This window comes from Aedes aegypti, chromosome 2 (genome assembly GCF_002204515.2).
Source record: "Aedes aegypti strain LVP_AGWG chromosome 2, AaegL5.0 Primary Assembly, whole genome shotgun sequence".
In the NCBI taxonomy this organism is placed as follows: Eukaryota; Metazoa; Arthropoda; class Insecta; order Diptera; family Culicidae; genus Aedes; species Aedes aegypti.
In genome coordinates, this window is record NC_035108.1 from 63,343,293 (window position 1) to 63,487,471 (window position 144,179).

Below are 144,179 nucleotides of genomic sequence, written 5' to 3' on the forward strand. Positions count from 1 at the left end.
TCAGCGTAACCTTCCGTGCGAGCCAATTGCCGGAAAAAGTCAGACTATTCTCCTGCGTGACGCGGGTGCTACCTTTCATCAAGAAAGTCACCTTATGCGAGAAGTGCCTACGGTACGGCCACCTGACTAACAACTGCAACGGTGCGCGCCGATGCCAGCAATGCGGCAATCGGCACGAAGACGAAGCAGAGTACAAAGCATGCCAAAAACCTATTCGATGCGCCAACTGCCGAACAGACGGACACAACTCTACTGACCCGAAATGTCCAGAACGGAAGCGCCAAGCGAACATCAATGCGGTTCGCGCAAAGACGAATCTCACGTACACCGAAGCCCGGGAGCAGTGCCCCATCGCATGCTCAAATGGGTACGACATGCTAAGCAACTTCCAGGACTACCCGTCACTGTCAGAAACCTACTCCACAACCATCAAATCCAAAGAATCCTTCAAGCAACAATGGGACAAAACGAACCTCCCACGAGAACCTATCACTCCAGCGGTTAAGTGGTGGAAACCAGATGCCAAGGCAAAGGATACGCAGAAAGGCAACAAGCGGAATCGCTCGTCCGATCCAGACAGCGGTTCTGACCAGGAAGCACAGGAAAAAGCGAAAAAGAAAGCGGAAGAGACATCAGCAAACGGCGTGGGTCTGAACAACCCGCATCGCGTGTTGGAGATAGAACGTGTACAGGGACTCATACAGCAAGCCACAGAAAAGGCAATAGAGAGTGCGAATAGAGCATTCCAAGAGCAGGTTATGAAATTTTTTTCGATGGTGATCGATAAGGATTTACCAAACGAGGTTCAGGAAACATTTAAGGAGATTTCGAAGGAGTGTTTTGATTTGAAGAAGACAATTGTATAAGTTACATTCAAAAATGGCTAGTTCTTTTAAAATATTTCAAAGTAATGTACAAAGTTTAAGTTCAAACAGATCAGAAATCCAAAGAATTTTAGAGGCAGATAAATATGACGTAGCATTATTGTCCGAGACATGGACTCAGAATAACCTAGAGAAAACAAATAAGTATAGAATAACAAATTATCATCAAATCCTTCATTCTAGACCAGATAACTACGGTGGAGCCGCAATTCTCCTTAGAAATTCATATAATTATTATCCAATACAAATACCTACACTGTCAGAATTTACACAATCTGTAGCAATCAGAGTAGCAAACTTAGATCTTATATTAGCATCAATTTATGTTAGTCCATCAATATCAATTAGCACTTTCGAAGATGATATGAACAAAGTAATCAACGCCTTGCGGCCGTTCACGAAAACGGTCATCGGAGGAGACTTCAATGCCCATCATTTTGTGTGGGACTCTGAGTTGGACAAAACGGATCGACGAGGTGAAATACTGATGCAGATAATCAACGACCACAACCTTCTGCTATTGAACGACGGAACAAAAACTTTTGTACCTGTTCAAGTCAACCGGAGGTCTTCAGCTGTCGACCTGACTATGTGTACAGCGGCAATCTTCCCGAATGCAATCTGGAAAGTTCTGGACGTCGGAGTAGGAGGCAGTCACCACTTAGCGCTAGAGACAATACTCAGCACTACACAAGCGAATAACGAAGCCAGGTTCATCTATAACCACAAGCGTATCAATGAAGACATATCCAGGCTGGAACTGCAGGGTGTAGAGGACCTAATTAGCAACGTGAGGAAAATCTCCAAAAATCACAAAAAGAAAGCCAAACATGACCCAAAATTTTGGTGGAGCGAGGATGTGGATAAGGCCTGGAAGGAAAAGGCTGAGGCGAGAAGAAACTTCAACAATACGTCCAGTGAAGAAAATCTTATCGAGTTCAAAAGAAGAGCTGCAATTTTTCAGCGAAAAAAACGGCAGGAGATGCATAAAAAACTGCAAGCATTCCCAGAAGAGCTAACACCGTTCACCAACTCCAAGGAACTGTGGAGAAAAGTGAAACGATTGACTGGAAAACATGTTCATCGAAAAGAAAATGATGTTACTTTTGACGTACAAGAAGTAGCAGAAGAATTCCTAGATGTACACTTCGGGAAGAACGATGTACGTGTTGTAGGACACTATGGAGTAGCAGCTCGTTACGATATACTCGACCTGGAAACCTGGCACAGAATCCTTAATCGAAAGAAAAACACAGCACCTGGAGAAGACCTCGTCACCTACGATATGCTAAGGAATCTGAGCACAACAGGAACAGCTAGCATCATAGATGATCTCAACAGGATGTGGAGAAATGGCGGGCTTTGCGACTCCTTGAAAACAATTAAGGTGGTCGCGATTCCAAAGCCTGGCCGTGATCAAAGCTCAGCTGCCGGAAAGCGACCAATTTCTTTGGTACCCACGCCTACCAAAATCATCAACTCCGCAGTCTTGGAGAAACTCCAAGATTTCGTTGAGTCGAGAAATATCCTGCCCAAAACATCCTTCGGCTTCCGCAGAAATATGTCGACCAATACTTGCCTATCCTTTGTGATCAACCATGTAAAGCAAAACAAAAGAAGCGGCTTCATCTCGGCGATGGTGTGCATCGACCTATCCAACGCGTTCAACGCCGTGCAGACCGATAAGCTGGAGGAAATTTTGTGCTCCTTTTTAATTCCAAATGAAATCACCGTTTGGATAACATCTTTCCTGTATAATCGGAAGATAAACATGAAATTGAGGAATTGTACTGTCAGTCGAATGATTTCCAACGGACTACCTCAAGGAGACGTCCTATCACCAACCCTATTTAATTTATACACCGTAGGACTACACAGTGCGGTGGAAGTGGACGAAGATGTAGTCCTAGTCCAGTATGCGGACGATTTCGGATTAATCGTACACGCAGAAATAAAAGCAATCTAAATAGCTTAATTATCATACTAAAACCATATTTGATCTATTCACCCCTTGTCATGCATTTTTTGCCAATATACGTTGCTAGTATAAACGGCTTTTATTCAAACTTACGCATATTCAGCAATTATATGCTCGGATCTTAAAAGCCTGATAATTCCGATTAAGCATAAATGAAGCATATTTTTTATTTACAAACAAAAAATCAATGGGATCGAAACAGAAACGAACAAGGAGAAACATGTTTATTTGTCCCAGCTGTATTTAATGTATAATATATGAAGAAAAGTGCACGCCATCGTTTCGTTTCCTCTGTACTTTACTCACTAGCATGTGCAAGGAGCTGCCGTCATTGAATGATTTCTTGGCGAACAGCATTCTGATCCTGATTTGGCTGGAAAAAACGGAACTTATCGTGGATGATCCGTTATGCCTAATAGTTTGGTTCATCTTTTGCAGTTGATGTTAATAATCCCGATCAAGCCTTAAATGCTTCAACAACCAGCTCGATGGATACGTTGAAGTTTGTTTCTGCTCTTGAATCTCCGAATCAGCTCCGTTTCCTGCTTCTGCAAAAGGATGTATAAGTTTGAAAAAAAAAACACAATATGATGATTGAGATCAACTCACCTTTAGCATTAGAAAGATCGCTGTATATCACAATTTTCTCTCCCTGAAGCTAGCAAAAACTTGTTTAATTTTCGAGGAGCAGCCGTTGAACATGGTGCTGTTACTGAAATAACATCACTAAGTTGCAAGAGTAACATTGGCATCACAAAATTCAAGCAAAAATATACATTTTGGAAATGCATTGAAAGGTATAAACTAAAAGATGGTGATGCTTATTCTTTATGATTTGCAATGATTATACAAAAAGAATAGCATGAATGTAATAAAAAGCACTCTAATTAGTATTTTCCGTTTTCTCCGTGTAAGGGCTCGAAACACAGAAACGCTCAACTCTAAATTACAAATCGCGGTGGATAACTTCACAACTCAGGCGGAAGAGCTGAACTTTGCTGTAAATCCAGACAAAACAAAGGTGATTCTTTTCACTAACAGTGACAGGACTATGAACGTCAAAATAAATGATGCCCCTCTGGAAACGGTAAGAAACACCCGTTACCTGGGCGTGACGATGGACCGTTACTTGAGTTTTGGGGCGCACCTACGGGAAACCCGAGTAAAAATCAACGATCGTCTAAACATGATTAAGGTGATATCCGGGATCAAATGCGGAAGCCACCCACAAGTGTTGCTGAACATTTACAAAGCGTTGATAAGGAGCGTAATGGAATATGGTTGTACCGTGACTTGGAACGCAAAGAAAACAAACAGAGAGATTTTGAAAACCGTAAACAACCAATGTTTGAGGAAAGCGACCGGCTGTACCAAAAGTACACCACTAAATGCTCTAGCGGCGATTTCGGCTCAAGAACCGCTGGAAATGAGAATGGAGTATGCAACAGGTAGGAACATCGCACGGTGCTTTGAAAAAAGCAATATTGTCTCGGAGCAGCTGATTAGAGTGACGGAACTTGAAGCGGAAGACGAGGATAAGTTTTCCTATATGGAAAAAGTATACTACCAAAACAGATCTCTCTTCAACAAGATCATGCCAATTGTAACAATACCTGCTGAGATCAACGTTGAAATTTGCTCATCACTTGAAGGAATTGCTGGATCAAAAAAAAATCTCCCTAAAGCCAAGTTGAAGCAAGCCTCACTTGGCGTAATGTATGGCAAATACAAGGATCGGGGACGTGTCTTCACCGACGCATCCAAAGAGTCGACGATATGTGGAATAGGAATCTTTATCGAAGCAACACGAATGAGGCGATCATTTCGCCTCGAACAAGAGATTAGCATCACCGCAGCAGAACTTCAGGCTCTGAAGACAGCACTTCTCCTCATTGAAGAAGGGCAACTTAGGAGTCAAGTCATCTATACTGATTCAATGACAGCTTGCCTAATGCTCGAAAATGCGCTGGATAGTAGAAAAGCAGAAACTGTTATCGCGGACATCTTGGAGTTAGCTCATCGCTGGGGAACCGCAATCCAGTGGATCCCGAGCCACGTCGAAACGCGTGGCAATGACTTGGCGGACGAACTTGCTCGTGCGGGGTTAAGACCAACATCAGCTGTATTAGAACACGAGCTGTTTACAAAGGATGTATTCAACCACCTGAAAAACCAAATGGCACGTAACACAAGGATATGGTACGAACATTATTCTGAAGAAAAAGGCAAACGATTCCACGAAATACAGGATGCATTCCAGGAAAAACCCTGGTTCCACGGGAAGAACCTAACCGGCAAAGAAGTTCGGCTGATAAACCGTTTAATGACCGGACACAACTATTCACGCTACTGGTTGGCGCGAATGAAAATTTTGGGCGACGAAACATGCGATTTATGTCAAGAGGCTGAAACAGCAGACCATGTCATTATGGACTGCCCGAAATACGGCCACATCAGGATGCACTACGAATTCGACCTATCCTACAGGACACTAGTAGAAGTACTACAATCCAAGAGTATATCTCTCTACAAAGAAATTTGCAACTTTGTAAAACACTGTAAATTGGACCTGTAACGAACGCCAGCAACAGTCACGGACGGATGCAGATGACACAGGGCATATAGTCAACTATGACTGACCCTCAAACGAGCTGTTCCAACGGCTCAACCAGAGCAAAGAAGAAGAAGAAGAAGAATTGTTTCCTTGAATGATAAATCGATTAATGTACTTTATCAAAATATTCCGAAACGTACGATACGAAAATCTAACAAATCTTCAACCTTGGAAAAAGTCTTAGCTATGAGCAGTTGCGAAGTCATCGCTATGAGACACCAGCAATCATGAACGAACACGATTCGTGAAAAAAAATTTAGCGTGTGTTTAAAGTTTGGTCAAAATAACTTGCTCTAATGCAGATTGTTATTGTCTCAAATTGTTGTATATTTTTGTGAAAGCGTGTGGTGTTCGTATATTTTGTTATAAATCTAGCGTAACATTTGAAAAGGGCCTAACTGCAAAATGTAAACAAACTTGCTTATTCATTATTCGTATCATTTTTTACGTAAATTATTCCTACATACTCTTACGGGCATTCAAAATGCATTATTAATGGTAATTTTATTCAAATTTAAAAGGGCCTATCTGAAAATGATAAAACTAAGAGGGCCTAACTGGTCATGAAAGGGCCTAACTGAAAATTTCCATCAAAATCAGATTGGCCCTTCCGTGCATTTTTAATTTTCCTCCATATTTTTCAATATTTAGCCCTTGTATAGTGATCAGCATAACGTCAAAATTGAGAAATGCTCGATTGAAGATTCTGTAACATATTGATTGTTACTATTTTAAACTCATTGCTATCTAATAGTTTTAAACTTTTGTTCGACACTCATAGTCTATTACTGGGCCACATAACGTTTTAAATCTAACATAATATAAAAACTAGTAAAATATGTTGAATTCAAACATCATCGGCAGATAGGCCCTTTTACGAGTCTTCAAACCAGTTAGGCCCTTTCAATTAGGCCCTTTAATTGACCATGATTTCAGTTAGGCCCCTCCAGTTAGGCCCTTTTATTTAACATAGTTCCAGTTAGGCCCTTTTGGAATTTGTTAATTTTATTGATTATTGAATAGATTTTCAAAGTTTTAGAACAAAATCAATCGATTATGCGAGAAAATCAACATTGAATATTGAAAATTCTTTATTGAAGATTCAGTACTATATTGATTATTCATATTTCAAACCCTTTCTCCTATTTACTAGTTTTATACTTGTGTTCGACACTCAAAATAGTCTACTAGGTATCCCATTACGTTTTAAATCTTAAATAACAAAACAACTCGTGAAAATGGTTGAATTCAAACATCATCGGCAGATAGGCCCTTTTACGAGTCTGCAAACCAGTTAGGCCCTTTCAGTTAGGCCCTTTGATTGAACATGGTTTCAGTTAGGCCCCTTCAGTTAGGCCTTTTTATTAAACTTAGTTCCAGTTAGGCCCTTTTGTAATTTGTTAATTTTATTGATTATTGAAGTGATTTTCAAAGTTTTAGATCAAAATCAATCGATTAGGTATGTGAGAAAATCAACATTGATTAATAAAAATTCTTTATTGAAGATTCAGTACTATATTGATTCCTATTTCAAGCCCATTCTCTTTTTTACTAGTTTTATCATGATCTTAATGCGAAGTTAGTTGAAAAACTGATTTTTTATCCTGAAAAAAAAAAATCAATTACATTAAAAATTTTGAATAATTTTTATTTGTTGCCTCTAGTTGTGGATCGAGTTCCAAAAGTCGTGATTTTCACAAAAACAAATTCGTTTGTTTTTGTAACAGCCCTGCAAGAATTCTTCTTATACTTCTTCTTGGCATTACGTCCTCACTAGGACAGAGCCTGCTTCTAAGCTTTGTGTTCAATGAGTACTTCCACAGTTATAAACTGAGAGCTTTCTTTGACAAGTTGCCATTTTCGCATTCATATATCGTGTGACAAGAACGAAGGTACTCTATATTCAGAAAAGTAAAGGAAATTTCCATTACGAAAAAAAACCTGGACCGACCGGGAATGGAACTCAGATACCTTCAGAATGGCTTTGCTTTGTAGCCGCGGACTTAAACTGCTCGGCTAAGGAAGGCCCTCAAGTATAAAACAAGTAAAAAAGTGAATGGGTTTGAAATAGATATATATACACAGCAAAAAAAGTTGTTGAATATTACATCGAAACTGCTGCAACCAAGTCATTCCCTCGGTTGTAGAATATTACACAGCCCGACGTACGCGCGGGCAATTGGTGTAATAAATCCGATCGATGTAATTGCTCCGATGTAATATATTCAACGTACACGATACGATGTAATCGATGCGATGTAATATGAAAGCTATGTAATCAAAACGATTTAAGCAACAAAACGATTGCAAATTCTGCTCAATGGTTGATCAAATTACCTTTTTATCCATTTAAATCTGTGATTTATGGTGTAAAACGCTTTTGACTCCGAAACAACAGTTACCTATTAGTATTTTTTACATATTCAAAAAATGGATAACAAGTAATTTGATCAGCCATTGAAAAGAATTTGATAATAAGAATAAAGCATGTTTGAACAAATAGTATTAAATTTTATTTATTTATTATATTTTATTGTTTTTAACAGTAATAGACCTTCGTATCGACACCCAGAGTGATGAATGCGAGAAGACGCTCGATCTTGTGTGATGACTTCCTGAGTAGACTGTGAACCATTGTGAACAGTTCGTACAAGTCTGTTGAGCCTGTACAAAAAAGTAAAATGAAATGTTAGTAAAATGTACTGTCTGGTAATTTTTTAAGTTTAAAATGTGATATTTAATAAATTGTATTTAATATAATTATTCATCACGCTAGAAACATAATGTTTTTCATTTCTGGAGAGCCTGGCGCGTATCCATAACTTAATTAAGATGAAACAGTTTGTAATTCTAGTTCAATCTCATATCAAAACTTCAAAGACACAAATCTGATGAACATTGATCGAAAAAAATATCTGTTGTCATATTCGGTTAGGGTTTATTCTCAAATTTCATAACGTCAAAAGTGGCCATTTTCAACAACCAACCCACCCCTCAAAACGCATTTTGTAATGATATTTTCCGAATTTTGTATGACATCTTGAAGACACCACCCCACCCCTTTCAGTGTTATGAAATATGTGAATGGGCCCTTTGTTTTTCAAAACTTGAATGGGATAAGAAACTATTATGAGAAAATGAATCAAATTGGTTTTGAGCATTTATTTTTCTGGTATACATACCGCTCTACCCGTATGATACTCTTGAAAACTCTAAAAAACATAATTTTGTAATAATCTGAAAGTTGGACTCAACGATATGCATGTTTTTTTCTATCTGAGAAGTCCCCTTAATAGTTCAAATTGTGTGATATACGATTGCTAATGAAAATATATTTCCGTTGATTTTTAAAGTATTTATAATGCTTGCTTCATCCGCAAGAGAGCATTACATGCAAGTTCGCTCTGTCATTAATATTGAACATACACCTGATTCTGTTTGTGTATGGATTTTTTTTTTTACAAGACCGTGCAAAAAAAGTTTACATACATTTTTCCGCCAAAAATTTGTTTTGCATGAAACGTCGAGAAATGGTATTACTTTTTTGGCATGATTTTTGAAATCATGAACTAAATTTGATCTTGTACGGTGCGTATTCCCCCGTGCAAAAAAACAGAATCGGGTGTATCTGTCTTTGTTGCTATCAATGGTGTCGGTTATTTCGTTTACTTTGTAAAACACATTGATGAAAAAAAAACTGAAAACTTTTATATCCCTCAAATTATTTAGGAATGCTTTAAGCAATTCAGAATTGGTCAAGTTTTCATCGTTAACAGAACTGGTAGCAAAAAGTGGTGCCAAAAATTGTGATAGATTTTAACACAAATTAAATAGTGACTTAGGGCAACTTCATCGGTGGTCCATTTTTTGGTCCAAACATATACCAAAAATGAACCCAAGTAACCACTAGCCCGCTAATTCGCCTTTTGGGGCTTATAGAGCTGTTATTCGGCTAATATAGGGCTTGTCAGCTCTGTTATAGCCCTATATTAGCACGGAGGGCGAATTAAAGTGCTATCTGGTTACTTGGGGACCTGTTAGAAATAAATAGACCAGTAAAAATAGAACAAACCGCACGCGCATGCACCGGTTGTTGTATTTTTTTATTCATTTCGAATGTGATCAACAAAACCAAACAAATAGTGAATTGAACAGCAGAATTTATCAAACCTGAAGATTCCTGAACTCTGAAGGAGTACACGGATTAATTGCAAAGGAAATCCCGGATGAATCTCGACAGAATTGGCGGCGGAGCTTGAAAAAAAAATCCGGTAGAACTCGGAAAGTATTCCCGGCAGAGCTCCGACGGTATTCTCTGTGAAGCTTTTCTCCAGAAATTTTAAAAAGAATTTCTATCAGCAATTTCTTCGGAGATTTCATCTAGAAATTCTTCCGGAGATTTACTCTAAATATTTCCGAATATTTCATCAATAAATACCTCCAAGGATTCAATTAACAAATTCATTTGTGGATTTTCTCCAGAAATTCTTTAGATTTTTCAGAGAATTTAAAACAGGAATTTCTCCAAGAAGCTTTTTGGAGATTGCACCAGGAATTTCTCCGGAGATTATAATCAATAAGGTACTGAACCGTCAACCGAGAATATCCAACATTTAGCTATTACATTGTTTTTCTCTCGCTTTATTTTATTTAAAAACTATGAAAATCACTTCAATAAGCAATAAAATCAACAAATTCCAAAAGGGCCTAACTCGAACTATGTTTAATAAAAGGGCCTAACTGGAGGGGCCTAACTGAAACCATGTCCAATCGAAGGGCCTAACTGAAAGGGCCTAACTGGTTTGAAGATTCATTGAAGGGCCTAACTGCTGATGATATTTGAATGCAACCATTTTCACGAGTCGTTATGCTATTTGAGATTACTAACGTTCTGGGCCACGTAATAAACCATAATGAGTGTCTAACACAAGTATAAAACTTGTAAAAATAAGTGAATGGGTTTGAAATATCAATAATCAATATGTTGCTGATTTTGTATAGAATAGTTTCCAATATTTAGCTTGTATGATATTGTGTTGTTTTCTCACATAATCATTAAATGTTGTCGAAGAATTATGCAAATCACTTCAATAATCAATGAAATTAGCAAATTCAAAAAGGGCCTAACTGGTTTGAAAATTCGTTAAAGGGCCTATCTGCGGATGATGTTTGAATTGAACTATTTTTACAAGTTGTTGTGCTATTTCAAATTCAAATCGTTGTGAGCCACGTAATAGACCATTATAAGTGTCGAACACAAGGGGTTATCCGAAAATGACGTCCATCAATTGGGGCCTCCTCCAATGGGGGGATGCACGAAAATGTGACAGTGCATGGATTGGGTATTAGAAAAAGCGTGACAGAGGTGGTAGAAGGGTTCTAGAAATCCCGAAAAACGATGGATGTCATTTTTAGGATCTTCCCTAAGTATGAAACTAGTAAAAATCGAATGGGTTTGAAATAGGAATAATCAATATGGTACTGAATCTTCAACCGAAAATTTCCAATATTTAGCTATTATATAGTGTTTTTTCACATAATCGCTAAATTTTGTTCAAGATTTATGCAAACCAATTCAAAAATCAATAAAATTAGCAAATTATAAAAGGGCCTAACTGAAACCATGTTCAATCAAAGGGCCTAACTGAAAGGGCCTAACTGGTTTGAAGATTCATAATAGGGCCTATCTGCCGATGATGTTTGAATTCAACAATTTTGACGAGTTGTTGTGTTATTTGAGATTAGAAACATAATGGGCCACGCAACAGACTTTAATGGGTGTCGAACACAGGTATGAAACTAGTAAAAATGCGAATGGGTTTAAAATAGGAATTATAAATATGGTACGGAATCTTCAATTGAGAATTTCTCAATGTTTACGTTTTGCAGATAGGCCCTTTTCAAATGTTACGCTAGAAATCACTTAAAAAACTATGAGCGATGCCGGTGGAAGTGACCTATCCGAGGCAGATCGTCGTCGAATCGAGGCTAACCGGCAGCGTGCCCTGAATCTCCGACAAGCGCGCCTAACGGCTCACCCCTATGGAAGCGCGGGAGATAAACAACGTCCCCAGGAAACGGCCGTCGCCGTGGGCAATGTAATCAAAGTGTCCGGGACCAAGTACATCGACAGTGGTGGAGGCTTTCTGATCGAGCAACGGACCTGTGTTGACCCCAAAGATCAGGAACCGGCTGCGGTCGACGAGAGGGAAGTGGAGAAGGATTCCGTTCCGGTTCCGATCGAGTACGACGAGTGTTTGGATTGCGGGGACCGGTTTGCCGATTCGTACCTGTTGGCCACATTCGATTACAAGGTTTGCGATGCATGTCGAGATTCGGACGGGAAGCACTCGCTCATAACGAGAACCGAGGCCAAGCAGGAATATCTGCTGAAGGATTGCGACCTGGATAAGCGGGAACCGATACTGAAGTATGTGAGCAGGAAGAATCCGCACAACGTGCGCTGGGGAGAGATGAAGCTGTATCTACACATTCAGGTGGAGGAGCGAGCGTTGGAGGTTTGGGGATCGGAGGAGAATCTCATCAAGGAGAAGGAACTGAGGGAGGAGAAGCGGGAGGTGACCAAGGTCAAGAAGTACAACAAACGGCTGAAGGAGCTGAGGATGGACGTTCGGAGCAGTTTGTACGATAAGACTTCACAGGCCCATCAGCATAGCTGGGGGGAGGGCGAAGTTTACAATGAGGAAGAGGATACCTACACGAGGACCTGCGAAACATGTGGCCACAAGGAAACGTACGAAAAGATGTGATTTGGTTGGCCTTCGGAACAGTCGGTTGCTGGTGTTCGGTTCTGTTATGATATTCCGTGTATTCTCTTTGTTTGGTTAATAGTAGTAAACAACAGTAGTTTTTAAGATTATCATTAAAACAGATAATTCATTTTAGGCGTTTCTAATTACAAACAATCATATTTGCCTCTTTGAAGCATTGCAAAATCAGTTCCCATCTTATTATTCCGAAACGTCCGTGGGCCGGTTGAGTCCTAAAACACGTGGAAGAATTTGTTGCACTCTTTTGCTTATATGTTCTGATTGAATAGTATAAGTATTTATCTAGAAAATCTTACACCTATATTTGAAGTAAATCACAAAGCTATTATTTGGAGTTCTCTTCTGCAGATATTTCTCAAAGGCTTTTGTGAGAAGCCTGATGAGGATACTGGAAGGTTTCTAATAACATCCCTGCAAGGATTCTTATGAGAATTCTGAAAGGGTTCTGATGAGAATCGTGGAAGGATGGATTCTGATAAAACCTTGGAAGAATGAGAACCATACAAGAATTAAGATAAGAATTTGGAAGGGTTCTCATAAGAATCCTAGAAGGATACTGATGAAGATCCTGGAAGGATACTGTTGAGAACCCTTGAATGTGTCTTAAAAGAATTCTGAAAATGTCTTACGCTTCGACGAAAATCCTGAGAAGAAATCGATTCATGATTCTTATCAGAATTCTCATCAGAATACTTACGGGCTATTCACTGTAATCCTCTCAGGATACTTGCAAGATTTTCACCAAAATTCTCTCAGGATTCTAATCAGAATCTTCTTAGGAATCGCATCAAAATCTTCTCAGGATTCCCATCCAATATCCTCTACATCTTTTCAGGAATTCTTTCAGGATTCTTATAGGAATTCTTTCAGCATTCTCACCAGAAACCTTACAAGACTAACACCGGAATCCTTCCAGAATGTTTATCAGAATACTTAGTATTGGGTCAAAAGATATGAACAAAAGAGTGCAACAAAGTCGTCCACGTTTCTTAAGGATTATAGCAGCCAAATTTTTTGGTTCCAATCAATGCAACCAATGCTTTTTTAGATTTAACGCATCTAAATTTGTTAACTAGAAAAGTATCATCCTTGCAATGCCTTAGTTGCTACTCCGCTCTTTCTTCTCTTCGTCTTCACTTTTCGGGGGAAGATTTTTGCGCTCCTTGATGGCTTCTCGCACGATGTCCGTCAGGTCCTGCGGTTCAGCGTAGCACACCTTGCCACCTGAAACAAGGGGAGGGAGGAGATACTACAATTAGACGGGGTGGGGACTTCTCAAACTGTGGGTCGAAATGAAACAACGATTGTTAAGTGTGTTCCTATAATGCAACCGGCATCGATGCAATTGGTTTTATTTGTCAAATTGTTTAATAGGTCCTATCGATAGTTACTAAACGTACAATCCAATCAGCCAGAAGAATTTGGAATTTTTCGACTGGGTCACATTGCATTCAAAAAACCACTTAACAATCGTCGTTAGATCAGATATCAATCTAACACAACAAGCACAATTCATTCATAACTGGCTAAGCAGTAAAGACATCCAACTCTTCTAAGCTTCGTCGAATGGACTTTTTTGCGTCTGCTGGGCTTGGGCTGTCCGTCGTTGCCTTTCCAGCGCTGCATCCCGTTCCAGTTCCAGCTGGTGCGGAATTTGCTGATAACTGTAGTACACGTACCACGCAAAGACCAGGGCCACTCCGAGGCCGAAATAGAACCGCGATCCTCCCAGCTGGTCTTTCTTGTAATCACGAGAACCGGTTTTGTCGTGCGATTGAAAATCTTTGAAGTCATCTTCTGCTGGACGCTGAGTGAACTTGTCCGCGAGGGGTTCCTCCTCAGATGCCGCCTTGGAACGGGATGACGAATTCGAGGACCACGAGGAAGAGGACGCAGACGAAGCCGAAGAGGACGACGTCGACGAGCTCGACGTACCAGACCCTGTAGAGGACTTACCGTCAGTTTTGTTTGTAACGCCCATGATCTGTCCGGGGGTGTCTTCTTCCAGCTCCGCGTAGGCCTGAAAGTAGTTGCAAAAGTTTAGTAGAATGATCAACGGAATTCGTTAGATTCCCAACCTGTATCAGCGCTTTCTGCTTGTTGTTCAGCTTGGTCGGAATCTGGATCTTCAGGTGCACATAGTGGTCACCGGTTCCGTAGCTGTTGACCCGTTTGAGACCCTTGCCGCGGAGGCAGACCCGGGTGTGGGACGATGTGCCCGGTACCACCTGGATGGTTTGATCTTCGTACACGCCCTGCACTCGTATCGTACCGCCGAGAACCGCCTGGGAGAGGGAAATGTTCGCTTCTGTGTGCACATCGGCCCCGTCACGCTTGAAGTAACGGCTCTTTTCCACACTGTAAAAGATAATGAGTATGTTTTCAAGTTAGTTCAATAATGTTTAAAGTTAGGTTTTTAGTAAATACAATTTGTGTTCAGAGTGCCAATAATGACATAGAATAAAATTAACTTTCGTAACTATTTGGATAAATAAAGCTTTAAACCCTGTGAACCGTTTCACCAAGTCGTTTAACTATTAGTTTAAATTTGACATTTCAATAGTTATTTACCTCTCAAATAATTAAATTGAAAATCGCGGTCGACCTATTAGAGCTTTGACAGTCGAGTAGTTATTTAAGAACAAATTTGACAGTTGGTTAGTTAAGGCCCAAACGCAATGATAGCGGAACGGCAACGGAAAGCGGAACCGGTTCGCCAGCATGAACTACAACAAGCTTGTCAAACCAGTTTTTGTTCAATTTCATTCGTTGTCAGCGCAGTTCAGATGGTGTGATTCATGCTGGCGAACCGGTTCCGCATTCCGTTGCCGTTCCGCTATCATTGCGTTTGGGCCTTTATTCTCAAATTCACGGGAGCAGAAAATAACTTTCGAACTCTCAAGTTTAACCATGCTCCAGAGCAGAGTTATTTTTAACCCAAGGGAAAATAACTATCGAGCTGTCAAATTTTAACTAAAAGTTAAACGAATCGGTGAAACGGTTTACACCCTGATTAATGATATCCATCTCCTTGTGCTTCAAAACTATCTCCTCGTACAATGTAGAAAGCATTAAAAAAGCATTTCAATTAACATAAAAATTGGGAATTCCTCAAGCTTCCAGAAACTTCCAATATTGCAACTGAGTCAAACCTACACATTTGTATGATTTGTTGTAATTTTAGCTATTTTAACTATGATGTATGTTCAACTTATAATACCTCTTCAACCGAGCTTTAATGTGCAAAAAAAAAAATCTTGATTGATGCCTTATGAATAATGGTGGAAAAGTTCGCATTACGAAGCAGCTCACGAGTGTATACCAACACATAACAAACATCACAGACTCGCGAACTGGCTATGTGTGAGTAAGTCCGCACCCGTCTGCTCGAGAGAACATGTCAAAAGAAATAGCAACAAGCTCGGGAACGTTTACTCGCGAGTAACCGAGCAAGGTGTGATTTATTATGGTTTTGACAGACAAATTAATTGTATAACCATCAAATCGACAGTAAACTACTAGTTTGTAGTCAAAAACACTAGGAAACCATAAATCTCGGAGAGGAAGCAGTTTTTTTTTTCCAAAAGCACAAAATGACTCTGAAAGCTCCGAACTCGTTCGCGTATCACTTTTAGCTTCGGTTATTTACTCGGGAGCACGACAGATGCGAGACAACCAGCGCTCTGATGCTCGCGAGCGTTTGGTTTTGTTTTTGTTCCAGTTCAGCAGAAATGTTCGCCACTTTCCATTACAGTCAACTTTCGTTCGTTGCACTAAACCCGTGGCCCGATTAGTGAAAGACTTTCACTAATCGGGCTAAGTTTTGAGCTGTCAAAACACCGATTACAATAGAAATTCAGGGCTATCAACATTGAAAAATTTCGGTTTATGTCAGAAAGTGACGCTTGCCTTCGTTTTAGGTGGGCTATAGCCCACTTAACGGGAGCCCAATTAAAACGAAGTGCAATTAAACGTAGTGCAACGAACGAAATTCGACTGTACTGCCTATGAAAGAACTACTAGGTTTAAACCTTCAAAGCTACGAAACCTTAGATTCACAAGCAAACTTCAAAACTATACCTGAAGTGATAAATAGTCAATTCCCCCTTAATTCTGATAATAATTTTACTGTTCAACGACGGAGAAAGCGTCTAATGAATAATTGTATGAAAATTTAAAATAACTAAAAGAACTGAGGAATTATGAATCTTGTCTTCATGAAATGACAACATGCGGGCCACTTCACATTGATATTTAAATCAGTTCACGAGTCGCACACAACTTTCTCTAGGGTTGCAGTTCGGTGATCTCTGTCCTATAGGCAACCGTTGGCCTCAGAACGTTTTGTATAGCAGGATCTAGATACTGGGGTACAAACGAGAGCGAAAGGATACAACATGTTGACGAGCCTGTCGCATTTCTGGAAACAGTTGGTCACGTGAGAACCCAATTTTAGCTTCTGGTCTACAAATACATAGCGAAACATCTGGGTGACCATAGAACGATTCTGCAATGAAGAGAGCATTTATGTGTTTATCAGTGTAGTTCGGACTTTCGGTGGAAAGCTAGGTGTTCTCGTTAGAAACGATAAATTAATCCACATAAAAATTGCTACACACTGATTTCCTAGAAAGTCATTAAAGCATTCCTCTTGACTCCTCTGCAAGTTTATCTAGAGATTTCAGTAATTGCTCCAGAAATGGTTCTATTATCCCCCTAACTGTCCAGAGATCCCTACATGTTTTACTCCAGTGATATATCCAAGAATTTCTCCAATATTCCTTTCCTATTGGAATATATTCAGATATTTGTCCAGCAATATATACTGTGTTGAACTTAAGAACTCCAAGACATCCTCTAATTATCCTAGGAGGAAACTTACAGTATTGGACAAAACATTTGCAAGTTTTTCGATATTCCATACAAAATGACCAACTTTGATAAACTATATCTCAGTTATTTATGGACCGATTTGAATGAAATTTTCACAGAATATCAGACATAACTTGAATTTTAATATATATTTTTGAGTGATTTTTCCAATCACAAGTTGAAAAGCAGTAACGGTTTGACTAAAGTGAATTTTTTGACGATTTTTTAATATTGACATAACTAAACATATTGAAGGAATAGCTTAATGGTATCTTCAGCAAAGTTGTAGATTTTGGCAAGATGAATAAGTTTGCTGAAGACAGTTTTTGTGTAGGGCTATCAGATTTTGAGATAAAAAGTTTTGAATTCTTCGTCGAAAATTACACTATAGTCATATAAACTTGTGATCGGAAAAAAATATTTGAAAATATATGCTAAAATTCAAGTTATATCTGATGTTCTGTGAAAGTTTCATTCGTATCGGTCCATAAATAACTGAGATCTAGCCCACCAAAGTTGGTCATTTTGTATGAAAAATCGAAAAAGTTGCAAATGTTTTGTCCAATACTGTATATAATGGCATCTGCGAGGATATACTATTAATCTTTAGAATATCTTCCAGAAAAGAGTTCTCCAGTATTCGATATGAAATATCTATAAATTCTAATAAAGATTTATTTAACAATTTCAACAATAAGCCTTATTTGTCAGAATTCTTCTAAAACTTTGCAAAATATTCCTTCAGCAGTTCCTTTAAAGATTCATATAATAAATTTACAGACATATGTCCTTATTCTAGTACACGCTTTGTTTATGTTTACTCCTAGTTATCTTTAAAGGAATTTCTAGGAAGAATCCTACAAAAACTCAAGATAATAGTTACAAGAGAATTTTCTTAGGTAATATTTGGGAGAATGCCTAACAAAAAACTTGAAGAACACCTGGACCAATTCTTGAAAGAATCTTTAGAGAATTTATCACTCTTTATAATAGCTTTCGAAGGAATTCCTGGCGGAAATTTCCAATTTCTAGGAAGTAGATAAATCCTAGAAAATATTATACAAAATTGCATTTATGATTTTTGGAGACATATTGTAGTTCGTTGTTTTTCTAGGAGAAATATTCGATGAAATATTTCAAGAATTTCTGAAGTTCTCAAAGAAACTTCTGCTAAACCTCACCAAATGACTTTTAGACTGTTTTGAGTATTTAAGCCATGCAATGTACATATTATTGTAGAAATTTCTGAAGGAGCCACGTCCCCTGGCCTTCGGCTCGTCGCGTTTATTTTATCATAACGATCTTTTATCTACATCCGTCAAACCATTCTGAAGGGCAGTTGTGAGAATATCACCAAAAACCTCTCACATGCAATAAAGCTGAATTGTCCTACATTGAAACATCAAGATTTTCGCTCTTTTGGATTCATTTTTTGTTGTTTATCATCAGTTTTGTTGAATTGTCCTAAATGCCGCACATGGCGTACAATGATCATTGCCATGGAGTTTCTCGGCAGTTGCATGGGGATTGTTATCGTGGGAATCCAAAGAGCAAATTTTGTATGATTTCATTGTAGGCCAATACAGCAATAAAGCATGTAACAATCACTAACATTTCTTCTCTCCTTATCCTTGTTTTCATACCTAACCCGCCATTACAACGAGGAAAAAATAATCGGAGAGAAAATACATGGCAGCGTATTGGCCGAGAAAAGATAAGTATTATATTTCTGTGAATATTCTTATTGCTGATTCAAAGGTGAAACATCACATGTTTGGTCCTTGATCTACTAAACCCCATTGCCGAAAACATCATTTTGCTAAAATATCGTTATCCTGAGATAGCCGCGATCAAAATACAGCATGCTCACATCTGGTGGTAGAATTTCAAGTTGGGTGGCCTATTACATGCTAAACCTTGACCTATTCAACACTTTTGTCGAAGACGTCAACTTTATAGGTAACCAGGACCCTGAGATACCTGTGTTCAAAAAATATCATGCTCACTAGCGCCATCTGGTGAAAGAATTCCGAATCAAGAAGATCATCACATGGTAGCCCTTGAACTACTGAACAACTTTGCCGAAAACACCATCTTTCTAAAAAATCGGGATCCTGAGATATGCGTGATTAAAATATTGCATGCTCACTAGCGCCATATGGTGGCAGATTTTCTTGTTAGGTGACTTATCATATGTTAGACCTTGACCTACTCAACAACTTTGTCGAAGACATCATCTTTCTTGGTAATCAGGATCCTGAGATATCGGTGTTTGAAAAATTAAATGTTCACTAGCACCATCTGGTGGCAGAATTTCGAATCAAGCGGCCTATCACATGTTAGCCTTTGACTTACTGAGGCTGTGAACCGTTTCACCAGTTCGTTTAACTTTTAGTTAAAATTTGACAGCTCGATAGTTATTTCCCCTCCGGTTAGAAATAACCCTGCTCTGGAGCATGGTTAAATTTGACAGTTCGAAAGTTATTTTTTGCTCCCGTGAATTTGAGAATAACTAACCATCTGTCAACTTTGTTCTGAAATAACTACTCGACTGTCAAAGCTCAAATGGGTCGACTGCGATGTTCAATTTAACCATTTGGAGGGAAAATAACTATCGAAATGTCAAATTTTAACTAATAGTTAAACGAACTGGTGAAACGGTTCACAGCCTGAACAACTTTGCTGAACCATCTCGCTAAAAAATCTAGATCCTGAGATATTTGTGTGCGAGATGTTGCATTGCGAAATGTCCACTACATCGGTTCCCCCGGCACACAATCCGATGGCCACAGGTAGGTGAGGATGCTTCCAAAGTTTTATTTGTTCACTGACCAGTTGGTGCAGCTTTGGATTCACAATCCAAATTACTCCGCGAGTACTCAGTACACGATGCGACCACTCGTGTGACGGGCCTGGTAAAAAAAGTTACACGAGCGGTCGCACTGGTGTACTGAGTACACGCGTAAAAACTTAGGTTAAAAACACAATGTTTTCGAATACTTTTTGTTGATTTTTTCGAAAAAATTCTTCTCTACTAGCTAGAAGAAGAGTAGATCTTGGATTAGGAACAACACCCGGATCAATTTGAAGGGATTTTCAACGTGTTTTTCGACTTTTCGCAAAGTGCGTGTACTCAGTACACTAGGGCGACTGACGGTGGGTTAACTAATAACAAACTTGTTCCACAGAGCTATTCACAAAACACCACACAAAATCCCTCCTTTCCCATATCCTTAGGCAAAACACTTCACTACCGCTATATGTATGACTGATTCATGTTCTTTTGACCTTGCGTCATTCATGCGTGTAGGGGAAGTCTAGAAGTCTAGAGTAGAAGCAAAACTTAAAGAACCTTCTGATCAAAGATGTTGCGTTGCCTACTTCTCAAACTCCAAAACCCCCGGTGTATTATGGACGGTGTGAGTTTTCAAACTTTTGCTGGAGACTTGGCCCCTGACCCTCTTGTACATCAATAAAAACTAGGAAATTTCTGAAGGAGCCAAGTCGTAAATTTTTGATGTAATTTGTGCGATAATTTTAAGCAAATATATAGGAAAGTTTCGAATCGATTACAAGGTGAGCCCTTGGAATAACTAACGGAATTGCTGGAAAAAAATTAAAAGACTCTCTAAATACTTTACGGAATTTACCAAAAGAATGTGTGGAGGAATGCTTGAAAAAAAAAAAAAAATTAGAGGATCGTTGATTAAGTTAACTTATGGATTTTCATGAGCATTTATGTAAAGATAATTTGAAAGAATCTGCTGATGAACTTTAAAAGTGAAACCGCTTATAATCTAATTCAATAAAGTACCAAAACTTTAAACGCACAAATCTCGCGAAAGTTACATCATACGATAGTTCGATTTCTATTTCAGTTTTGCACACTAGCAGAAAGTTTAAAATAAGAAGATCGATTTTGTACAACCATTATTTCTGCCGATTAGTGACTTTGAAATTGTGAGTAGGGGCACAATCTGGCTATTGGATTCTGACATGTTCCACCTTAAAGAAATCTTTCAATGAATTCCTGAAATGGAATGATATCACAAGTCTACTTTTTTGTCCTTTTACGGTGCAATGTGTAGGTACTCTATCCTAATTAAGTTGTTTTTATTCTTTCTAAATACAGCACCGCTGAAACATCAAACAAGTCTAGTTGAGGACTCCGTGCATTGAATAACAATGAAACGCATTTTGACAACTTCTCAAACCAGCAACTGTTTTTCGTGCGCAACAACATCGTAATATTTTATCAAATGGATTTTTTTTTCAAATTTAATTATTTATTAGTGTTTTCATATATTTAATTTTATTTATTTAACGATATTTAACTATTTGCGAAGGTTAAAAATAATCACTGTTTCTGTACACCTTTGGGGAAACTGAATAGGCTTTATGGCATTGGGAATGAGAGTTTGAAGACAATTTTAGGGAAAAGACACGAAAATTTGTGTAAACTTGACGATAAATGCTGGGCTTACATATTTTTTCTCATAGCTCTTCAATTTTATGCCATAATCGTTCTTTTAAGTCGGTTTATAATACTTGTGAAACATCTTAGATGTCTTTTCGACTTGTTTGCATCGTATATCATCAATATTTTTCAGCTGTGAATGGTTTTGCTATCATATATTCCACCATATATATATGGAACATATTCAGCAAACAAATCTTCAAATACTATGAGATAAACGGTTGTAAAAATTTTTAGAATATCTCTAACAGTAACAACTGCAGAAATCGTAGACAAATCTCTGGAGGAAATCCAGGGACAGCCTTTTGGACAATATCTATTGTAATCCGTTTGGAAATAAATGGAAATCATAGCATTAGATGCTCTAGAAAACCAGGAGCAAGTTCTATAGGGCTTCCTGAAAGTATTCTCGAAGAAATCATTAAAAGTATTGTTATAGCCTTCTCTCTAGGAATCTGAAAAGATATTCCTGAAAAGTCTTCTATTTCGTAGATCTACGGTAATATCGCTTGAATCACGAAGATCAATTATGTTGGATAGCAAATTTGGCTAATTATTGCGCGGATAATGTAAATGATTTAATGATATCAATGAATTACGAAAATTTTAAGAATGAAAAGATTTAAATATATCAATTGACTTACTTGAACGTGATGAACAGTTCTTTGTTGCCTACGCTCATCCGCACAGTCTGTCCATCCTCGACGCCGGCCGGCACCGGAACGGTAACCCGTTTCCGCTGGACCGTCTGCCCTTTGCCACCACACTCCAGGCACGGATATTTGATGTACATTCGCGTGCCCTGGCAATACCGACAAGTAGATCGCATCACAAACGGTCCCGTCGAAATGGTCTCCATTCCGGTTCCGTTACAGTACTGGCATTTGCCCGGCTTGGTTCCAGGTTCGCACCGCGATCCCGTACACTTGGGGCATGTGTCCACTACATTGACGTCGATGTCCTTGTTCACACCGCGGGCCGCCTGCGCAAAGGTCAGATTCATCATGACCTCCTGGGCACCACCGAATCCGTACCGCGAATCGGAAAAATCTTCGAACCCGGCCTTGAATCCTCCGTCGCCGAAAATCTTACGGAACAGCTCCTCCGGATCGATCGTGCTACGGAACTGCCAGTTCTGGGAGAATCCTTGCGGTCCATGACTCGCTGGACCGTTGCCGGCTCTGCCCATCTGCTCCGATGTCTGTCCGTACGTGTCGTATTCCCGTCGCTTGGTATCATCGCTCAGCACCTGAAAAGTAGAACACACAACGTGAGTTATTTGAATAACCGAAGATGATTACATCTGCAGGACTGAATGACTGATTGTCTTACTAAAAAAAGACCAAAAACAGACTAGATAGGAATCAAAAGAACTTGCAGGAACCAGGAACCAGGAAATAAGAGGACATAATCCCGGAAAAGTATGGTGCCTTCCTTAGCCGTGTGGTTAGAGTCCGCGGCTATAAAGCAAAGCCATGCTGAAGATGCCACACGATACACGAATGCGAAAATGGCAACTTTGGCAAAGAAATAACTTAATAACTGTGGAAGTGCTCATAAGAACACTAGCTGAGAAGCAGGCTGTGTCCCAGTGAGGACGTAATGCCAAGACGAAAAATAATCCCAGAATAGATTGATGAAGATTAGAATTGTAGGTTCTACTTAAAAAAGAGAAGAATTTTCTGGACGAACGTCATGAGGTTGAAATTATTGAGCTCTAAATGCAACTTTCCGCATAATTCTACATTTTGGACCACTGTGCACTGTTGTAAACAACCAGCGATAGCCTCAATCGATTGCAAAACTTTGTATTTGTTTCAAACTGCAAAGTCTCCCGTTATGTAATATCAATATCTCTCACCTCGTACGCTTCGGAAACTTCCTGAAACTTTCGGCTCGAGTCCGGATCGCCCTTGTTCGTGTCCGGATGGTACTTTTTGGCCAACTGGTAATAGGCCTTCTTGATTTCCTTAGCCGACGCATTCTTCGCCACACCCAGCACATTATAGTAATCCTTCTTCAGCAACACATTACTGGTACTAATGGTCCTGGCCTGGACAATAGTGGTTCCTAGAATCGAATACAATCCAATTATCCCTTCCTAGTTGATGATGTAATCTGGAGGCAATCCCAAATCGCTCACCTTTGCTTCGTTGCTTCCCATTTGCAAACAGCCCGGACGCCGATCCGGATTCCAGCGGTCGACAATGCGTACAGCAACCGATACCGGTGGCAGCCGCGACGGAACTAAACTGCCGGCCGGTGGTCGCAGCGGTCAGAATCTTCTTGCCATTGATAATCCGCAGGCCTCTCTGGAGCAATCCGCGGGTGTTCATTTTTTGCACTTCACTTTCCTCGCGGCCCAAACCAAAACCTTCAGGAAACTAGAATGTACACACGCGCGCGCTTCTCCCCGACCGCAACAGAGGAGGTGGAAAATCGGATGGGTTTTCGCTGCGTTCGGTGTGATTTTCTGCGAAATGGCCAGCGGAAAATGTGTGGATCAGCTTGCGATCGAGATTTGCGGAACACCACGAACGAAAAGAAACATGCGATGATGAAGATGTGAGAAATGTCAGAAGAACTGTCATTTGACGTCAGGCACGCTAATTTAATTCCATTCACCTACGTGTGCGGGGCAAGGAATCATGAAAGGGAGGTGGCATTCACGCATTTGCTCAAATGGACACGCGGCGTTTCCCAGAAGAAAGGAACGACCGCGGTTTTGTTCCATTTTTCTTAAGCTAAGTATGCTGCTTCTCTCATGTAAAGTAGACAAATTGATTGTGCGATATTTGCCAGAAAACAATTCGCCAGAATGACATCCGCCAGAAAGTACACGGAGAAGTTCGAAAATACTAATTAGAGTATTGATTATTACATCTATCACATTTGAGGCTTTTAATCCTCCCTTGTCATATTTATTTATACCTTCTCATGCATTTTCATAATTTATTATTGGTGGTGCATTTACGATGACAGACGCCACACTTCGGTCTTGGTTGTTTTTGTCTGCAGCATATTAAATTTTGATTACCTTCTCTCTCGTCAATCATCAATTTTCTCGTGTCTTCAAATATATAATTTTCGATTGAAACATTCGATTATTTGTCGTTTATATGTAAGATTATCTTGGAAAGGCTGCTGCTATTGTGTAATTGCATGACATATTGCAGCGAAAACATTTTCCACCTGTGGACACATGGTAAGTTCAGACATAATTTTTATTCGTACCAAACTTATTACAAAAACTTTTCAGGCCCATTTTCGTGTTTCCCGGGTTCCCGAAAACTCATTCGTGGAAGGAAAATCCAACCACCGCCTGATCCTTGGAGGTTTAACAGCTATACCTATCACCTGAAAATTACCGAGAGGATCGCAGAAGGATGATGACTCTGCCTTGTGCTGCCACCACACAAACGGTTGCCAAAGGCTACGCAAAATTATCACAGTTCTCTCTGAATATTAATATAATGTAGCTTTGTTCAAATCACTTAAGTAAATAAATCAATATTTATCATTTTGTTTCATGCAATTCCCTTTCTATGTTTTTAATATTCCCCTGGAACTTTTGAAGGTAAACAAAAGCATACTGCATTATAGAAAAGAAAGAGCAATATGCATTACGATTGATAAACGCCGTTTATACTATGGCCTGATTAATCCACAGATATGCACTCCATGGGGTGAATAGATCGAATATCGTTTTAGTATGACTTTTAAGCATATCAGTATTTATTTTTTTAAGCGTGTACCATATGCCAGAAAACCATTTGCCAGAAAGTACCATTCGCCAGAAAAACATTTGCCAGAATGTACCATTCCCCAGAATGGACCATCCTCTATATTTTATTTTTTTTTTTCAGATAAATCAAGTATGCAATTGTAGGAGAAATAACCAAGCCAGAGCGATCGAAAATTTTGTGAGATTTTTTTTTTTGTTAGTATACTCAAAAAACTACAGGTTCTCTTCGACACCATCTCCAGTTGACTTAGTGAGCCAGCTTCGAATGTCCGTTTTGGGTATTGTAGATCTAGTATTCTAATTATTGGACTAGGTACACATGACTTCCTTACGGGTCCACATCAAATATCAAATATCAAAGATTACTCGAGCATTCAACGATCACATCATCACTTAAAGCTCTATAAGCCATTTTACGAAGCCTGGTCAAATGACAGGAGACCTGGGATTTTTCAATCATCGGCGTCAGTTTTCGCGATGATGATGGTTGATGACTGTGCGCATTTCTAGCGTAGCTTTTCATCCAGGCGAAAACTTAAATGAAGAAAAATTATTAAAATATTTCTAATCACAAAAGTGCTTTTTTATGTGCAATATGGGTAACAAAGAGGTAGCTGATACAACAACTAGGTGTTATGTTGCAGTAACGAACATTTTTGGATCTCATTTTTGTCATTTTCTCCATGTCCTCGTTTGGTAAGATGAGGCGTTATTGAAAATCGCGCTGGATTTCATCCCAGGTCTCCTGTCAATTGACGCCGTTGCGGCGATCAGCTGTTCCGAAACGTCTCGTAAAATGGCTTATAAATATGAATGGAAAAGACAGCATTTAATCCTGAGGGACCGTGGAACTAGGAAGAAAACAAAACATACAAAAGATGTAAAATTGTATTCAATAAAAACTGCTCCACTATATATGAAATATACTGCTTACTAATGTAAAGATTTAATATTGAGCATGACTAATAATAAAGTAAGGTTTGTTTTAATATATTTTGGCTCTGTAAAATGGTATTATAGTTTGGAAGACTTCACAAGAGATTCGCTCTTCTTTTCAGCATAAGTTGTTCTTCAAAGTTGTGTTGCTTCTTATGGACTAATTCATTGAATAGTTACGAGATTTCAATATATGTTGCAACTTTTGTTATACAGATGTTAAGGCATGAGATTATGTTATATTATAATTAGTAAATTCCATACGATTTTCTTGCTGAAATTTTCAGTTACAATTATTGTTTTCTTAATATTATTAAGTCTGACAGAAAAATAAGGTTTATAATATTTCACAAGTGGTTCTTCCTTCTTTTCATAATAAGCTGTTCTTTTAATATTTGTTGCTTCTGAAAGGCTAGTTCATTGGATATTTACAAGATTTCGATATACGTTGCAACTAATTGTGCCGTCTATTCGATGAAGTAGTTAATGCAATTAATCCTCTCGCAAACCAAAGTTACATTCACTATAACAACTTTCAGGAACTTTCAGACAAATAAGATAGTTGTAAAATTAATAAGAACATCCTATATTTGAAGAATTTCGTATTTGTTCCAAACCGTATCAAGTAGCGATAGGCTATGACTCTGTTTTGAATTCTTTTTCATGTACTGAAGTTTAGGTGACCATTATAACTAAAAACCTTTTGGTCTATTTTTACCCGAATGTTGTTCCCTCGAATATCAATTCCCCGAACATCAGTTATCCGAATGACACTTTTCCCCGCAATCCATTCTCCTGAATAACTGGAAAGCTGTGTTAGGATAGAACCACCACCTTCTACCCCCTGTTGATCGATCACGTGGTTTATGGACGGTCCCAAAATAGATGCAGTACAAAGTAGATAAGAAATAATCTTCAGAGACAAAGTGGTGAACAAAAAAGAACAATAAAGAAAACAAGAAAAAAATGCTGAGTTCGGAGGAACTTTAAAGAACCGCTGATCAAAAAAGAAGGGTGCATATCATAACAACCTTTCATCACCCTGAAATATACAATAAGTTATAAAAGCCAAAACATTTTCGAGGAAATAGGCTACTTGAGAAAACAGGGTAGTCAAGGAACTGGCATTAGCGTAACTGGTGTTCAGGGAAACGAAATTCGGGAGAAAGTAGCACAACCCCAATAAACTGTCCATTGAAAAGCAAACATTGTCTGGTAATTGTACGAGAAATTCTGTAAGATATCATATTCTGATGAAAAACAGTTCGCGGTGAAAGAAAATGCAATTTTCTCGAAGTTAAAACTAGGTAAAACAGCTTAGAATATTGTATCAAAACCTCATAGGCAAACATCTCGCAAGAGATGTAGAATAACAGTGTTATATTGTCTCCGCTCAGTGCACTAGCAAAAAGCTTGAAATGAGAAGAACGAGATTGTTACCGTACTATTACTTCAATTTAGTGCAATTGAAGATGTGGAAAGTGGCACAAGTTGAATATTCTGACGGCTCCATCTTTGTATTCCGAGATGTTTCAGCATCATTGATTGATCAAAATTGCCAAGAAAAATAATTCTGGGGAATGTTACTTTCTGGCGAATGGTACATTCTGGCAAATGGTTTTCTGGTAAATGGTACATTCTGGCGAATGATTTTCTGGCAGATGTCATTCTGGCGAATAGTTTTCTGACGAATGGTTTTCTGGCAAATATCGCACAATCTACTACGTTCAGAAAAAATGAGATAGGCGATTCTTTGTCAGTAGCAAATCAGCCTGCGTAAAGCCCTCAAGTAAAATTTCTCGATTACTTTTTCAAATCGACGAAATGAACTTCCATATGGTTTTGAGAAAATTAATTCAGAAGAATAACAACCTGTCTTCTAAAACTGTTTTAAAATGAATCACCTTTTAAACATTTTTTCGCCGTGTACATTACTTAAGGGCAGTGATGGCATTTCACCAGTGTGTAGCACTAGTGTGTAAGTGAATCAGTCTCACTGAGGAGCATCCAGTCACTCCACATGCGAGAAAAAACATACACTCACTGTGGTGAACCACGCATTCAAGAGCGCGCGAGTGCGAAAGTGGTGAGAGCAAAGAGAAATCGGAAACTCACCACACTGGTGAAATGAATTTTGCGCGCGCTACAGATCTCTCACTCCGGCGAACTCACCAGTGTTATACACGCCAGTGCGGCACTGCAGTGCATGGCATGGCTGGTGAGCGCACTATTCTATGCTCGGTGATATGTAAATTCCCTGCTGGGCGCGAACAATATTTCGCGTTAAGGTGAAGCGGCGTGTAACTCAAAGAATCATTAGAATCATCATTGATGTAATAGTAGTAGTGTCGCCTTTCCATGTATATTTTCAAAACAAACAAACAAAAAATAACATTTGTGTTAAGCATATTTTTGTGTAAATACATGGGAAATTTAGTAGATTGACGAGTATTGGAAATCAAAATCAACTCTTCAATCGTACATATCAAATAAAACATTACAATTTAATGAAGGGCAACGGAATTTATCTGTTTTTAATTAGATTTATCGCATATTTTTGTTATGCATCGGTACGGTTTATGTTTGCAAGGGATGACGGTGTTGCCAGGTGTTTGGTGACAGATTTTTCTAGCAATTGTTATATGCTTGTTTTCGGAACATTTGCTGTATATTATAAAAACTTATCATTTTGCAAATAGTTTTCCATCACAAGATCACTGATTTAATAAAATTTTAATGATTTTTGTGATCAATTCACATTAAATGCTATGATTTTACAGATAGCAACTCTGACATCACTGGGCTCAACGATCGCGATGATTGTGCACACACGATAGACGCGTCCCGACGCATCGCACTGTGGAGCTTTTCAATTATTTTGGGTGGTCCAAATTGATATGATTTTATGCTTCGTAGAGATGGTGTTTGTAACTTTCTATGCTTTGCCCAACCTTTCCGCACTGAAAATTAATACAACAGAAAAAAGTTGAATATTTTAGACTATAAACACAGTCATGTCTCTGTGCGGTGGCGGCGTCGATTCGCAGCAAGTGAAAACCATCGCCATAATAGTTTTGAGTGTTGCGGTTGATAAAACTTTATGAATATTTGATTCCCGTTTGAAATGTGTTCCTTTAAGGAAATTGTTTAGTGAACGCAATATGAAATCCAAAACACAAATGTTCGCTGCAGAATTACAATGGAAAAGGTAAGCACCTTCTATTTACAAGTGTAGTTGTGTGAGGCAATGAAATGCGGCATAAAATCGGATATTTTTTTTTCGAGAATATAAATCTCATGTATATTGTCGCTAAATTGATAATGCTGTATCTGAAAGTGTTGATTAAATATTGAAATACCACCTGAAGCATTTTTCTTCGCATAAATTATCCTATAAATCAAATGATAAGCAGTTATATTTCATCGATGCTGCAAATACCAATACTATCATAACAATATGTTAATGATTTTGGAAGAAGCCATTTAGTGATGACGCACCAAAAGGCCTTAATGAAGTAAAATATGCTTACTAGTAAGCACCGCAACCTTCCCCTTCATTCTTATAGGTGTTAATATTGAGATGCTTAATCAAACTCAAATTGTTCTTTCCTGAAACATTTGCAGATTGAAAATTAGGGCAAATGTGCGATTTTGGGAACTTCTCAACATATACCGTCGACGGGGGTGACAATGATCTGAGGGGCGAGAATGGCTTAAAGCATAATATAATATATCTCAGCATATATTTGAAAAAGCGATGTACAATTTTAATGTTGTATTCTTTACAGAAGCCAAAAGTTACCATAACAAATTGAGATCTTCGGGACAAGCAGTTATTTTTAAACAAATCTTCGAAGAAATCTTGAACATAACGCCATTTAACATTGTTCATAGAAAAGCAAACTTTTTGAAGTGTTATCACTATTTTAAAATTGTATGATGAATTGTCTAAAATGTATAAAGCCTTCATAGCTGTACGAAAAGCGGGAGCTCATGCATTATAAACCATAAGCGATCACTGTATTGAAGTCTCAGTTATGTAAACATAATTTTGCTGGGTAATAATTATAATTGCTAATGTATCATTATCAAATGAGGAACAAATAGATTACTTCAAAACATTTCAAAACTGCATCAAGAATTAGAGCTAGGGTGTTTTATGTATTTTGGACAGAGCGTTACTCGTATATAATTTGGCCACTTCCATTTGGTTTTGTCGTAAATGGCCAAATTATATACACGTAACGGTCTGTCCAAAATACTTTGATCACCCTAACTGATGTATCTCCGAAATGTGCCGACGACAAATTCTGATGAACATGGGTGACACTGCCACCGTAGCAGTATGGATAGGTACCCGAGAAGGAATGAATAACTCTCACGTTACGATGCATACCATATATACCTTAATCAGGTATTTTTCAGTAGTCAATGCAACTTGGTATAATTATGATATTGAAAAATATGTTGAAAACAATTAAAAATATCTCATTGCGGTTTTCGACAGCTATTAAGAATGGCTTGAGGTATTGAACTACTATTGAAAAAAATCACTCTCATATGAAAATCCTTTATGTATTATGAATTAATTATCAGTTTGATATTTGTAGAATATGCACGAATTTGTAGAATATTTTGGGTATTTTACCTCTTATGCAGAGCTGTTTCATACCTCATTCATGTTGTGAATATTGGAAATTATCTGATATGGAATACCTTAGTTTGGTGTTCAGTAGCAATTTCCTTCTGCTCGGGTAAAAGTATGTGCAGATATTGTTGGATTTCTATTTGACAAATTTACGTGTCATTCGAGAGTGACTAAACGGCAGAGTGGTAGCCTATATGATTAGCTATCTGAAGATCATTGAGTAGGGGTTTATTTCTACTTGTTTCATTTTTTTTTTGTTGTTTGATAAAACAAAGTCATATAAAATGCAAAACATTATGGCCTCCAGTTTTGTACACATAGAGCAGTTCTGCCTTATAATGTTTGAACCGCGGACCAGATTTCAGAAATAATTTTTCGCGGCGGAACAAAGTATTTCCAACATATTTGTTAAACGATTAAGAAAAATGAAATTTCTGTTGGAAAAAATGATAAGATCAATCGTTTTTGAATATCCTACAAGGATTTAGTGAGAATCCCTCTCAGGTTCTATAAAGATTTTACAAAGCAGTTGTATTCAAGACTGCGACAGAATTGAGTCCAGGAATAGTTAAAAATTGCCTTAAATTTGATATTGGAATCATGTCTAAGATGTTATAAGATACTTACTAAAAAAATTGTCACGATCCAAACCAATACTATTTGAAGATTCTGCCGAGAGATATGTGAGAACCCTATGTGACATTTAGGAATAATCCAGGATTCTGTAAGAATTGTTTCTAGGATACCATCAGAATCTTCATCCTCAATCTTGTTCCGGAATCTATGAGATATCAGTCCTGAATTATGTTCAGAATCCGGTCGTAAATTTAACCAGGATTATGTGGAAACCATCCTCAGAGTTTTGTAAAAAAAATGATTCAGAGTAACCCCGCTTATCGTTTTGTAAGAATTTAGCCCAAGTTTCCGTTAAAATTAATAATGTATTTTATAAGAATCAAGTCTTTGTGACTAATTTTGCAATTTTTTCCATTGTAACACATCTCGCGTATCTGCAGTAATCGATTTTTCGTCGATTTTTTTGCATTATTGCACGAAATTCAATCGATTTTAGAAAAAAATTACGGTTCAGTACGATGAAGGATGATGAATACTTTCTACTGAGTTAAAAAAAGGAATCGAAAATAGTCGCCCGGCCAAGTAATTAGCTTCAGATAAAATCGATGACTGCAGTTACGCCCTTATGATACTGTACGCGAAATATTTAAGTTTGATTGAAAATCACTTTTCTTAACAAATATCGAAGAAAAAAAAACATGACAAAGTGTTCTTGCAATCTTCATAAAATCATTTCAAGGATTGAAAAGTATGGTTTCTCGTTATAAACTTCAAATTGATTATTTTGATTGCTTATTAACCTCAATGAAGGGTACTGCCAAAATTTTCAGTGTTTTCAAAATTTGAAATTCTATCATTTGAGGGGTTCATAAGCAAAGGGGTGAAAGTGACAAAAATCTGTTTTTAAGAAAAACGAATTTTTGGTGTTTGCAGCAATTTCTCATTTCATACAAACTTTATGAGAGCCAAAAATCAAGTCTACGAATTATGTTGTTTTTTTTCTGTTTAACAGAAAAATCATCTAAAATACAAAACAGTAACCTTAAATCGAAATCGATCAAAATGCCACTTACACCCTTTACACTTGCATTTTTAATAATTCAGAGACAGAGTCTTCTTTAACCTTAAATAAGTAGAACAAACAACGGGACAGCTATGAGAAGAATCCTTAAACTCTTCGCGGGCCGTACAAAATGACGCCGCGGGCCGTACGTTCGGCAGCTCTGACATGGAACTTTTAATAATCGTATTTTTGATCTTAAAAGCATAAAAAGAACGATCGTTATTCAAATGTCTGAATATTACATGGGTAATATTCAAACATTTGAGTTATGATTGTCCTTTGTTATGCTTGAAGGATCATATTTATGTTTCGATTAAAAGCTGTGTTCAGAATAATAGTAGTGAAAGCCGATTTTCAAACAAAATGCTCAACTTTGGCAGGTTGTAACTTAGTTTTCCTATGAGTAATCGGAATAAAATTTTGGCGGAGAACTACAAATATTCTCAATTCCAAAATTAAAAAAAAAAATCATCGTAGTGGTGAAAAACTCAAGGACCAGGTGAAATTACTCAAAATAATAGTAGTTTATCTTTTGTAAATTTGTGTTTAGCAACATTTTTATAAAAATTGGCTTGTTTATAAGTTTATAGTTTGGGTGCAAATTGTTGAAACGATGAGTAAAGAAAAATTCAATCACTCATAATACAGCAAATATTCTTATTATAAAAACTACTATTATTTTGAGCGATTTCACTGTGCTTAACTTCTTACCCGGTACTGTAAAAAAATATATTTTGTGATAATGAAAATACCTGGAAAGAACGGGTTGTCCTACCCACGATGCAACAAAAAAAAAAATACGGGATCAGCAGAAAGCATGAATAAATTAAACTTTTTATCATCTGTCCAATATACATACAAATTCGATCAACGTCGTATTTATTCTTATAAATGATAGAAGACACGATAAGGTTTTCCAGTGTATTTTCATGCCTAGTAAAGCATGGCATGATTTGTGCATGAATCTCCCGAGAGTTCTGCCTTGTGAGAATTGAGAATGTCTACAGTGAAAACCCTGGGGAACTAACTAAAATAATTATTTGACAAAATCTCAAATAATCACTGGAGGAATGTATGTATAAATCTTGGAAGGAATGTCTGGAGTAATTGCTGAAGTTATTTTTAGAGAAATACCTAGTTGAACTCTTATATTAAACCTAAAAGACAATTTTATGGGAAATCCCCAGAAGTTTCTTAAGAAGTTATTGATTGAATTTCAGAAGACGTTTTGACCGGGAATTATTTTTTTGTTGAGCAAAAAAATCACATGAAAATATCGTTAGAGCGCTTGGAAACAGTAGGTTACTTCAACTCATCTAAAAACCGACCAAAATGTGACCTACTTAGGGATCGTTCAAATATTACGTAACGCAACTGGGGGAGGGAGGGGGTCTTACATAGTGTTACGGTCCATACAAAAAAATAAAATTCTCATACAAAAGCTGTTACGTGGGGGAGGGAGGGTGTCTAAAATTGTGTTACGTAATATTTGAACGAACCCTTACTTTTGCGTTTGCGCCCCTCAAATAAAGTAACTTTCAATTTCCAGTGGCCGCGCCTCTGACAATGCATGTGGAAAAGCTCGCTTAAACAGCGTCGGTGGAGCGACAACCTACTGCGTGACAACCGGAAGGAGAACAACAATAGCATCGTGTTATAATAACATTGACTAATTCGCATTTTCCCCAAATTCCTTGCGGTGAATGATAAGACACCGCAATGTTATCTCCCATAAAGATTTATTTAAATGGGAGCAAAACCGCGGTTGTTTCAATTCTTAGCAGACGGCTGCGTGTCCGCAAATACCTAAACTTCCGGTGCCGCCGTCCTTAAAAATAACATCCATATAATATCTAATCATTCCAACGACGTTTTAAATCCATCACATCAGTGAACACTCCAGTGCAAAATGTAGAGCTCGCTCTGCAGTGCTCACCTTGGTGCTCACTGTGGTGAACAAAATACGCTCACCGTAGAGAATCGCCGGTGCTCTTTAATTACACCCTAGTGCATGCTAGTATTGAGTGATACAAGTGATCATCTCTTCTCCCTCAGTCAGTGCGCTCATCATATCAGCGGTGGTGAATATTAACTTGTGAGTGTGCTCTCACTCTGAAAGCAAGAGTGCGTGTAACTATACACACCGCTCTCCCTCACACTGAGGAAAATGCCATCACTGCTTAAGGGGGCAGGATCCGTCATTGATTTCAAAAGCAGTTTTTTCGTTTAAAATCAACAAAATTTACAGGAAAATGTGTTCACTGTACAGCGGGGATTCGCTGGTTGTAACACGACTGCCTTCCTTCTAGCGAATCCGACCCGTTAGTTGGCACGACTGACAGCTGGTGAAAATGCTCCACACTAACGCTAACACAACTAACACTAAAGAGCAAATCGTCACGAAACGCACATATACATACGCATTAGTGCTATATATGAAGACTTCAATGCGACGGCACTCAAGCTAAGTATGCTGTTCAGCTCAAGAAAAGTAAAAATTTCTGCTGAAAGAAATGGTCAAGAAATTTTCTACAGTGAGCCCCATTTGAATTGACATTTATTTTCAACTGCATACTGCGATCAAAGAGAAATGCTCTTCTTGAGCATTTCTTGCAAGAAATTTCCCTCGCATCGAGATAGGCTATTACTTTTCTATTGAAGTGCATACTTCCCATCAGACGTCAAAGTCAGTTTGACATTTTCTGTTGACATTTGAGTGCTGTTTAGTTGGAATATTTTCCAACCAGCGAACATCCAACCAAAGACAAATTAAAGACCCCCATGTTCCTTGCAGTTGCCCAAAATTTTATAGCTCATAAGGTAATCTAGAATGCCGTGAAAAGTGTACTGCGATCTGTCAAACTTGGATACCTTTTGTACTACAGAGGGACCAAATGCAGTACTAGAAGTGGTACCCAATCTGAGCCCGAGTGTGACGGACCTGATCCAACCATCGAGTCATTCCATGTAGCGGACCCCGAACGAGCGAATCCCCGCTGTATTCTACACGCAAACAAATTTTGTTGTATAATCTACCGAATCCATGGTAGAATTAAGAACTGCACCAACGATTTTCAACCGACTACAAAAATCTGTTAAGTTTACTATTATCTGGTAAAAATCACTGAGTCGTGTAGTAAATGTGACTATGTCCATAGTAGCCGCGACTACAAAGCATTGTATTTCAATCCGTGACACCCACCGTACAACACAGTATGGTGAAAAGTACAATGCCAAACTTGTCAAATCTAGAATGTTTCTAGTCATAAATACTACAACTCTGGTTAAATAAACAGAATATATTTTCTTGTTGACTATGTTATGGTAGAGTTAAGAGATTAATGTAGTCGGTTGAAAATCGTTGGTGCAGTTCTTAATTTTACCATGGATTCAGTTGTTTCTACAATAAAATTCATTTCAGTGTATTCTTCAACCGAAATACAGTGAAAACATTTTCATCGAATAATTTTTGGAATGGATCATTGAAGGTAGATTTTGTCAGAGCTCACCGCATCAAAACAAAGGCGCCACTGTATATGAGATTTAACATTGTGACAGCATTGCTGTTCTGTCATACACACAAGGCGACAGTGGCGCTATCTATGCTTTCCACAGCGGCCGTTTTGGTTATTTTAATGATCCATTGAACAGAAAAACTGCTTTTGAAATTTCGATGATGACGGTGATTACGATGACGGAGCGTTGAACGTTAAATTTTGCATACAATTACCAATATAAATAATAAACCGCAGAAGAATAATGTCGCTGGTGTTCCCTTTGTTCTCGCTCAGAAACATGTTGGGTACATAAGTGTCGAACTGCATACATTTTCGCGTTGACATTTATATACCCGCCTATCTCCGCCAGCAAAAGATGTTCCGACAGCGACGCCAGCGACATTCTTCTTCTATAGGTTTATTACTTCTATTCAATAACCTTACGTTCAAAAACTAGGGAGTCCCTATTCCCGTTTTTATCTCGATTCTCAGATCTCGATATCTCTCCCTACACGGAGCCGTAAATAAACCCAACTTTGACTTTTTTGACGCAATTCGGCTCTTCCGTGGGATAACCCAAATTTGGGTTAACTGATATATACCTGGGAGGGACGCACCGATACTACACACGAAATATAAGACAACTTTATTTTGAACTGCAAGATAACTCCAGCTTGCCAACAACAATCAAGGCAGGCTTCGAGAAAATCGGTAGTTTCCTTTTGTTGCGCACCTTCGATCTTTCCTGACAAACATGAAAAAAGGGCCACAGTTTTCTAAGCACTAAATATTAATTTTCATTAGAAAAAGTAGAACGATGCGTTTTTCAATGCTTTATGTTCAATCAGATTAAATGGTGCTCACGTGACATTACTTGCGTTATGTGCATGAATTGATTTTCATTCGATTTTTATCACTTTTGAAGAAATACGAAAATGTGTTTTAATCAGTTACGCGCTTTTTTCATGTTAGTCCAATGTTTGAGATCTGGGCTCACAGTGACAGTTCGTGACAGCGGAATCTCCGCTCACTATGACGTACAGAAATTTTGTATTGGTTTCTCCCTCCCAGATATATACCTATCGTTAGGGCCCATTCACAAATTTCATAACGCTGAAGGGGGTGGGTGGGTATCATTGGGATGTTACAGCTCATACAAAATTTGAAAAATATTCATACAAAATGCGTTACGAGGGGGTGGGTGGGTATCAAAAATGAGCATTTTTGGCGTTATGAAATATATGAATAACCCTTAGGTTGTTTTTATTTGACAGCCGCAAAATAATATCTACCCAGTGTTAGCTTTCGAAGTCTCAGAGATGGGTTAAAATAACTTAACGTTAGGTAAACTCGAAAGAACCCAAATTTGGCTTATTCCATTGAACTTCGACGCTGGGTCGGTGCGTATCTCTCTGTTTTTGACAACATCGCTGTTGCGAGGGTTGCGAGAGAAGCAAAACAACCCAACCGTGGGTAAAAAGTTTACCCAAATTTGCGTAAAAAGAACTTGTTTTTTGGGTAGTCTGATTTCTCCGTGTATAGTTTCTTTCAAAGTGGGTACTTTGATCTTACAGTGTGTAGATAAGTGTCAATTGACGCAAACGAAGTTGATAATTTTGTTTAGTAAACAGAGGCTTGTTTAGAAAAAAGATTTTAGTTATTTTAGTGATTTTAGTCGGTTTCTTCGGTTTCTTCAAATAAGTTTGTTAGCCAGAGGAACAACAATAATGTCTTCAGGTGTTGGGAGTAATTTGAACTCAAAACACTCATCGATGTTCAATGACTTGATCGATTCAATAGGTACCTACGTAAATCAATTATGAGTAAAGGACTCTCATTATGACAACAACCTTCCTCGTTTTTCAGATATTTCCGAAGTCAAAATCGAGCCACAACCGGTCGAAATCGACCAGTCCTTGTTGGACGACCTGTTGGCCCATAGATCCAAACCCGTCAAGCCAAAACCGGTGAAACCGGGTTTCTTTTGCGTACTCTGTCTGCGGAAATGTCCCCCGAAATCAGTGGTCAAATTCGCGCCCTGCCTGAACTCGAAAGCCGTTGATCCTGCCGAGGCTAAGCGGAAATTGAAGCAGGCGCTCGATCTGGAGGTGGACCTGGAAAAGTACACAATGTGTCTCACGTGCTGGAAGCTGGTCAAATTGATTGCGGATTTTAAGGTGTGCTGTTGGAAGGCTATTAGCAATCTGGAGGCGTTTCCTACGGGTTTGAATGGAGAGCTTCGACGGGATGACGGATGGATGTCCGAGGGAACGCTGGACTGGATCGTACGAAACTATAAGCTCATCTGGAAGCACATTGAACTCATTGATGCACAAGTGGATGTTTCGCAGAGGAACAGATCTGTGGCTCCAGTGGAACAGATTTTCATCGTTCCGAAAAGGGAGGAGAAAGCTACCGAACCGGAAGAACCAGTAATAGAAGATAATGTACCAAAGCCTACGATTACAGATGAGTTATTGAACAAGCTTCCAAAGGGATTGGTGATCAAAAGAACGAAGCCTGAAGATGCCAAGCAAGTAGAGCAAGTTTCTAACTTGACAAAGGTTTTAGAAGATCAAGACATACAAAGCGGAATATCGGATTGCGAGGAGGAATGCCTTCAAGACGAAATGATTGACGATGCTCAGAGTTATTCCACGGATAGTGAAAACGAAGATCCTGCTTTATTGGAAGTTTTAGAAATGGAAACGAAACCGTCGAAAACTGTTACAAGTAACCGAACGACAAAACGAAAAAACCGAGAGCGAGACTTGGAAGATATTTTGAGCGTCCTAAATGAATCAAAAACCATTGCTGAGGAGGAAGCTGTGGCGCTCGATTTGCTCGCAACGAAACCACAATCCGCTGAACCTGTTTCCAAGGCCAACATTGTAGAACAGGTCAAACTAACTCAAGCTAGAGGAAGTTTGGAGATAAAGAAGACAAAGCTCAGCAAAAAATCCAGCAAGAAAAAGGAAGTCAGTAAAGTAAAAAAACTAAGCCGAGAATCATCCAAAAATGGTTCTGGTGAAATAGTAACTTGTGTACAAAGCGGAGAAGAAATGCTGCATTTCCTGACATCAAAGCCAGAAACTCCAAAAATTTTCACCAAGAGAGGTGTGCTGAATAAAGAGCATCAAGTGCAGGTTAAGAACCTATACGAAGTCTTGGACGTCCTGACCACTTCCAAAATTAGCACAGAAGATGAAACAGTAGCCCTAGATCTGTTGGCAACCAAAGCCAAAATTGCGAACCCCAGGAGAAAAAAGTCGCCCAATATAAGGCCTGCGGACGTAAATGAACTATCGGATGCAGCCCTCGACGAGTATATGTCCAGTGTGGATGAAAAAGTTTTCCAATCGGGCAGGAAGAAGTCCCAAGCGGCCGAAGAAGCTAAACACCTAGAGGTGGACCACTACCAAGTAACGATCTGCACGTGCGATATCTGTGGCAGGAACTTTGATGGCCAACACGCGGTCAACGTTCACAAAATGCGCTGCAAACCGGAAGCTCCCGCAAACGAAAAGTACGTTAGTTGTCCGATTTGTACGGCCACCTTTTTGGATAACTCGGGACTAACGTTCCACGTGAACAGGCACAAAGGCATCAGACCATACAAGTGTCGGAAATTTTGCGACAATACCTTTTTCAGTAACTACACTCGCATCAGGCACGAACGGAAGTTCTGCGAACGGGAAGGTCGCGTATGCTCCATCTGTGGACAGCAGCTAAAGAACGAGGCCTCGCTCACATCGCACATCCAAATCGTACATGGCGAGGCCAAGTTCGAGTGCAAAATCTGCGGCCAGAAGTTCCGGGCCAGGTAAGTACCCATTTGGGTGCGGCTTGTTTTTCGCAAGCTCTCAAAACTAAAAGTTCGTGTGCTCTTCTGAATTCAATTCACATTAAAAGAGAAACCTCGAAGATTGAGCCATAAATATTAAGCTTCAGAGGCACTATAGGCGATTTCCATATAGTCGTATTTATAAGTTTTGTGATACAAATTTGATGATTTATTTTCATCAGTGCGCATCGTACCTTCGTGCTGTGCGTACACGAATTCTCTCTGCTCTTGGAAGTTTTCTTAAAAACTACCTAAAGCAATAAAACAGTACTTTTCAGTGCTAAAATTAAAAACGGTACTTTTCAGTGCTACTAAAACAGTACTTTTCAGTACTATTTTTCTACTATTGATCCCTTTACGATCCTTGTTTGGACCCGTGCCTTCGATTTTTCGTTGGACCCGTTGGCGAAAGCTAGCGGTGGTAATCCTTCTTGGACACCGTCTTGGGAAAAAACCTCTCGAAGGTCACGTCTTCTTTCGTTTATTAATTAAACATGGTATCAATAACAAACAAAAGGAAGGGTGAATCTCTGAATTCACTACTTCCTTCCAAAAAAGTGGGTTTTAAAACTGTCACTACACGTGGCAAGAATGGAAGAAATTGCGTTTCTCCGGAATGCGAACTTTCTTCCAAGGGTGAAATGAATAATTGTATCGAAATGAGCAATCAGTTTGTTGCTCTAGACAAATTTTCCGAACACCAAATCGAAGCAGCCTCTAGCCCAGGCTCTTTGATTCAAGTGAGGAAGCAAAGAGTGCCGCCTATCGTGGTCAGTTGTTCCGAATTTGGGTGATTTAGGCAGGAGATCTTGAACTCCATTAGGGGAATCAAGGTTTCCTTCCAAATCGCAAAGAAAGGAGACAGTCGCGTTTTGCCGGAAACTCTTAAAGATCGTGAACTTCTTCTCAAACATCTTGAAGAGAAGAAGCACAATTTGTTTACTTCTGACGACAAAACTGAACGTTTGTTCAAAGTTGAAAGGTCTCTCAAGTGACTATAAGTCACCTGAAGAGATCAAAAATGGTATAAATGATTAGAGATGTACCGAATAGCACTATTCGGCCTTTGGCCGAATACCGAATAGTTGAAATATTATTATTCGGCCAAACGAATATTCGGCTGAACATTCGGCCGAATAATGACTTAATATTCGGTAAAAAAAAACTCAAATATTCGGCCGAATAACACACGTATGTGCGTCCAATTTATTAAAAACTACATTCTTAATTCTATGTCAATATAAAAAAGACAGTTTTTTTAAGTAGGGAAAGCAGAAGAATTAAACGAAGTATAAATGGAAATGAATGATCGTCTTCTTGAGCTTTTGAAACCGTTTGCAGAAATCATGAGGATTTATGTATTTCTGAAGCTAGGAAGTTGTATCCTATTGCTGTTTTTTGTTTAAGAAATTTGTTTTACTATTAAAAAAATGAGGCAAATAGATCGCAGACCCCCGATTCGCATGATAATAGAAGAACGTGATGAGTAGGTTTTGCAAAGAATATAGAACGTATAGAAAGTCCTGATAATTGACGGACTTTAAGGCTAAGATGCATCGAAGCCAAACCTCGATTTTGCAAGAGCATCAGTCTAGAGAACCTGACAGCCGTTTGCGCTGAATATTTGAATGATTGGTCAACACCAGCGATTGACCAGAAAGTTAAATTTTCAGCACAAACGGTTGTCTGATTCTTTAGATTTGTGCTCTTGAAAATGCCGGGTTTTGCTTCGATGCATCTCTGCTTTGTCTGTGTCTCTTCCTTAAAACAAATTTTCAAACGCTTCTAACTAGCCAAGCGGTACGTTACAGCTCCTGCAAGATGAGATGCAATTTGATTTGCAGAAAATGGTAACGCCATAGAACAGAAAAATTCTCACTTTTTCAATATTTGGCATCAAAATCTATTCAAGGTGTCCATAAAAAGAAAAAAATCGGTCATCACTTGAATAAATTATTGATTTTTTTTTAAATTTTCGTAACTTTTTTACAGTTTAGTTTATTTTGTTATTATTCGGTCACTATTCGGCCTATTCGGCCGAATAACGGATTTCATTATTCGGCAGAACGAATATTCGGCAAAATAAAAAAAAATCGAGATATTCGGCCCGAATATTCGGTCGGCCGAATATTCGATACATCTCTATAAATGATTTACTTGGATTCCAAGTAATCATTATGAAAAAGAGAACCCAATCTGGCATTGTTCGGAAAGGGCTTTCTCAAGAATATTATTTTGTTCACTTTAACAAAAAAGAACTAAATAATGTTAAAGCTTTAGAAAAAGCAAGAATTATAAGTAGATGAAAAAACCGAATTTAGTACTATACCATTTAATTCCACTAGAGTTTGTATCCTTTGACAGATACGCGTATTTCGACCTCAACTGTAAGGCCGTCTTCAGTGTCGTGTACTAGACTCGACTTTGTCTAGTACACGACACTGAAGACGGCCTTACAGTTGAGGTCGAAATACGCGTATCTGTCAAAGGATACAAACTCTAGTGGAATTAAATGGTATAGTACTAAATTCGGTTTTTTCATCTACTTATAGGTATTCTACTAAACAGCTCGAAGATTTATTATCAGCAAGAATTATGTTCGATGTCCGTGTGACACGGGAACATTTCTAGAAACCTGGAGGAAATTACAAGAACCCCACTCAGTGCCGTCGGTGCCAAAAGTGGGGTCATGGTACAAAAAATTGTCGCATGGATGCTAAATGCATGATTTGTGGAGGTTCTTCTCACGCCGAGGACGTCTGTCCAGTGAAGGAAGATACCACCAAGTTCATATGCTCTAATTGTGGGGCTAATCATAAGTCCAATTTTTGGATTTGTCCTTCACGCAAAAGAGTCATTGAGGCTTGTGCCAGGCAGATGAAAGATAATATCCGTTACGATAACGGTCGTTTCCGGAATTTGCCTGGTAGAGTATCGAACAATGCTCATTTTTCAGTTAACGATCGCTTGATTAGGAATCATACCCATCAGGAAGATCATAATCATGCTCATTCACAAACTAATTTTAATCCGTCGGGTAGCCGTTCGAATCTTTCAATTTCGAATGTATCTACCCACGGTAAATCCTTTGCTGATATCGTAGCAGGTAATTTGAACTCTTCCCCTATTCGTTCCATGAGTACCCGTTCTACTTGTTTCAAATCAAATGAAAAAAAACCCTACCGCCACAGGTAATTCCTACTCCGCATCTTCGTCTACCGGAAATTTTAATGGGAAATCACATGACATGTCTGCCTCTGATTTTAATTTTCTAACTGAACAATTGAATCTAATGATTGATGCAATGTTCAAAGCCACCACTATGACTGAAGCAGTCCAAGTAGGTGTAAAATTTACAAATCAAATTGTTATTGGATTACGTTTTTCTAATGGATCCAAATAATAATTTAAATATTTTAAATTGGAATGCTCGTTCTCTGAATGGTAAAGAGGACGAGCTGTTTAATTTTCTTACAATTAATAACGTGCATATAGCAGTTATTACCGAAACGTATTTAAAACCTTTATCTAAACTCAAAAGAGATCCTAACCTTTTCGTTTATCGTAACGATCGACTTGCTGGGGCATGTGGGGGAGTTGCAATCATCATTCATGGGCGTATAAAACATCAACTGTTTTCATCATTTGAAACTAAAATTTTTGAAACTTTAGGTATTTCTGTTGAAACACAGTCTGGTAAATATACTTTCATAGCTGCCTATTTGCCTTTTCAATGCTCTGGACAGCAAGTTAATTTGCTCCAAACTGACTTGCGAAAATTGACTCGCAATAAGTCAAATTTTTTTTGTCATTGGTGACTTTAATGCCAAACATCGGTCATGGAATAATTCTCAAAGTAATTCCAACGGCATAATTTTATTTGATGAGTGCTCTTCAGGATATTTCTCAATTCAATACCCTGATAGCCCTACATGTTTTTCCTCTTCTAGAAATCCATCTACGATTGATTTGGTCTTAACCGACTCTAGTCATCTTTGTAGCCACCTGATTACTCATGCTGATTTTGATTTTGATTCTGATGTTACATTTCAAATATCCCAAGAAACGATTCTCAATCCTATCAGCTCCACTTTCAATTATTTACGAGCCGACTGGAATATATATAAAACGTATGTTGACTCTAATCTTGATGTTAACATTTCTTTAGAAACTAAACTTGATATTGACAATGCTCTTGAAACTTTAACAAATTCCATTGTTGAAGCCCGGAGCATTGCAATTCCAAAATGTGAAGTAAAATTTGAATCCGTGATTATAGACGATGATCTTTAACTCTTGATCCGTCTTAAAAACGTGAGGAGAAGGCAATTTCAACGCACTCGCGATCCTGATATGAAAATTATATGGCAGGATTTGCAGAAAGAAATCAAGAAACGTTTTGCTCAATTAAGAAACAAAAATTTTGAAAATAAAATTTCTCAATTGGACCCTGGCTCTAAGCCCTTTTGGAAATTATCTAAAATCTTGAAAAAACCTCAGAAGCCAATACCGGCATTGAAAGAGGAAAACAAATTATTACTAACTAATTGCGAAAAAGCTCAAAAACTTGCTATGCAGTTTGAAAGTGCGCACAATTTTAATTTAGGACTTACTAGTCCAATTGAAAATCAAGTTACTCAGGAGTTCGAAAATATTCTCAATCAAGAGAACGTTTTCGAAAATGCTTGGGAGACTGATTTGGAAGAAGTGAGAACTATTATTAAAAAATTCAAAAATATGAAAGCTCCTGACGATGATGGAATTTTCTACATCCTCATCAAGAAACTTCCAGAAAGTAGCTTATCATTTTTAGTTGATATATTCCACAAATGTTTTCAATTAGCATATTTTCTTGACAAATGAAAAAATGCTAAGGTTGTTCCAATTTTAAAACCAGACAAAAATCCTGCAGAAGCTTCTAGCTATCGTCCAATCAGTTTACTTTCCTCCATCAGTAAACTTTTTGAAAAGGTTATTTTGAACAGAATGATGGCCCACATTAACGAAAATTCAATTTTAGCCAATGAACAGCTCGGATTCCGCCATGGACATTCGACCACTCATCAACTTTTACGTGTAACAAATTTGATCCGTTCCAACAAATCTGAAGGCTATTCTACTGGTCTTGCTCTTCTAGACATAGAAAAAGCATTCGACAGTGTTTGGCATGAAGGTTTGATCGTAAAATTAAAAAACTTTAATTTTCCAACATACATTGTTAGAATAATTCAAAGTTATCTGTCAAATCGTACACTTCAGGTTAATTATCAGAACTCCAGATCTGAAAGACTTCCTGTAAGAGCTGGTGTTCACCAAGGCAGCATTTTGGGACCAATATTATACAATATTCTCAAATCTGACTTACCTGAGCTACCTCAGGGATGTAAAAATCGTTGTTTGCGGATGACACAGGCCTCTCCGCCAAAGGACGAAGTCTGCGTGTCATCTGTAGTCGATTGCAAATAGGTTTGGATATTTTTTCTTCATACTTGCAAAAATGGAAGATTTCTCCTAATGCTTCCAAAACTCAACTAATAATATTCCCACATAAACCAAAAGCTCTTTATTTGAAACCTTCAAGTAGACATGTTGTCACGATAAGAGGGGTTCCAATAAATTGGTCAGATGAAGTTAAGTATCTAGGGCTCATGCTAGATAAGAATTTAACTTTCAAAAATCACATTGAGGGCATTCAAGCCAAATGTAACAAATATGTAAAATGTCTCTATCCCCTTATTAATAGAAAATCAAAACTTTGTTTTAAGAACAAACTTTTGATATTCAAACATAAGACTTTACTTTCGTCGGTAAATTTGTGCAACAGGGGAAGGGCTAGTACATACGTATGTTACACATTAGTTAGTTGAGAATTCCACTGCATGATGGTGCAGTCTCAGAAAACATTTTTTTTTGTTGTTTGACGGCTTACCAGCTTTCGTTAATTAAATAAAATTGCTTTATAGTATCAACACAAATATTTGTGATTCCTAATATCATCTCCTGAGGCTTTTGGCAGAAGATTCTACAATATTTATTTAAAGATTCAACAAAATCATTTATTATTTCAACAAACAATGCAGTATTAATTCAAAAATATAAATGTTTCTTATTTAAATTAATTGTTTATTTCAACATGAAAATGTTGTAACGTATCACTTCATTTTGCAAAGTTTACTGAAAAATCGCAGATAAATACGACAAGTATTTACGGAAGTGATGCAGAAAGTGATTTTATCGGATTTGTCGATGAAGATTCTGATGCTTTGAGTGGATTTCTCGAAGTTGCTGATAAAGTGGCTAAAATCTTTAGGCATACTATGACATCGATTACATTCAGGAGTGCTTCCTCTGCCGGAAAACATCGAAGTTTTGGATTATATTCAGGTAACTAGATGAAGCAACTTATCTTATATCTCGGGCTAGGCATTGCATATAAATAGAAAGCGTTGTGTTTGGATGGGCATCTAATTCATCCGCAAATCAGCAGGGGCACAAGTCATTTTTTGTTTAAATATAGAAAACTTTTTTTCAAGATAATTGAAAAAAATCATGAGCGAAACAAACACCTCGCAGGAAAGCACTAACTTGTAAAAAAATGGCATCAACTTCCTTTTCAATCAACTACCCAACTTATTAGTATAAATTTGACTCCAACTCAATTTGTTTTAATAGTTTCGTTTACGAACGTTATGTGAGAACTAAATTATTCACTAAGACTAATTTAATTTTGAAAATAATCAAATTTAAAATCTGTTGAAAAATAACAAAGTTAGATCATATTTTTTAGCTTGAAAATGAAAGGTTCAGTCATTTGTGCCAATCTATTCATTATATTTTGTGCTCAAACATTGAACACAGACAAACAGACGTAACATCTACAACATTATCACTTGTTCTGCGGTACCATCTACAAACTTTTCATTAATTTCATTTTGAAGATTATGATGTTTAAAGTTTCAACATTGTTTGGAAAATAATATAGTTTTGTAAACTTCACTGAAGGTCACATAACTCGAAAATGAAGGTGAATTTTTAGTTGCTTGCGCCACTCCTAAATATTAATATTTTAGCTCAAACGTTTAGCAAAATCCAGAAGAGCTCACGAATTTTTAAATATTAGGGCTTTTGAAACAATCACCCGCACTCTAGTACCTATTGCTTCCGGCTCTAAGCCTATTCGACCAGGTGCGCGGGAAGTGGGTAGGACAGGTAGGACATGTACTACGCACAATAAAACCTGGGTAGGACAGACAAAGGTTTGTCCCCACGATTCAACAAAAATAAAATTCAAACAGGATCATCAGAAAGCATGAAAAATAAATTAAAATATTTCTCATCTGTTCAATATACATACAAACTCGATCAACGTCGTACTTTTTCTTACGGAGAATGGAAGACACGATAAAATTGTTCATGGTTTCTCATTAATAGTTAAGCATGGCATGGTTTGTTCATGACCTCCAAATTATTCTGGCTCGTGTGAAGAACTACTGAGAATATCTATAGTGGAAATCCAGGGAAATTGATTGTAAGATTAACAAGAAGCTAAATTAATTGTTAGAGAAACTAATGAATCCAATCCTTTATGACATTGTTTATGATTTATGATTTCGTTAAAATATTAACAATCAACCCTGTGTACGTCCAGGGACAAATTTCCGTGAGCATTCCTGGAAGTAATTCATGGGAAGTTTTTGGAACATCCACAGAGTGCTTTGGTAAAATTCTTGAAGAATTTTTGGAAGAAGCTATGGATTCATCAAAGACCAGTCGCATCGCGTTATACGAGTGTGGTGGTTTGAGGGTTTTCTGAACGTGCGATCACTCTTGATCAAATTATTGCTGAATCTCTTCACGTTTTTCAGAACAATTCCTATTGAACTCCATTTAAGAAATTCTTGGCTGATTCAGAATTGCCGTAGAAATTTATGGAAGTAGTTCTGAGTTAATTCTTAAAAAATGATTTCATCAAATTTCCATTGATATTTTCTGGTCTTTATTCTAATACAAGCCTCGAAAAAGTCGGCAATTCAATGTAAGGTCTCAAAAGTCTTTGTTTTAACCAAAATGGTCTCTAAAGTTTCTGGTTTTCCTTATTCTGCTTGCATTGAATTCTGGTGCAAGTGCAGGCTCCAGATAAACCTTCAGAGACTATATCTGGTTCAAGAAATTCGTCTCAGATTCCCCGAGGACAAGCTTCAGAAATTATTGTAGTGATTTTATTTATAATAGTTCCAGGGTCTCATAGAGGGATCACTTCTGAAATTATCTGCCTCTAGACTGCCCATACCCGCATAACAGTCCCATATTATATGGGATTTCCTATATAAATGGGACTGTTATGCGAGTATGGGCAGTAGATTTCTCTGCCAATTCTTCCATCAGAAATTCTTCCAGCGATTTAGAATAATTTCTCCAGAATTTGCTCCAGGTAATCCATCAGAACTCGAAAGCTACTGCCTCCAGTAATTTCCTCAGGTATTATTTTGATTTGTTTCCTCAAAACTATCCAAGAATTTCCTCAAGATGTTTTTTCACTACTCCTTCAACCGAATTGTTCAGTTGCTACTGTAAGAGATCTTACAAAGATTTCCAAAGAGATTCTCCCGACGGTGTGTTTTGGAAAAAAAGCTTAAGGGTTATTTTTTAACGAAAACTCTGCTAGAATTCCTCCGCCTGGTCATGTGGATTCCTTCAAGAATTCATCCAAGTTTCCTCCTCCCATATTTTTTAAAACATTCCCATACTTAAAAAAGCCTATTGAAGTTTTTACGCCAGTTAATACTACAGCCATTTTTTTAAATAATTCTAATTCCTCCATTAACGATTGTACTGTACTTTTTTTTTTTTTTGAGATTCTGCCCAATGTTTTTCGAGAAATTTCTTTAGAAAATCCTGCGGAATACTATTCCGAGATTCGATTGATTTTTTCCGATTATCTCCGAAAATTGGCTATGAAATCTTCCTTCTTCGAAAGTTTAGGAGTTCTTTCAGAGGCCCTTGTTTATTGAGGATGATTTTGAAACATACACAGGTTTTACCAGAGGTTACTTTAGGAATTTCTTCATAAATACCTCACGGATGTATTTTTCGGAAAAATAAATTTTGACATTTCCCTAGAGTCATTCTTGGAAGAATTCCTGAAAAAAAAACCTTCAGGACTTACTTTAGAAAATCTCATAGAATTAGTGGAGGAATTTCAGTACAACTCGTAGAAGAAATTTCTGGAGCAATTGAAGGTATTTTCGGATAAATTTCTAGTTAAGATCTTATTTCTTATATAAATCTTGAAGGATTGGAAAACCCTAGAAATTCCTGGAGGCATTTCTTGAGAAGTATTGATTGGATTTGATATTGATGACTTCCTTGATAAAAATTTCAAATGATTTTTGGAGAAATTTAATCTTTGGAGAAATTCTATTTCTGTGGTACTTCTGCAAACTCTTATTTTCTGGCTCCCATTAATCCTATTAGGTTTCGTTTTGTTTTCTTGTTTTCTGTTTGGTATTTTTCAGCCTCTTTTTAATTCCTTTTAGGACTATTTTTTCAGGCATCAGTCCTTCAATATCTTGTAAAAAAGAAAGCTTTCGTAGTCTTGTCGTAATGATGACTTGCATCCTTTGCGTTTGAGCCTCTTTAACGATCAACGCTCCGTCATCGTAATCATCGTCATCATCGAAACTTCAATAGTAGTTTACGGAACAAGTTGCAGAATGATGATTTTTTCAGCACGAGTCGTAAATTTATCCTACGAGGCTTGCCGAGTAGGATAATTGCGACGAGTGCTGTAAAAATCGAGTTCTGCAACGAGTTACGTACAACATTTTTTGCAATTTCGTAGAAGACCACTTGAGGGTATCAGAAATTATATCGGAATGCATTCCCTATCATTTTACAATTTCTGAAAAAAATATTGTGTATTGATTCATTACGTAACTCAAAACAGTTGCGTAATGAGAAAGCGTTGGGTAATGAATCATTACAGCACTGGTTTCAGTTGCGTAATGACTATTCCCGCACTGCATACTTCAGTGCAGGAAAGTAGGCCGTTTGATGACAGATTGACGTGATGAAAAATTGCAAAAAAGCAGTTTTTCTGTTCAAAGCTAAAAATTATCCGATGAAAATGTGTTCACTGTGTTTCGGTTGGAAAATAGAATACAGTAAACACATTTTCCTGTAAATTTTCTTGATTTTGAACGAAAAAACTTTTATTGAAAATTCTGAAATCAATGACGGATCCTGCACCCTTAATATAGTAACTCTCAATTTCTAGTTTTTCTTGGCTTCATTGTGCACACAATATTTACCAACGTTTGTCCTACCCATGGTTTCAAACATGGACGCGCCTCTGTATTCGACATAACATTTTTATCAATACTCTCTCACAAAAGATAAATGGATCTTTTCTTTTCAGGAAAAATTTCAACGAGCACAGACTGGTGCATTCGGATGAGCGGAAGCATGCTTGTCCACACTGCGATAAGGCGTTCAAGGTGGCTCGCTCGCTCAAAATCCACATACGCACCCACACGAATGAGCTGCCCTATGCGTGCCATATGTGCGAGCAAAGGTTCAACTACAAGGTCAGCCTGCACAGTCACATCGAGCGACACCACGGGCCAAACGATAAATGGTGATGTTGGTGTGATTCCTAGATGATTGAGTAAGTAGTGCAAAATTTGTAATAAACGTCTCGTAAATTTCGCCGTATTTACGTTTTTTTTACTTAAATGTGAAAGCCTATCGGCTATGGCCGATACTAGTACTAGTGTAGTCAGTCTAGTACACAACACTGAAGACGGCCTTACAGTTGAGGTCGAAATACGCGTATCTGTCAAAGAATACAAACTCTAGCGGAATCAAATGTTCTAGTACTTAATTCGATTTTTCTTATATTTGTTCAAAAAAATATTTAAAATGTAAAAGTTTTCGAGAATTCACTTATGGCTGACTAAAGAACTACTGATGATAACTGGTACACTTTCGTTGTTCTGGGTCTTTAAAAATGGCATGACAGCAAATTTCATATTACTCCACCTGTGTTCAATCCCGTTATCCCCTCAACTTTTTGTGGACTGGCTTAACCATTTGAAAGCTCCATTCAACAACATCTAAGCCTTACAAATCTTGACTTCTTCATTATGCCCACTAGGATTTTGTATCGCCTTACCCCGCCTACAATCTTTAGTTAAGGACAAGATACATTTCAGCAAATGTGAGATTTAACAATGTTATACAAACTTTCTTCCATTTCATTTGATAGTACGCAATAATTGAACATATGCTAAAACATACTAAACCGGTATTTGTGAACTATACTGTTTGGAATGCGCATTACGCCCCGCCAACCCCTGGGAATCCGATTTTCGTATACTATTCGTACCGATTCTAGGCATTACTCATAGAAATCTTTGCAGGAAATAACGCACGATTTTTTAAGAGATTTTACCTGACGGAGCATTTATATCTGATCCTCTAATTAGTTGCGCTACCGAAGTATAAATGGCCAACATTATGTTTTGTTTTGCGCTTGGAGGCCTGTTACGGAAAAGTATTTCAGATGTATTATTCAGAAAACAGAACAACGAACAATTGAAAGATTTTGGGCCATTATGAAACAAAATCACGTAAAAACAAACAGAGAGACAAATAATAAGAAAGATTTTGCAAAAAAGAGGAGAACATATTCTAAAACTGTAAATAAGAGCACTGTGTAAAACCTTATGCATGAAATCAAACAAGAAGTTCGAGCATTTGCATAAACAAGACAGAATAATGATTTTTTGCTTGTATGTTTCGTCAATTCACTGTTTTTTTTTTGTTCTGAAATCAATTGGATATCGAAATACATTCAACTATTTTTTTCTGTGACTTTTTTCTTTGGCTAGATTTGGCTAAAATTTTGAACAGAAATTGTTTTGAGAAACATTTGAATGAATGAAATTACGAAGATATGATGTGATATCACACTAAAACGAGGATTTACATTTGAATCTCTAATGCAGAGCATAAAAGAATGTATGACAAAGACATCTCGCAATTCTCAGATTAGTTTTTATAGTTTATTTTGTACAGTTTGATGATTTCAATATCAATACATCGACATAATATAAACCTAACATTTTAAATAAGCTTACCCTGTTATCGATTCAGATTCATGTGCTCTTGAAAGTGTCTAACCTAATATTGCGACCCACCCGGCGCCTCTAACCGATTTTATTCGACCCATGGTACCGCTCGATGTGAGCCTTCAGCAGCACCTTGTAGTTGAAAGCCTGCTCGCACAGATGGCAGGCAAAAGGCCGCTCCTGCGTGTGGATGCGGGTGTGCGTCTTCAGGGCAAACGGGCTCTTGTATCCTTTGTTGCACACCTTACAGATGTACTTCCGCTCATCCGAGTGCACCCGTCTGTGGTCGTAGCAAATATTCCTATGTTAGATAGAATTAGATCAATGTTAGACAGCTACTTTAAAACAGAAAAAAAATCATAAAAACATACAAATTCTTAAACCTTTTCCCGCAGATTTCACACGAATACTTGGCCTCGCCGTGTACGCTCTGAATGTGCAACTTCAGAGAAGCCTCGTTTTTCAACGATGCGCCACAAGTTGGACAGATGCGGCCATCCTGTTCGCAGTACCTTCGTTCGTGTTTGATGCGCGTGTAATTGCTGGCGTAGGTTCTGTCGCAAAACTTCCGACATTTAAACGGTCTGAGGCCTTTGTGCTTGTTCAGGTGGAACGTCAATCCCGAGTTCTCCAGGAACGAAGCCGTGCAAATCGGACAGCTGTAGTACTTTTTGGTTGATGGGCTTTCCGTCGTGCAACGCGTTTGATGCAATATGAGGGCACGATGGCCATCGAAGTTCCGGTCACAGATGGTGCACGAAGAAATCTCGACCTGGTAGTGATCTTCTTCGAGTTCGATTGGTTTTGATGCTATCATTCTTTTAGCAGGTTGATATTCGCCTTCATCATCCTGAACTTTGGCCGAATGAACGACAACATCTTCTTTCGGTACAGGTTTCTTCCTTTTCGTAGGTTTCCTTCTTGAACGTTTAAATTCCTTCGACAATATAGCTTCCATATCATTGAGGGTATCATCCTTTGATCCGTCATCTGCGACATTCGGAAGCACATCGATCATTTCCAAATTTGTGTCCAATTTCTCTTGAACAACATGTCCTTGTTGTGCATCCATCGCCCAGCTATGTTCCCAGATGGCCTTCTGAATTTGATCGATCCCACTCAGGGTGGCTTCCGAAGTCCATTCCTCGCTATTGGCCAATCCCAAAGGAAACTGTTCCAATTTACTAGCAGCCTTCGTGCAGCACTCTCTGAAATCCGTTATCATCTGCACAAGCTTCCAGCACGTGTGGCAAATGTCCCGGTTTTCAAGTTTCAGAACCAAACCGAGCGCTTGATGTACTTTCCGTTCAGCAGCATCGATATCGGTGGAATCGAGGCTCATCCCTGAACGGAACTCTAAGAGATGTTCTGGAGCACATTTGCGTAGACATAATGTGCAAAACGAGCTAGTTTTGGGCTGTTGGTGTGCTGCTTCCGAATCTTCGGTAAAGCCTTCCACAAGCTGAGGTTCTATCACAGTTTCAACTTTTATGAAGGTGAAATCTAGAAAATGAAAGAATTGGGGTTTAAATTGCTTTCTTGTAATGGCTATATCGGTCATGCGACTTAGAGGCAAACGGAGTCTCTAGGAGATTTTTTTTATGAAATGAATATGTGGATAGGCGTTACAACGGCGCGATAAGATGGAAAGTAATAAGGTGGTTTCCAAATGAGCAAAGCCTTCAGGGACCAGTAGGGGGAGACGGGGCAAGATAAGCACAATATTCAGGAATTCTAGCGTCTATGGCACGTGATCAGGATTCGTCTGCAGACGATTAGCCCTGCCGAGGTTGGTCGCCTGTAACATTGTTAAAGTCGGCTAGAAGAAGTAGTTTGCCTAGGCTACTTCTGCTACATGTGTTAAGTGCTATATGCACTGGCCCCTCCCCGAAGTTATACCGGGGGGAGAAAAGGGTCTGAACCCAAGGGTAATGTCTGTGCACTCTGTATACCTTTAGCTGTCAATTCAATTTATTATTATTCATTAATATTGAAAAAAATCGGTAAGAACGTCACTAACAAAAGGTGCTTATCTTGCTTCGATTGGCCATCTTGAACCCCTACCCATAAGCATGGGAGCGTTCTGTATTCTGTCTAACTTCTCCATTGGAGAAGGGTTAGCTTAAAGTGTGGGATTTGCTACCAACTCAGGCAAAATACAGAGGGGTTCAATGTGCTCATATACTGTCGGCAATCAACGGACGATTGTATCGATCAATGACTGATATTGGGAATTCACACGCAGTCATATATTGTTTGTCCATATTATTTGTTTTCTTTTTGTCAGTTACCATATTTAGCTAGTTAGAAGTGCATTAGCCAAATTTTACAGCTACTGAGGTAGCTACAGTGATTTAAACAAAAAAAAAATCAATTGATCAAAACATACCCAAGTCGTTGTCTGATTCACTGTTCGTTGAATTTTGCACAAACTGAAAGGACATATTGGTCACATTTGTTTACTCCAAGTAAATTATTTATTTAACGACTATCAGTAACAGTTGTATTTTAAAATACTCCTTTCTGGACCTTATTCAGAAACTGCATCGAATGCATTCATTTTTAAAGTAAACATGATCAGCTGTGTGTACGGAGTGTCAATTGACAGCTCGAGATGCCACACTCGTTTGGATTTACCCAAATTTGAGTGAAATTAACTCAATTACACGGAATCTCATATCGACTTTTTGGCTTTGGTTTCTCTTCACTCAACAACGCGGTAAATGGCTGGGCATGGCGTACCATTGGTACCTCGCGTACCTGCAGGAATAAAATAGACCCCTTTGTGCGGTCCTTAGCCTCTTGCCCAGCAACTCCTATCCCTACCTCCTCGTGGTACTGGCCGGGGTACGAGTAACCTTGGGGAAGATCGGGTAACCAACCCCCGGTGGGAACTTTGGTCGTATGCTGACAGGGAAGGGGGGGTTTGCTTTTGCTTTGCTTCTGCAAACCTTGAGCGTCTGTACTCCACGTTAGGAGCGGCTCACAACAGCGTCTGTTCCCCATGTCAGGGGCGGCTGATCATCGTCCGAGTGCCAGAGAAGGACTCTAAGCTAAACTGCGCACTATGGCCCTCCGAACATTTAGGGGGAATGGTCCTCCGGAAATTTAGGGGGTTGGTGTCAGGCCCTGCGAGCCAGCCGTAAAAACACATCAGCACAGGAACGTCAACGAGAGAATACGGACCGGAACAATCGGCAAAGACCACAGCGACGAAAATGGACTAGCGATTGGAAACTCGGTACGTGGAACTGCAAATCCATAACCGACGTCAGAACCTATCGTGGCGCCAACATTGACTCCGACCACTACCTGGTGATGGTGAAACTGCGCCCAAAACTATCCGTCATCAACAATGTACGGTACCGACGCCCGCCCCGGTACAATCTCGAGCGGCTGAAACAACCGGATGTCGCCAATGCGTACGCGCAGCATCTTGAGGCAGCGTTGCCGGATGAGGGCGAGCTCGATAGGGCCCCTCTTGAGGACTGCTGGAGGACAGTCAAAGCAGCCATTAACGACGCTGCCGAAAGCGTTGTCGGATATGTGGAACGGAGCTCAAGAAACGATTGGTTCGACGAGGAGTGCCAAGAGGTTTTAGAGGAGAAGAATGCAGCGCGGGCTGCAATGCTGCAGCATGGTACGCGGCAAAACGTGGAACGATACAGACTGAAGCGGAAACAGCAAACCCGCCTATTCCAGGACAAAAAGCGCCGCCTGGAAGAGGTGGAATGCCAAGAGATGGAGTTGCTGTACCGTTCTCGAGAAACGCGGAAGTTCTATCAGAAGCTCAACACATCCCGCAAAGGCTTCGTGCCGCGAGCTGAGATGTGCCGGGATAAGGATGGGAGCATCTTGACGGACGGACGCGAGGTGATCGAAAGGTGGAAGCAGCACTACGATGAACACCTGAATGGCGCAGAGAACACAGGCACAGAAGGTCAGGACAGCGAAGGCGATGGCTACGTCAGCACAGCGGACAGCGGAAATCAACCAGCTCCCACGATGGGGGAAGTTAAGGATGCCATTCAACAGCTCAAGAACAACAAAGCCGCTGGCAAGGATGGTATCGGAGCCGAACTCATCAAGATGGGCCCGGACAGGTTGGCCGCTTGTCTGCATCGGCTGATAGTCAGAATCTGGGAAACGGAACAGCTACCGGAGGAGTGGAAGCAAGGCGTTATATGCCCTATCTACAAAAAGGGCGACAAACTGGAGTGTGAAAATTATCGTGCAATCACCATCCTAAACGCCGCCTATAAAGTACTATCACAGATTCTCTTCCGTCGTCTATCACCTATAGCAAACGAGTTCGTGGGAAGTTATCAAGCAGGTTTCATCGACGGCCGCTCGACAACGGACCAGATCTTTTCCGTGCGGCAAATCCTCCAGAAATGCCGTGAGTACCAGGTCCCTACGCACCATTTGTTCATCGATTTCAAGGCGGCATACGATAGTATCGACCGCATAGAGCTATGGAAAATCATGGACGAGAACAGCTTTCCCGGGAAGCTCACAAGATTGATCAGAGCAACGATGGACGGTGTGCAAAACTGCGTGAAGATCTCGGGCGAACACTCCAGTTCGTTCGAGTCTCGGCGGGGACTACGACAGGGCGACGGACTTTCGTGCCTGTTGTTCAATATTGCGCTTGAAGGTGTCATGCGGAGAGCCGGACTTAACAGTCGAGGCACGATTTTCACGAGATCCGGACAATTTGTTTGCTTCGCGGACGACATGGATATTATTGGGAGAAAATTTGAAACGGTGGCAGATTTGTTCACCCGCCTGAAACGCGAAGCAACAAAAGTCGGGCTAATGGTGAATGCGTCGAAAACAAAGTACATGCTGGTTGGCGGAACTGAGCGCGACAGGACCCGCCTAGGAAGCAGTGTTACGATAGACGGGGATACCTTCGAGGTGGTGGACGAGTTCGTCTACCTCGGATCCTTGTTGACGGCTGACAACAATGTTAGTCGGGAAATACGAAGGCGCATCATCAGCGGAAGTCGTGCCTACTATGGGCTCCAGAAGAAACTGCGGTCAAGAAAGATTCACCCCCGCACCAAATGCACGATGTACAAAACGCTTATAAGACCGGTAGTCCTCTATGGGCATGAGGCGTGGACTATGCTCGAGGAGGACTTGCAAGCTCTTGGGGTTTTCGAACGCCGAGTGCTAAGGACGATCTTCGGCGGCGTGCAGGAGAACGGCGTGTGGCGGCGAAGGATGAACCACGAGCTCGCTCAACTCTACGGCGAACCCAGTATCGTGAAGGTAGCTAAAGCTGGAAGGATACGCTGGGCAGGGCATGTTGCAAGAATGCCGGACAACAACCCTGTAAAGATGGTGTTCGCCACGAATCCGGTCGGAACAAGAAGGCGTGGGGCGCAGCGAGCTAGGTGGATTGACCAGGTACACCAGGACCTGGAGAGCGTGGGTCACAGTCGAGGATGGAGAGAAGCGGCCATGAACCGAGGGAATTGGCGAAATATTGTTGGCGAGGCTTTATCAAGATAATTGATGTAAAGCCAAATAAGTAAGTAAGTTTCTCTTCACTCAAATCGGCTCTTCCGTGTGATTTAGTCAAATTGGCTAAACAGCAGATAGTACACGAAGGAAAAACACCCTAGTTTGAAACAACCATTATTTTTGTTTATTTTCAAACTGAAAATTTTGTTGTTTTCAATCGAAAAACTATTGTTTCAAATCCATAGTTTTTTGATTAAAACTAATTTGTTAAAACAGTTGTTTCAATGTTCATTCTTTATGTTATTATAGCGTATGTAATAGTTGCTTAAAACTAAATTTCGAGTTTCAACAAACAACCGGTTTGCTTCTACTAAAAATAAGGTTGTTTGTTTATCTGACCAACTATTATTTTCAAAATAGAATAATGGGTTTATTAGACCAAAACAATATATCGAATCAAACTAAGGTTTGGTGAGAACCAAAACAACTAAAAGTTTTGTTTTTGATGAACCAACATCTTCTTTCGTGTTCGGTCATTTCGTGTGTTATATTCAAAAATTCCTGACATTTTTATTTTCGCAATTCGCTTTTGAAGAACACAATACGATTGAGTTTGTATTTAATGAAAAGCTCTTCAATTTAATTCATTACTCTGGAGGCACAGACAAACAGACGTCACACTCTCATCATTGTGCATCCACCACCACCACCTTTTTAACGGTCGATTCAAAAATATGGTAGGTGGCCAATCCGACACCTGCAGCGCTCGCATCGTTTTTGTTCGCGTTTGACGTTTACACACTACCGCCATCTGTTGGCCTGTCGGCCAAACACACAAATTTAAGCATTGGGCGTACATGTCCTCGTGACTATGATTTGATCGAGATTTGTTCTAAGTGTTACGTCTGTTTGTCTGTGCTGGAGGTAAGTAGTTGATTTCAAACAAAAGTTTAGTTTGAAATTTGCACAAACAAAATTAAGGTTTAAATCAATAATGTGTATTTTTTTAAAACCTGGGAGATGCGAACTGAATATATATTAACAAGCACTACGGCTGCTGTCAAACAAAAATTTTTATAAAAATGATCCGAGTCACGCTAAAAATGTTCTACAATTTATATAACACAAAGACCACCTACTGTAAAAAAAATGTGCTTGGTATAAACTATGCAAAAGTCTTTTACAACTTTTCTAAATTATGTTTTTGACTAACATACGACCAGAAACTTTCTGATTATGACCCTTTATTTGGTTTATTGCCTGCATTGAATTGATGATGCTTTGTGTAAAGCATTTAAAGAGTGCGCTTTGAATGTGGTTTCTAGCGCGAAGAGGCTTCTTTGAATGGTTGTTCTTCTTCGTGTTTTCCTGGTCTGCTGGATAGGTAGACGGTTTGACAGTTCGATAGGTAGATTTGGTTTCACTCTTCGCGTAACTCTCCATTCTTAGACTCTGGTTTCCTGCGAAATGAGCAAATAAACAACCGGTAGCACTTATGGAAAGGATTGTGTTCAACTTGAACTACCCAAAACAAATACATTTGTTGGCAAATCTTAGTTAGTTTTAATAAATGCATATTATTGATTTAAAACTTAATTTTGTTTGTGCAAGTCTCAAACTAAACTTTTGTTCGAAATCAAGTAATAATTGGTTTTATTCAATAATTATTTTTCTCCGTGTAGGTAGTTTTCTTTGAGAGCAGCGAAAAATGCCAATCCAGAGCAAAGTTATTTTTACCCAGCCTATAGAGTATCCATCGTGGGACAAAAAATCCCGGGATTTGAGAAAGTTCGGGATTTCCCGTTTTCCGGGATATAAGTTCTAACGTCCCGGGAATACCAGGATTCGTGAAATTATCGTAAGATTCGATCAGAACCACTAAATTTTAATTCAAAACAAACACATTTTTTCTTAGACTGATGCTTAATTAAATATTGTGTATTTCTCTCACTACTGAACAGCGAAGTGCGGCTTCATAAGTGCGAAAATGCGAATAAAAGTGCGGGATTTCATCGAATCATTTCGGTGTCTTCAGCGGGGTTGTTGTTTGGACTTCGAGGAATAACCCCGCTGAAGACACCGACTCGATTTGAAGCAATCGCGCACTTTTATTAGCATTTCCGCACTTGTAAAAACTTCTGCGATAGTCCAGTGGTGAAAGAAATGCGCAATGAAATAGAAAAGCCACATAAACGAGAGAGAATGAATATTACCATGAAAAGACCAAACTGTCAAATAAGTAAAATAGGGTAAATTATGTATTTTGTACAGGCTTAGGATATGTCTGGAAACGGCGATCGATTAACTGCATTAAATACAAATATTTCATTACGCAATGTTACTTTTTCTTAATGGTCCAATGTACCTTGAGTTTCTGAGGAGAAAATGCTTACAATCTGTAGCATTAGCTTCCAAAATAGCGTTTTTTTTGGCAGCCTGTCTATCATACATTTCGGACACCTAATATACATTTTGGACACCCTCATGTGAATATAATTTGGACAGAGACGTTATCTCAATATCCATACAATGGTTTCTTGAAAAGACGATCATATCATAATACATGTGAGTTTACATGTGACTTATGCATTTTTTCGCTTATTGGATGTGTATATTAGTGAAAATCGATAATTCCATTTAATGCAAGCAAATATCAGATCCATGAAAAACGCCTGCAAGTATGCGTGCATACGACATTCCAGTATGTTTCATCAGATGGCCAAATTATATCAACTGAACAAGAACCATAATCTATTTTGGACAACACCTGATTTATGCCTTATATACTCATGTTAAGGTTTAGATGAACTTACCTTAAATTTTAGACATATTTAATCATTTTTTTACTTTCAAACTTCTTATGAATGCTAACTCTTTTACTTACTTTACTTATGGGTCCTGGGCACCCATTCTGGTGCATAGGGCCGACGTGAAAGATTTCCATCCTGGGCGATTTCCAGCTATCGCCTTGACCTGCGGCCAGGTCAAATTGCCGTCGACTTCTTTTATTTCTTTGTTGAGGCTGCGCCGCCATGATCCTCTGGGTCTGCCTCTGCTGCGATGTCCTGCTGGATTCCATTCCAGCGCTTGTTTGCAGATTTCGTTTCCGCCCCGACGTAGAGTGTGGCCGACCCACCCCCACTTTCGTTGTCGAATTTCGGTTTGTATCGGTTGCTGGTGGCACCGACGATGGAGGTCAGCATTAGAAATCCAGTTGTGTGGCCACCATGCCCGAATTATATACCGCAGGCATCTGTTGATGAACACCTGCAGCCGTTGAGTGTTCTCCGCTGATACACACCACGTTTCACTGGCGTATAACAGCACAGATTTGACATTGGAATTGAATATTCGAATTTTGGTGCGTTGACTAATCTGACTGTTCTTCCAAATATTTCTTAAGCTCGCAAAAGCAGCCCTCGCCTTCTTGATCCGTGCACCTATGTCGATCTTGGTAGCGCCGTCAGACGCCAGTTGGCTACCAAGATATTGGAAGTTTTCGACGTTCTCCACTGTTTGCCCGGCTACTGTAAAGCTGGAAGGGCCGGCCGTGTTTACATCCAACGATTTGGTCTTGTTGACATTGATGTTGAGACCTGCCGCTGAGGAGCGTTCGGCAAGATTGTCTAGCTTACTCTGCATATCAGAGCGCCGTTGAGCTAGTATAGCAATATCATCAGCCAAATCGAGATCATTTAAGTGCTCCATAGTAATAGGCTGCCACAGCAGCCCACGGTTTTGTTCACGGTCAATGGCGCCTATCAGGATCTCGTCAATTACGATGAGGAACAGTAGTGGTGATAGTATACATCCTTGCCTCACTAACTAATGCTAACTCTGAGCGCTATTAATGCATTTAATGTATGTTCTTGAAATGCACATCCTCTTGCATTCGTAGGTTTCACATATGTTCTGTAGATACAATTTACAATTTTTATATTTTTGAAGCCAATTTGTGATTATTATGAAAATGGCCACCATTAATAAGTAGCATAGTGTATTAATAATGCAATACATGATTTCTCGTACATGTATTCCTCACCATCTCATTGGAAATAAGCATAGAACGACTAGCCTGTCCAAATTATATGCATGTTCAAATTATATACGTTACGCTATATTTTTTTTCTGGTTGTGAAGGATATTTATTACAGTTCTCTTCAACATAAGCCGTTTCTATGAGCCTACACGGGAAAAAAATCTGTGGTAAAAAATACTATTTTAGCTGACTACGCCCATTCTTGAAACTACCATGCAATTTCAGAACAATTTACTATGTTTACGGTACATCCCACCACATTACTGGTACATTCGACAGAAATAATTTACAACAATCTGATTTCGACTACAGACATGGTAAAATCAAGCGCATTTCTGGTCTGCTGAAAATTGCCGGTGCGAGCGCTTAAGTTAACCCCCTAAAATGGTAGTTTTTACCGCACATTTTTTGCCTACACGAATTTCTGAAATTACAACTTCACTTCAGACTATTTGTTCTACAAAATGTCGATGACTTTTCTAATGTCGGAAGCTAATTGTTTTAATATTATGTTTTAATATTATGCCTCGTGACCAATATTTGAATAGTGCGCTGTGTTTACCGAGAATCGTCAAATTAAAACCGAGATATCAGCTGTTGGGCTCTGTAGGAATAAGATGGTGTATAAAGAAAGGAATATATTTCTTTATACACCATCTTATTCCTACAGGTTCTCGGCGAATCCGTTGAAGTGTGTAGTTGTATAATATGCTTGTCCATAGTTTAATCAATCGATTGATAATGGAAAACCGAAGATATTCTACGCTTTTAGTTCAGAAATTTGAAAAAAAGTTTTTGTTTACAGTTGAAAAAATTCTGACGGCTTATGTTTCTGTGTGTAACGCGTTGTAACGGTTACATGGATGAACCGATTAAGTTAAATTAATTTCAGATAAAATAAACACATTTTCTATGTACAAACGGTTGATGCAAGTGCGGAATAGTCCTATCTTTACAAATGTCATGCGAATTGAGTTGATCTTTAGATTGAAACTGGGAAATTTGCATTAGTATTTCAATCCGTGACACCCACCATAAAACACAGTGTATCAGAAGGCCGGCTCCAGAGGCACGTTCCCCGCCATTTGGGAGATTTGTGCCATCGCCATATTTGAGCCTATTTCATCATCTACCCGATGGGAGAGGAAAGGAAAGGGAAAGATGGGAGGAAATAGGAGTGTGATCCCTTGAAGAGGGAAAATCGCATAAGCGAATTAAGAGCATGTAGCTCCATACCACAATGGGTTCGAACAGCGCCCTAAAAAGGGCACTGCAAAACGCATGAGCGTAAAGAGAGCCTATAGCTCATTACCACAGCGGGTTAAGAATAACAGTGTGTCCTGAAGATTCAGGTTTCTGAAATCAGTTTCACTGAATAAGTGTTTACCAAGTAATTGGAATCGCAATTACGCGAAAACTTGACAGTTACGTATAAGGTGATAAGAACTTCCATAATCGGAATCACAACTATCACACACAAATGTATCAACACACTGAATATTTGCCATGTGATAGTTGAGTCGGCAGTGGCCAGTCAAGGTTGTAACCAAGCGACTGCAATTCTGCTTTGACAGATTTGTTAAATACTTAGCCACCTTTGGGATGGCTTAGTAATGTACAGACGTCCACTCGTCCCGCGAAGGGAGTTGTGAGGAACATTTCCTATAAGCAAAGTGACAAGCAATTGTGAGATCACTCGAAACAAGGACATTTGTGTCCCAATTCACCGGAAGTGGAAACATCCAAATCACTAGGATTTCCAATGGACGGAGAAAATCCATGGAATTTGGTCACAACCAATTCCCAGTTTGTGGAGTATAACAAATGCAAAGTCTGCGAATTTACATTCTTATGTTCATACAGAGATGTAGCGATGATCAGATAATGATTCATCTTCTGATACATGCCAATTCGTCAACTCGTGACTGATTCTATTCGAGCAGAGCATTATGTCTAACACTTCTTCTCTAGCAGATACCATGAAGGTTGGGGGATTTCCTACAATAAGTAATCCAAGATTTGAAGTACTTAAGCATTCCATCAGACTGGAGCTTCTCAAATTGATATCATTGCCCACAATCAGCAGAAGGCTTTTTCATAGGCAGTGAACGACAACTCGTTTGAAATCATCCGTTGAGGATGGTTCATCATGTGGTAAATAGACCACAAAACGAAAGACGTATTTCCTATTGAGGTCACATACAGAAATATCAATTGTGACAGCACATACATCTCTGGTTGTTAACTCAGAAATGAGTGTAGCGACGTCAGCGCTATTTACGAGCACGCATGCACGAGGCATGGCACGCGAATTTGCCATTTCATGTTTCTGGAAGTAGCAAAAACTGGGTCCACTAGGTTTCCTAGATAAAAGTTTACAAAAGTAAGGTTTTTGAACTAGCGCCACTTGAGCTGTACCATTTGCATGAGTCTACAAAGATTAATCGTTGCTGACATTTTATGCTGGAGATTGATCTAACTAAGGTATCCTAGCCGTAGCCACTACCCAAACTAGGCAGGATTAAGCTTTTCGCAATCTCAGAACGAAAAAGACCAGCAGCGAACTAAACTAAATTACATTAAATGTATTAATAATCCCACCCTTATTTAGCCTCAGGCTTGAGACTGAAGAAGGGCAGCCAATTATCTCGGAGAAACACAAGGTCACCTGCACCATTGCACCGGGTAGCACAGGAAGGGCATAATACTGTAGAGGGCGCCCTGGAACTCCACAGGCTCCGTTTGCGGCTAGGTTTTATTTAGACCCCCTAACCATTCATTCTTAGGCACGGTAAGCTTAAAGCCGTATGAATTAGGGGTCACCTGTGAGGTGGACTTTTACCACCGGAACAGGCAGTCCGTAGTGTTAATTCTTAGCCAGTTGAAACAACCGCTACCGACACTACGCGGCTATCTAGGCTGATCGGGAAAAGGAATTTAACATTGATTATTAACTCCTGACGTACCCAAACAGCCCTGAACACATTATATATTTCTTTATATACCATCTTATTCCTACAGGTGCTCGGCGAATCCGTTGAAGTGTGTAGTTGTATAATATGCTTGTCCATAGTTTAATCAATCGATTGATAATGGAAAACCGAAGATATTCTACGCTTTTAGTTCAGAAATTTGAAAAAAAGTTTTTGTTTACAGTTGAAAAAATTCTGACGGCTTATGTTTCTGTGTATAACGCGTTGTAACGGTTGCATGGATGAACCGATTAAGTTAAATTAATTTCAGATAAAATATACACATTTTCTATGTATAAACGGTTGATGCAAGTGCGGAATAGTCCTATCTTTAAAATGTCATGCGAATTGAGTTGATCTTTAGATTTAAACTGGGAAATTTACAGGAACATGGGCCAGGGGGTTCAAAATATGTAGGGGTCCAAAATATATTGATTACCATAGTATTTCAATCCGTGACACCCACTATAAAACACAGTGTAGTCAAAAGTATAATGCTACCATTGTCAAATAAAGCATGATAATAAATATTCGAGCTGTTTAGTGGAATACCTATAAGTAGATAAAACCCGAATTTCGTACTATACCATTTAAAGGACCAGAACACAACAAGGAACATCGTAGCAAAGGTCATTACAACAGGACAACGCAGCAGGGCAGGTAAGGGCGAGACAAGGATCGTGAAAGAACTTTAGGATAAACCAGTGTTTGGACAAACGGTGAAATATATGTCATTTTACCCTAGTATAAGCAATATTCATACTTACACAAATAAATGCCAATAAACGTTAGTATTCCTTGTGCCTCCGCCATGGCAGGACGGCTGCGTATGGATTGTGTTTCATTTATCATCGAAATCAGAACGTATATTAAAAAAGGGTCCACCCATGCGCGATCAACCAGTGTTCTACATCAAGGCGGATAAAGGCAACGCGATCGTCATCATGGACAAGACGGATTACGACGAACAAATGGCGAAAAAGATAAACGAAGGCCCCTACCGACACTACCCGGACTCAGCAAGCTTACAGACAAAATCCTGAAGGACTGCAAGGCGATCATTGGCGAGGCTCGTTTGAAAGAGTTAAACCCTAATTTTCCACGGATTAAAGAACTGTCGAAAATTCACAAGCCGGGAAAAGAAATGCGAGAAATCATTTCGGCACTGGCGAAATGGTTAGTCAAGAAATTCCAGAGTATGTCAAATCCATTCCCCACTAGGTCAGTTAAAAACACCCAGGAGTTCTCCCAGAAACTATTACAGTCAGGATACGTCGAGGATGACGAGATGATGGTTTCTTTCGACGTAGCTGCTTTTTTTCCTAGCGTTTTAGTAAAGTATTTCCTAAATCTTCTCGAGGACTGGTTATTGCCCCAAAGGACGGTTGCATCATGGAAAGGAAAGGGCAGGACATACATGAGGTTGGCAAGATTGTGCATGAACGAGAACTACTTTCAATTTCGAGGAAATTTCTACAAGCAGACGAAAGGAGCCCGCATGGGAAACCCTATCTTGCCGTTTTTGTGCGAACTATTCATGGCGAATGTTGAGGAAAATTTAAAGAAACAAGGAGTATTGCCGGATAAATGGTGAAGATACGTCGACGACATTTTCAGTGTTATTAAGCGGAACGATCTGGCTACAATTTTGGATACAATCAACAGCGTACACAAGAAAATCAAGTTCATCGACGAGGAAGAGAGGGATGGAAAACTACCGTTTTTGGAACTACTTGTCACCAGGGTAGAAAGTTCTTCATACAACTTTGAAATCTATAGGAAGCCTACAAAAACACAGCAAGTCATCCTCTACACATCGAATCATTCGATCCAGCATAAGATGGCAGCATTTCACCACATGCTTCACAAGAAGCAGACTCTACCCCTCAGTGGAGACGAAAAGACCAAGGAACTGGAATATATCTACGAGACGGCAATGATAAACGGATACAGAGAAAGGACGATAAAAGCCATCATCGACAAAAAGGAAAAACACCATATTCGGAGTGCGTTGACGACACTCACCCCTAGTGATCCTTTATAAAAGAGATACGCGGAAGCTGACATTTCTGTCAGAGTGTGAGCCAATCGAGCAGCGAGAGCTGTCAAAGCGTGAGCCAAACGAACATGCAATCCGCTTGAAATTATTTCGGTAAAAGTTGTTTCGCCTAGAGCAAAAAGTATGAAATATTTCCCTTTATTTTAATTTTTGTCAATGTGATATTTAGTTGATGATTTTTTCTGCTGTTTATTAGTTTGGAAATGTAGCCCAAACGAAAACACGAACAAAATTCACCTTTTAGCAATGAGCAATTCGGAATCGATTTGGTGTTTTCCAGCAGAGTCAACCAGTTTAAGACTTCGTTAGGCTCTACCAAGAAACACACTGAACAAGACTGTTTGCAAAATCAGTTGTCCTCACTGCAGCAAGGTCTACTTTGGTCAAACTAAGCGGTCTCGCGATGTTAGATTCAAGAAGCACTTAGCGGAAATAGGAAAAGCTCAGAATACGAAACAAATTTTGTTGTATATTCCACCGAATTTTTGGTAGAATTAAGAACTGCACCAACGATTTCAAACCGATTACAAAAATCTCTTAAGTTTACTATAATCTGCTGAAAATCACTGAGTAATGCCGTAATGCTGTAAATGTGACCATGTCTATAGTAGCATCCACTACAAAGCATTGTATTACAATCCGTGACACCCACCGTACAACACAGTGTGGTCAAAAGTATAATGCCAAACTTGTCTAATTAGGAATATTTCTAGTCATAAATACTGCAACTCTAGTTACATAAACCGAATATATTTTCTGTGTTTTGGAAGAGCTAACAAATTTGTGTAGTCGGTTACAAATCGTTGGCGCAGTTCTTAATTCTACCATGAATTCCAGGCCCATGGCACGGAATCACTTTTAGCGTAGTCAACATCTTTATCTAAATTACTCATTTTTGAGGAGATTGGATCAAGAGTGTAATTATTATTATTATAAGTTGTTTTGTTTGATGTTTATGATCAAAAATGGATCAATGGTTGAAATGACATAGCGAATCGTTGCTCGGAAACTTACGGGATGCATTATATCGTTTTCGCTTCCTCCCAAGCCATCGTAATTGTGGGTGTGGGGTGTAATTCTGTTGGCCTATCGGCCAAACACACCGTTTTTAGCATTGGGCGTACATGTCCACGTGACTATGATTTTGATCGGCATTTGTTCTAAGTGTTACATCTGTTTGTCTGTGGTGTGTTATAGACAACTATAATAACTTCGAAAAGCGATCACCAGAAACAAAGGTATGGGCTACATTTTGACAGCTGTCGCAACTAACAGTGGGCGATATTGACTTATCGCCCGGGACATCTTGACTACGATGAGCACTGTGTGTTACTATAGGGATGTCTATGGCCTGATTTTTATGGTAAGGATGGTAAAAAAGACATGGGAACTCTAGTTGGATTAAATGGTATAGTACTAAATTCGTTTTTTCATCTACCTAAGTTTTGAACATTTTTCAAAATTTCTCCATAGTGATTTCCATATAAACCTACATCGTCTTTAGACCACCTTAAAATCCCACATAGAAAGCTAAAAATAATCACAAGACACTATTTTTATGGTAAGAATAATAAAAAAGATATAAATATAATAAATAATTCTTGAATCTACCCACGCCCCCATAGTTACGCGAATGCATTTGATGCGCCTTGATTCAAATGTTTAAAAGGTTGTTGATAAGAAGTCAGTTTTACGTCTTTTAACATCTGCAGTGAAGTTAAGCTGGAACCAAAACTTAGGACATGGTTGCAGGCAGAGACCCAAGCGATTACCTTTGGGGCGGTCCATTTATTACGTAAGACAATTTTTGGGATTTTTCAACCCCCCCCTCCCCCCATGGTAAGACTTTTTGTATGACAAAAAAAAATAATTGTATGGCGCGTAAGAAATCTCAAACCCACCCTCCCCCCATAATCCCTTACGTAAGTAATTAATGGACGGCCCCTTTATACATATAGCTGTGTTCTAAATGACAATGTTCCGAGTGACGCAGAGATAAAAGGACAGTGAAAAGGAGGACTTTGTTAAATGAAACAATCACAACATATTTAGAGATTTGAAAAGGCTTCAACTTTCTTTTGGCAATTTCTCATACAAAATAGATGAAAGTCTATTTACAGAAAATAATTTAATCCATTCGCACTACTTAACACCTAATCTAACTGCTTTTCCGCGCCTCAATCCCGCACGAATTCCTTCTGGTTCCGATCGCACGCCAACCGCTTGGACAGCTGCTTGCAGAACTGCACATCCCGGATGTAGTCTCCGATGAACACCGACAGCAGGTACCACTGCTTCATGCCGGAGGCTCGCACCTTGTAGTTCCTACAAATACGTCAAGAGAAAGGGAAAATTCAGTACCGTCATACAAAGGCTATCACCCCTCTTGGGGGCGCATTTTTTTGTGTCAAACTTCAAGATATCGTTCCAGTCCGGTTGGTAGTCTCCAGGGGCGCTAGTAGTGCGAGTCGATCGAACCGCATGCAGTCGGCATGGTTCTTCTTCGATGCACGCCTTCGGGCCAAACTCCTGCAGGATTTTGCGTTCCGCCTGGGCAACGTCAACGGCCATTCGGGAGATTTCCTCATCCGTCAGTTCGCCAGCACCGGCCAACGTTTCCCGCCGGCTGCGCGATTGGTAGGTTTCTGTGGAAGAAGAGAAGGTGGAAAATTAAATCATTTGAGCTGTTTTATTGTATCGTACTCTATTAGTTGATTTTTGTTGATTTGTTTGGACTTATTTGAAGGTAAACTAATATGGGTTTCAAAATTTCATCATCTGATAACCTATACAGCGCACTACTTCCGACATTAGGTTTAATGTACAGGGAAGGCAGCGTAGTGAAAAAGCGAAAGGCTCTATTCGGTTTAGTTCTAGAAGGGGTGTATAGGTATTCCACTAAACAGCTCGAATATTTATTGCCCTAAAATTGCCTGGAGAAATATCTACAGAAATCACAATCAGATCTTTTTAGGTAATACCTGCAGTAATTTCTAGTAACATTTGTAACGAAATGCTGGAAAAATATAAATAAGAAATTCCTAAACATGTTTCAATTATCTGAGGTATCCTGCAATCTTGTTTGAAGAAGCTTAATAGATATTTCTGGGAAAATTCATAGGATTGTATCCAAAAGCTGTTGAAGCAATCTCTGAACGAGTTCTTGAAGTAGCTGTCAGAGGAATCCCGAATCAAATAAATGATTTGTTTTAAGTAACATTTCATTAAAAATGTCAAATAAATTTTTAGACATCCTTCAAAGAGTTTATGGAGTTTCATAAATCCCAATCTCCCAGCTGGATTGGAAGGAGGTAGTTTCAGCTGCGGTGATTGATATGCGTCTGAAGATAAGCGAATTAGTGCAGTAGGCCGAAACGTTACGCAAACGATAAATCAATGTTTTATTTGTTCACCGAAAAACATCAATAAAATCAACGGTGATTAAACCCAAAAAAAAAGAATATCAAGAGGAAAATTAAATACATATAAAGAAAAAACTGGACGAGCTGCACAAGGATTGGAAGAAAAAACCAGTGATTCCTAAAGCTAAATATGCTGTTTCGCTCAAGAAGAGTAGAAATTTCGTCGACAGAATTGTTCAAAACATTTTCTAGAGACATTTTCCATTTGAAATGAAATTTCTTCTCTACTGTGTAATGCAATCAAAGAAAAATGATTTTCTCGACCATTTGGTCGGCGTTAAGTCAGCGTGGACCAAGTAACATTTTGCATATTTCGAGAAAAACAACATTTAACATTTTGTAATTTTTTATCTCGTTGAAATTTTTGTTCAATATTACTACACACCTTTGTGCTACTTTCAAACAATACCTATAATGTGAAGAAATAATCATAAAAAAACTTAATCCAATCCTTTGCTAGAACGATTTTTTGGTGGACTATGTGCACTTGGTCCACTCTGATTGAACTAAAGACCACCGTTTGGTGATTTGGTTCACTCTGACTGAACAATTTCTAGGAAAATAACAATCATTCAATGCTTACTTGTTCAAGCTGGGTGAATATCTCTAAGATAAACAGATTATCAACTTCCTTCGACATCAGAATCGTAGATTTTTCAATAATCCATATCTTCAACCCCTAAGTCAGAGTAAACCAGTTGAAAATCTTGAATCTTGAGTAAAGACCAAAATATACTAGTTAAACAAACGGGTTCTAGGACATTCCATACAAACATCTCAGAACTACCAAAAACTTCTATCGGACTCTGGAATCGACTCACAAAATGCAAAAATCAATCAGTTTATTGCTGTTTGACCCTTGGTCCGCTCTGTCTCCACAGAAATTGTTGCAATTTCTGACCACCCATCCAAATATGGTAAATGGTCAAAAATCAAAACCAAATGCATCGAATATTGATGATTGAGAAGAAGAATCATTTGATGTCGAAAAATCTGACAAATAACTTGAAATGTGTCTAATTTTTTAGTATTCCTCAGCGTGTCGATCACTTTCGCTGTTATGGTAATAAGCACTCTTACTGCATATTTTCATGGGTTTTTATTGATCATCCAAAATTTGTAACATACCTCTCGCAGTTTATAGCATTCATCAAATATGATCAAAGTGAAATGGAGTCAATGTAATTTCGCATCTAGTGATGGTATATTTCCATTTTCCCAAGTTTTGCACTTGGTCCACTCTGACTTAACGCCGATCATTTCTGAAAAGAAATTTCGAACGCATCAAGATAGGCGATTACTTTTCTTTTCTGAGTACTCATAAAAATATATAATTCCTGAAGCAGTATTCCGGGTGTAACTCTCAAGCGAGTTTTTTTCATAATTTTTATACCCTCCTCTGACCCCCACACAAAACAGTTCGCGGAAAACTCCCTGGTCGTGGACACTACTAAATAAGCAAATGTAAGAACACAGAGAGAAAAAATCAAAAACGACAAAAAACTAGTGACATCCCATTGTAACATTAGTTCCTTTGAAGGGACTCACGAATAAAAAACTAAATAAATAAACTAAATTAATTTACTAAGCGATAACAATAGTGGCTTCAAACTAATAGTATAACGAGAAACAATAAACAAATCTTTAAGCTTAAGGTGAAGATGCATCGAAACCAAATCTCGAATTTTCAAGAGCACAAATCTAGAGAACCTGACAACCGTTCGTACTGAAAATCTAATCGATTGGTCACCACCAGCGAGTGACCAGTGAGTAGCATTTTCAGCACAAACGGTTGTCTGGTTCTCTAGATTTGTGCTCTTGAAATTTCGAGGTTTGGCTTCGATGCATCTTCACGTTAAAACTTAAATGTATGGAAAAACTAGCAACAGCCACACAGCTAAAAATATGTTGTAAATTTCAGTTTATTTTCATGCACATATTTGGAGCATCAAAATAAACTGAAATGTCAACGCCAAATCGCTTATTTTTTAATCGAATGCACTTTAAATTTACACGATCATGCAACAATCAAGCATCTTTAGTTGAAAATTAAACGTTATGTTGTAACAATAGATGAATTTGATTTATTTTTACTATACTCTTCTGTTTACGCTACATTGATTTTTTTTTATCTGTGCAGGAAAACCTTCTTGTACAAAACAAAGACACGTTTAGAGAATATATTTATTCACATTTTTTAAGATATGTTGCTTCAGCTTGCTTTTGAAAATAATATTACTAGATATGTTTTTAATTCATTGGGAAATGCATTGAACTTAAATGCACCATACACGGAGAGAACTGAAAACCCACATTTGAGTATTTTTAGCTTACTTTTGAGTTATTTTTCTCTCCATATTTCATTCGCTCCTCCTATTGTTGTCAGATAGCGAAGAGCAAAACAACTCAAAAACCGAACCTTAGTGCGTTACCTCAAATTTGAGTAAGTGTGTGTGTGTGTGTGATCCATCTAACCCCCACTGTCCGGCAGTGGTTTTATGGAAAAAGTTTTCAGCAAAACTGCTTAGATCCTACATTTTTTGCAAAAAACTTCAGTCCGGGAGTTAGAAGGTGATAGCTCTATTGCAGATCCTGTGACCCATTTCAGAATGGCTGGAGAGACACGTCCATTCAGAAGTCACTTTCACTAACAACAAGCCCCGCATGTATGCATAACCGTTATCAAATGGATAATGATAATACATACACACTTCCTGTTTCAAAGATGTTTGCTTTGAAACTGGCGCGTATTTAATATTTAGGTATCGATAAATATGTAATCAGAACAATCTCACCAAAATCCATCCAATGCGGCGTTGTCATCAAAACCACTCAGCAATCGATTAGGTATCTATTTCCTTCTCCTCGTGGCACATATAATATTTGTCGGTGGTAGACCACAATGGGTTTCTTTTCACCACCATTTCTATTTCTTACTTTCACGAATTTATAAAACTTTACCACTTAACATAATCACCAAAATCATAATTTTGTTTTTATTCCTCCGAACCATCCGTCCGGGTGGCGTAGTACCGTCAACCGAAAACCCGTTACCTCAAATTTGAGTAAGTGGCACAATACTGGAAGTTGAGTTATTTGATCTGCCGATTGAGTGAAAAAAAACTTAGCCAGTAGGTATTTTTTCGCATGGCTGCAAATGAAAACAACTTCTACCCCGTCGATTCAAAATTAGGTTAACGCGCGAACCCTCGGAATTGAGTGGAATGAACTAACTTTTGAGTACTTCATTTTCTCCGTGTACTTGGTAATCCGCACAGAGAATAAGTTGGTGCATGCAAAATGCGCCACTCTAAAGCCAAATACGGACTTGAAATGTAAAGCTCTCAAGTAAAATTTATCGTTTTTACCGAAGTAATTTTGACAGTTGATTCAGTATGAGCGTAATGTCACTTTTATTTGCGGAAAAAATGAGCAGCGCATTTTTCTGTACGGAAATGTGACAGCTCCATTCGATTTGCACGGCAGGCGTTACCGACGTTATGAAATCAGCTCTACTTCTCAGCAGCGTACAGCTCAAGTAATTTCGGAACAAAAAATCCTTGACCGTTTCTTGTCCTTTCTTCTTGCACACTACTTATGGACAACGTACCAACCATAAACAAGGATAATGATTCATGATTTTGAGAGGAGCGCGTATTTTTATGTTATGAAAAGTCATGAAATCATGAATCATTTTACAGTAATGCCAGCTTACACGTTACGTTTTTAATTTATGCATGTATGCATGAAAGTATGCTTGCTGGAATCATGAATCAATTTCATGAAAACATGAGCACTCTTGACATGGATTTAGTAACCTGTCATTTCTTCTTCTTCATGGCATTAACGTCCCCACTGGGATAGAGCCGGCTACTCAGCTTAGTGTTCTAAGAGCACTTCCACAGTTATTAACTGAGAGCTTTCTTTGCCAAAGTTGCCATTTTCGCATTCGTATATCATGTGGCAGGTACGATGATACTCTATGCCCAGGGAAGTCAAGGAAATTTCCATTACGAAAAGATCCTGGACCGACCGGGAATCGAACCCAGACACCTCCAGCATGGCTTTGCTTTGTAGCCGCGGACTCTAACCACTCGGCTAAGAAAGGCCCCTAACCTGTCATTTATTATTCATATTTATTATATTAAAAATCCAATAAATGTTCCCGGGATTGGAAACTCTACTCTGTGGTATAGTTGTGAGTGTAATTCCTGAAGAAATTCAAGAGAAACTATTTGAAGGAATCTGTTGAGAAATCGAATGTATCATTATTTGGACTGTAAGAAAAATACTTAGAAGAATCCAGAAAAAAAATAAACCCAAGAAGTATTTCACGGAGAAATCTCTGCAACAAATGTTATTATGATACTCATGAACTGATGCATCGTGACTGTGAAGCAATCAATCTTATAGAATACATATTGAAGTTTTTTGAGAAAACTCCTTGAAGAATACAAATTACCCCAAATTGGAAACTTAAACAAAGCCTAGACACATTTCTACAGGAATCTCCAGGCATTTTCCCTGAGGAGAAATACTTGCGAGATGCTTGGAGAAATTCAGGAGTTATTCGTGAAAGATGGGCTGCTGGAATCTACCCATACATAACTTTTCCTACCCTAAATAAGACACTATTTGACATTTTCCTTCTGGACAGAAAACATAAGTTTTACGTTTTTTTTAAGCTTTAACACTTTTTGGATCACTTTTATTAGCGTGAACCAAGAAATTTATGAGAAAATTGTTTCCGATGACTGCCATGTCGGGTTTTCTTTTTCATTTAGATTGTTTAGACTGGGGAAAATATTATAATCACTTCAAAGACCTCTCAGTTTTGTCGTCGTACGTAAAAAAATTGTGCATCTTCTTTTCAAGATTTTTGAGAAGTAGTTTGCGATCTTTAAGATAAAGATGAAACGAAATTACGTTTGGAATTTTCAAGAGCACAAATCTAGAGAACTAAACATCCGATCATAAATATTTTTTTATCCTTTGATAACCGCCAGTCAGTTATCAATTGATCAAAATATCAGTGCGTTTGGCTGTTTAGTTCAATAAATTTATGCTTTTGAATTTTAGATTAATTTTATTTCATGTTTACTTTAATAGATAGATAGATAGATAGATAGATATCCTTATTTGAGAGGTTAGCAGCCCGTTGCTCGTTCGTCTCTTTTTCATCTTAATAGTTTCAGAAAAACACGCGATAGTTTCATTTCTTTGCAATTTGAAAGAAAATTTCGTTTGTCCTGATAAAATTCAGGATCTTCTGCCTAAATCCACTTAATTCGGAAATACTGACAATGGGGGCCCAGATAGCCGTAGCGGTAAACGCGCAGCTATTCAGCAAGGGGCCATCCATAAATGACGTAGCATGTTTTCACTGATTTTTTGCACCCCCCCTCCCTCCTCGTAGCATTTCATCACAAATGTTGATATCCCCCTCGAAAAATACGTAGCATATCAAGCACCCCCCCCTCTTCTCTATGTTCGCAACAATTGGGCTAAAATGAACAATGAAATTCAGAAATTTAATAATTACTCTGACTGAAACGTCAGGATAATCTGACGAATAATTGTTTGATATACCGAGGCGCTCAAAAGTCATTTTTTTCTATCTTGATTACGATATTCAAGATAACCGTTTCGTCATGAGTGACTATCTTGGGAATGGGGTTCGATCCCAGGTTTTCGGCGTGAAAGGCATTGCAATCTCATCTGATAAACGAGATCATCTTCGGATAATGGAGAGATATTATCTGTAATCCAAGAGCGCTTTGAAATGATATCATCTCTCAATCTTGAGCATCAAAAGATATTCTTGACAGCTTTCTGGTGGTTTGGACGAATTTACTTTTGATTGGTTTAAAATTAAGAAAATTAATTTATTACCTTCCTTTGCAGAATTAACAACATGTGAGAGCAATTTTGAAGCATTTTTGTTTTCCTGATAATTGTGATATTCGAGAATATAGTCGTATTTGGTAATCAAGAATGGTGCGGAACAGTTTTGCAATATTGGTTTCAAGCGATGAAAACTGCAATTTCTGAACAACATGAGCACTTCCTCGTACCACAATGTCAAGCTTATATTATTTTTCGAATAAAATGACACTATAGAAGAATGAAACTCATTATGGTTTTTTGGCATAGAGTTTGTTTTGAATTCGTTTAGCAAATATATTGGGCTCTTCCCTAATAAGTGAGCTGAGTTTTCAGCTATCCAGTTATCGGGGAAATCCAGATTGATCATTGGTTTCACGGACAGTTTGTTCATCCTCCATACATTGTAAACTTTATCTGAGTGGTTTCCTTGTGAGACGATTCTGAAAGGCGGTGAACCGATTTAACGATGATTTGTAGCTAATGTCATTTGAACTAAATAGCTATTAAACAGAATTTTGGTTTAGGTGAAAGTTGGTTTGAAAGCATTAAAATTATTACCGCTAGAAACCATTTTCAAATCACCGGACTGTCACGTGCCCCGAGTATTCAATGTACGTGTGAGGTAATCAGAGTTTGACATGGGAATAGTTGTAGATACATTATCGATGAATATATTACAAAAGTCAAAGTTTAGTTATGTATATTTATTGAAATCAAGAAACGTGCAATCTTTCTGATTATCAACTCAATTTGTTTTTTATTGAATCCAACAACTGTATTACTACATATAATTATAATTTTATATTCTTCTTCTGATTTTCTAGCAGACGTGGATGAAAAATGCTGTAAACCCTGAAAAAGTAAATGAGAACTTAAAACGAGATATTATTTTAATAAATATTATTTACTTATCTTGGTTGTGATTGCTGATTTCTATTTAATTTGGGGATGTGCCCCGTTAGCTCTGTATTTTGTTTTCCACTAACAATTCATTGTCAAATGTGTGGATTTTCGTCAAGTAAATCAAATGCGTGGATTGCTGCGCTCAAGATGACTCATCTGAGCATAAGATATTAACAAAAAATCGATCACAGAGCTCTAAGATAATATCTCTCAATTCGATCCATATCATGCTCAGAAGATCGAAAGATGGGATGGAATGTAATGGCTGGTTCTAACCACTACACCAGGCACTTCCCAGCCAAAAGTCATTTGGAAAACAGTTTTAAACCGACTTTTTTCCTGTTTAAGGGCCGATTTCTTCATCTTCACTTAAGTTGTAAACCACGTTTACCCATACGATTAAACCAGGTTTAACGCCTAAGCGGTGGTGAAGAAACCGCTTATAAGTAACATAATTTTAATTTGTAGTACTTTTGCTATTGATAGCATAAAAAGATAAAACAAGTTTACAGCTAAAAAGGTAGTAACAATGTGAAAATTGAGTGGTTCGGATAATAATTGATAGGGCAATAGGGCAACACTCGAATTTGATGTCCTCATTATTCTCCAGGCTATTCCACCAAGAACGATGATATATCAACACAAATCGATGAGTAGCTTGGGCGAAGATCTTCTACGATGGTGAACACATTATACACTGAATACATATCTTGTTTTACTGTGATAATATTAATATTTACCTAAATAAGCATATTATATTCTTTTGAAGAAATAAAGCTCCTACAGAAAATAAGTATAACACTAAAACGGTTCATGCTATGTCGTGATAAAAAATGAAAAACTATCTTTTTTATGTCGATACAGCATTGTTTTATAGTTAACTTCAAATTGTTTGTTCATTAATAGATAAATTTAGACACGAGTATCATATCACATTCACATATGCCTTCAAAGCTGTCTAAAATTTATTTGATTGCATATATAACGGAAATTTAAAATTTCATAATAAAATTGTAATCTTAGTATATGATTTTTTTGAAGCTGAAACATCATATAAAACCCGTTTTAACACTCAAACAAAAAAAAGTGATAAAAAACTGTTTGTCAATGATTGTTTTCATCGCTACTTTTTTACTGACATAATTCAAAATGCTACGTCCACTAGTTGGGACCCCTCCCTCCCCCTCGTCACACATCGTCACAAATTCGTGAAGACCCCCCTCCCCCCTAAAATGCTACGTCATTTATGGACGACCCCCAAGACCAAGCTGAGGGTCGTGGGTTCGAATCCCACCAGTCGAGGATCTTTTCGGGTTGGAAACTTTCTCGACTCCCAGGGCATTAGAGTATCATCGTACCTGCCACACGATATACAAATGCAAAAACGGTCAATTGGCAAAGAAAGCTCTCAGTTAATAACTGTGGAAGTGCTCATAAGAACACTAAGCTGAGAAGCAGGCTTTGTCCCAGTTGGGATGTAACGCCAGAAAGAAGAAGACAATGATTGGCCGCACCTTCTGCATCCTTACTCGAATCGAAGAGCCTGGACTATAGGCTCGCTTCGATTTGTTGCTTGGAAAATTTGTCTAAAACAGCGAACTGTTTGCTGAATTCGATGCAATCATCACAGAAAAAATAACACTATAAAAGTAGCGTTTAATGTTCACAGTAGAAGAATCGGAAGGAATCTACCATAGATAAAAATTACTAAGAAGTGCTGTGTTATTTCTTTAGATATTAAAAAATCTTTCGTCAGCATAAATAATTTGTGTACGCACAGAAAGAGAGTACGATACGCATTGATCGATCGAATGACAATCTTCACTTAACTTCAATAACTGAAGGCCTAGCATACAATCAAAAATGTCAAACAAATATGAAAACCAAATTATTCAACAAACCATCAATTTCCCCGCGCGTTGTTTACTAACCCAGTCAAATACCCATCAAAATGTCATTTGTTTCACAACATCGTTCACCGCAGTCCTAATCAAGCGATGCATTTGTCATGCCCAACTAACGCTGTCGGATTGGAATGCCTCTAAAAATACAGAAGAAAAAAAAAACCCAACCAGAAATGAAAATTGCATAAACGAGGGGAAATTCCCTACCAACTAGGACGGCGTGCAATTGATGCCCAAAGCTTGTCGCGAACAATTTGCAATGTCACACAACCAATAGTTAGGGGAACATGGCCCAATACGAACGGATGGGGTGAAATGGCCCGACCCATTGAATCATTCCATTCCATGGGCAGAAATCTCATCAACTTTCGATTAACCTGAAGAGTTACAGCTGCATTCAGCAAAGGGGATCAAGTCTCCCCAGTCTTCACTTTGAATGCCCTTTTAATGTGGATCTTATTTCGAGAAAACTACACAAATCCTTAAAGTGGCATTTCGAATCACTTTCCCCTACTTACCTACTAGCATAGAGGGGTCTGTTCGAACTAAAAGGGGAAACGCTGGCCCAGACAAAAGCTCTTTCGCCGGCTAGAAGCAATATTATCTCATTGTCATGTTGCACAACATCGCGAATCGCGCCGTCACCGGCGTTTCAGTGACGTCAATGCTGTGGCGAAGAAACGAACTCGATAGATTTATTGAACCAAGTCGTCTAGAGCAATATAGGCAAGGGATCAATCAGAGTGCGGTGGTTGTGTGACGAAAAGATAATATTTAATTTGTTTACCTTTCGGAATCGACACATTGGCATTTCCTGGCGGATTCACGAGAGTCACTTCCTCATCGGCGCGTGATTTTGTATGGTACCGTAGAACGGGGTATCTTTGAGAAAACCTGGATTTCGTAGACACAAAAGTCAATTTGGACAAATTGAGATGTAAAATTGTGAAAAATAATGGAATCGTTCTGGTGGGCTTCGACCCCATGACTTCCAATAAGCTAGACTGGGCGCTTTAACCACTTACGCCACAGAACGGGTAATCATTTCGCAGCGCCAAAGTCCGTCACGAGCCCATATTCAAATTGATCATTGGTGCAAACTTGACCATGTTGTTACCAAATTGCATTTACTTCCCAGAATGCTGAATGTTTCATTGGCATCACAGACTTCCATGATTTCTAGTTTTTTAGATGCCTTATGATGATTCTGAACAATATTATTTTTAATGAGGTTATCTTTGCATAAAAATATATCAGTACTTGTGTTGAAAGTTTAAAATAAAAATCTTCTAGACAGAATTACCCCGTTTTACGATACGAAAATTTGCGCTACCTACGGGTCACAATACTTCACATCGGGCGACGTGCCGGCTTCCATAACCATGCCTTAAATTCAAAATTAGTTGCAGCTCGCTGTTTCTATTTTCGTTCACCACCCCTCTTCACGAGTTAGCTTTTTCGGTTTTTTCTAAACAGAAATCAGTTCAAGATCACTGCGGCCGGTGGCCCCCTGAATGTTATTGATTGCAGCCACGAGGCCCGGTGTTTGTTTCGCATACACATTATTCGTCATCGGCATCGTGGTGGGCATCTGACGAAATACTCGCGCTTTTATAGCCGGCCACCACCGGAACTTCAAGGTCAACTGGATGGTGCTTGCAGTATGAGTTGTATACGATGGTAACATGCGCCAGCACATGCTACGAATACGAGTAGGCAAGAAGAGAGAGAAAGAGGCATAACCGGCGAATGAAAGTGAAATTTATCACGTTTCCTCTTTCCCACGGCATTGACGTTGGTCGGGTGGAGCTCCAGCTTGGGGTGTTGTTAGAGGAAAACATGTATGGAGATAGGCCAAGGTGTGAGACTAATTGATTGGATTACGGAAACTGGTCTTAGGCGGAGGCTGGGTGTTAGAAAATACAGTGATCGTCCATATGCGCCGTTTTTTTTTTTTATTTCAGCGGCAAACTATTAACGACTTCGTATAGTTAATTCACAATTTTCACGCAGAAAAGCCTGGAGAATTTGCGCGAAATACAAAGCCATGCTGAATGTGTTTGGGTTCAACTCCCGGTCGGAGCAGGATATTTTCATAATAGAAATTTATTTGACTTCTCTCGGTATAAAATATCATCGTATCTGCCAAATGATATACGATGATTATACTCAATACCTCTGATAGATTCTTGAAGAGGCTCTTCTACAATGTATATTTGGCGGTTTGGTAGTTTCTTGGAGTGTTTTTTTTTTCAATTTCCTCCCAAAGCTCTACAAAGTTCATGTTTTTTTTTTCAATATATTCGGTGGATTCTTGGCATGATCTTTTGAATGTATGATGTGGACCACAAGCTATGCAAGCATTCATTGAAACAAAATCTAAAGAAACTACTTAAACTTCTGTTTACTATAAACAAACGGATAATATTCCAGAGTATTTTCTTCTGGAGAAAATTCATGTAAAAACTATTAACTTTATATCTAGATTGCCATAAATTTGAAAGATTGTTTAAAAATAGAGGAATTGACAAAGTCTTTGAAGTCTACTCCTTTAACTCTCAAAACCCCAACAAGTCAGACGTTGATTAAAAATTAGACGTTCATTAAAAATTAACTTCAAAAAATCATAACTTGGTCAATTATTAATCGATTTTGGATCTTTTGGTCTCAAACAAACCGCATACTCCTCAAGATTTATTGTGTTCCAGATGAAATGGGATTGGTCACTTGGTTCCGGAGTTATTCCGGATTCAAATGGGGTATATTCGTTCCGGAAGTGATAGTTCAGTTAGATTTTTCAAGAAAATTAAAAAAGCTGCCAGAAGGTCGAATGACTTTGGTTCTTATTGATTCTGGCCATTTTGGATGCCCGGTCATCTGGCACCGGTTCCTGAAGTTACCCAAAAAGGACATTTTCTGGAACATAAAGAATTGATTATTCGTTTTTCATTATAGCATGCCTTCCTTTACATAGGCAGGCTGCTAACCAAACCAGCAAGCCTCTCTGCCATAAAATTTACCCCAACCTTTCACCCTTCCCGCATGAACTGGCGTTGACGCAGTGGTGTATACGGTCGACCGTGGGAGCCAGTTGAATGCATCATCAATTCCTTCCCCTTCCCCTCATTGGTCTGCATTCTGACGTGGCAGGCACCATTGTTGCCTAAAAATGATCTTCTTCACTTGTACACTGAGGGTGCCTGTTAATCCCAAGCAGTCATCTAATTGGTTCCTTGTTTAAGTGCAGCTGATCTGGCGATACTGGAGTAGCAACCACGGGCGGCCAATCAAGCTCAAGCACAAGCTTAGGAAAAACGCTTCTTTAACAGATTTTAGATTTAGATAGATGTTCTTGTAGTCTTCCAAATTAGGAAATTTTTAAATTCTTTCTCTTCTTCACGTTTCGTATCCAATAGTTAATATATTTCAATTTTGAAAATCTCCCTTTTCTTAGAAGCGTGTCGTGCTTTATGAATGAACTGCAGTTTCAAGAAATCCTTCATTATTTTCTAGCATGAATTTCCTCTGTTGATTCCTAAGATCCTTAAGAAGCTATTTTAACTTGGACGAATATTCTTTGATTAGCCTGCAAATTCGATAACCCTTCGCAGTTTTTTTGTGAAATCATTTGTAGGACTAATGAGCTAAGTGATTTACTCAGCACCAGACCAGACCTCCGAAATGGTAATTATTTATCTTTAGTAGATGCCTGACATATTCCTTGGCAGCTGGTAAAGTTATTGCCAAACTGTTAGCAAGATCCTCCAAGAGATCTTCCTTGTCAACCTACTAGGAAGATTTTTGGAATGTGCATTGAAAAGAAAACTTGACCATTTATCCAGAGATTGTAAAAGCCCTCGAAGCCCTCGACAAACTTCCCGGTGTTAAAGCACTTAACTTAGAATGCGAATGTTTGTTGAGATTATTAGCATGAAACGATTGATGATCCAACATTTTATTTTATTTTTGTATTCTCAGCAATTTGAACAAGATACTAATTGTAATTGTAGCGGTAAACGCGCAGCTATACACCATGATCTAAGCTGAGAAGCAGGCTTTGTCCCAGTTGGAGCGTACACGGGTAAAAATGTGGCACTCTAAAACAGGAGAAAGGGTCATGATTTCGGGAGGAAGGTGTGTTTTCATGTTATGAAAATACACCATGACCAAAAATCATGTAATCATGAAGCATTTTACCGGTACGCCGGCTGTACGTTACGTTGTAAGTTTTTAGCGAAGAAAAATGTCAATTGAAATCCTCAAATCATGAAGCAGCATACACATGAATAAAATTCATGGAACATAAGCACTATTCATGGATTTAGTCATCTGCCATTTATGATTCCTATTTTTGATACAAAAGTGGCAATTTCGGTCATGGAGTGCTTCGTGAAGCCCAAGCAGGACAGTTCGGTTTTGCGTCGTCCGATAGATTTAGCTCACAGTTTCGCGCATGTTTTCGTCGCCGGAGATTTTTTTTTTTTTTCCTGTTTTGGAGCGTTTTGCTGGGTAGTGTTTCGTAAAGCCCAAGCAGGACAGTTCGGTTTTGCGTCGTCCGATAGATTAAGCTCACGGTTTCGCGCATGTTTTCGTCGCCGGAGATTTATTTATTTTTTTTTTTTGTTTTTTCCTGTTTTGGAGCGTCTTGCTGGGTAGTGCTTCGTGAAGCCCAAGCAGGACAGTTCGGTTTTGCGTCGTCCGATAGATTTAGCTCACAGTTTCCCGCATGTTTTCGTCGCCGGAGATTTTTTTTTTTTTTTCCTGTTTTGGAGCGTTTTGCAGGGTAGTGCTTCGTGAAGCCCAAGCAGGACCGTTTTTACATTCAGAAATGGAATAGTGAAAAGTGAAAAATGAAAAAAGTGATTTGTTTGATTTGTGTCCTCAGTACTGTTGGTTTTTGGCTGCCCTAAGTTCACCGAACCATCCGGAAGTGACATGCAGCACATAAATTTAGAGAATCAATCCGGTGAGTTTGTTCCAGTATGATACTTTTTCTTTTGTGAGCCTTCCGGATCGTTTTTGTTCGCGTCGTGGAACTTCTGATCGTTTTTTGAACGGAAAATGTTATTTTCGGAGTTTGATAATTATGTTCAGATTGCGCATTCTGTCCGGGCGGGTGTAACGCAACTAACAATCGGTTGTGGATGCTTTTTAACCGTTCGATGACCCTGGAGGGATCGATCCTGCTTTTCGTATAATTTTGAGCAGAAAAATCGACTGTGTCCTAGGGTGTTTAGTTCGAACGCGCTTCCTTTCGTTTTTCGATTATCTAAAAATACAGTACCACCCAGTACAGTTTTTCAATGAGCACAGTATAGTTTTTCAATAGGCGTGATATTTTTTTTACGCGTATCGTTACACAATCCGATGACCCTGGAGGGATCGGTTTTGCTTTTTACTGGTTGTTGAGCAAAAATATTACTGCACAATCGACAAGCATTTCGCGAAATACTATTTATACTATAAATAAGCTATTGTTTTCTCTTTTGATTGCCGGCATTCAAAAGATTAATTTGAAAACGCTTAAACAACAAATATTTATGGTCTATCGCCAGCTTTCTAGGCGAATCCTGACAATATACCTTCCCCAACCTCCAACTCCGTAGCACTTATGAGGGTGTCGCTGAGTCGGTGGCCTCTCATCAAGTAAGTGCTACATCAACATTTCCTTCCCCTATCCCAAGTTACGGTAAAGATGGGCGTGGCCGGGAATAGCGATATTCATGCTTTTAGTATTCTTGTTTATGATTTGAACAAGGTATACTCCCCAGCCTTGTTCTTGAAAGTAGTCAGGATGAGATTATTAAAAAGAAACATGAATGTTGCTAGTATCCAATCTACGAAGTATACCGTAACTACGCTAACGCTAACGCTAACGCTAAAAGTGGCAATTTCGGTCATGATATCATGAAGCAGGATTTGATATCATGAACACAGGTCATAAAACATCAGCAATTTTCATGTATTCATATGCCTGTCATTTATGATTCCAATTTTGGTGCTGAAAAGTGGTAAGTTGAGTCATGAAATCATGAAGCAGGATCCCTGAATCATAAACTCCTTTCATGAAAACGAAACATTATACGTCAATTGAGATCCCAGTTTATATTTGCCATTGGTAAACAAATAATTTTAAGATTATAATTGTTACTGCTTTTGAGCCGATAGTTTTGTAATAAACCGTGAAAACATTCCACAAATGTCAACCTAACGAGTGTAACATCTTTAGCAGGAACGCAAACATTCGGTGGTTAGGTTTGTACGCAAAATGTTGTTTCGGGCATCAATTGAATAGGCGAATATTTTAAAAGCTAAACTATAACTCCGACATCTGGTAGCTAGTGAAAGAACCTTCAAAAAAGAGGTTGGATTGAGAACGCACCGTGTGCAGCATAGGAAGGAGCAGACAATTTACACTTTTTCTCGGAATAGTTCTTTTCTAGACGATTAGAGAGCATTGAAAAACATAATAAACCTGTTTTCCAACGAAAATGTACAGATCCGTTCAGTGCCCAGATCCCAGGGGCCCAGATAGCCGTAGCGGTAAACGCGCAGCTATTCAGCAAGACCAAGCTGAGGGTCGTGGGTTCGAATCCCACCGGTCGAGGATCTTTTCGGGTTGGAAATTTTCTCGACTTCCCAGGGCATAGAGTATCTTCGTACTTGGCACACGATATACACATGCAAAAATGGTTAATTGGCATAGAAAGCTCTCAGTTAATAACTGTGGAAGTGCTTTTAAGATCGCTAAGCTGAGAGGCAGGCTTTGTCCCAGTTGGGACGTAACGCCAGAAAAAAGAAGATCCGTTCAGTGCACATGTACGATTAGTGCGATAAAATTGGAAAATTGGTGTTGGGAAACATAGGTTATAAACTTCCGGATTCTTTGTTAGTGGTTAAATTTGTTGTGAAATCACGCGTATCGCAAGAATAATGGTTCCAAATGATTATGCGAATGGAAAATAGTTCATTAACCGATTGATTATTACCCAATTTTTGGTTTGAAAATTTTAATTTTGGACGTAAACAAACATTTTCAGTGACATTTCTTTCATTTCTCCCTAGCGATCTCTATGATGGTGGTGTATTATATTTGCCTATTGACAAATGGTCCCTGGGCTGGTGGATTGCATGAGTGATGGAACGACTCTGCGGATGTGGAAAGTGAAACTGAAACATCCAGCTGCCGAAGGCCTTTTGTGTGCTGCTCTATTATAGGACGTGGGGAATGCATCACTTCCGAATAGTTAAAATCGCCGACAAGTTTGCAAGCAAAATCTTCGCTCGAAGCCAAACATTGCCCGGTTCTGCATAGTCAGGATGAAGTAAGTACATTATGGAACATCCAACAGCTCCGGCAGATTAATTGTGTCGTGAAACAATGTAGGAACTCACGTAAATTTCGCCAAGAATGTCATCTGTATGATGACAAGGTTCCGAAGAATTTAAACATATTCGAAAACAAAACTATTTTTATAATTTCACTAGAAAACATCACCGATCTCCATGAGACACGTTGACTTGGGTGAAGAAAGTGACAGTTGGATTTGTGTAACGCCCTGAGCATACGAATTCTTGCATAATAGTCACGATTTCATGACTTTTAGTCATGATATCATGAAACATAAAATTTTATGAATTCATGACTTTTTGTTCCTGAATCCGGCAACGGATTTTTTTTCGTATAACATTAGAAATAGGAACAAGGTCCATAAAAACTGATTTTCTGGCTCCAGCCGTTTACATTTTTGAATCTCATCATAGTAGCTTTTATAGCTTTGAAAATAGTATCGACAAAATCGAGTCAACAATGACAATCTACTGATTTTCTCATTTCATCAAAATGTCAATTATTTTATTGAAATTATTGCCGGACACATGTAAATTTTGTTCATAACAGAGCAGTTCATCATGAAAAACAATCTTCTGAGACGCCCCCTGTCCGCCTCTGGCTACGCCCATGATGAATGTCGCATAATTTGAAGCCTCCAGGGAGTGGATGAATGTCTGCACAAAATGTCAAAATGTCTGCTTGATTCAATCTTTTCGCATTCGAAGTAGGTAAAACCTGAGAGTAAAACTTTATCACTCTGTGACAGTAAGCAACTGGTCGAAGCAACAAAAAAAAACTGTACAGTCATGAACAGGTTCGTCACTTGGTCTGACACAGATAAAGATGGAGCATACAAGTCTTTGAGCCTTCTGTTTGACAATAATTAATTTTCTAGTGTGTTGAATTTGGCTGAGAACAAATCTTAGGTTACCTTAAAACAGAGTCATTTGTAGTGGAAGGTTGAAGGTTGAGTTTATTTGTCCACTTAACCTTCAACCTTCACCATATTTACGTTGACATTGAGCTTTGAGCCTAAGTTGGAGAACTCTATTATTTTTCCATCTAAAAGAATTCTGTATCAATTCTGCATTTTGTTTGTCAAAACACGTTTTTCAGATTGTGCAGAATGATATGAATTGAGTTATAAATATATAGTGCGCTGCAATATTAAACCGGTTGAGTTTGATTGCATTGCAGACGTTTAGTTGTAGTTTTCCGTCTCCAAGAAATAAGACGGATAAAAAAAGCATCTTCACACCGTACAGGTTAGATGCACTTCATCTAATTTGGGAAAACACCCCAGCGGCAGTGCGCCATGTGAGAACATCTCCATCCGATAGCCTCTCGAAGCGGGTTTGAAGATCTGTGATTGCCATCAGTAGTTGTCTCCGCGATGTCCCGAGGGCTCGCAGACACATTTGGAAATTAATGAAGCTACCTACATGACGCACAGAATCGAAACAGATCGGTTAGGTACCTGCTTGTTGCTTTCGAGAATGATAACGTTATAATCTTGCTTGTCGCTTTCGAGAAATCACCGGATGTTTACAGAACGGTTCCGGTATTGAAATTAGCAAACGATCATTGTAGACAGCAGGATTTTTGGAAAACGTGTTAGGAACCGCTTATCGGTGTTTCTGATGGTATTAAAATAAGCTGTTCAGTGTGATCCATGTTATATGTTGAGATGTTAGGACATGATTTTGAATTCGTGGAAACAAACAAATCGAGTTTCTTGTTCATAAATAAGTACCTACATTAAGCAAGCTTTTTTATTCCTTCATTAGCATTATTTCGAACATTATATATATTTTTTAAGTTCTAAATTTTTTTGTGCTATAGCTGTTTGTGCTATTTAACTAGTCAAATAAAATCCAGCCATCGGGTTTGCTTTGAGAATTGTTCCACGATCAATGTTTGGCGTTTAAGGTTCCAATGACAATAAATTTAGTCTTATTGAGAGTCAATACTCTCGAGTCTGTTTGAAACAGCTGAACTTGCTGTCAGGTGCATTGAAAAGGCAAGCTATATTTCAACAGAGAAACTCAAAGTTTCAAAAATTTTGGTTTCAAATGACGAAAAAAGTTAAAGTGTTATATGCCTATGAATTATGAGTGCAACGTCACCACATGTTCGACCACACTTAGACAATCATTACGATACACCCGATTCTGTTTTTGCACGGATTTTTTTTTTTACACGGCCGTGCCAAAAAAGTTTCCATACATTTGTTTTCGCCAAAACCTTATTTTTGCATGAAACGTCGAGAACTGGTGTTACTTTTATTGCACGGTTTTTGAAATTTTGAACTGAATACTTTTTTGCTTGGTACGCATCCCCCGTGCAAAAACAGAATAGGGTGTATACGAAAAAAAAGAACTTATTTGAGTTTGGAATCAGACTTCATATAAATTCAAAAATACTGCTATCTTGTTATTGCTGTTTGCGTTTGACGTGCATATCTTGTTTGTACTGGCTTCACAAAGTCCGCGTTTGGTATTCCCGAATTTGATATTTGCGTTTCAAACGCACATAGCAGTATAAACTGTTAGAAAATTAAAAAGCTCGTTCGGTTACCATTCAAAAAATAGCATTATATTTTGAAAATTTTAAATTATTTTGAGTTCATTTGAGAAACGTTATTTTCTGTTATCCGTGTTAAAAAATTCATGACATGATATCTAATTCGTGAAAACAAACAAATATAGCTATTTTGTTCGTAAATACACTAAACATAGCATACATATCTAGATTACTTAGTGGTTATAAACATGAGAACAAAAACAGTATAGTCAATGTCAGAAGTTAACTAGTGACGTAGATACTTGAACTCTGAATGACTTAGCTAGTTAATCGTCGTACTAATCAGGTACTTTTAACTGAATGCGTGTCAAGCAACAAAAAGGTTACTTCGTCTACACGCATGCGTAAAACAATCATTTACAAAAGTTACCTAGAAATGTATAAAAACAGCCTACTACTATCTGCGCACATCATAGCCCATACCAAACCGGGTCAATCACCTTGACGAGCAACAACAGTTTCTTCACGGCGCGGTTGCCATAGACTTAGACACTTGCAGAAGCGTCAATCGATCACTTGATCATCGTTTGCTAACTTTTGCTTTCTTTGCTCTCGACCACTCCGTCCCATCCCATCTTCGTCTGGTGTCGTCGTGCAGTTGCCTCCCCTCGTCCCCGTCGACCACGCCAACCGTCGCAGAGTGCAACGCACTGTAATTTCGGGTGGCGGTCAATCGGATTACAGCGTGCAAAAACTTACAATTCAGCGCACAATGGTCGGAAAAAATGAAGTTTGGACACAACTAGTTTTATCGTGGTATTTAATCTCGCTGAACTTTAAGGACATATAAGAAAGAATCCCTGTCATGGCAGGGAAGATGGCTCCCTCACGCATACAGACACATTCAGCCAGCGGTTTGCTTTTTCTCTCATATTATGCAACTTACCAGTAATTAATCACAGCCAAATTGCTAAAACACTGTAAGAACTATATTACCTTTCCATTTAACTCATTTTCTCAACTGAATATGCTCGAAATTTGACGATTCGTGGCCATTTTCAACACGCACGACGACTATTTCGGTGCTTGTTTACACTAATCCACTTTCAAACGAAGGACATTTTCACTAAATTTCCTAGTTTCTGCTAAAGGTAGTCCGCTTAGCACGATTTACTTTCACTTATTGTATATTTAAGAACAGGTACTAGATAATTTCTGGTAGATATAACTCAAAACTTTGCAAAACCGTGGTCAAAACAACCACGATGTTAGAATATTCCACTTTTTTTATTTTTCTATTTTTTGATCGCTTTCGTTGTTGCAGTGTTGTCAGTGTCGTTGGAAGGTATGTAAGACATCCAGCAGTTTGAAAGCGAAAACGCCAATCACAAAAATAAAATGAACATCAATAGCTGGCAACGATGTACATTTGATTTAAATTTCACTACTACCCGGAAATAAGAGAATAAAGTTGTGCCTACCGCTACATTAACATTAAAATTTGTAGAGTCAACGGAGTTTCATCTTAAAGACCTATTTTACATTGCGAGCTTTGTTGTTTGTTTATTAACACTTTTCACAAAGTGTATTCGGGACTACGAAGCTGCTGATGTTTTCTTCGGTTTTCTTTGAGAAAAACAAGGAGAGATATATTTTTTGCTTTTTTTTCACGCACACGATGACGGTTCCTTACGAGGTTTTCCATAAGTGCGAGTGCTTTGTAAATCTCTTTTTGTTTCGTAGTCGCGAATAGGATGACAGCTGGTTTATTATAAATACGGTACATTAGGTTTATTTAACGATCAACGCTCCGTCATCGTAATCATCGTCATCATCGAAACTTCAATAGCAGTTTTTCTGTTCAAAACTGAAAATTATTCGATGAAAATGTGTTCACTGTGTTTCGGTTGGAGAATAGAATACAGTGAACACATTTTCCTGTAAACATTCTTGATTTTGAACGAAAAAACTGCTTTTGAAAAATTCCGAAATCAATGACGGATCCTGCCCCCTTAACGTTCAACGCTCCGTCATCGTAATCATCGAAAGTTCAAAGCCAGTTTTTCTGTTCAAAACTAAACATTGTTCGATGAAAATATGTTCACTGTTGTTCGGTTGGCGAATAGAACACAATGAACACTTTTTCTTGAAAATTTTCTTGATTTTGAACGAAAAGCTGCTTTTGAAAAATCCGAAATCAATGACAGATCCTGCCCCCTTAAAAACAAAAAAACAATATAAAAACCTCAAAACCATGTTCGGTTGTTTTGACCGCCTCTTTGTATAGAACCTGTCCATTGTGCACAGTCAGCTGGTTATTTTTATTGTCTGGTGGTTACTGAATGCAACACACGTAGTGCATTGCCGAAGGTACCGAGCGAGCAGCGCAACCAAAGTGCGGAGAGGCACGCGAAATCGAAAGTGAAAGAGAAGGTCCAAAAGTGGGTCAATCGCGTATTTTCGAGCTACCTACCTCGCAACCTCCTCTGACGTGACGACGCCGTGAAGAACTTGGCCGACTCCACGACCACTAGAGGGAGTGCTGCTGTACGTATAGGGTTGCCTACGTGAGAAAACCCGCTCTTATTATTCAATGGTGGTGGGCCCGGCAAACGAAGTTGGCTGTGGCAAAGGAAGACGAAGAGGCGAAGCGTGCCACCACCGCACGCGATGAGGTAATTTGACGTGTGTGCGGTCAAGGATTTTGACAGTTGCATTGTTTATTGTTCTCTGAGCTCAAGATGGTGTGTTTAGTAATTTGGCTAAGTGCGTACCTACAGAGTTGGGTAGTGCGCGATTAGCGATGCCAATCACGGCGCTGGATTAGTGTGTGTAGGTTACCGTGAGGCGAATTGCAATGATTGCACATTTTCGTTGTCGCAGCGGGCTCGTGCAAGAAACGAAAGGTGTTTCACCTCTGGAGCCGATGAGCCAGGGTTGTAGTCAGGTAGGAAGATTGATTATATTCTTTACATGTACGTATAACGGAATCACCTTATACGTTATGCGATGTATATAAATGTAAAATTTCGTTTACGTTCAAAACGGAAGGCGATATGGATACCTTTTTTATATGATAAGAAACTAATCTATAACCTTATACGACTTTATGAAAACAAAGCAGATTTAACAGCTTCTACCGATTCATTTAGCTTACTTCGTACTTGCATGTATTGACCGTTTTTGTGAAAAGATCTTCTATCTATTGTGAGCGAGCTTGTTTTGTTGTTTGTTTTTTGTCTATTTTGATGATAATTTGATTCACTGATCGGCGGAATTCGAATGCACGGCATCAGGCATTGCAGAATTCATTCTCGATCGATTTCGAAGCACGATCAAAGCAAACGAAGAAAAATATTGCATCTGTATCGGTTCAAGATCGGCAATGATTCGCAAGTTGTAACAAGTTTGATAAATAGCAGCTGCAAGTGTTACCGAAATTGGTCATACAATTAATTCAATGGATATCTCATGATATTGATGAGCTACAAGATTGGTGTCTTCGGCCAATTTGTTCAGCAGATCGAGGGCGAGATCACGAATGGCAAGAAGGTAGGAATCTTCGACAAAGTTCTACAGCAGATCAAAATCCATCGGAAGATGGCCGTCATAACGGCAGACATAGGCCCCTATTTGCATTTCCAAAGGCAATAAACGGAAGACATAGTAAACAGAACTTAAATAAAGAGTGTAGCGTTGCTCGTTGGCTTCATTGTGAGATTTGTGCATTTAAAGTTAAAAAAGTTAAATTAACAACAATTATAAAATCCCTTTTTTTGCCTTGATCAAAGTTTACAATGATGGCATTTAATTAATAGACGTTTATTTGTTATGAGGATTTCAATAATGTGTACATATTTGTATAGAAATTGAAGTTTCCAATAACACTCAAGTGTCTGAAAATCCATTTTTGATACTGTTCCCCGGATTCGCTCAAAATTCACGAAAGTAATGTTTTAAAATTTCTTCAAAAATGCCTACCTTAGAAATTTTTTAATAGTCATACATTCCAAAGAGGTTCTAACGGAATACATTCAAATGTTCTTTCTAATTTATAACTCATTCTTCACGAAAGTAATGTTTTAAAATTTCTTCAAAAATGCCTACCTTAGAATTTTTTTAATATTCATACATTCCAAAGAGGTTCTAACGGAATACATTCAAATGTTCTTTCTAGTTTATAACTCTTCTGTGAAAATACTCAAAAGTTTTCCAAGCAACTTGTTCAGGAATTTCTTCGGAGAATTAAATTAGTATACCCCATTAGGCATAAAGACGTTAGGCATAAGGACGTTAGGCATAAGTATGTTAGGCATAATGGACGTTAGGCATAAATACGTTAGGCATAATGGATGTTAGGCATAAAATGTGTTAGGCATAATGGACGTTAGGCATTTGCAAATTCCATTACGTTGATAGGGGTGGGTGGGTGTCCTTAAGATGTAACAGCTAATAAAAACAAGTAGAAAATTCATACAAAAAGCGTAACGAGGGGGTGGGTTAATTGATTGGTTATAAATTGCTATTTCCGGTGTTAAGTCCAGTTCAATCCATTTACATTTGCGATGTGCAAGTGTTATTTATTTCCAGAGATGTTTAGTTTGGTGAGTATACTTATGACATTTTATGTTATATTTCTCATTCAAATATATATTTCTATTATATTTATTTGCGTTAATTCTAAAGAAGGAAAATCTTCCATATATTAATTAGTACTTATATTGCAAATGATTAATTTGAAGACAACAATCTAGAGTCAAGTCAAAAATTCATGTCATGATAGGTGATATTATCTTCAACGATAATAAGTATTGGTATATAGTAGTGTGACCCCAATAAAAGCGTTACATGTTCAGTCCGAGTCTGCTCATCAATTTAATGTGGTGAAAACAGTTCCTTTGCCTCTTCTGCTAACAATTTTCGATGATTTTGATTAGCCACATATGAAAGCATTGCCGAAAGCACCTTGTAAATATTAGAAAATCGCCTAGTTTAAAAATTAAAATTAGATTTCAAAGTCAATTTAACAGCCAAGCTTAAATTTAACATAGCATAATATGCAGCATTCAGCATGGCGTGCATTTTTTTATGGAAATATTTGCATCTACAATTCCAATAACTATTAGAACTGCAAGAATCCAGCATATTATTGGAAAAAAATTCCCCTGCTTATAGTCATTATGATTCAAAGAAGGAAAAATGTATGATGGAAGTATTAAGAGCAAAAATGACATTAATTTTTGAAAAAGTATTTCTCGAAAGATCAGTTTAATTATAAAAGAAGAAAAAATTTCTGTTTAAAACATTAGCAGCACTAGCTTCAATAATTTTATCGAAAATATAACTATAAAGAACAGCCTTCAATTTAAAGAAGGGATAATCTATGATGAAAAATTTGCCAGTAATATGTGTATAACCAAACTGAAAAGATGAGCAGCAGTTACAGCGTCGTTAATATTCTTGTCATTACACCCCAACCCAAGCTCTTAGCTTAGTGTTAGGGAAGCACTTTCATAGTTATTACCCAAACGTTTGCCTTGCAAAAGTGGCCATTTTGCATTCTCATTTGTGCACGATACATGAGCTCGTTTATACTTCGTGGCCAAGGATCCTGGATCGACTTGAAACCGAACTAAAATACCTTCAGCATGGCTTTACTCTATGGTCACAGAAGGAAGTTACCACAAAGCTAATAAAGGCAATTGACAGCATAATCAAGTTTTGTTCTACAAATTGACCTCAAAGATTCACATCTATGGGACGAATGCAAGGCAATCGTATTTCAAAGGACACACTTTTGATCTTTGAAGCCCTCAACAATTACCAAAAAAAGTCAGCTCACATTTTACACAAACAATTTCTTTTTTTTTTTATTTTGGGAATTATGCCTATCGTCCATTATGATTAATGTCCATTATGCCAAACATCCATTATGCCAAACGTCCATTATGCCTATCGTATTTATGCCTATCGTACTTATGCCTAACGTCTTTATGCCTAACGTACTTATGCCTAACGTCGTGCACCCGAATTAAATTATTGTTTTCCCTGGAATTTGCCCAAGAATTCTTCCGATAAATTACGCAGAGTTTCATCCAAGCACTTTCCAGAGATTTTTTACGTTAAACAGAATTAGCTTTTTTTCTGGGGATTTTCCAAATCAATTTTTTCAACAAAATAACTAATGGATTTTCCAATTCATTCTAGAACTTCTCGAAATTTCATCAAGTATTCTTTGATGTTCTAAAAATTCCTCCATATTTTTTCCTGAATGTTTATTTTGGGATTCTTTCAAAAATAATACTCCAGGAATACCTCAATATATTTTTCGAGGAATTTTTCACAAATTACTCTACGGATCACTCTATTTCCATATCTAATTAACATAAAATTTGAAGAGTTTTGGAAGAATTTCTTATTTTTTTATTATTGCTGCTTAAATTGAATTTAGAAAAAAACTTTATTATTGTCGGAAAATTGAAGAATTCACTGTTCCAATTTTAAAACCAGACAAAAATCCTGCAGAAGCTTCTAGCTATCGTCCAATCAGTTTGCTTTCCTCCATCAGTAAACTTTTTGAAAAGGTTATTTTGAACAGAATGATGGCCCACATCAACGAATATTCAATTTTTGCCAATGAACAGTTCGGATTCCGCCATGGACATTCGACCACTCATCAACTTTTACGTGTAACAAATTTGATCCGTTCCAACAAATCTGAAGGCTATTCTACTGGTCTTGCTCTTCTAGACATAGAAAAAGCATTCGACAGTGTTTGGCATGAAGGTTTGATTGTAAAATTAAAAAAACTTTAATTTTCCAACATACATTGTTCGAATAATTCAAAGTTATCTGTCAAATCGTACACTTCAGGTTAATTATCAGAACTCTAGATCTGAAAGACTTCCTGTAAGAGCTGGTGTTCCTCAAGGCAGCATTTTGGGACCAATATTATACAAAATTTTCACATCTGACTTACCGGAGTTACCTCAGGGATCTCAAAAATCTTTGTTTGCGGATGACACAGGCCTCTCCGCCAAAGGACGAAGCCTGCGTGTCATCTGTAGTCGATTGCAAAAAAGTTTGGATATTTTTTCTTCATACTTGCAAAAATGGAAGATTTCTCCTAATGCTTCCAAAACTCAACTAATAATATTCCCACATAAACCAAAAGCTCTTTATTTGAAACCTTCAAGTAGACATGTTGTCACGATGAGAGGGGTTCCAATAAATTGGTCAGATGAAGTTAAGTATCTAGGGCTCATGCTAGATAATAATTTAACTTTCAAAAATCACATTGAGGGCATTCAAGCTAAATGTAATAAATATGTAAAATGTCTCTATCCCCTTATTAATAGAAAATCAAAACTTTGTCTTAAGAACAAGCTTTTGATATTCAAACAAATTTTCAGGCTAGCCATGTTGTATGCTGTACCAATATGGACTAGCTGTCGTAATACCAGGAAGAAAGCTCTGCAGAGAATTCAAATTAAAATTTTGAAAATGATTCTGAGACTTCCTCCCTGGTATAGTAGCGTTTTTTTTCTCTTATAAGCAGGTGAAATCAACTCACCTGTAAACAAATCTGAACTGCTACGGCAAATGAAATGTAATATGTTGTTAACAAAATGTTAATAAAACCTTAAATTTGTTTTACCAAATTAGGATGATAGTGTTGTATAATAACACAGAACACCTACATATAAGAAATGAATTTAATTTTTGAAATGATACTAATGAAGAAATTAATAAAAAAAACTGTACGTCACAAAAAAGCTTATGTAGTTTTGTAGGATTTACAAAAAAAAAATCTTGTTATTTTTTGTATTAATCTTTCATAATGAACAATGATTTACGTTAATACGGATGGATTTTTTACTGAATGTATTTGTATTTAACATATTAGAACCTGTTTTGTATGTACTCCCAAGTTTTATGATATATATTTATGGCGAATAGATTAATGTAAAAACCAAATTCTGCCTACTTGCAAATTTTCAAAACAAACTATTTTGGACGGATTATTTGTAACTATTGTAGTAGAACTGGCGATTGTTTTTAAGAACATTGCCAGAGATGTTTTATGGTGAAATTCGTAATGTAAGATTTTATCGAATTTCAATCTCGGAAGAAATGTTTGCATTACTTTGAACATTTGTTGAGGAAATCCATATGGACTGTCAGAAATCGTGAACCATACTAAAGAGTGATACGGTCAAAATTTGGTCAATTTCAACTTGACGTATTTCTTTCAATTAGTATTTATAAGACCTGAACACGCCTCTATTTGAAGGTGTGTGTATAGAATGTTGTTCCTATTTTGATTTTGAAATTCACTCCTCAGTTGTCAAAATGCAGTCCAAACAACAAGAGCAGCGTATCAAAATGTTACTCTTCCATCGCGAAAATCCGAGCTACTCGCACGCAAATGAGCAAAATCCCTTAATAGTTGCCAAATTAACCGTTACAAATGTATTGGGGAACGTTTGTCGACAGCCAGGAAGCCTGGATCGGTGGGAAATCGAAAAGCGAGCGGCGCTGCGTCGAAAAAGAGAGTATCCTGTAGTTTCAAGTGCAACACCAACCTCTCTCTCAGAGATGCCGCAAAAAAGGTGGGTGTGTGATCTACAACCGTGCATCAAGCCACAAAACGAGTCGGATAGTCGACCTACAAGAAGGTAGTGACTCCAAATTGCAATGATAAGCAAAATACGACGGCTAAAGCGTGATCTCGGAGGCTGTACACGACGATGCTGACGAAGTGTCACTGCGTGGTAAGGCGGCATCCACAAATTACGTAACGCTTTAGGGGGAGGGGGGAGTGGGCTCAAGCGTTACGGCTCATACAAAAATTTGAAATTTTTCATACAAAAAGCGTTACGGAGGGGGAGGGGAGACTGTCAAAAATTTCCAATTTTAGCGTTACGTAATAATTGGACGCTGCCTAATGGGCGACGAAAGCTACGTCAAAGCCGACTACAAGCAGCTTCCGGGACAGGAGTTTTATGCAGCAAAAGGAAGAGGAAAGGTACCAGATATTTTTAAGCATATGAAACTGTCGAAGTTTGCAAAGAAATATCTGGTTTGGCAAACCATCTGTACCTGTGGCTTGAAAAGCAGCATTTTCATAGCAACCGGGACTGTCAACCAAGAAATTTACTTGAAAGAGTGTTGGACTAAACGTCTGCTGCTATTCCACGGTTGTTCTGTACTGTTTTGGCATCTTGCCATTAAGGAAAAGGCCATGGAGTGGTTCAGGCCATTAAGGAAAAGGCCATGGTTCTTCAAAAATTATCTATAAGAATTCCTTCTTTGATTCCTGGAGTCTTCAGAATTCTACCAGAAAACCGTCTTTGATTTTTGTAAGCTACCTTTACCGCCTGCTCATATGGAGATTTTCCCTAATGCAACGTATCTGGTGTTTTGGAATTTGCGGTTACAGGGGCTCTTGAAATTCCATACCAATGCACTCCTGCATAGATTACTGAATCAGTAATATTAATAGATAAACATGTTAAGAATAGCAAACCCCCATTAAATTATTCGGCTCAAATCTTTTGGCGTCGCTTCAAATTTTCGTATTTCCTGTTAATAATTGGCTGTTAAACTCAGCAAAAAAAGGCTATGGACAAATTTCATAGAACGAAATTATTAGAAATCATGCCTAATAATCTTCGATTTGGATTGAATTTTTTGTATGGTAAAATAAGTGTTTCCATATTGTCCACATTGTTATTTTGACTCAAAAACAACAGCTTCTGAAAATAGCCTATGAATTTTTGCATTGCACAACCGAACAGCATAAACCCTTTCCTTCCTACATCCCTGCACGGAGCCTGTCCGCATGGTTAGATAACAGATCAGAAGTGCACCGTGAAAGAAACCAAGCGCAAGACGCCTGAATGCAGATCGCTTAACATTGAGCTCGACTGAAGACAGAGGTTGGGTCGTGTGGGCAAGGGATGAAGGTGCAGATTGCGCGACCGGTGATGGCATACCTAAACTTGTTTACATTTCACAAGTGGCACGAGGTCAGTTTTCTGTTGATCGCGTGCGCGGGGGTGAACTTTCAGTTTCGGTCAGCGCTCCGCAAAAAGTGGGTTAAGAGGTGAAATTTACCACATGAAGTCATCTTAGTGGCGATGATCGATGACAACTTTTGGTTTCGAAGAGAGAGCACGGTGCTCCGCCAGACTGTTATCATCAGACAAAATCTCCATTGAATGGGAAAGAGGACGAGGTGTTAAATTTTCTAACATACATATAGATGGCGATGATGGAATTTTTAACATCCCCATCAAGAAGCTTCAACAGAGTAGCTTATCATTCTTGGTTGACCTCTCCTATTGCTTCCAAAACTTAACTTAAAACTTAAACCAAAAGCTCTTTATTTGAAACCTTCAAGTAGACATGTTGTCAGGACGAGAGATGTATGATAAGTATTTAGGCTCATGCTAGATAAAAAAATAACTTCTGAAAATCACATTGAGGGCATTTGAGCTCAATGTATCAAATATATAAAATGTCTGTATCCACTCATTAACAGAAAATGAAAACTTTGTCTCCAGAATAAGCTTTTGATCTTCAAACATATTTTCAGGCCAGCCATGTTGTATGCTGTATCAATATGGACTAGCTATTTTAATACCAGGAAGAAAACTCTGCAGAGGATTCAAAATAAAATCTTGAAAATGATTCTAGTACTAATATACAATGTGGAAATAATAGAATAAATGTCGAATGAATGCATTAAAAATTTTAGACAAAAATCGTTATCACGATAAATGCGTTACATATTTAGGTTAAGGTAGATTAAGTTCATTGAAAAGCATTTTTTACTCTTACAAGTAGATGAATTCAATCCACCTTAAAATAATTGAACTTTCACGGCAAATGATGTGTAATATGTTGTTAACAAAATGTTCATGAAAGTTTAATTTAGTTCTACCAAATTAGGATGATAGTGTTGCCGTACACAGAACACCTAGATTTAAGAAATGAATGTAATGTTTGAAATATAACTTATAAAACAATCAAAAATTAAAAAACTGTTTTGATGGTGTATTACAACTAATAATCATGCAAAAAAGTTCAAATATCTCTAAATTTCTTTGAATTTTTTGACATATATAATCAAAAAATCGTAACTTTGATTTGAAGTTCTTTTTCTCATAATAACGGTCTGGAAAGCACCGTGAGAGAGGCTCGTCAGTGCACCTTGACCTAGTAGGTAGGCGCGGGCACTTCAACCACTTTCCATTGTTCAAGTACTGTCTATGGAGATGATAATGAGTCAAAACATAATTTGAAATATCTTAGCAAATATTTAAAATATTGATGTCTAATTCTAATGATATATCCTCTACAGATATTAAAAAAATAGAACTTTGTGCGAAGTAGTTTATGTAGAATAAATTATCAAATATAACGCCTTTTTTATTGCTTATTTTAATGTGTGGAATAGAACATTTATTTGAATTTTATAATAAATTAATAGTCAATTGATAATTAATTGATAAGTTGTATCAAAATTTGAATAGAGGACATTTCTTCAGCATTATTCCTAATGCGAACCAATTCCAGTTTACTTGACCTAATGTCACCCACTCGATTGGGTAATTTTTCATACTTTTATTATAATAAATCAATGAAAAATAAACGAATTTTGAATATATTTTTAACATTTGCAAATGCATTACTCTTGAAAGTATTTCCTTAGTTGAAGAGAGTTATTCAATAATCAACTAAGTAATCAAAGTCGTAGGTAACACGATCAATTTCTTTTCATCGATACTCTCATCCATGAATAAAGGTGACAAGATGCAAGTTTGATTGGATTTTTTTTCATTTCAGAATATTTGAATTAGGTCTGTGCAATATTCGAATTGTACCGATGGTTTCTAAGCAACCATCAACCCTCTAAAGCTCTAATTTTCATTTTTCATTCGAATATTATTTTTAGTTTTGTCGATCTAAGCACGTTTTGGACAATGCTTTATTTTTATACGCAAATTTATCAGGATTCTTCTTATTTTTTTATTTTGAACACTCTCTTCATTTTTATTTTTTCTTGAATTCTTAATTTCTGGTTATTTATTTTTGATAGAATTTCGTTTGTACCTTCAAAAATATAATATTCTTATTATCATTATTATCTTCTGGAGCACTTTTTTTTCCCGTATGGATAATAAGTTAACCACACTGAAACCATTCTACTCACTTGGATTGACCGAGTACGCAAGTTTCTTGGCAAAGTTGGCCAGCCGCACGGACAGGATAATAACGGGGAAACCGATCAGTTGTACCGGCAGCTCGAATAGTGGCTCCTGAGCTTGAACCGAAGTGCCACTGTAGGTCGTCGTGGACAAAAGCGCCACCAAGAACAGATACGCTGCAGGAACGACGTTTAGCACCTTCATTTTCCGAGCCGAGATAACACTTTCACTTTTCTAAGAGATATCCAGAACTACTGAACAAAAAGTAAAGCACTAGGCTAAGCACACTATAAGCTAGCACGCGTTCGATCGGGTCTACTGGCTATCACTGAACGAGCCGTTAGGGAACGAAACTAGTTTATCCTATGGAAAACAATCGACACCGCCGAGAGCCTCCCTCTATTGGGTAGAAAACCTCTCCGAAGGGGTAGGGTATGGTTGGTTGCGCCTGCCGCAGCAGCAGCTTAATTCGATTTCAATGTCCCGCGCTCGCGGTATTGAGCAATTGCTGAATATTTTCGCGCACGTCGACGTTTCGTCTCCTTGAAAACGACGCGCTCTTCCCTTACATAATTCGACGAGACCTGATCGACTTGAGTTCGCGCCCCGCGTTGTCTCTCGTAAATAATGATATCACGCGTTTGTGACACTCTGTCCCGTAGATTGGAACCGAAAACAGTGTGCTGTGTTCGTTGACCGAATGCTGGATCAAGACTGAACTACCCGCTGTCCGCCCTGCTGTACGGTGCTGCTGGAGCACTTGCTATTATGACGAATAGTTGCAGCAATATGCTACGAAGGCGACGACGACGATGTCGACGAATCGTGGAGGTTTCTTGCTTCACTATTGAGCAGGTCTTTCGGTTTTCGGTCGCCCCCAGCAGTCAGTGGGTAATTTCTATAATATGTTGTAGACATATTGCTTGGATTGCTCTTGCTGCTGCTGTGGAGCAACATGACAGGCTTGCTGGTAAACATAGCAAAAATCATGCTTGCCTGGTCTTTGCAGAACACGAGCCGAATGAATTTTTGGCTCGGTGCTGAGTGCAGCAGAATGCCTGATGCGATTTTTTTTTCGTGCGCTGGCAGGGTTGAAGTGTGGTGGGCGAAGATTGAGGAGTTAGTTTTCATAGTTTCGAATGATGATGGGAATTGAATTTCCCTAATTTCGCAAAATTTGATTTAAAAAAATATGACAAAACAATTTTTCCTAAATCAAATTTTGCGAAATTAGGGAAACTTTACATATTTAAAATACTTGAAAAAAAAAATAAAAATAGGGGGAATAGGGTAGTGATAAGAACAAATGTTTTTCAGACCGAGGACCTTGGATTGAATTCCCAGAAATAGTAACTTATGACGTTCAAGTCTAAAATTTCAGTGAATTAAAAAAAAAAGATTTTCCTTAAATTATCGTAAATTTTAGAATTCTTTAAAAGTATAGAAAATAAAAAGATATTCAGACAATTTTTTAAAATTGAAATATGTACATATGTTAAAATTAGAAAAAATACAGTGAGATTCCGTTTTTGGCGATCCCTCACTTTTGGTGATCCTCAGCTGTGTCTAGCAGTTTTCTAATTCCATCCTGAAGATTCATCATGCCTCACGGGATCCTATATTTTTTTTAGTGCTTCTGAGAAATTTCACCGAATTCTTGAATTTACTGAGTGGAATCTGGGTACTCCTATCGAACATTAGAAGTTTCTTGCGTGATCTTGAGAATGTATAATTAGTTATTGAGGACGCTGCGTAAAATTTGGCGATTTATAGTAAACTTCTTATATTTATGAGGCGTTCTTCAAATTTCTAACAGAAAACTGTTGATTTCTAGTGGCATTTTGATTATTTCTGGCAAAATATTGAGGATTCTAAATAAGTTTCAGCGGAATTTGGGGATAGTCTGGGAAGTTCTAATAGACTTTTATGTCTTTTCATAAGAAGCTTGAGAATTTTCAGTAATACCAAAAACAATGGAACTTTAAAAAAATATAAACAATTATTTAACACTTGAACATTTTTTTTAAATATTTGAATGAAATTTTAATAGAAGTTCCTACCAAATTGTAACTGTAACTCGATATTTACAAATACTCAATGTTCCATAAACGGCTGCGATCCTTTTCAATTTCGTGTGTCGTACCTCTATTACTCGATATTTTATGAAAAGTTTCAAATCTTGTTTATCTCGTTGATAATTTTATGAAATAATTGTATTATAATTTTGATGATAATAAAATAGATATTCACAACCTTTCAGGGTAATTAACTTGAATTAACATCTTTGAATTTGTTTATAAATATCACGTAGAAATATTACTTTTCTAAAGTAATGAACAATAAAAAAATGAGAAATATGTTGTCTATAACGATACTTACCTAACTCGAAGGTCTCTTGAATGATTGCGCTACTTTTCCCCGAATGTCGGCTCCCCGAATGACCCTTTTCCCCGAGTGCCATTTGGAGCAGTTCAAATAGTTTTCAATGAATGAATGGACTGGACAATGGAACAAGAAAGAACGATAAGCGATAAAATATGAGATATTTGCTCGTTTCGACTATAGACATGTTGTAGAAGATGCATATCAGATGGTACTGGTCATCCACCCTGAAATGTATAAAGTTATGACAATCAAGAGTTCCAGCGGGCTATTCGGGGAACTAGCATTTGGGGAACTAGCGTTCGGGGAAACGACATTCGGGGAACCGACATTTGAGAAAAATAGCACTTCAATATGTTAATGAAAATTGACTGTAGTTAAATAAAATTTAATAAAAAATTCAACAAAATTTCAATACAATGTCAACATGGAATAAAAAAATTCAATAGAATATCCTAACCTAAAAATTTGTAAGGATGCTTGAAATATATCCCCAAAACGAATTTTATCATCAGAATTCGTACCAATATGTTCATTTTGTTGTAATAATTGAATTGTTTATAGATATCATGAGATTCCTTCGGAAATTGCCTACATTTAGGCGTTTTCTGCGGTATTGTTGAAAATTAATTGTTTATTATTTCCATAAATTTTGCATTGTTAAGAATTTGGCAAGCATATTTGGATTCAGGAGGCCCAAATTAAATAAGTAAAGTTGTTTTCCAAACTAACAATAATTGTTTTGACAGGTGATCAATTTCACCCCGAAATGGAATTCCTTGATTTTTTATTTTAGAGACGATTTTCAGCACTAAAATCACAACTGTATGAAAATTTGTGTATATAAACCAATGAGGCTCACCGTCGTACTTGTTTTCCTGCATTAAGTTGTTTGGAATTGGCAACATCATAGAAAACAGACATGGAAAACAGTGAAAAGTGATCAATTTCACCCGAAATTACGGTAAATGAAAAAATAGTTTAATTTCAATAAAATTTCAATAGATTTTCAATTAAAATTGAATAAAATTTCAAATTATCAATTTAACTTTATTTAATTTTTAGACCCCTCCCCCTCGTGTTCTTTTTGTCCATAAAAAAATTTCAAAACTTGTATGGACTCTGGTCATTGACCAGACAACGCCTTCCCCCTAAATGACCGTGAGATTCATGGACGACCTCTAAAAACAAATACCGTAATCCGGGTGTAAATTGATCACTTTTTCACAACTTGTTGTCATGCTATCTTTAGGAATTTAAATATTGTCAAATTTATTTCGACAAATTCAGTACTTCATTGATCTTTATTAGTTTATGTAGTCGTTTTTTTATGAAATAAAATTTAACATTTCATAAAATTAGTTTAAATAACAAAAATTGAAAATGACTCTTTGGGGCGTAATTGATCACTATATAACAAAGCATATTTAAGAATAAAAAAAAATTCTCTATCTACTAAATTTGTTGGGTCTCCTGAACTTGAAAATGATGTTAAAATTCTCACAACTTGAGCATATCATCATTTTATTGAAAAATTTAACTTTATGAACCTACACAATATGCCTAAATGTATGCAAATTCTCTTGAAATCAGCACGTTATTCAACAAAAAACGGTTTTATGAGCTAACAACTATTCTTGTAATGCTGTACAATTTCAAAAATGAATTCAGTAGTTCACACTCAAGCCTACACAACATTTTTAACACTCAATGTTTGCATGCAGGCTAAGCACCAGCGCATTGTTTATCGCAGACATTTTCAATAGTATTGCTGACAAAATGCAAAACTGACGTTAACACTTCAGTCGTCGCGCTGTTGTATTTTGTACAAAACTGGTGAAAAAAGCTCGTTTTTCGCTCACAACAGCAGCGTGGTGGTTCTGACGGTGGCGAACCGCGCAACGACTGCAAGGTTAATAAAAATGAAATAGTCCAATCATCATTAGATATCAATAGACTAGAAAACATGGAATGTCTGGGATGCCAACGAAGTATTAAGCATCCGTGAAAGGAAAAGCTATTTGGTACCGACCTGATCAAATTCACCCAAGTGATCAATTTGCCCCCGGATTACGGTTTCTATTATGTAATAAAGTTTCAAAAGATTTTCATTTTGAAATTACAATTTCAAAGAAAATTACCTACGTTTAGGCGATTAATGTGTTTTTTTGTTGTTCACAAAATTGAATTAAAAAATCAATAATTTTTTTTATCAACAAGTTGTAAGATTTTGAGACTTGACTCATATTCAGTGACCCCATATTTAATGAGTAGCATTTCTCTTTATTTTTTGAAAATCATCGTAGCAGTTGATCAACTTCACTCCTGAATCAAAAAGATCACTTCTTGATTACTAAAAATTGTTTTTTGTTGTTATTGTAACATTTTCTCAGAATTTGGTTTAGATAATTCGATAAATATCCAACCAATACTAGTTATAAAAAATGGATGCTAATACATGCATCCTAGACGTTATTGAACAGAATTGCTCAAAAGTGATTCACCCCATTCTACGGTACATTTAATTGATTTTGAATACAATTTTAGTAAATTTTAGTAATCAAATTCCACGTACATGACTCGAGATTGACTCATGAAACCATGCTTTCAAAAAATCATGATGGACCCCTTAAACAGCTTTCAAAGGCACTTATGACATAAAAGTTATAGTGGCGACTTCTTTCGGAAGGGAAGTAAAGCCGTTGGTCCCGAGATAAACTTGCTCAGGGCTGAAAATCTCATTAATAAAAATTAAAAAAAAAAATGATAATTTATCAAAAATACCATTTTTCAAATCAATCATGGTCAAATCAAGAAATTATCAAAAGTTTTAGGACCCTTTACAGTAAAAAAAATAACATATTTCTGAAAAATTATTTTATCAATTCAAAACGATTTTTCATAAAACAGGTATCAATTAAATTTCAATTACTCAATGAATTAGAAATATAATCATAAGAATTTGAATCTCATAAAAATTAGAACAAAATTCTATTAAAATTTAAATAAAGTTGCAAAGAAATCGAAAGATATGTGGGCAAATTCAAATAAGTTCAGAATTGAACCGCAACGTGTAAACGGTTAGGAACCTCCTTACAATGATCTCCACTTTTTAGATCAATAAATTTGTCATCAACCCAGCAATCACAACAGCCCCCTTGGGCGAAATCTCATTTCAATAAATGGAAACCAGTCATCACACAATTCAATAAAGTCATTGCGACACCGGAATGTGTGCTCATTTCATATCATCGATAATCGAGTAATCAAACCTGCCGGACCGAACCGAACCGCGATCAACCGATATGCGGAGATTCATGCTTGACGGGATCGGCGGTGGAGTCGAAATTTCAGGAAACGAAATGCACCGCTTGCAAACGCGTGCCATGTCACGTTTTTATAACTTTCCGTAGGAAACCTGATTTGCCGAAGGCAAGATGCTGCCAAATCATCTTTGTACGGCCGTCAAGGTCGTACGCGCAGATGAGACACAGCCACAGGTTTCCCGCTACAACTGTCTGGATAGTTCACATTGTATCGTAATACGGGGTAACATTGATCAGTTTCTTTTTTGTTTAAATATTTCTACACAATTTCATTTTAGAAAGCATTAATTGTAAGTTTTATATTTTTAAGTTTTGGGACTTTCCTTAGCCGAGTGGTTAGATATCGCGGGTACAAAGCAAAGACAGGTGAAGGTGTCTGGGTTCGATTTTCGGTCGGTCCAGGATCTTTTCGTAATGGAAATTGACTTTCCTGAACATAGAGTATCATCGTACTTGGCACACGATATACGAATGCGAAAAGGGCAACTTTGGCAAAGAAAGCTCTCAGTTAATAACTGTGAAAGTGCTCATAAGAACACTAAGCTGAGAAGTAGGCTCTGTCCCAGTGGGGACGTACTGTCAAGAAGAAGAAGAAAAATATTATCAAATTAGTACTGGTACCCAAAGCTCGTGATTGTACATTGCATTTTGTTTTTGAAATTTTAACGCATGTTCAAGAAAAAGCTCTACAGTCAACTCTCCATAACTCGATATTGAAGGAACCATCGAGTGAAGAAGGCAACGATTTATAATACACAAAACCAATGCAAATGCGATCCAACGGGCTATCGCCATCATTGGATTGTTCTAAGAACTGATCAAGTGTTTAACCAAGACCAACATCCATAAGCAACCAACAACACCATCTACACCTCAAAGGGGGTCCAGTCAACCGAAAATGCAAACATTCGTTACATAATGCGAAAACTGCGAGTGACACACAACCGCGGAGAAAAATGCGTGCCCAACTATGGATAGGGAGGAGAGGGAGTCATACCTCAATGCACATACAATATAATCGGCGGTCATGGAGATTGAAGTTGGAATGGATAACCATCATGAACAACATATTAAATTTTGATGTTTTTGAAAATTTTATTATTTTTCAGCGTTCGAAACCGTGGTAATTTTTTGATTCTTACCATCTCTAGGTTTCGCTAACGGGTCCAACGAAAAATTGAAAGCATGTGTTCAAACAAGGATTGAAAAAGAAACAATAGGATAGAAAGTTGTACTGAAAAGTACTGTTTTTGTGAGAAGTTTTGTTTTTTTGCTTTATGTGGTTCCAAAAACTTTTGAGAGCAGAAAGAAGGCAAAAAATCGAGCCTTATAAAATCTCCTGGAAAAAATAGAAAATTGCCAAAAACCTCATATTATCTTTAAATTCAACGAAATTTGCCTGATCGTGTGAAAAAAGTCACCTAAACTTTTACGTTATTGATTTGTTTTACGAAAAACTGTTAATTTTGGTATATTACAAATGATCCCCGACATTGGGGCAAAAGTTAGTTTAGGACAATCAATATAAAATCGATTAAAACAGGCCTGCCCAACCTTTTTGAAGCGCGGGCCAAATCGCAGAAAAAATATTGTGTGGCGGGCCAGGTTTCCAAATGCACAAATATTCGCATGAAATCTGAGAAAAATCAGTAAATTAAGCAAATTTCTTCTATGGAATCATGCAAAACTCTTGAAGAGTTTACCCAAGAAATTTTGAACGCTTGGAAACTAATGTCCAGGACTTTAAACGAATTTACTCAGAATCCTACCAGAATTTCACCAAGTAGAGTGCAGAATCACTTGGGCACTTCCATGGTTCACTTTGGCATGCGATGTTTTTCTCGGTCGAATTGTCTGAAACTTTGCAATAAGAAGCTGAAGCGCCAAATAAGAGCTGTAGCTTCCAAAAAACCGCATTGCTATAGTGAATCTAAAGTGACAAGAATAGGATCCGGATCCCTATGATTCGAAATCCTGCATAAGATTTTGTGAGGCTCATGACCCGGAATGAGTAACTTTTGCAAAAATCTTGGTCAGAATCCTGTCCAGGATTTCACAAGAATCGTGCCTAAGATTTCTTGAGAATCTTGCCTGATATTCTTTTAGAAATCCTACCGTAAAATCTTCGAGAATGCTGTCGAAGAATTCATACTAACCTTAGCCAGGATTTTAGAAACTTACATAATAAATTCTTGGCCGTGGAATCTTGTTGAAGATTCTGTGAGAAGCCTGTCTATGTTATTCGTAAAAATCGTGTCCAGAATTTATGAGAAATCTTGTCTTACATTTTCTAAAAGCTTGCTTTTTTTATAATCCTGCCAAGAATTCTCACTCCCATGAGTTGGTTAAACTTATTTTCAGAGTTCTGGAAGAATTTTTAGATTCAGAAAAGTTATGTTTGAAAATTAAGCTTTTTGACAATAATTTTTGTGCTGGCTTAATTTCGATTATAGAAGAAAGTCAAGATTAAAAAATGTTGTTGTATTTTTAACAAGATGAATCTAAAAAACTTGATTTTTTATAAAGAATCTTAATTCGAACTTCTCAAGTTAGATTCATTTGCAGATTAAATTTTACCAGTTTTTTTTAAACTCCGACAATACCTAAAATTAAGCTGCAAAAGATTATAGTCAAAGATTTGGAATGGTTCCAAGGGATTCTGATGATAAGAAAACTTTAAAACAAAATAAATAATTACTCAGCTAAATTAAAATCTAAAACGGTTAGCTTTAGTATGTCTAACTTCAAGTAGGTAAGTTCAAAGGGCCGAAAATGAGAAGAATCTATAAAACTTCCGCGGGCCGCACAAAATGGAGTCGCGGGCTGGATGCGGCCCGCGGGCCGTACGCTGGGCAGGCCTGGATTAAAACTATAAATGGGTCAATATTTTGACACAAGTTTGTCAGTCAAAACTGTAGCCAATGTGTTGAAAATTCACTGTGTGGTATTTAATTCTTTTCAACTATTATAGTTTTTCTGGAAATATTTCCCTTAGGTCGATTATTTCCCCCACCTTACTCTATGTGTTTAACTGTTAAAAAATAAACAGCTCGTCCTACTTACCATTCAAAAAACAAGCATCTTATTTCAAAACGTTTCAAAATTTATTATGATCTAATCTTGCCATTCTCTCATTGTAACGAACATATCATCGATCTTATCGAAAGAATGAGCTCAGCTAAAAAAGTTGTACCTTTCCGATGATTATTGTCTAATCGGAGTGCTCCACACGCCCACTTCCCTCCCTTGCGTGATCTGGTCTAGCCTGAGGTGTCGTACTTTTTCTGCCGCGCTGTTTTGACAAATTCCAGTGCGGTTATGGTGCTGCAGTAGTTCCTTGATCGAAGATATTCCAAAAATAGCGTCAACACTACCTAATCGTGAGCAAGTGCACTGCAATGCTGCATAGAGCATCGTAAAAGCGCAAAATTAGTTCATGTTGGCTCGTCATCACCATCATCGACGAAACCATTGTTGTTGTTTTGATGGTTTTGGATGGTTGCCTCTGTATGATGGCTGGTGATTTGCAAGAAAGTGTGCCACATATTTATGATGTGATCTGGAATGATGTAATGAGTTATTTATAGTGGGGTGTCATTATTTCTGAATGGTCCCGGTTCATGTACTTCGAGTGTTTGTATGGATCAATCTAATAAATTGTCTAGGGAGTATTCGATTTCTGACCGATAAGACTCCAGGCGATGATAGAAAACAACTTTATGTTTACATGTGTTATATTTCTCAATTTTTATGGTTTCAATTGTAAATGTAAATTTATTGTAACTCTTTATTCGGGTTCGCTTTCAAAGACAAATGAAGATTTTCCCGCAGACCTCCTACCCTTACTTTTCCCCCATTTACTCCATGAGATTACGTAGCTCGTGAGCGTCCTCTTTTATGTTCTTAGATGTTTCAGACTAGCTTTAACGTCACTCTCTCAGTTTTTCATATTACGAGCAACCACTAATAGTGTACCCTTACTGACCAGTAGACTATCATATTTAGCACTTCTTGCTCGACGCATGAGCTGAACTGCATCATAGGCGCCGTGTATGAATTGAGCGTGAGTAGAAAGCACGCATCCACAGACAAACAGACGTAAAACTCGATTTTTTTCATTATACAGCAAAATAGTAGTCAATTTAAATACTTGGTAATTGGCTGACTGCTGTCCCGTGGCGCTCTTATCGCTTTTGTTCGAGATTGACGTTTGTGCACAACCGCCAACTAGGTAGTTACCGGTTGGCTAAACACAATAGGGGTATTCACTTAAGGTGAAGATGAATCGAAGCCAAACTTCAAATTTTTAAGAGCACGGATCTCGAGAACCGAACACCTATTTGAGCTGAAAACTTAATCGATTGGTCACCACCAGCTAGTGATCAATCGATTAAGTTTTCAGCCTGAACGGATGTTTGGTTCTCCAGATTCGTGCTCTTGAAAATTTGAGGTTTGGCTTCGATTCATCTTCACCTTAAAGTTGCGTAAAACGTAAACTGCGTATTCATTGAAATGAAACATTTCATATGAAATACTCCCTTAGGGACACAGAGAAATGTCACTTGAGTTTTTTTTCTCGTGGATGCATTCCAATTTGTTTTTTTTTGTTGTTGTTCATTTTTTATAATGTTAAAGCAAATGTATTAAATTAAATTGCTTGTACAAAATTTATGCTATGCTGTACCTAAGATCCTACAGAAAAATTGATGAGATTCAACGGGATAGGAGCTGGTAAATTCTTAACTGTTCATTGCTAATAACCGTAATACGGTTACCGTACCAATATGTTGGTGAATAATTGCTGATTGATCTTATTCCTATTTATGATTCCTTAAAGTGTTTTATTTTGATGTTGTTGAGAACATTTTAACTTCGCACGCTAGTGGAGCGGCGAGGGCTTCCAAAGAGCCAAATATACAGTCCTTCTTATCGAATTTACCCAGAAAACTCACTAATCCTGCCTCGAATTCAAAAAACCTCTAATATATGTTTTGATTCACACCCCCCAATGTCCAGCTCCCCGAAGTAGTACCGTGAGTTGGGTCCGGGGAGAAAAAAGTCCGAGGCCAAGGGTAATGTCTATGCATTCTGCACACCACTTGAGCAATTCAATAAAAATGTGGGCTTCGTAGCCGTGCGGTTAGCGGCGTCAGTCGTTTAGGCGTATTGTGCTATGGAGTGTGGGTTCGATTCCCGCCCCAGTCAGAGAAAACTTTTCGTCAAACGAAAAATTCTTCATTGGTCCACTGGTCGTTCCGTGTGTCCGTTGTCTAATGTTAGTTATGTTAAGTCTGTGCAGCCTATGGCTGAAGACGGTTTAAATAGGCTTTTTTAAAAAATTGCTGACGTACAGTTAGTGCATGGGCTGATTTTATTAAGTCGTCGATGGTGCGGTATAACCACACCTTCTCAGGGGTCTGGTTACAGTTTTCCTCCTAGTAAAAAAAAATAGTATCCAGCTGGGAGGGAGGCACAGATACTACACACGAAATATAGAATAACGTTTGTTTGAACTGCAAGATAACTCCAGCTTGCCATCTTTAATCAAGGCAGGCTTGGGGAAAATCATTTTCTATGCACTAAATATTCATTTTCATTGGAAAAAGTAAAACGATGTGTTTTTCAATGCTTTATATTCAATCAGGTTGAAAGGTGCTCACGTGACATTACTTGCATTGTGTGCATGAATTGATTTTCATTCGATTTTCTTCACTTTTGATGAAATGCAAAAATGTGTTTTAATCAGTTACGCGCTTTTTCCATGTTAGTCCAATGTTTGAGATCTGGGCTCACAGTGACAGCGGAATCCCGCCTCACTATGACGTACAGAAATTTTGTATTGGTTTCTCCCTCCCAGGTATCCAGTATCTGAGAATAACACAGATACTGGACACTGATTCTTTACAAGAGAAAATCTGCAACTGCTTCCTCTCAGTCTTTCCGAATCGATTTGCAGCATTAAATCAAGGGACTTAAGGCTAAGCAGCCCGTCATTCGTTTTAACAACAATGATGACTTTTCAGATTGCATTGCAAAGTGATAAAACTCAGTCTTGATAGTTTATATTGACTTGAAAATGTATCACTGTACGCGCTAACATGCATAAAGTATGCTGATACTTTTTCAGCGGTGTCAGTGCAAAATCAACTGATTTTATTTGATTCGAAATCGTGAGATAAATTAGCAACAATCATCAACGACGCGTACAAATTTCAATGACGGCCTACTTCGCCTTAAGCTTGTGCCTTGCTGGGAGTCTTGGTTAACGCTCCAGCATCTTCCCACTGTAATGAAAATAAGTAGTAAAGAACTTCAAATGTAAAACAATTGGATTTCTAAATTCTACAGTCTGTAAAAGGTGAAAATTTCGAGAAACAAATTCGTAATTTTTTTGTTGACATTTGTTATCATCTCCAAGGCGTTCTTGGATGTTGTTTTTCAACTATTTGAAATGTTCCATTCGCGGCTCATGCGATGTCATGAAATATTTAAGATTACCAACTTTACACGATTTACGGAGAGAATTACGCAGTTAAGTGAATACTCCTAATAATTTTAGCATTGGGCGTTAATGTACGCGTCATTATGTTTTGAATTGATAATTGATCTACAGAGCTGTTCTGAAGCGCATCTCCATTTTTATACGAAATGCTCAGCTCTTGCATGCTCTAGTTTTGTTCTCGTTATGCATCTGAGCTGATTTATTCTACAAAACTACAAATATGTTGTATTTCGTAACCATTAAGATATTTTGTGATTACAAAACTGATCAAATTCAGCTCAATTGACTGCCAAAGTTGAGCATTTTGTCTGAAAATCGTTATCCAGAACAACATCGTAACCATTACGTCTGTTTGTCTGTGACGATATCGTTCGTGTTCTTGTACAGTGCATGTGTTCACGTCGTCAGCCGCGCACTACTTAAGAGTTGTCTCATAGAATACATTCATATAAATACGGCCACTTCTCGCTACTTCTAGAGACGGCGCGATGGTGGTTACAGTTTTGAGCCAGAAAACAAGTACACCCAACCAATAACATGTGTTACCTAATAGACGTCGCCGCTGCTCGAAACCCCCTTAGCCGCTGTCAGCATCGGCGAGCACCTGTTTCGCGCGCAGTTAGGGTTAGTATGTGTATGGTAAAGCCAACAACGCTGGCTGGAGCCTTAAGCAATCGCGGGTAATGAGTCATGTTATGCACGCGGCTTTCCAAGAAGAAGAAATGCATCAGAAGCTGGGTGTGTTATGAATGTAGAATTATTTCGTGCGCAGGGCTGTATGTATGGGGGCGTGGTGGATGGAAGATGGTTTAACCCGTAAATACCCAGGACGATCTTACCTTGCTGAAAATGCTATAACTTGGTGGGTTTCTGATAGTTCAAAAAAATCTTTAAAATCATGAGGATAAGTTGATTTAACAAGAGTTGTGAGTTTAAATCTCGCCATTCAGAGAGCTTTTCGTGATGGAAATTTTATTGAATTTCAAGCGAATGGAGTATCTTCGTAACTGCTACACGATATACAAACGCCAATATGGTCAATAGACTGATACAAATTTTGAAGTTTTCGCTACCCTATGCTTAAATGGTGTCATTCATGATGAAAATAATTCTCCCGAAATTTGAAGTGATTTGGAAGAAATTTGGTTGTGTACATGCCATTAGAAGTTTATATGAAAATTACTATGAAAAAGGCAAACCGATTGTGTTTAGAACTCTAACTGCTCGCCATAATAAGCTAATCTATGTAAAAGTAAACAAACTCCTCTCATGTGAAATCTCCCAGCTACAACCGAAGACCACATTTTGATAGGACTTAAGGATAATTTGTTATTATCGATAACAAAGCCTAAATTATGCTGAGATGATCATTCAATTGCTTTCAGAGCAGCACTGCTTTTTTGCTGTAGAACGTAGTAGCCTGGATTACTTCGATCTATTCTTCTCGCCAGGAGCATCACCGTTGTCTGCCGCATAGGGTAGATGTACCAATAGTGGAGGTACTAAGCGCGATTGAACTTCATTTAACCACCTTAATTCAAGAAGCGCAATTAATGCACATGTTGATGTTGTAACGGGAAGTAACGACCATTGACTTAATGAGAAAAATGATTGCATCGTAGTAATCCACGGCATGTCAGTGAAAAATAATACCTCCACTATTGGTACACTGTTCCTTTAGTTGCGGTATATTTTTAATTTGTGTTCCTATAGTTGCGGTATCCGTTGTTTTCTTATGAGATCCTCCACTATAGGAACACTACCGCAACTATTGGTACAAGCAAGAACAGTTTTAGCAAATTTAGTGATTTTTCATCAGTTTTTAAGCAATTTGGACGCTCTTTTCAACTATTCCGTGTATCAACAAGCCAATACGTCAATTGGCAGTGTCGTTTCTGTGGCTAATGCAATAAAATCAGTGAAAACGCAGCGAAACGCAACTACCGCAACTATAGGAACACCCACAACTAAGGGAACACTTACCCTAGTTGGTGAAGCATGCTGCATGCAAACCCATTTTATGATGATGAATAACAATTTATACTTAAGTTCAATCGATATGTGGTCTTCGGCATAGTTGTAGCTAGGAACATTTCACATGAAAGAGTTTGCACATTTTTCCATAAAATATTATGACGTAGAGATAGGGAGCTGAACACAAAAGATCAACGTTTTCCATAGTAGTTTCCATATAAACTTCGAATGGCGTAGTCAAATTTCTTCCGAATCATTTCAAACTCTGGAAGGTTGCTATTTACCATAATAAAAATCGTTTAAGTATAGGGGAGCCAACATTTCCAAATTTGCATCACTCTAATTGTTGATTGGCAAAGAAAGCTTTCAGTTAATAACTTCAATAACTTTTTCAATATTTTTACACAAATTTTTGCTCAAAAATCTCTTCCAGTTGAAAAATTTGTGTCGATATTGATCATTGGTGATCTGGTTATGAAGATATCCCGAACCGACATTCTCCATATAAAATGTCTTTTGCAACCATTTTGTTTTTGGTCAATTTATCAAAAAAATAAAATGTGAACTATACATTGACAGGTAATAAGGAGCTACTTTGAAAAAATCAAAGAAATCGGTTAAATAATCTTGGAAATATCTGAAAATTACGATATGAAGTTAAAAAAGTTTTGAAGATCTTTATTTGACCAGCTTGGTACCAGAAATTTGAATGCATATTATTCAAAGGCGGCTAAACCGGAGTGCTTCATTTTTTCACAGCATACTCTCATTAATATTTTGTCCGACGAGTAGATATCCAAATACGATAGAAGTTCTGCAGCGTAAGAATATTACATAGGTTATGGCTATTTATTCGGTCCCCCAAGGAATTTTGGAATATCTCCGGATTAGACTGGCCCTTACACAAAAAAGTTGTAAAACTCAACGAGGCACCCCTTAGGTATGTGCCTTAGGGTAAGAAAAAAGCTCTCTGAAAATTTCAACTCCTTTGGTTGCTCCCCCAGCTGGCGCATTCAATTCGAAGTTTGTATGGAATATTCGTTTCGAATATATTTAAAATTGACCCTATGTCACTGTTTCGTTCCGTATACTAGTTAATCGCGTTTAATTGAGCCCAGAATCACAAATTCACTAGTTGATACCCTAATGAACAGAGTTGCAGAAGGTTGTATCTAGATTTAAGCTAATTTTCATAAACCTTTCAGTTGTTGAAAGTTAGGCTTAGATCAGCACTACAGTACAATCACATATATGCATGTACCTTGTACCGCAGCTCGCCCAGCATCATAGGTGGCCACGGTAAAAAGAAGCAAGGTATTATACTCCGAGAAATGACATTTGGCAGTGACGTCATTCCTTATCGCAAACTCGAACGAATGCAAAAGAAAGCAAGGCCTGCTCTCCTTTACTATCCTCAAGGCCTCATGCTTGACGATAGGAATGACGACACATGTTTTGATGGAAAATCGTATTTTACACGTGGGAATAGCCTACCTTGTTGTGTATACCGTGATAGGTGGCTATGATGCGCTTAGTAGCTACCACCCAGCTAAGTTGAAGAAATACTAAGTAATATTGCAAATCTACTTCAGATAGTTAAAACACCAACTTTCTCTATTTTAATCATCATATAACCATCTAGAGTGTTTTGGAAAGCCCAAGCTAGACGATTCGTTTTCGGGACGCCGGGAGTTTGGTTTTCAGTTCGCGTGTTGTGCTGGGCAGTGTTTTGGAAAGCCCAAACAAGACGATTCGTTTTCGGGACGCCGGGAGTTTGGTTTTCGTTTCGCGTGTTGTGCTGGACAGTGTTTTGGAAAGCCCAAGCAAGACGGTTCGTTTTCGGGGCGCCGAGAAGTTTTGCTGTTCGCGCTGTGTGAGTGCGAAAAGATATTCGTGTTCAGTCGAGGATGGATTACCAACTGGTGAGCTCGTTTCATGCTTATGATAACACATTTTTTCATGAAAGCGTTACTTTTTTTGTAATATGCAATCAAACTTTGTATGGTTCGTCACTATAAGTGTCGGCATTATGCCTGTTTTATACAATTCTAATAAACATAAAATTTTTGACGTTTCTTAAAATATTTTTTGAATTGTTTGGCATTATGAATGTCGACGTTTATTTTAAAACTTCTACCAAAGACATTTCTTCTTGAGGCATAAATGTTATAATTTTCAAACAAACTATGTATGGTTCGTCACTACATGTGTCGACATTATTCCTGTTCCATATAATTTAAGATATACGCATATATTTTTCTCCTTTCGCCATTAATAAAAACTTTTTTTGAATGGTTCGACATTATAGATGTTGACGTTTATTTTAAATCTTCTACCGAAAACTTTTTGAGACAAAACTAAAAACTAGCTTTAAGTATAAATCGTATTTTTCCTCCTTATCCATGGATCGCATCACCGACCAAAGGTGACTCCCAGATCTTTTCCTTCTTCACTAATAAACACCCTTCCCGTGGTGATTGTGGAGATGCAGAGGTATTCTCGGTCTCTAGAAGCTACAATCATTACACCCTAACATTCCTTCCCCATCCCAACTGACTGTGAGGACTTGGCCGGCGCCGTTATTGATCAATAATATTAGATCTGCTAAAATTGCACTTATTACCAGTTCCGGTGCAATTATTACCAGTTCCGATCAATCACGGAGTAGCAACCATTGACATGTACAGTCAGTCTATGCTATGCTATGCTATGCTTTAATCATCATATAACCATCTACAACAGTGATTCCCAAAGTGGGCGAATTCGCCCCCCGGGGGGCGATTTTCAGGCTCAAGGGGGCGAAAATTTTAAAAACAGAAATTGGGGGGCGAAAAATCCAGAAAGGGGGCGAAAAAGCTAACACGGGAGCATTTGAAAATAATCTATCTACATATATAAAAATGGACTGGTGTTTGTATGTCACGAAATGGCTTGGGAACGGATCAACGGATTGACGTAAGTTTTTCACTGTTAAACTCGACAAGGGATGCGACGTGTTCGTGTGACGAAAAAGTTCGGGAATGTTTCCGGAATTATTGGAAAAACGGGAGAAGCCTTATGTTCCATTTTATATGGGGGATTACATAACTTTTTACTACAGCCTACTTGAAGGCAAGACGAAGTTTGCCGGTAGTTACTAATAAACCATCGGAGGACACACATTTGAAGGTTAATCAATACCAAACATACTCTATTGCAGGACTATTTTACCTTAAGGCGAAGTAGGCCGCCATTGAATTTTGTACGTGTCGTTGATGATTATTGCTCATTCATCTCACTATTTCAAATCAAAGAAAATCAGTTGGTTTTGCACTGACACAGCTGAAAAAGTATCAGCATACTTTATGCTTGTTAGCGCGCACGGTAATACTTTTTCAAATCTATATAAACTATCAAGACTGAGTTTTATCACTTTGAAATGCAAGCTGAAAATTCATCATTGTTGCCAAAACGAATGACGGGCTACTTAGCCTTAAATCGTTATATAGCTAATTATGGTCATTTTAAAATTATGATAGACGACACTTGATGATTGTCAGACACAAAATGTTAGTTTTATGCATTCAGGTTTTTCAGGTATTTAAGGTCGAGTTGAAATTCAGGTCGGTATTTCAAATTTTCAAAAGGTCGGAATGATTTGTCATAGATAACATTTAAAACACACAACATATTTTGAACGCACATTTTTTTGCAAATATCCAATATTTAATATACGGAACTTTTCTTTTGCATGGAAACTTTGAGATTGAAAGCTAATATTTTTGTAAATTGGCATCCAGATTTTTACGAAAAAAAAATCTACAGCACCCATTTTGAAGTTTCGGTTGCACTCAATTTTATCATTTTCTAAAGCACAAATCAAATTAGAAACAAATTTTCAAAAACATAGCAGACAAAAATCGAGTTCCAACAAGACTTTCCAAAAACGCTCAATTGCAAACAAAATCAATGCAATTCGCCCAAATATGACATATAAATGTGAACAGAAGTGCATTTGCTCGTAAAACATTTCATTTGGTTTAATTTGGTAAAAGTTTAACTTTGCCACAAGTTGGTGTCTATGCATAAAATACATTTAAAATAGCTGAAACTGGACCGAACTTGTATCGAAAACTGATTCAGCAGCCAGTCCAGTAAATCATTCCTAATAATTGTGGATTATCGATTTTCAAGAAAATATTTTTAAACGTACATAATAGTTATTGTATTAAGATTCGAAAGTTAAAAAAGTTTGGGAAGCACTGATCTACAATATTATTCGCTATGGTATCAAGTAGTGTTTTTGACATTCTGGGTTCAATTGAACGCGATCAACAATTTTGCTGACCCAAACAGGAGATGATGTGCTGTTTCCCATGTGTTTGAGCTGAAAATCCCATATTAACTTCAATTTAATTGCGCCAGCTCATGGAACGACCAAATAAGCTGAAATTTATAGTAAGTCTTCCTCTAACCCTAAGGAATAATCCTGGGGGGTGCCCCGAGAAATTACACAACTTTATTTTTCTCCCATACTGAGCTGGGCCAGTCTACGAGTTCTGTTTGATCTTTCGACCTTGACACTTGCTTTTGCCGGGGCGAGCGACGAGGGCAGGATCAAACATGTCGCGCGTCGGTCTCGTATGTGAAAAAGTGGCGTGATCGGTGAGTTCGGTTGAAGAAAGTGAACAAGTGCCGCGATCGGTTAGTTCTGTTTGATCTTTCGACCTTGACACTTGCTTTTGCCGGGGCGAGCGACGAGGGCAGGATCAAACATGTCGCGCGTCGGTCTCGTAAGTGAAAAGTGGCGTGATTGGTGAGTTCGGTTGAAGAAAGTGAAAAAGTGCCGCGATCGGTTAGTTCTGTTTGATCCTTCGACCTTGACGCTTGCTCCTGGGCAGTACGTCAAGAAAGCCCGAACAGTTTTTTTTATTCTTTATGGGTCGCGCGCTTATTTTTTTTTTCCTGAGTGCGTTTTTATAGCCGAGCAAACGAGTGAAGCCGAAAGTGGATTGTGGCTGCTCAGTCAAGGATAACGGATCAATTGGTGAGCTCGTTTCATGCTACTATTTCTAATCTATAAAATATGTATGACTGCACATTCAATCGTTACAATGGTGGGATGTAAATATGATTTTTCAACAAACTATGGATGGTTCGTCACTGTGAGTGTCGGCACAAACTCTGATTCATGATTTATTTATGTTTAACATTTTTTTTTTCAGAACACCTCTTATACCTTTATTTTTGTAATTAAAAAAACATTGAATGGTTCGACACTACAAGTGTAGACTTGCGAAAGGTTCACTTTATTCAACAAACTTTGGATGGTTCGCCACTGTAAGTGTCGGCATAAGAATAAGAGTGTTCTATGATGTCCCAACCAATCGAGTTTTTTGTTTCTTTTCAAATGAGTGAAATATAATAACACATGCTTTCGTCCTGACAGCTGTAGGAATGTTACATTTAGGTATTTGTTCAACAAACTTTGAATGGTTCGTCACCTCAAGTGTCGGCATAATTTTCCTCTACATAAAAATTGTTCATATCAAATGAAAATATTATATTTACGTATAAGCATGTATATATCTCACAAATCATTGCTTATCATGGTCTAATCGCTTATCAAAGTGAATCCTATGACCCAACGATCCTCCTCATTAACTAACATCCCTCCCAGTAACCTTTGTGGAGATGCAGAGGCAAACACGGTCTCCAAAAAGCAAAGGTTACACACTAACATTCCTTCCCCCATCCCACCTGACTGCAAGGACGTGGCCGGCGCCGTTATTGACCCTGTATAAATAGAGGCACTGAATTATGCACACTGAAGAAGATTATGGCCAATCCCAGCCGAACTTCTAGTTGATTCTTTGTGCATTTTCACTGACTTCGGTCAATCACGGAATAGCAACCATTGATATGTGTAGTCAGTCTAAGCTAAGCTAAGCATACTGAGCTGGGCCAGTCTACTCCGGATCTAGATGACCAATGAACACTATCGAAACAGATTCTACAACTTTTTTGAGAACTTGTGAAAAAATGGTGTATAAATATCGGTGAACAAAAAAAATTATCGCGAAAATATTCATTTTGCGGTAAAAAATGAAGCTGCTAGTAGGGGGATTAAGCCAATAATTCATCCTTTCTTTTTGTAATTTTTCGAAACTATCCATTTTCATGGATATTTCCTATGGGGTTATGCACAAATTATGTCACGCTTAAAGGGGGTGGTCTGACAATACAAAGGGGGAGGGAGATAGTCTAAAAAGTTCCAATTTAGCGTGGCATAATTCGTCTACCATCACTAAAACTTTATTTATCATAAAAAGATTATACTGCATTCAATTAAGTAATATATAACTTCATAAAGAAACTTTAAAGTAGATGGAGTACCGTGTACCTTTTAATTCCGCTCCTAAATGCTTATCTTTGACAGATACGCGTATTTCGACTACCACTGCAAGTGGTAGTCGAAATACGCGTATCTGTCAAAGATAAGCATTTAGGAGCGGAATTAAAAGGTACACGGTACTCCATCTACTTTAAAGTTTCTCTATTTGAGATTCTGCTCAGAGGATTCGAACATTCATTAAAGAGTTATAACTTCATATTTATAATAATTTATTCAAGTTTTGACCTCAGAAGTGTACACGCACTTCACGAAAAGTCGAAAAACACGATGAAATTCCATTCAAAATGATCTGGGTGTTGGTCCTATTCCCAGATCTACTCTTCTTTTTGCTTGTAGGATGAATTTTTTCGAAAAAATCAACGAAAATTATTTGAAAACATCTTGTTTCTAACCTAAGTTTTTACCTGTTTTTACGCGTGTACTCAGTATACCACTGCGACCGCTTGTTTAATTTTTTTGTACTGAGTACACGAGGAGCAATTTTGATTATAAATCTAAAACTAGGCAAGATAGAATATTGCTGTCTTCGGCAAATTTCTTCAGTTCAACCGTACCAATCGGTCAGTTGACAAATAAGACTTTGAAAACATCCTCGCCCTCCAGTGGGCCGTCGGATTGTGTCCCGGGGGAACCGATGAACTGGACGTTTCGCAATGCAACATCTCGCACCCAAATATCTCAGGATCCCGATTTTTTAGCAAGATGGTGTCTTCGGAAAAGTTGTTTAGTAGATCTAGGACTAACACCTCACACCTCACTTGAAATACCGCTTTTAGATGGCGCTAGTGCGCATGCAAGGTTTTAATCACAAATATCTCAGGATCCCGATTTTTTAGAGAGATGGTGTTTTCGGCACAGTTGTTTAGTAGTTCAAGTATTAACATGTGATGATATATTTGATTCTGAATTCTTCCACAGGATGGCCCAAGTGAGCATGAAATTTTTCAAACGCAGATATTTCAGGATCCTGATTTGAAAAATAAAATTAGAGGATAAAGATAGCGTTTGCGATAAAGTTGCTCTGTATATCACGGACGTGTGAAGGGTGAAATATACTCGAAATTATTCCACATTTGATTTAAAATTCAAGCAACGCTAGAGCTCCTGATTCAGATTTTTTAAATACAAATTCTCGATATCTCGAGTTCCAGATTAATTTAAAACTTGACGTTTTAGCCAAAGTTATTCAGTAACGAAACTGCTGACATGCTATGGGCAATCATAATAAAAAAAAATATTTGAAATTATGTAACCTAGCGCCAGTGAGCATGTAGTTTTTGGAACATCTTATGGGTTGTTCATTAATTACGCAAGGGCTTATGAGAGGAGGGGGAGAATTTTTTCGCAACATAAGTACTGTTCGATTTTGGTAACATTCGTTTTCGGCACCATGCTAAAGTGGGTATCCTAAATATGTTATGATTTGACATTAATTATGAACAATGCATATAACAAAACCGTTGATGAAAAATGACTTTCTAATGAGTCGATTTTCCGCTACTCGATATCGACTCATGGAACCATACTAAAATTCAAAGCGTGGGTTTCGTGGCTGTGCGATTAGTGTAACCAAGCATTTAGTTGCATCGAATAAAGGAGTGTGGGTTCGATTCCCGCCGCAGTCCGGAAAACTTTTCGTCAGAAATGTGTTTAGACTGTGCCACTGGGCGTTGCATGCTAGTCCGTTGTCTAGTGTGGTGCTTCCTTCATAGGGGCAAATCGTCCACTGGAAGCATCAGCGTGTCGGTGTTTTTTCTATTATTTCATGTTTACTGTTATGATCCCCAACAACAGCTTTCCAAGCTACTGACACTGAAGAAGACTGCAAGTGGTAGTCGAAATACGCGTATCTGTCAAAGATAAGCATTTAGGGGCGGAATTAAAAGGTACAAGGCAGTGTTGATAGACTCACACTCAAAATCTCAATCAATACGCTCTCCCGTGAGAGCAAACTCATTAGAGATCTGCTTCGCAAATCTCACGCTTGAGATTTTGATGCAAAATCAACTCAATCAACTCAAACCGTAAAAAATAATTCAGTCACAAAACCCGGCAAAACCTCGTGAAACCCGAATGTTGTTGTTTACGTTAGAAAGGATTAACATCATTTTACCAGACTAACAAGAAATTATTGCCGTGTGTGAGTAAACTGTAGAAATTCGAGACAATGAGTTAAAAAGGTGAGCCAACTCATCCATGATTTTTTGAATGCTGAGTTGCATGATTGACAACTCACGCATGAAAAATCTCAAGCGTGAGTTGTGAGAAATTGAGTTTTTCACAACACTGGTACAAAGTACTCCATCTACTTTTAAGTCTCTCTATTGAGATTCTGCTCAGAGGTTTCGAATACATTAATAAGAATCTACGGTCTTGCTTATCAGGATCATAAGCTAAACATTCAAATGAAATCATTCACTTTACCAATCTCATTTTTAACTATCATTTGCCAAAAACAGCTAAATAGGATCAGGATCTAGAGATACAGAAACTTGAAGAAAATGTGTTACAAGCGCCCCCTAGCGAATAAATTTCCAAACAAATATGTTACCGCCAGATAGTCTTTGATCTGCGAAACCACTTTGCTGGAGGCTCCAACCTTCTAGCGTATCGGGATCTTAAGATACATATGTTTGAAGAAAATGGTTTACCAGCGTAACCTAGCGGACGAGTTTCAAAACAACCTAATAGCCCTCGTTTTGCTAAATATTTTGCCGAAAACACCAACCTTCTAGATCATCAGTATCTGAAGATACGGAGGATTGAAGAATATTTGTTACTAGCGCCACCTAGCGGACGAATCCCCAAGCACATGTCCCACTGCTAGATAGCACTCATTCTGCCGTTCTGCACAGATTGCAAAAGATTTCAAATTTCTAGCTCATCAGCATCTAGTGATATAGAAAATTGCAGAAAAATGTTACAAGTGCCACGTAGTGCACGAACTCTCAAAAGGATTTTTCACTGCTAGATGGTTCTCGATCTCCTGAACAACTTTGCCGAAAACACCAACCATCTAGCTCATCAGGATCCTGAGATATCCGTTGTAGGGATGTTGTGGCCAATTTTGGTATCCCAAGACAAACCGGAATAATTCCGAAACCAGCTGGACCATATTTCCAAAACTTCCAAACCTTAAACTAAAAGAGTTTTTCGGGAACTTTTGGAAATTTCAGCGAAATCCACGAAGTACCAAAAATGCCTGCATAACTTTTTTAGTGCGTTTTTTCGCATGCAAATGTATGTTGACTGGATGGAGGTTAATCAATTTAGGATGATAGTGTTGCATAACATAAAACACCTAGATATAAGAAATTTATGTGATTTTTGAAAAGATACTAATAAAATAAAATATTTATGAGGTTTTATTTATTTATGGGCTTTCGGTCGGAAATAACCATCACTATTGAGTTTGTATTACTCGTTTCTCATTTTATTAAACACACTACTGGTGAACAGAAAAATGTCGTTTCCTACGATTCAAATCAATATAAGGCAAAATGAGAGAAACTCAAATTTTCCATAGAATAAATATGTATTTGTCTTGCGAATTTGCTGTTTCTTCGCCTCAACTGCATCTCTCGGAGATACCGAAAGCAGCCCAAGTCCGTCTGTGTAGAAGTTGTTCGATTAATGTACGCACCTATATTAATCGTCTCCCTGATTTTGGTTTGGTTCGTTGACTTGTCCAGCTGCCCTCGAAGGTTGATGGTCTTGCCCGGTATCTCCAACTGATGGCAATCGCTGCGCAGTCGGTTCGTTTATTCGCAGAGAGTTCCAACATTTAGAAAATTTACAAACTACTAAATATAATGATATACTATAACCATACAAAATGTGTATATTGCAATAGAACAATTTCGGTATGATACATTTTGTTTTACGATTTTTTTGTTGGCTCGGGGAACCCCATTGTGGGGGAATCGCTCCGCTTCGTCTTCGTTTTTTTGTGTCTAAAATTGGTTTGAAACTCTTTCGTTTTTGTCTCTTTGCATTTATGGTTGCATTTTTGCTCTAGTAGCGAGTGGCGCAATTGGCTTTGTTTAGTTTCTTTTTCTCTACAATAAAATCTCTTTCTGTATCACAGTTACATGAAACAAATCGTAGTCGTTTTCTCTTTCAACCGGCAAAATGATTGATTGGGGATAACATTTACATACAACTGCAAAGCACTGGGGGGGCACTCGTGTATAAAATATCGACACTGTAAAAATAGGCATGTATGGGGGGGCTTCGTCTTATCGGCTATGTAGTTACAGTTAGGTTTAAGGACTTTCTCCGGGATCGTCGACGCTCTCAAATGTATACATCTTCTTCTTCAATATTTAGTATAAAGTTAACGAATTTGAGCTATTTTTTTTGCTGAATTCAAGTAAGGAATTGTCATCGCTCGAGGCGGTTTATTTGAACAGGTTTTTCGCGTTGACCCACAACTTGAAGAAGTACTCTCGCCTTCTCAGCAGCTTGTGCCGAGCGTAGCTGTGAATGTCTGCGGTCATGTTGTGCTCCCTCAGCCAGGAGGAGGTGTTCGTTGCGGATGGTTCCGTGAAGTCCCGCGTCGTTTCGTCGTGGGTATCTTCGGGAGCTGGCAGGAAAGAGTATTGGTTAGATCTTTGGTGTAATGGTAGGAAAAATATCTACTGCTAAAGGGATTATCTTCCTTTTTATGAACACAAACAAGCCTAATAATCATTTTTGAGGCTTTTCAGTATTGATCAGTAATCCACTAAGGATCTTTCAGGTTCAGAACAGTTCAATTGACCTCAAAACCCATATTGATTACTCACCCGCTCCCAGCTGCGCCTTGTACGGTTCCTCCGACTCGAGCGGATCACTGTTGCCGACCTCGTTGCGCGCGATGATCCGTATTAGGTATTCTTCGTCCTCGGCTAGGTCCTTGATGTTGAACGACTGACAGTCGGCCGACACCCGGCCAACCTCCATCCACATGGTCTTCTTGATATTGCGAATGACGATGTTGTATCCCTCCAATGGCGCACCTCCATCGGACTCGGGAATTCCCCATTCGACAATGTTGATGTTGGGACCCAGGTAGCGCACCTCCAGGGGTCCAGTCGGGGGCGAAGGCACCGCTGTAGTGAAAAAAAAAAGCAATGCGAATCGTTAGCCATTTCTCGGATATCTCTGCGAAAGGGCAGTTCGACATCGAACAATTATGTAGGTACAGAAACGACAATCTTACTGGCATAGGACTTCAGTGTAACTGTTTCGGAAGTTGCCGGCGGACTTAGCCCGATGACGTTCTCGGCGAACACACGGAATACTAGTTCAGACTTTTCTTTAAGGTTGTCGACGCAGTAACTGAGACAGGTGGCGTCCAGAGTTTTGATCTTGGTCCATTGCTGGGAGGTGGTGAGCCGTTTCTCGATCACGTAACCCGTTACATCCGAACCGCCGTTCGTTTCCGGCTGCTGCCATTCGAGCTTGATGCTCTTGCTGGTCACGTTGACGATGCGCAGGTTTCGTGGCGCAGATGGTGGAGCTTGTTTTACGGAAAGTTTGAAGGTTTGTGTATTGATTAGTCACTATCACAACAGTGTTCATTACAACATCATAGATTGCAGGGCCTAGGGGGTCAGAAGTTCGATAGATATCTCAAACTGTTTGCAGTTTGACCAGCACAAATTTTTAAGGTGTTTGTTAAATGCAAATGTGACTTGTGATTCGTTAAGCAGCATATTTCGTGAAATGTATAACATGAGTTTTATAATTAGTTCAGCACCTGACATAAGCGTTACCATCACACTGATATGTTATCTATAAAACTTACTTATTTCCTTGCCAGCGACTATCGATTCCTCCGTTTGAAGTGCTTCACTCGTTCCGATCTTGTTCTTTGCAAAGATCCTGAAGTCGTAGCCTCGATTCGCAGACAAGTTCTCGATCAATAACGACGTTTCGCTTGCACTGGTACTTCCGACGACCTTCCACACCTTCTTCTTGGATTCCTTCATCTCAACGATGTACTCGGTGATCTTGCTGCCACCGTTGTGCTCCGAAGGTTGCCAAGATAGCGTAAACGAATGGCTAGTCATACCCGAAGTTTCGATTGGTCCTCGTGGTGGAGATGGTGGCTCCAACACCTGCTTGACAGTAATAGTAGCACTCTCCAGTGGTTCCGAACAACCGATTGGATTCTGTGCAATCACACGGAAATGATATTGAGTGGAATCCAGAAGTTTCTGAATGCAGTAAGATTTGATGTTCTTTTGAACATCGGCAACCTTGATCCATGCGTTTTTGTTGGTATCATCGCACTTTTCAATCGAGTACTGGGAAATTTCCAAGCCTCCATCATCCGCTGGTGGCTTCCATTCTATAACTACAGCTTCAGGACTGAGTTCCTTCACAATAATTGGTCCTTCTGGTTTGCTTGGTTTGTCAATAACCTTCAACTGTAGCTCAACACTTGCCGATCCAGCAGAGTTTCTGGCTTCAACAACATATTTCCCGCTATCGGAGCGATCCAGTTTTCCAATGACAATCGTTGACGATTTGCTAATGGTCACAATCGTATGTTCAGCCGTAGATTCGATGACCTCATCTTCGCGGTACCAGACGATCTCTGGAACTGGATAACCTTCAAAGTTGGCCACCACAGTCCATTCGTCTCCAACGCGCAACTTCTGAACGATTTGTTTCTTATCCACTGTAATGGTAGGTTTCTCTTCTATCACTACCTTACAGCTGCTTTCGACACTACCGACTTCGTTGACTGCCTTGCAAACGTAAGTACCGCTAGTTTCCTTGGTAGTTTTCACAATAACGTACTTTGCGGCTCCGTTCTCATAAGTAATTGTCTTCTCTTGAGAGCGGTTCCGTTGCGATACCACGATACTTCTGGAGTCGGGACACCATTTACGATGCATGTCAGTGTAATTGTTTGATCCAGTCCGATGTGCACGTCCTTGAGGTGCTCGCTCACAACCGGAGCTTCTTTCTTGATTGGAGCGGCAATCTTGTAATACGGTGAGTTGGGTGACGCCGGTCCCTTACCCATCTCGTTGACTGCTGTCACACGGAATGTGTATTCGGAATTCTTCGTTAGCTTAGTGACTGTGGTGGTCGTTTCCGAGATATTGGTAATCTCGGTCCACTTCTTTTTGCTCTTCTCCTGATATTCCAGAAAGTACTCAGTAATTGTACTGTTGCCATTGTCTTCAGGTGACTTCCAGAATAGAGTAATTGAATCATCGGTGATTTGAGTAGCTTCCGGAGCGTCTGGAGCACCGGGTTGTCCTGATAATGAAACAATACAAGCGTATTTAATACATACCTTTGAAGCAATCAAAACTTCATACTTACTCTTAACAATCAACGTGAATGATGCACTGGCGTCTCCGCACTCGTTCACTAATCGAACAGTATAATCCCCGGCGTCTGATTCCACCACCTTCTTGATCGTTAAACTGGCCGTTTCTTCGCCGATCGTTGGCACGAATCGTGGTGACGGTATCACGAGCTTTTCGTTAACGTACCATTCAGAGTCCGGTTTAGGTGTGGCATTGAACTTCACGTTGAACGTGACGTCGTCTTCTTTGCGGATTGTGTACGTTCGTGATCCATCGTCGAAGATTGTAGGGGCGACCTTGATTACCTCAACCTTCAATTTGGATGAAGTCTTCACATTTGCAATTGTGCAGGTGTATTCGTCTTCGTCGTCTTCCGTAACGTTCTTCACAATTAACTTGCGCACCTTCTTGTCAGCAATGAGCTCGTATTTGCTCGAGGCCTTAATTTTCTTGCTGTTCTTGTACCAAGTCACCTCAGCGGATTCGGAAAGTTCCACCACGAATACGGCATCAGTCTGTTTGGTAGCAATGGTTACATCTGGCAAACGCTTGACGAAGTCAACCAATGGCCGTTCAACGGTTAGCTTAGCAGTAGATAGCTGATCTCCGACGACGCATTTGTACACACCAGCGTCCTCATCGACGGTCTTTATGATCTTGAGCGTTTGACGTTTGCCGTCAATCGTCAACTGGTAGTGTCCGTTGAACGATAGCTCTGTGTCATCTCTATACCACCGTACCAACGCATCTCCCTTGGTCAGTTCAATGTCGAATACGGCATTCTCTCCTCGGGCTACAGTGACGTCCTTGAGTGGAGTAATGATCTCTGGTGGAAGCTCAATTACCACCACTTCAGCTGAACACTCTTGATCTGCTAAGGCGCAAGTATACTCGCCTTCATCGTGCACCGATGTGCTGCGCACCAGAAGCGATCGAGTTTTGCCCTTCTTCGAGAATTCATATTTGCCCTTCTCTTCGACAATTTTCTTGCCTTCCTTGTACCAAACAACATCGGCCGTTTCCGAAGTGATCTCCACCTCAAGCACGGCATTTTGCTTCTCCTTGGTTTCAACATCTTCCATTTTACGAATGAACTCTGGCTTAGCTTCGAGAACCGTAAGACTGCATTCGGTAACCTGATCCTTAACGGTGCACTGGTACATGCCGGTGTCCTTGATAGTTGGATTCTTGATGACCAGTTTGTGTACCTTACCTTCTTGAACGATCACTCGGTGATCCATTCCGCTCATTTCTTTGCCATTGTGGAACCACTTGGTAGAAACGGTGTGAGAAGTTTCGCACTCCAAGGTTACCGATTTACTTTCTTCAACCGTCACCGTCTTTTTCAGCTTTTTGACGAATGTGACTCTATCCACTTCAACAGTAACTCGTGCACCATGCGATGCCTTTCCAACTGTGTTGGAAGCGATACATTTGTAGTTTCCAGAGTCTTGTTCCGAGTCAGCATTTGAAATGGTAAGTTCAATGTTTTGCCCATCGTAGGCTTGCTTAACCTTCTTAGATGTCAAGAGTGTATTGTTGTTGCGTAGCCAGAGAATTTCTGGAACTGGATTGCCGGATACCTTAGCTGGTAGTTTGATAGTACCGCCTTGTGGGACACTTTGCTCTTCAAATCGTTCCAGGAAGAGTGGAGCTTGTGGATTTCCTACGTTTGATTCATCCACTGTTAAGAATGCGGTCGTCTCTACAGTGCCAGCAGCGTTCTTGGCCTTGACAGTGTATTCACCAGCATTTTCATGAGTAGGTGAAAGCAGGGTAACGGTGTACATGTTTTTGTCTGCTTGAGTTGGTGTTTTAAGGACTTCACCGTTTTTGAACCACTGAACCTCAGGAGTTGGGTTACCCACAATTTGTGTCGACAACATTACAGTTTCTCCTTGGCGAATGCTCATGCTCTTGAGAGGTTCAAGGATCTGTGGAGGTTCCAGGACTCCGGTCTTGACCTTTACGGTGATATCTAGTGCCGATTCACCTTCACGGTTACGAGCTACGACCTGATAAGAACCTTCCTGTTTCTTGTCGATATTCCGTATTTGAACAACTGTGCAATACATGTGCATATCGGATTCAACAACCACATCGATATTGCCCTTTGTGGTGATTTCAGTGCCGTTATAGAACCAATGAATATCCGGTTCAGGTATAGCAACAAGACGGCATTCCAACAACACATCTGATCCTACGTCGACATATTGCGCTTTCGGCTTGCGAGAGAAGGTCGGAGGAATACCTTCCAGAATGTCAGCAAGTGACGATTCACGAGACATACTCTTACGCGATAGGGTAGCCACTTCAGATCCATGATCGGACGTGAATGAATCTACGCTCAGCTCTGTGGTGCTTGATGCAAAACCGGCAATATTCTTAGCAACACAGGTAAAGGTTCCAGCATCTTCTGGGAATACTTCGCGGATGATCAACGTAGCTACGTTATCGTCATCGTAGTAGATCTGGAAATCTTGCGATGGCTTGATAACTGCCGTCTGTCGGAACCAAGTAATTTGCGGACGAGGATAGCCTTCGACCTTGCACTCAAACTGCACCGTGTAGCCATCCTGAGTGGTGATGGGCTGTAGCTTTTCAATGATCTTCGGCGCCTGTGGTTTCTCGCTGGGAGCCGGTTTCTCAAAGATCGGCAATTTGTCAATCTTTTCGTTGAGAGTCTTTTGCACGTATTGGGGATAGGTGACGGCATCCATCAGAAGTTCCCGTCGGGCAAAGCCACGCTCCTCACTCCAGGACCGCTTGACGAACCACCACTCGGGATTACTGCGATCTGTAAGGGTAAGAAAGGTATTAATAATCAGTAGTTAAACTTCCTTTTTGGAATGAACATACCGATCACGTAGACTTTTTCGCCTTCTACCAAGTGGATCGCTTCTTCATTCTCCGCTTCTACAGGTTGGATGCAGTACATTTCATTGGCTTCTTCTGAAAGTGTAATTCATGTTAAAGATTATAAAGTAGATATCAAATTATGATTTGATTTTACCTTCGCGAATAATCTTCAACGACGCAGTTTCTGCACGATTGGATTCAGATGTTGCGGCAGATAAAAGACAAAATATTCCATATTAGAATGATTCTTGGATACAGTGGATTAGAATTGTGTACAAAGTAAAACTTGGATTCTAGTATAATCTGGAAAGCTGTGAAAAGTAGTTATGTTCAGTGCAATAGAATAGAAGAGCGTAAAGGTGCAATAAAAGTAGTTCAAACGCAGTCCAAATTCAAGAATGTGCGATAGAGAAAATTTCTAGAGTGGTAGTTAAGAGAAGGTGAGAAAGTAAGGCAGATAGATAATTAGTAACTTGGAAAGATCAAGTAGAGAAGAAGAAAATTAAAGATATTTACAGGAAAGCGCAAAAGTTCAGGAGGGTCGGAAGGATAGTCCTTTGATAAAGGTTGGAGAATTCGGTGAGTCCCTCTGATTATTTGCTTAAAAGTAGTTTAGCTATAAAATATTAGATCTGCCTGTATTTACAGCAACAGTTCAGGAAGCTGAAATTGCTTTGACAGATTCCAAAATAAAAAAATAGAGATTTAGAGAGAGAAGGGGCGTTACTTCGCAAGGGTTTTGGAACCCGCCCTTTGAAGGTTATATAGTTTATCAGTATCAGCAGAAGTGGCAATAGGTAATGTTGAAGCAGTTGTTGCAATTGTAAACATCGCAAAGTGTAGTCAAGTTTTGTTTTGCTTTGCTAAAAAGTGTTTTTATCTGTTGATTGGTAGAAAGTAATAAAGAAAGAGAGTGTGTTAATTCTCAAAATCAAAAACTTTGTAAAATCTGTTATCAGTAAAAGAACGCCATCCCAAATTTGCGTATAACTGGAGCTTGATAAAAACCTTCAGAGTATGTTGCCAATGACTTCTTCTGTTGTTTCAGTGTGAATGATTCTTCTTCGTGTGTGACTTGCGATTTGCGGCGGGTCAGGTCGATCGAAATTTCTTCCTCCTGGTGCACGATGAGACTCTCAAGCTTTTGGCGGCGTTTGCGAAGCTCTAGGACCACGTGTTCGGCATCTTCTTCTTCATAGCGATCATACTCATCCTCTTCGACATCTACTTCACTATCGTCGTAGATGACTTCATACACAACCTCATCATCTTCGTTAACTTCTTTGATAATGGTTATATGTGCTTCACCAGTTTCTTCACCGTAGCTATACGGAGCGGGTAGTTTTACTCTTCCCGTCATCGATATCTCCTCTCGAGCATATGAATCTAGTTGAATCTTGAACTCCTGCTCAATGTCTTCGATATGTTTGACACGCTTTGGTTGGAATGTTACTGTATGCGGTTCAATATCCTTGAAGACAGGTCTCGGTTGACGGACTTTTTTAATTTTCTTGATTCTTACTTCTTCCTCATCGAGAACTTCTCTTCGGAATGCTGGCTTAGGACGTGGTCGCTGTTTACGTATGACAACATGCTCAACAACTTCTTCAGCTGGAGCTGGTGCCACTTTTTCAACCTCCTTCGGTTTCTTCGTGAAGTCAACATCGACTTTTTCGTATTTTTCTAGCTCAGTCTTTGGTACATCCATTTCCAACAGTTTCTTAGTAATCTCATCAACATCATCTTCCTTCTTTTTCTTGACTACCTTTTTCTTCGGTTTTTCCTCTGGAGATGCTTCTCTTACAATTTTCAGTGAAGCTTCAGCTTCATCCGTTACATAAGGTTGCGGTTTGGCTTGTAGCTTGATGCTTTCTTCAACTTCCTCTACTTCTTCTGGTTTCTGAACCACTGGCTTCAGCCTGATGATTTCTTCAACGGCCGTCTCTTCGACTACCTTTGGTTTTTGTTTTCTTAGAGTTACTGTAGCATCTTCTACTTGTTCTTCCGGTTTTTTCTTCGGTTTCAGTTTAAATGCAACCTCTGTTTCTTCAATAGTTTCAACCGAAGGCTTTACACTCTTCTTCCTGGGCTTAAGTTGAATGGTTTGCTCCTCTTCAATCGTAGACTCGACAGCTTGTTGTGGCTGCGGTTGCTGGGTGATTTTCAACTTTTCTCGTTTTTTGAAATCAACGTCAACCTTTTCGTACTGTTCCAGTTCTGTCTTTTCGACTTCAAGATTTAACAACCGTTGGAGCTCGGCATCATCGTCCAAGCTTGCCTTTTTCTTTTTGACCACCACGGTCTTTTTCTTAGGCTTTTCCTTCGGTTTCTCTTCTTCCACAACTGGTTTAGGTACAGGTTTGAGGGACACCTTACGCAATGGTACAACCGGAGTTGGTTCTTCTACGATTGGTTGGATAGGGACCGATTCAACAACTTCAGGAGTTTCTTCTGAAGGTAGCTCAAGCACAGCATCTTCAATCAATGGCTGTGCTACAGAGATTTCTTCTTGGATTGGTTGGATCGGCACAACCTCTTCGGGAACGATAAACTCGTCGGCAGGTTCTTCCACCAGAGGTTCCACGGTTTCGATGTCCTCCTCCCTCTGAATTGTTATTTCATCAGCTTCTTCAATGACAACCGGTTCTGGACGTTCCACTTCTATTTTAATAATTCGTTCCACGCTAACTGGTTCTTCAGATTTCTGAGGAGTTGGCTTAAGCGTTATGCTCTCTTCGATCTCCTGTGGTTGTTCTGGCAAACGAGGCTTTCTTTTCAGTTTGAAGTCTACTTCCACTTCCTCTTCAACCGGTTTGATTACTCGATCTTTGGGCTTAGGCTTGAATACTACCTCTTCCGGAACATCTTCTACTTTAGGTTCCTCTGGTTTTTGTTCAACAACTATTTCCTCAACCGTCTTTGGTTTTTTGACAATTTCAATGTCTACTTTTTCATATTTCTCCAACTCCGTTTTTTCGATTTCAAGATTAAGCAGTTTTTGGAGTTGCTCATCGTCCTCCAAGGATGCCTTCTTCGGTTTCTTCACAACTGTCTTTATAACCTTCTTCTCTTTCGGTTTCTTGACAGGTTTTTCTGGTTCCACCGGTTGTTCTTCGACAACTGGTGCTGGAATATCTTGTATGACTTCAATAGGCATCTCTTCCTCCACGCTTGCTAGCTCAACCTTGACTTCACTTGGCACGATTTCTTCTACTACGGGCTCCTCTACGGCTGTGTCTGCAGTCACGTGCTCGGGGATTGGTTCTTGTTCCACGATTTTCGCCTTTTGGACCACTGGTTCCGGCTTTGGCTCTGGCTCAATAACTTCTTCCTGAGGTTTTGGAACTTCAACTGGCTTAATCTCCGGTGCTGGCTTCTCTTTTTCCTTCGGTTCCAGTTCAACCTTCTCATACTGTTCCAGTGGAGTCTTTTCCACTTCCAGATTGAGCAACCGTTGCAGTTCTTCATCTTCATCAGGTTTAGCTTTAGGTTTCTTAACCTTCTTTATTATCTTTTTCTTCTCTTCTTTGACTTCGCGCACTTCGGGTTGTGTTACCTCGGGCTCTTGAAGAGGCTCTGTTTCAATTTCTTTAGGTTTTTCAGCGACAACAACTGGAGCCATGATGTCCTCAGTAGTTTCCTCCACTACCTTTGGAGTAACCATCTCACTCGGTTGTTCAAGTTGAAGTTCTTTTGGTTTTGTAACCTCCTCTATACGGGCTGGTTTTTCAATTTCAGGTTCTTCCTGTGGCACTTCAGCCGGCTTAGTGGGTTCTTCTGGTACAGGTGAAGGCTCCGGAATTTCTTCAACCGGTGTAGGAGCTTCTGGTTCCTTTGGAACCTTCCTTTTTTTCTTTTTGATTGTGATTTCAGCATCAGGTTCTTCCGGATATTCCTTTGGTTTTGGAAGAGCCATATCCCGGTCGGCATCTCTTTCTGTGGGTTCTTTTTCTGGTGAAGGTTTCTTGAAAGGCTTAAGTTTTATTTCTTCCAGTTCTTCTTCTGGTTTCTTACCAACAGGGATGCGGAATTTAACCTCCGGTTCTGGTTCTGGCTCAGGTAACTTGCCTTTGCCGAGGACAATTTTGTGCTCTGGTTCCTCAGGAACTTCTGGGACCTTTGGCTCTTTGGGAACCTTGGGTTTTTTCGGTTCTTTCACTGGTTTTTCTTTTGGTTCTGGAACAGGTTTTTCGTATGGTTCCAGTTCTGTTTCAACATCCGGAATATCAGTAGGAGTAAAGGTAGGTTTTTCAACATGCTTCTGTTTTTTAATTATTTCATCTTCAGTCGGTTTTTCTTCTTTCTTTTTCTTTATAACTGCTTCTACTTCCTCTTCCTCCTTCGGTCTGACTGGTGTTTTCTTCAGTTTGACTTCTTCGATTTCGTCTTCCTCTTTCTTAAGCTTACCTTTGCCCAGAACAAGAGTTCTCTCTTCAGTTTCTTCAACGGGTTTTTCTTTAATCTGTCGTTGGTATTTGGGCTTTTCTTCTTCCTTCTCTTCCTGCACTGTTGGTTCTTTTTCGAATTTTTCGATATCCAGCACTTCTAGTTCGGGTTTTTCTTTCTTTATTACCTTGACCTTCTTGATTTTCTTTACTTTACGTTCATCCTCCTCCTCTTCGATCCTAGAGAGTTCGCCAACGCCTTGCTTGGTTTCCAATTGGACGATTTTCGGCTTTTGTGCCTCCGGTGGATATTCAACCTGTACGACTCTACTCTTCAGTAATACTTTCGGAACAGTGACCTCTTCGATCTCTTTCTTTTCTGGTATGACGGTCTTACGCAATTTGACTGTTTGTGGTTCAGGTGTGTCTGTGATTTCAAGTTTGGTTGGTTTTTGTTCTTTTCGTTCTATTTTGATAGGTTCTAGTTTGACTAGCTCACCCTTTTCTGGTTTGATCTTCTCCTTGGCTTCCAGATCAACCTTTTCATATATCTCGAGTTCCGTTTTCTCGATTTCCAGATTCAGCAAACGTTGCAGTTCTTCGTCGTCATCAATGGATTTCTTGGTTTTCTTGGTGACCTTGGTAACTTTGGTCTTGGCCTTCTTTGTTGGTTCTGGAGCAACTTGTACGTCAACCTGTTGAGTAATCTGGACTTGCTCAGCCGGAGCAGCAAGAGATTCTTCAATTGGAGACACCTTAACTCCATCCAACGATAGAGATGGAGCTATTTCAGTTTCCTCTGTTTTCTGCTCGAGCAAAGATTCTGCTGGAGCAGCAGCTAAGGTTGGTTTCTCTTGAATTTTCGGTTTTTTGGTTGCCTCGTCGGGTATATCAGTAGGAGCAACTTGTACTTCATCCAACGAGAGAGAAGTAACTGTATCTGCTTCTTCAATACTAAGATCCAGCTGTTCTTCGATTGGAGCCGCTTCAAGCAATGGCTTTCCGTGAATGTAGGGTTTCTCAGTGGCTTGATCGGTTACATCCACTGCCTGAGGAAGCATTTCATCCAAGGATAGTGATGGAACATTGTCCGTTTCTTCGGTTTCTTGCTCCAGTAACTCTTGTTTGGCGGCAGCTGTCAATGTCGGTTTGGCTTGAACCTTTGGCTTCTCTACTGCAGCATGAGGAATATCTGTGGCGGATAGCTGAACTTGTTCCATTTGAATTGTAGTAGCATCAGAAGTTTCTTCTGCTAGTTGCTCCAATAGTTCTTCCTTCGGGACTGCCTCCAAGAGAGGTTTCCTGCGAATTTTTGGTTTCTCAGTGATAAGATCAGGCACTTCAACTGCTTGCAGTTCAAGTTTATCCATGGAAAGTTCAGGGACGGTGGTAGTTTCTTCCAAAGGTTGCTCGAAGGCCTCTTCTTTTGGTGCAGCTTCTAGAACAGCTTTGCTGACTAAAGGTTTTTCGATAGCTTCCGATGGTATATCGGTGGCAGCAATCTGTACCACATCCCGAGGAGCGATTGCAACCTCAGATACTTCCTCGACAAGTTGCTCGAATGCTTCTTCCTTTGGAGCAGCTTCCAACACTGCTTTGCTCACTTTGGGCTTCTCGATAGCTTTCGATGGAATATCTGTGGCAGCAATCTGTACCACATCAAGAGCAGCAATCGAAACTTCAGATACTTCCTCTACAGTTTGCTCGAATGCTTCTTCCTTTGGTGCTGCTTCCAGTATTACCTTGCTTACCATGGGCTTTTCGATAGCTTTCGATGGAATGTCAGTGACATCGATCTGTACTACATCACGAGATTCAATTGATACCTCCGATACTTCCTCAACAAGTTGTTCAAATGCTTCTTGCTTTGCAGCAGCTTCCAGCAGTGCTTTGCTCACCATGGGCCTTTCAATAGCTTCCAACGGAATATCTGTAGCAGTAATCTGTACCACATCACGATCGGCAATCGAAACTTCAGATACTTCCTCGACATGCTGTTCGAATGTGTCTTCCTTTGGTGCAGCTTCTAGCATGGCCTTACTGACCAAAGGCTTCTCGGTTGCTCTCGACAGAATATCGGTGGCAGAAATCTGTACCTCATCACGAGGGGCCATAGAAACCTCAGTTACTTCCTCGATATGTTGCTCAAAGGCTTCTTCCTTCGGTGCAGCTTCCAATAAGGGTTTCTTCTGTACCACAGGTTGTACAGTGACATCCTGGATCTCAACTGGCGATAACTCCTCGGTGGCAGGTCGTTCCGCTACGAAGTCTGTCGTTTCAAACACATCTTCCTTCAGTTCGATTGTATCGGCACCTGTGGTTGAAATAAATCGGTTAGATATCGAAATAGTGGTACTTTGAAACATGCAAAATTATTAACTAAATATCTATAACTCTGGTTATGCTTCAAATTTGTATTGTATTTATATGAATAACTTTGAGGTGTGTTATCGTATATCTGGTTACTTACTGATTCTCGGCTTTTCTTCGATAATAGTTGTGTATAGTGTGTCGGGTGTTTGTGCCTCGATTGGCGTGGGTTCTAGAGTATCTGATATATCTGTTGGTGTTTCTTGTAATGAAAGGGTTTCGTGTTGCTTGATTTCTTTTTGTTTTGACTTTTTGACGATTGGTTTCTGAACAATTTCAACCTGTTGTTGCTGTTCTGGTTTTGGTTTTCTTGTTGCTTCAAAGTCGAACTTTTCATATTGCTCTAATTCGGTTTTGGTTATTTCTTGATCCAGCAGTCTTTGGACAATTTCATCTAGGTCGTCGTTTTTACTTGAAACCTTAACCTTCTTAACGCGGACCTTGGATTTTGTAGGCATCTGAGGGGTTGATTCTTCTGGGGAGCTTTCACAAACTGTAACTGTTGTCTCAGGAGCCTTATCACCAGTTTGAACGGTAACGACCTCAATAACCTCTTCTTTGTCTTGTCGTTTCCTTTTTATTACTTTCTTAGTGATTACTTGCTTCTGATGTTCCCCTTCTGCAGTTATTATTTCCTTCATTTCTACCTGGTCTGGCAACTGTTCAACAGTCGCCTGTGATTTAGGTTCTTCTGATATTTCTAGTGGTTTTTCCCACTCAACAACATGTTCTTCAGTAAGCTTCACAGTGTTAGGCGTTTCTTCTAAAATTTCTTCATCTTCTGCAGTCTGAAGGGGAAGTTCCTCATAAACAGCTTCTTCAGTAGGTTCCTTATCTGACATTTCTTTTGATGATTTTTTCTTCAAAATCTTCTTCTTCTTCGTTACAATGGTGATCATTTCCTCTTCGGGTTGATCCGGTTTCTGCACCGGTTCAGAAAGTCCTAGATCTCTATCGGCATGTTTTTCTTTCACTTCAGTATCTGCTTCCGGCTTTGGAATTGGCTTGAGTTTGATCTGATCAGCTTCTTCTTCAGGCTTCTTTGGAGAGGGTTTTCTAAATTTCACATCTTCTTCGGGTATTTCCTCGGGTTTCTTACCTTTACCCATTATCAAAGGTCTTTCTGGTACTTCATCTTCTTTGGGTTCCTTCGGTTTCTTTGAACGTTTCTTTTTATGAGGCGTTTCCTCTTCAGGAACATCTGGAACAGGCGAAGGTTGCCGATATTCTTCTAGCTCAACTTCAACATCTGGTATTTCTGTGGGACTAAAGGTTGGTTTTTGTACATGTTTATGTTCTTTATCATGTTCAATTAATTCTGGTTTCTGCTTAGGTTTCTTGACTGATGTCGTTTCTGCTTCAACATCTTCCTTAGGTTTCTTTGGCGTTTTCTTAAGCGTTATCGTTTCTTCAACCGGTTCATCTTTTTTAACTATGCCTTTTCCTAGCTTCAACGTCTTGACTTGTGGTTCTTCGTCGACCTTTTCTTTTTGTTTCCTTTGATATTTTTCCTTCTCTTCGGGTTTTTGTTCTTCCTCCGATACTTCCTCCTCATACTCTGGAAGATCAACCTGCTCCAACTCCAGCTTATCGCGTTTGGTAGTTTTTATCTTCTTGATTTTCTTCAATTTAATTTTCTCTTCTTCTTCATTAACCCTTGCAAGCTCCCCAATGCCCTTCTTAGTGACAATTGTGCTTATTTGAGGGTACTGAACAGCTGGGGGATATTGAACCATCATCATTCTGCTCTTCAGAAGTACTTTTGGTACGACCACCTCTTCAATTTCTTTTTTGCCGGGTACTTTGACTTTCTTTAGTTTTATCATTTGTGGCTGGTCTTCTGTTTCAGTTATCTGCAGCTTAGTAGCCTTCTGTTCTTTTCGCTCAATTCGTATTGGTTCTAGTTTAGGTTTGGGCTTTTCAAGCTTAGGTTTGGCTTCCAGTTCTATTTTTTCATATTCCTCCAGCTGTGTTTTCTCCACTTCTAAGTTGAGTAGTCGTTCTAATGCTTCATCTTCTTCTGATGGACCAGATTTCTTGATCTTCTTTTTTATTTTCTTAGGAGTCTTTTTGATTTCAGTTCTTTCCTCTTGTTCAGTATGATCTTTTTGCAACCGTTGTACTTGTTTTAGAGATTTCTCCTCGTAAGTTTGTGTTTCGAAGGAGTATTCTTCGATGATTGCTTCTTGTTGCTCTGGCTTCACGAAAACAAACTCTCTAACTTGTTCTGCTGGTAGCTCATCAGTCGAAACAATGTCCTCAAATTCAACAATCGACGGAATAGATGGTTCCTGTTCTTCTGCTTTTTCTTCCTTTAGCTCTTTTTTGCCCTTAGAGATCTTTTTCTTGACAATCTTTGGGCTTATTGTGACCTGTTTTGTACCATCGGGTAATGTTTTGTCGTCTTGCATTTCCTCAACAACTCGCGGTATGATCGTTTCAGTGAATTCTATTTCTTTATCCACTTTTTGTTGAGGTTCTTCAACAGCAAACTGAGAAGGCATCGATTCAACAGTTTCCTCAACTTTATCGATTTTACTCTCTTTTGGTTTTCTAACTGTTTTTACTTTAGCTTTTGTTATTTCGAGTTCTATAACCTCAGCTACACTCGCTGTTGGTTGCTCGATAGAAATTTCTCTGGTAAGTGTTGGTTTTTTCTTGAACTCTACATCAATGCGTTCGTACTTCTCTAGTTCAGTTTTCTTCACTTCTAAGTTGAGCAGCTTTTCTATGATGTCATCTGCTGCCTCTGAAGTTTTTATTGTTTTTACTTTCTTCTTTTTTGGCTTTGGCTTCGCGATCGGTTTCTTGTCGGACGGTATTTGTTCAACTGTTAACAGTTCAACAGTCATCGGTTCTTCTGCTTCGGGTTCCGTTTCCGTTATGGTAACTGTAGTCTCTGGCTCTTTGTCATCCTCCTGTACGGTGACAACCTCTACCAGCTCTTCTTTGTCCGCAGTTCGTTTCTTCAATGTTCGCTTTTTGGTGATTTGTTTTCGCGGTTTTCCTACCTCTGTGCTTATTTCCGTTACCATGATTTCTTCTGGAAGCTCTTCTACAACGGCAGTTTCTGCTGGTATTTGTTCTACAATGAACTCTTCAGGTTGTTCGTAAGGAAGATCCTCCTCAGTTATAGTGACTGTAGTTGTCGGTTCAGAGTCATCCGTTTTTACAGTTACTAGCTCTGTTGTTTGTTCCTTCTTACCAATCTTTTTCTTAATCAGCTTTCGTTTAGTCACTTTCTTCAATTCAGAGCCATCCTCAGCGGTATCAATTGTTACAGTTTCAGGAAACTCTTCAACGCATGTTTCCTCCACTTTTCTTGATCTTGGTTTGAATTCTACATCAACTCGTTCGTATTTTTCAAGTTCTGTCTTTCTAACCTCCAAATTGAGTAATCGTTCAATTATGTCATCCATATCATCTGTTGTCTTTTTTACCGTCTTGATTTTCTTTTTCTTGATTTTAGGTTTCTCTTGTGGATGAATATCCTCTTCAGTAGGAGCAGACTCGGCTACTTCCTCAACAACTGTTATCGTTGTTTCCGCAGGCTTATCGTGTTCTTGTACAGTAGTGATCAAAACTTCTTCCACAGTGTCACCGATTTTCTTCTTAATGACTTTAGTTTTCTTCACTTGCTTTCGTGGTTTACCTTCATCGGTTAAAGTTTCAATAATTTCCATTTGTTCAGGCATTTCCTGGATCACCATTTGCATTTGTTCTTTGTTTTGAGGTTCAGTTTGCACCGGTTCCAGAATAACCTCTTCGACCTGCTTCGTTTTTCGCGTTGGCTCAATGTCAATCTTTTCGTAAGTTTCCAATTCGGTTTTCTTCACCTCCAGATTCAAGAGCTTTTCAATTATGTCATCTGTATCATCACCCGTTTTCTTAATTGTTTTAATCTTCTTTTTCTTTGGCTTTGGTTTATCCGTTTGAAGTGCATCAGGACCAACGGGTTCCTGAACTGCTTCCTCTAACAACGTAATTGTAGTTTCCGCTGGTTTATCATCCTCTTGAACTGTCACCACTTGAACTTCTTCTACCTTGTCACCAGTTCTTTTCTTGATTACCTTTGTTTTCGTAATATGCTTTTTTGGTTTACCTTCAGTTGTTATGGTCTCAACAACTTGAATCTTTTCTGGAAGTTCTTCAATCATGATTTGTTCTGGTTGAGCAGGAATTATAAGCAACTCGTCAACTTCCTCTTCTGGCATCTCGACTGGCTCTGGTTTCAACATCTTAACCTTCTTCTTCAACACTTTCTTTTTGAAAACTTCAGTCATGACATCTCCTGTTTCTGAAATCGTCTGTTTTACATCAACTTGTTCTGGGATTTCTTCCTCCCAAGAAGGAGTTTCGACAAACTGCTCTGCTTCAAAGGGCTCAGCTATTATTTCTTCACTGATAGTTTCAGTTATTTCAGGTTCTTTGCCATCTTGCTGCGTTGTAACAATTTCAGTGACTTCCAATTTTGGACCCAACCTTCTCTTTATAACCTTCTTTTTAACCACCTGTCTTGTTACTTCTCCTTCCACTGTTTGCACCTTTTCTTCCACTTCTGGATGTTCCTCTACTGCAACTGTTTCCAATTTCATCGGCTTCCTTCCGAATTCCACTTCCACTTTCTCGTATTGCTCCAATTCCGTTTTTTTCACTTCCAAGTTTAAGAGTCGTTCGATAATCTCATCTGTGTCATCCTTTGGTTTAATTTTCGTAACCTTCTTTCGCTTTGGTCTTGGTTTATCTTCTAGAACACTTGGTTCTGTAGATACATCTTCCTCTGTAATTGTTATGGTCGTTTCAGGAGCCTTGTTGTCTTCCTGAATAGTTTTTATTTCAATCAACTCTTCTCTTCCAACTGATTTTTTCTTGATTATACGTTTTTTGATTACTGATGTTTTTCTTTCGCCGTCTTCTGATATTCGTTCAATGACTTGTACATCTTCCGGCATGCTTTCCACTACTGGTACTTGTGATAGCTCATGTTCCTGAAGTATTGTTGGAACTTGACTTTCAATTCCAGTAACTTCTGTAATCGTTTCAATCTGTAAAGGCTCGACCGATTCTTTTTCTGTGGTTACGGTTTCATCACCTGCCACCCTAGTATCAACCCTTTTCTTTTTGATGACCCTACGCTTCGACTTTTCTGTCAAAGCTTCTGCAATTTCTTGTTCGACTGATGGAATTGTTTCAATTTCCTCCAAAGGAAGATCTTCAACTTGTTCTTGTATGAGTGTGTGTAATTGTTTTTTCTTAGACAGTTTATGTTTGGATACTGGCTCTTGACTGATCATGGCTGTTTCTTCGGGTTCTGTTTGTATTCTGTACGGTGTTGAAGCGTCTGTATAAACAATGAAAATATTTAATGATGAGGTTATCACTTAAAGAGTTCGTAATCTAGTATATTGCTTGAAACGGAAAATCGAGCGAAACTATAAAAATACATTAAAAACCATACCTTCAGGGAAAAGATGTTCGTCAACTTCTTCGATGTGAACAGCTGGCAGGGATGGAGGAATCGGAGTGACGTCTTCGTCGCTCAAGATTTCCTCCACAATCATACCTTGTGATTTAATGAGTTTCTTGTTCTTGGATTTGATGAATGTTTGTTTCTCATCTGTACATGTTTCGAATGTGGTGACGAAAATTGGAGTTGTGTGTGCAAGTGTTTCAGCATCTATAAAAGATTGACAAGGAAATGTAATAGTGTTTGAAGTTTCATGAATTATGCGTAATGATGAAACCATGTGAATCTTACCAGTAGTTTCTGCAGGTGTTATTTGTGTTTGTATGTGTGTATGTGTTTGTGTTCTTGAATCAGGAAGACATATTTCGCCCACCCCTAATTTTTGTTCAAATTCGATTACTGTTGTCTGACCTAATTGATCGT

At 38.7% G+C, this 144,179-nt stretch overlaps 6 protein-coding genes and 2 long non-coding RNA genes across 10 annotated transcripts in view; 3 read left to right on the forward strand and 5 right to left on the reverse strand.

Annotated features, from left to right (window-relative positions):
• Nucleotides 1-3,069: 3,069 nt before the first annotated feature.
• On the reverse strand, nucleotides 3,070-3,925 carry LOC110675600. The gene is made up of 2 exons (XR_002499642.1): nucleotides 3,472-3,925; nucleotides 3,070-3,410 (listed from the first exon to the last, which is right to left on the reverse strand). It is a non-coding gene; the product is annotated as an uncharacterized LOC110675600 (long non-coding RNA).
• A 1,685-nt stretch (nucleotides 3,926-5,610) lies between these two features.
• LOC5574281 (DNA repair protein complementing XP-A cells homolog) lies at nucleotides 5,611-12,432 on the forward strand. The gene is made up of 2 exons (XM_001661282.2): nucleotides 5,611-5,845; nucleotides 11,395-12,432. The coding sequence occupies exon 2, from the start codon at nucleotides 11,410-11,412 to the stop codon at nucleotides 12,244-12,246; it is 837 nt and encodes a 278-aa protein (XP_001661332.1). The 5' UTR covers nucleotides 5,611-5,845; nucleotides 11,395-11,409; the 3' UTR covers nucleotides 12,247-12,432.
• LOC5574282 (protein tumorous imaginal discs, mitochondrial) lies at nucleotides 12,345-24,170 on the reverse strand. 2 transcript variants are annotated; one of them, XM_001661283.2, is made up of 6 exons: nucleotides 23,760-24,170; nucleotides 23,478-23,686; nucleotides 22,261-22,865; nucleotides 14,346-14,625; nucleotides 14,224-14,287; nucleotides 12,345-13,491 (listed from the first exon to the last, which is right to left on the reverse strand). In XM_001661283.2, exons 1-6 carry the CDS (start codon nucleotides 23,950-23,952, stop codon nucleotides 13,367-13,369), a joined length of 1,476 nt encoding a protein of 491 aa, XP_001661333.1. In that variant the 5' UTR covers nucleotides 23,953-24,170; the 3' UTR covers nucleotides 12,345-13,366. The 2 variants fall into 2 exon arrangements, with proteins under 2 accessions (XP_001661333.1, XP_021696719.1); XM_021841027.1 differs by lacking the exon at nucleotides 12,345-13,491 and having other exon boundaries at nucleotides 13,575-14,287; nucleotides 23,760-24,160.
• A 13,503-nt stretch (nucleotides 24,171-37,673) lies between these two features.
• On the forward strand, nucleotides 37,674-50,638 carry LOC110675601 (zinc finger protein 26-like). The gene is made up of 3 exons (XM_021841028.1): nucleotides 37,674-37,881; nucleotides 37,948-39,904; nucleotides 50,343-50,638. Exons 1-3 carry the CDS (start codon nucleotides 37,809-37,811, stop codon nucleotides 50,563-50,565), a joined length of 2,253 nt encoding a protein of 750 aa, XP_021696720.1. The 5' UTR covers nucleotides 37,674-37,808; the 3' UTR covers nucleotides 50,566-50,638.
• A 1,330-nt stretch (nucleotides 50,639-51,968) lies between these two features.
• LOC5574284 (GDNF-inducible zinc finger protein 1) lies at nucleotides 51,969-60,449 on the reverse strand. 2 transcript variants are annotated; one of them, XM_001661285.2, is made up of 3 exons: nucleotides 60,413-60,449; nucleotides 52,428-53,559; nucleotides 51,969-52,357 (listed from the first exon to the last, which is right to left on the reverse strand). In XM_001661285.2, the coding sequence occupies exons 2-3, from the start codon at nucleotides 53,396-53,398 to the stop codon at nucleotides 52,135-52,137; spliced, it is 1,194 nt and encodes a 397-aa protein (XP_001661335.1). In that variant the 5' UTR covers nucleotides 53,399-53,559; nucleotides 60,413-60,449; the 3' UTR covers nucleotides 51,969-52,134. The 2 variants fall into 2 exon arrangements, with proteins under 2 accessions (XP_001661335.1, XP_021696721.1); XM_021841029.1 differs by lacking the exon at nucleotides 60,413-60,449 and adding an exon at nucleotides 54,446-54,736.
• Nucleotides 60,450-68,645: 8,196 nt separating this feature from the next.
• On the reverse strand, nucleotides 68,646-101,494 carry LOC5566329. The gene is made up of 3 exons (XM_001650668.2): nucleotides 100,790-101,494; nucleotides 69,012-69,243; nucleotides 68,646-68,923 (listed from the first exon to the last, which is right to left on the reverse strand). The coding sequence occupies exons 1-3, from the start codon at nucleotides 100,986-100,988 to the stop codon at nucleotides 68,776-68,778; spliced, it is 579 nt and encodes a 192-aa protein (XP_001650718.1). The 5' UTR covers nucleotides 100,989-101,494; the 3' UTR covers nucleotides 68,646-68,775.
• LOC110675605 lies at nucleotides 75,728-76,150 on the forward strand. Its single transcript, XR_002499646.1, has 2 exons — nucleotides 75,728-75,858; nucleotides 75,925-76,150. It is a non-coding gene; the product is annotated as an uncharacterized LOC110675605 (long non-coding RNA).
• A 23,279-nt stretch (nucleotides 101,495-124,773) lies between the features above and the next one.
• The window catches only part of LOC5566330 (titin), a 24,164-nt gene continuing 4,758 nt past the window's right edge, over nucleotides 124,774-144,179 (reverse strand). The window contains 11 exon segments of the mRNA XM_021841032.1: nucleotides 124,774-125,947; nucleotides 126,150-126,455; nucleotides 126,566-126,865; nucleotides 127,154-128,194; nucleotides 128,197-128,622; nucleotides 128,689-131,472; nucleotides 131,535-131,627; nucleotides 131,689-131,718; nucleotides 132,543-138,233; nucleotides 138,390-143,630; nucleotides 143,748-143,966. Coding sequence (XP_021696724.1) covers nucleotides 125,763-125,947; nucleotides 126,150-126,455; nucleotides 126,566-126,865; nucleotides 127,154-128,194; nucleotides 128,197-128,622; nucleotides 128,689-131,472; nucleotides 131,535-131,627; nucleotides 131,689-131,718; nucleotides 132,543-138,233; nucleotides 138,390-143,630; nucleotides 143,748-143,966 — 16,316 coding nt within the window. The 3' untranslated portion in view covers nucleotides 124,774-125,762.

Excerpts from the sequence above, each read along its gene's own strand:
- LOC5574284 (XM_021841029.1), bottom strand. The coding sequence starts at position 54,500 with ATGTCCTTTCAGTTTGTGCAAAATTCAACGAACAGTGAATCAGACAAC. Across the intron at positions 53,560-54,445 it reads TGAATCAGACAACGACTTGG|ATTTCACCTTCATAAAAGTT; the intron begins GTATGTTTTGAT and ends TTCATTTTCTAG. Across the intron at positions 52,358-52,427 it reads GGGAAAAGGTTTAAGAATTT|GAATATTTGCTACGACCACA; the intron begins GTATGTTTTTAT and ends TATCTAACATAG.
- LOC5566329 (XM_001650668.2), bottom strand. The coding sequence starts at position 100,988 with ATGAAGGTGCTAAACGTCGTTCCTGCAGCGTATCTGTTCTTGGTGGCG. Across the intron at positions 69,244-100,789 it reads TGCGTACTCGGTCAATCCAA|AAACCTACCAATCGCGCAGC; the intron begins GTGAGTAGAATG and ends CTTCTTCCACAG. Across the intron at positions 68,924-69,011 it reads GACTGGAACGATATCTTGAA|GAACTACAAGGTGCGAGCCT; the intron begins GTTTGACACAAA and ends ACGTATTTGTAG.
- LOC110675601 (XM_021841028.1), top strand. The coding sequence starts at position 37,809 with ATGTCTTCAGGTGTTGGGAGTAATTTGAACTCAAAACACTCATCGATG. Across the intron at positions 37,882-37,947 it reads TGACTTGATCGATTCAATAG|ATATTTCCGAAGTCAAAATC; the intron begins GTACCTACGTAA and ends CTCGTTTTTCAG. Across the intron at positions 39,905-50,342 it reads GGCCAGAAGTTCCGGGCCAG|GAAAAATTTCAACGAGCACA; the intron begins GTAAGTACCCAT and ends TTTTCTTTTCAG.
- LOC5574281 (XM_001661282.2), top strand. The coding sequence starts at position 11,410 with ATGAGCGATGCCGGTGGAAGTGACCTATCCGAGGCAGATCGTCGTCGA.
- LOC5574282 (XM_021841027.1), bottom strand. The coding sequence starts at position 23,952 with ATGAACACCCGCGGATTGCTCCAGAGAGGCCTGCGGATTATCAATGGC. Across the intron at positions 23,687-23,759 it reads TGGGAAGCAACGAAGCAAAG|GAACCACTATTGTCCAGGCC; the intron begins GTGAGCGATTTG and ends ATTCGATTCTAG. Across the intron at positions 14,288-14,345 it reads AGCAGAAAGCGCTGATACAG|GCCTACGCGGAGCTGGAAGA; the intron begins GTTGGGAATCTA and ends AACTACTTTCAG.